General features: G+C 34.5%; 1 pseudogene; it reads right to left on the reverse strand.

Annotated features, from left to right (window-relative positions):
- Positions 1-5,794: 5,794 nt before the first annotated feature.
- Positions 5,795-60,797, reverse strand: LOC136122088 (ubiquitin-conjugating enzyme E2 J2-like; annotated as a pseudogene).
- Positions 60,798-144,179: the final 83,382 nt, after the last annotated feature.

The raw sequence follows: 144,179 nt of genomic DNA on the forward strand, positions 1-144,179 counted from the left end.
ATGTATTATGTCTGCTAGAAAAAGTATGCTTTTAAGTGACTGTTGTACTAGACTAAGCTTATACTATGTTATTTGAATCATATGTCCGTTCCTTCGCTCTGTCTCTACTCTTTCACTTTCTGCTTAATACATCAGTCTACAGATTAAGTGAAATGTATAAACATTTATGGTGTTATTTTCTTAGTGATTTTTGTCACTTTTATGATTAAATAGTGACTATTTAGATCTCATAAAACATTTTTATTTTATAATCTGTTTTCTCTGATATTAATATTTTGACACCATCTTTTTGTCAGTTTGGAGTTCGGTTGTTAATTTTTATGCATTCATATCCAGTTTTACTATATCATCATGTTTTTGGAGATGCTTATAGCTGCATTTAAAAATACCTAAACCAAGTCCTTACATATATCATAGTTACTGATCATTAGACTAATTACTGCAAACTTATTCTGAGTCTTCTAATTTTGTGGGTTTTTTCAGCTTCTACTTTCAATCATTTTTATATTTTGGGGGAGTCAATGTGGTTGTGGTTGTCTCTTCCCAATTTTTAAATTTCTTCCTGTTTGAATGGTTTACTTTTTACTTCTATATTTTTACACAGATTTCTGCCCTCCTGCCATCCCTAATGAAAAGAAGCTATTATTTTACTTCTACCTGTCTTTTAATTATTTTCTGCACTTAAATTAGTGTATGTAATTGTCAACGTTCAACACTTTTTTATCTTTATCATTCTGTTTGGCACTGTCTTTGCTTACCTTTGCATCTTGCATCTCACTTCTTTTTTTCTCAGCTCAGTGTTCTTTTTACTGAAACCTCTGTTTCTTTCAGAAATCATCTTTAAATTCTAGGTCCTTTCATGATTTATCTAATTAATGTGTTCTTATTTCATCTTCCTGATTTTTAAATAATTTTTATGTGTAGGACAATCTACTAAGGCACTTGGCTCTGTGTATAATCTCTTTTGCAATTCCTAACCTCTCCTAAATCATAGATTTTATCTTGTTTCTTTGATGGTATTAATCCCCCCCTCCTTTTTTCAAAGTTCATATTTTAATCTTTTACGTTCACTGAAAAACTGAGATTTGAATTCCTACTTGATATTTCCCTTTTATTTACATTTTGTTCTTGAAATGTAGCAAATTCCCTCATTTTAAGATTTAATATTAAATTTTGAAACCATAGTAACTTTTCCCATGTTTCTAGTTGTTTGAAAGGTAAAGAATCCTAACATAACTTCATATTCACCAGAGGTTTCAATTCCTCATTCTTTCACCCCGCTCTTATACTTCCACCCAGTTCTTATATTAATTTTAAGACTTTCCACTTTAATTTTATAAGGCAGCAGTCCTTATCTTGAATTAACTTGGGAAATGAATAAATTATTTTTGTCCAATTATCAGAATGTAGTTGAATCTACCTTTTCTTTGTGGATAGTTGTCAACTAGAAATGATACATGTTTTATCTAATGTTAACTTCTTGATGTTCATCTTAAATTTTAACATCAGCATAGAAGATAACATACAAATGAAATACTTATGAAAATACTTTATTATTTGAATTTATTTTGTTAGCTTTGTTTTTTTTAAATTATGAAATATATATAAACCCCACCTAAACTACTTGTTGAATTAAGGGTTTAATTAATTAAACCCTTATTCACTACGTTTTAATGCAGTAAATACAGGAGCTCAAATTATAATCTTAAGATCTGGTTTCTCTCTAACTCTTGGCTCTACTCTTATCCAAAGTGGTTTATTCTCATGTCTGTGTAGTGGCCCAATAGCTGCCAGCAGACTCAGCCCCATATCTTCCAACATTCAAGTCCAGTTAAAAAAAAAATAGTATCCACCAAAAGCCATCCTTTGCTTACCCAGTATTTTTATCCCCATTTCATTCTATACATAGATTTTTTAAGATAGCCCAAATGAATGACTAAAGCACATTCCAGGCAATAGAAGTAGAAAGTACCAAGAATGTGAGGAACAGGTTTCCCTTGACTGTCAAGAGCTTGGAACAGAAGAAAGAGTAGGAAGTTGGAGGATAGGACAGTGATGTAATGTAGGTCTAGAATATGTATGCTTTTGGAACCATTTAAATGGCATTGTTTTTCATCCAGAGTGAAACATGAAGCTGCTGGAAGGATTTAAGTAATGTGATCATAGTATTCTAAAAGCATTTTATTCTGGCTGCTTTCTTGAATATAGACCATTGGAAAGGGTAGGATCAGGGAGGTCAGTTAGGAGGCTTTGGCTTCTAGGCAGGAGAGAATGGTGTCTGTAATTGGAAAAGGTCTTAAATTCTGGATATTATTTAGGACTAAAATGACTTTGCAACGTATTGAATGTGTGATGCAGGAGAAAAAAAAGACAAAGAATTCTACTTCAGGACGTTTTGAGTGAGTTGGAGTCACCATTAACTGAGATGGGAAAGATTGTCCACAGGCAAGTTTTAAAGGAAGATACTTTTGATATCCTAAGTATTATGCCATTTTGACTGTAGCTCAATCTGCTAACGGAAGCATGGTTAATTGAGTTTAGCAAGTTTATAAATTATCAGGAACAGCATCTCTGTAAGAGGCACTACAGTATTGAAAAGAGCCTTAGAGTAAGCACAAAAATAATGGCGAAGAAGATCTATGGATTCAGACCACAACAAAAGTATGTTCTTTGTCTCCTACTTAAGAAAATAAATTTAAACTAGGAAACTGGATTTTAAGTGTCAATAAATGTGACAGCCTATTTCTTTAAATTTTTTCTAGGTTTGATTTTGAATATTAGTAATGGGACTATCTTGTGTCTTAATTTTATAAAATAACTTTTTTATATTTAACAGCATGTAACACTTGCCTTTCCACCCAAATCAGACACAAAATTTTCTGTAATATTTTGTATAACTTCTATTCATAAAATCTCTCATAAAAATGATGATGATGATGTTAATGATAATACCCTTCTGGATACTTATCTAGTTAATTATTAATGTGAACTTAAACTAGCAATTTGTTAAATGTGTCTTCTTATGTTCTGATTTACTGGTAGATCCCACAATGTAGAAGGACTAACTATATAGCTTTTATAAGCCAATGATTGACCCACTTATTTTAAGCCTAAATTCCCATGATGCACTTGGACTGGTCTGTCTCACCCCTTTGGGACAAATGGAACTTCTGAGAATACAAAGTTAATGCTGCTTCTATGTCATAACAAAGTTCTTTGTAGTTGAACCAGGAATGTCATGTTTTTTCTCCATATCCACGAATCTTTGGCAGGCTAACTTGAAGCATAATATCTCAGATGCTTAAAACTTCTTGACATTGCATATATAATATTTCATCTAATACAAATACCCTTATTTTTCTCTGAGGAAAGACTTTTCCCCATCAATTTGTTTATATATTCTTCAGGTGAAAAAATTCTATGCAGCTAAACAGAAAACATACATCTCAGCTGTGGAAATTTATAGTATTATTTAACATAGAAGTTAAACTAATGATAGAATTATGACACAATTTGGATTGTTGAAAATGACATTTAAGACTTCTGTTTAGGGCTTCCCTGGTGGCGCAGTGGTTGAGAGTCCGCCTGCCAATGCAGGGGACATGGGTTCATGCCCCAGTCTGGGAGGATCCCATATGCCGTGGAGCAGTTGGGCCCGTGAGCCATGGCCGCTGAGCCTGCGCGTCTGGAGCCTGTGCTGTGCAAAGGGAGAGTCCACAACAGTGAGAGGTCTGCGTACCGCAAAAGAAAAAAAAAAAAAAAGACGTCTGTTTAAATACTTTTGTAATAATTTAATTTTTTCTATTAGGTCTTTATTAATTGTAGCTATTATGAGGCACCTTAATATCTATGCATTTATTTCTTTATCTGTAAAATAAGGATACTATTAGTTTCTATTTCATGGAATAACAGCAAAAATGAAATGAGTTAATTCTTGTAAATTCCTTACAGTGTTGTCTGGCACATTGAAAGCATTCAGAGATTGACTATTACAATTGTAATTGTACTTCTGAGAATATGAGCCAAGAGTAGTTGGCAGCTACCAAGATACCACATGGAGAATGAGAATGAATCCAGAACAGAATAGTATTAGAGAAGAATTTGTCCTGGGGAAACTATCTGAATCTCAGATTTCACTTCTGCTTGAAGCTCATGGATTGTGAGTTATGTATACCAATAAATTCCACCCACTTTTTTTCAAAGTACGTTTGGCTTAGATTTTCTGTCTCTTCAATCCAAAAAATTCAGTACTAAGGCAAAAAATGGAAATAACCATTCTAACAATTCAGAATAAACCTAGTAAAAGTATGGTGAATTAAAGTAAGAACCCCTGTATCCTGGTCTGGAACAGTGAGAAATGTGGAACTTCTCTGATTTTCATTTTAGCAGTTCTATCATTCACCTAGCAAACAACTCCAAAATCTAAGTGGCTTATAATGACACATTTCTTGTTCACATTATAGATGACCAAACATGAGGTTTGACTCAGTTTAGCTCAAATTGTCTCCATTCCAAGATTCAACCTGAAGAACACCCCCTTTTTGTGGCAAAGGGAAAGTAGTTAAGAGGGTGAGTTAAACCGTGCAATTCTAGTGATATCTTCTGCTCTAATTTAACATATAACTATGGCATAAAGCTTAATGAGTCAAATCTCATGGGCTAAAGCAAGTCACAAGACTGAGATGTCATCAGTTAGACAGAGGAGTATAATTATTCACCAAAAGCATAAGTAAGCCATTTGTAGGTGGTGGTGTGCGTAATCCTCTAGAGGAGCGGTTCTCAACCTTTTTGGCACCAGGGTCCGGTTTCGTGGAAGATAATTTTTCCACGGACTGGGGATGGGGAGGATGGTTTTAGATGATTCTAATGCATTACATTTATTGTGTACTTTATTTCTATTGTTATTACATTGTAATATATAATGGAATAATTATACAACTCACCATAATGCAGAATCATTGGGAGCCCTGAGCATTTTTCCTTCAACTAGATGGTCCCATCTGGGGGTGGTGGGAGACAGTGACATCCAAAGTGTGTTGCTTATGTCCAGTCTACTCCGCGATCTCGTTTTGGTTGCTGTCACTGCAGAAAACCCTGCTTCACAAAGATAGGATGCTGGAAATGGAAGCAGGCTTTTCAGTGCTTTTGTGACAATCTCAGGATATTCCGCCTTGACTTTAATCCAGAACGTATGGAGGTCTGAAGTTGTCTCAAACATACTTTTAAGGCCACCATCATTTGCAATCTCAAGCACTTGATCCTCTTCTAGCACAAAGTTGATTCACCTGGCTTATTCACAAATGGGTCGTGGACCCATTCCTTCCCAGTTCAGGGGACTTTTGTGGTTGGGAAGTAATGCTCAAACTCTCGAAAGCTGAGATAGGTGATCATGCACCAGCTGGAAGAAAGAAAACCCTGGCTCAGTCTCTTTCAAAATCTCTGCTAATGTTTGAAACATGTCAAAAATCCTAATGTTCACTCGTCACCCCCATAATTCCAGTCTGGCTTTGAATGCAGCCACTTTATCTGCCAACTTGAACACAGTTGTCATTCTCCCCTGAAGTGACAGATTGAAGTCGTTGAGCAGGTTGAATATGTCACACAAGTAAGCAAGTTTTTTGACCCATTCTTTGTCACTGAAATGTGCTGCCAGTGGTGACTGCTCTTCTAATAGAAATCTCTGGAGTGGCTCTCGTAACTCAGAAACTCTGGCCAGTGATCTACCTTTAGAAAGCCATCTCACTTCTGTGTGTAAGAGAAGACGTGTGTGCTCTGGGTCCATCTCCTCATAGAGCTACACGAACAGATGTGAGTTAAGGGCATGTACTTTAATGTGGTTGATAAGTTTAATGACATCCTGGAAAATGTTAAGTTCAGATGACATTTTTCGGCTAGCCGGCATTTCTCTATGGATGACACAGTGCGTAGACTCACATTCAGAAGCGACCTCTTTGACCCAAGTGGTGAAACCAAAAAGCCATCCGGTTATGGCAGCCGCTCCACCCAGGCATATACTGATACAAAATGACCAATTCAGTTTTCTTGCTATGTGATCATTCAAAGACTTGAATAGTTCTGCAGCTGTGGTGTTGGTTGGCAACAAAAGTGCACATAACATATCCTCATGCACATCTTCCTGAAAAATATATCACACAAAAACAAGCATTGTTGCCTGTTGTCAACATCAGTAGATGTGTCAACCTGGATTGTGTACCACGGTGACTCATTAATCCTCTCTAACAATTGTGCCTCAATACCCTCTGATATTTAATCAATTCGTCTAGTTATGATGCTAGCCAAAAGAGGAACATGTGCCACCTTTTGAACTGCGGCCTCTCCTAAAAGTTCACAACAAATGTCCTTAGCAGCAGGCAGGATCAACTCTTCACCAATAGTAAAGGTCTTCCTAGCTTTAGCAATGTGGTTAGCCACTAAGAATTATGCTCTCAGTGCAGACACGTTTGATGAAGTGGTGGCCTTCAGTAATTGCTTCTGTTCTTCGTGTTCACGTTTTTTCTTTTGAAAAACTCCAAAGGCTTGTCTTTTAATGCAGGGTGCTTGGTCTCCACATGGCAAAGCAGTTTTGAAGGTTTCATGGCTTCGTTGGATAGCTGGTTGCCACATATTATACAAAGTGGGCTTGGAGAATGTCAATCACTGGTTGCAATGAACTCATAATTAAATAGGACTCAGTATTTTCTTTTAAATGCAGCTTCCTTTTTTGTTGGCAGTCTTAGAGTCTTCTGCTGCCTCGTCATTGGGTCTTTCCCCCTTTTTAAAGAAGCTCTCCAGCGCCATTTGTTTTGTACTCATTTTGTCTGGGGTTAGCTTGTGCGCTTACCAAAACTGTGACTGAGACAAGTGCATAGTGCGGGAAAGAGGCGTGGATGGAAAATAATGGGTGGGCCACGCACGGACTATAATAAGTGTCGGATTCTGACTTACAGCCTGCCACCAGATGCAGCTGTACAGTTGAAGTACACCAACTCACTTGCCACTATAAAGCCTGCCACCAGATGCAGCTTAATTGTCACTTGCCACTCACTGACAGGGTTTTGATATGCGTCTGCAAGCAATTGATTTATTACGGTCTCTGTGCAGTCAAACCTCTCTGCTAATGATAATCTGTATTTGCAGCTGCTTCCCAGCGTTAGCGTCACCCTGTCAGCTCCACCGCAGATCATCAGGCATTAGATTCTCATAAGGAGCACGCAACCTAGATCCCTCGCATGAGCAGTTCACAGAAGGGTTCTCGCTCCTATGAGAATCTAATGCCCCCGCTGATCTGACGGGTGGTGGAGCTCAGGCGGTAATGCAAGCTATGGGCAGTGGCTGTAAATACAGATGGAGCTTCTTTCACTTGCCCAACGTTCACCTCCTGCTGTGTCCCAATTCTTGGCCCTAGGGTTGGGGACTCCTGCTCTAGAGAGGTATAGGGAATGAAAATCTGGCTCAATAACATCTGGAACATTAAAGTACTTATTAGGAAAGAAGATTTTTGGTGTAATGGTCTTTACTTTCAGTTTCAATAGCATTATACTAGAAAGATATTATATCAGACTTCAGGTATCCTATTTAGACGTGGATTGGTTTGATGGGAATTCCTTTCTACCTATTACCTGAAATTTAAAATGGATGGGATAATGGTTTTCTAGATGGAGTTTAGTTTTAACTGTAGTAGGGAAATAAAACTGGGGTAGATTGGAACCTAGAAGAAATTTTTCCTTTTTTGTACTTTGAAGCTTCTCTTTTAAACACACTTTCTATGCTGAGAAAGGAATACTTTTCTCTGTTTTAAGAGGCAACCGTGAGGCAAAGGCCAGATTGAATTTGCTTCCTCACAGTCATTTTTATGAATTCCCCAGAGGTAGAAGCCAGGTAAGACCTAGTAGAATGATCAGTCTAATAGCTGATGGTTATTGGGCATTTAATATTTGTCAGACAGTACACTGTTCTAAACACTTGATACGCATTAAATAATATATTTAGTACTGCAACTCTATAAGGTAGGCACTACTAATATCCTCCTTGCGTGGATAAGGAAAATTAGGAACAGCTTGTTTAAGTAACTTGTTCAAACGTACCCAGCTGGTAAATGGTGGTGCTAAGATTCGAGCCTACAGGCCAGCTCGTAATCTAAGTTATTAACCAGTGAATGCACTACTATCTTTCAGGATGAAGAAAGTATCAGTAACTTTGATTGTTGGGGAAGAAGAAATTTTCATTCTACCTCTCTTGAGTTCTTGTGGCTGGACTAGTAATAAAATTGACACAAGACAGATTAACAGGAGAAAAATAGACTTAAATAAATGATACAAAGAACAGTTGAATTCAAGTTCACTTAGACGAAACAGATTAATTTACTTGTATAATAAGGAAAACATTAGTCCTAAAGCCTAGAGAATGAGAAGCATAATCTTCTTTGTCTTTTAAAAAAATGTCATTACTATTTCAAGTCCTCATTTTACTGGAGTATTGAAATCTTAATTTGCCTAAAATCACTATTCCCAGTTTTCTTAGGGCTCTCTTTTAGGGCCAGCATAGCTTTGCTCTCCATTGCATTGCTTTTTTAATCTGATAGCTTTCAGTTGCCCCTCGTCCTCTGGAGGACATGGGATTTACTGTGATCACTGAGGTCAGGATGTGGTTCAGGAAACCACCATCTCTCTAAGGTTGCATATCTACATGTCATCTCTGTCCCCTTCTCCAACCTACTACTCCTCTGAATCGTCCCTTCTCCCGTCAGATGTGGAGAGGATGGTGAGAGAGAGGAGAGCACACTGGGAGGCCTTGCTCTTATTGATCATTTACCTTTCCACATCTTTTTAAAAAGTTTTTTGTTGTTTTTCTGAAAGAATCTAAAAAATCCAGGCTACACCTGATTTTTCCCTCTTTAATATCTTGTCACATCATTTCTCTGAAAAAGGAAGCTCAGAATAGCCTAATGGAGATCAACAATGGAAACTAAATACTGGAGAAGGATAATTGTTAATGTTTCAAAATATACTTTTCTGTCACACACATTTGTTACAGTTTGAAAATCAAAGCAGCAGATTAAAGAACAAATAAACAAAACCATGCCAAGATGGTCTGAGAAAAATATGGATGTTCTATTTTTTTCTTGTGGACTATTTTTAAAGTCTTTATTGAATGTGTTACAATATTGCTTCTGTTTTATGTTTTGGTTTTTTGGCCACAAGGCATGTGGGATCTTAACTTCCCGACCAGGGATTGAACCTGCACCCCCTGCATTGGAAGGCGAAGTCTTAACTACTGCACTGCCAAGGAAGTCCCCTGGATGTTCTATTTTAGAGAAAGAAATATATAAGAAATAAGTCTTAGAGTCACTGAATACACCGTCTTGTTGACACTGGATATGGTATAGGGAATAAACTGTTCAAAATCACTACAGATTATTCTCTTAGAAGATTAGGTGTGGGATAAAGATCAGAAAAGTAGAAATTTTCTGTAAAATCTGTATGTACTAACACAAGAAAGTTTTCATAAAACATTAAATTAAAAACAAATTAAAAGAGGTTGAAAAACAATATAAATTTATCTCACTTTTATTTTAGTGAAGTATTTTGCTATATAAGTTGTGAATTTTATTTTTAAAGAAAAAGTATTAGCGATGTGAGTTTTAAAACTTTATGTAAAAACTTGCTAATGAGATAAAAAGAGTTAACACATGAAATCTAGTATAAATGTCAGCCCTGATCTATACCTTTAAGGTTATTAAGACTTTCTTACATAATATATTTGTAAGCATTTAATAAATATAAAATATTTTAGTACCTATAAAACTCCCTTAATCACTCCTGGCTAGACACACCTGGCTAGGTACCTTAGAGAATAGAGGAGAGTAGGAGCAGTCATGTAAGTTTTATAGTCTTGTGTTTTGGGTACCTCCTGGGTCTTTAATTTTTTATGAGCCTTTTACAGTGAATCATTCAATGAAGCTGTTTTGGAATCTTGAAGCCTTTTGACAGCTTCTGCATGCCCATTCTGTTTGATTTGGAAGCCCTTGCTTTTAAGTATACTTCTTAAATGAACAATCTTGTCTAATTGGAACATTCCCATAGTGGCTATTGTAATTCTAGGTTATTTTAGTAAGACTTTGTCATTTCTGTAGATACCTGCAGCTTCCACACCACAGTTCTGAAAGTGCACAGAAAGTGGTGCACTCAGTTCTTTGAAACTTGAGGATTCCATTTCTTTAGCTACGCCTTGGGCCTCTTGGAGCCAAATGAATACCTAAGAGGGATGTGCTGCTGGATGGCGGTTTTGTGGGATTTTGCAGTGTACCTCCTTGCACAGACATTTTCTTGAGGTTGGCAGGTGACCTAGTGTGAAACTAACCTGTTCTGTGACCAACTTATCCTAGCAAGAGAGTTTTAGCATTAGATGGTGAGTGCTCTAACAGCTTTTAAGTGCTTGATCCCTGCCCATCAATTTTGTGGCTTCGGTTTGTGAGATTCCCATTAGCAGTAGGTTGAAATATATACCTCCAAAGCGTTAAGAATCACTGTTTCATGGCTTGAACTTTGGTGTATTTCCCATTATTTATATGACAATCTACATTTAAAACTATTAGAAATTTAGTTAATTGGTCTGTTACATGTATAGAGGTGCTCCTATAAAGGTACTCCTATCATCTGGTGCTTTTAATTGAAACTACAAATGGTAGTGAATCAGCATTTCTTTTAGACTAATGGTGGGGCTTCCAGACTAAGAAAATCATTTCCAAGAGGGACTTGCAAAGTCCATTCAGGCATAAAGAAATCTAACAGCTATATATTTACAATTTATTCTCTGAGAAATGTGTATATTTGCAAATTTGTATCTACTATCCCTCTGAAAAAAGTAATTTATCTATATTGTGCATACAAGACTGTATCTCGCAGAATTAAAGCAGTTTCCAAAGTCTGATAGCTCAGTGACGTCATAAACTGGGGGCTCAAATATAAGAACTGGAGTGCAAATTCAATAAGAGACTACTAATTTTCTTCCTCTTTGCGGTAAAGTTTGCTACTACTAAAAGATAAGTTTGAACTGCATGTACGTTTTCTTATTTTCCCAGTACTACCCTCTTTTTCATGTTTCTTCCTAGAATAGTTGACAGACTCTGAAGAACTATCCATCCAGTATCCAGGTCATTTTCTTAGAAACATTCTAAGAAAAAAAAGAATAGTTGTCTCAGGTGAGAAATATATTCCTTTCTCATTGGGAGTGCCCCCCCTTTTTATCATATTAGATAAGAAATAGTTCCTTGCCATTTTTAAGAAATTGCTTAGTGCAGTTCCACTAAGACCTGTATTTATGCAGGGTTTGGATCTCAGACAGCTTTCTTCAGAATCTCATGCTCTTCCCTTAACAGTCTGGCTGGCACTGTATACTTCTGCCACAAACAAGGGTTCTCAAGACTCTTGCTCTGCCACAATCTCCCTTCTGAGCAATTGGCAGTGGCCACAGAAGAGTTAATGATATATAAAAACAGCCTTTAATTATGAAACTTCCAGAGATTTTAAACTGCTTTGTCTCCCCACACTTGGCTTATTCGAATTCATTAAAATTCCAGCTGAAAAGAAAAGGAAATATAGAAATACACAGAACCTTCACAGTTTAAGACAAAACCATATGTTGATTTTAATTCATGGAATAAAGTAGAGTAGAATTAATGTGTAATTTGCCTTAAATTATTAAGCCTTTCTATATGTCTTCACAGTATGTGTGGTATAAACTTGTTACTTTTTCAGTGAAAATACATTTGATCATATCTTATAAGGCAAAACATTACTTTGAAATGTATAAATCTCTAAGAAATCAAACATGAGTTAGCAGTTTTGTAGCTAACAGAAAGTTTGTTTCATGTATTACTGTTCTTATTGTACTGTTAGTTGATTCTGTTCTCTTAAGCAAACTTCATAAATTCTGTGAGTTTTATCTCAAGGAAAATAATTTATTTTGTCAGTGTTTAAAAAGATATTATTAGACTTGCTCTTTTCTTTTCATTTCCTTGTATAAATAGGTAAGAGATGTGTTACAAAACTGTTGTGTAATAAAACAGTCATCCTTATCCATTCTTATGAAAGGAAGAACTCTCTTCAGGAATTCCATTGTCATATCTTTAAATGCTTAACATTATCCCTTCCAAATGTTGCTAATCAATTTGGAGATGTATGAAAAATAATTAGTTCAAATATCAAGCATTGGTGGATTTCTATTAAACCAATAGGAACTTAGAGGATATAAGTATCTTGTCCTAAATGTGCAAATATGCCTCTCTTTCACCTTTAGCCTTCTCTGGATTATTAGCGGTAATATTAATATTATTGTTAAGGATGAGTGTTAGATGCTATTAGTGATATGTTTTATGTTTATATGCTTATATTATTCTCTTAAATTGTAATGCTGTTACTATCAGCTTGTAGTGGCAAGAGTGGCATCTCAGTTACTGCAGAGTTGTATCTAAACATGGATAATAAAGTAGAGTATAAGGTAAATAGGTTGCTATTCTTCAATGTGTTTAAAGCATTAGTTAATAAACACAAAAATTTTAATGCAGCTCAGGTTCCTTTTATGAGTAGTCCCCTGAAGTAAACAATAACAAAAAGTTACATGGATGGCAATTGACAATAGTAATTATAATACTATTAAATACAGTTAAAAATTTCTACCACATTCATGATTTTATTTACTACATTTTGGATAATAAGTTCAGTTGATTGAGAATTACATTATGAAAGTAAACAGTCCTAGTTTTTCCATAATTGGAATTAATTTTGTCTTGTTGTCTTGATAGCTCCTTGAAAACATGAGACCAGAAATTAAGTGTACATAAGAAAGAACAGAATAAACATGAGGAGGCCACTTTTTTCTCTACCTTTACCATGTTAGTTTTGAAAAGTCATACCATGTTTTCCTTCACTGTATTTGCTCTATGTTTGTTCTTCACTGTATTTGCTCTATCTGTTCTGTGGTGATTGGTTTACTCTTTATTGGTGGGCTTCCCTGGTGGCGCAGTGGTTGAGAGTCTGCCTGCCGATGCAGGGGACGCGGGTTCATGCCCCGGTCCGGGAAGATCCCACATGCTGCAGAGCGGCTGGGCCCGTGAGCCATGGCCGCTGAGCCTGCGCGTCCGGAGCCTGTGCTCCGCAACGGGAGAGGCCACAACAGTGAGAGGCCCGTGTACCACAAAAAAAAAAAAAAAAAAAAAAAAAAAGAAAAAAAAGAAAGCCTAAACCAGAGAAAGCAGTTGCTCCCTGTGTTCCATTTTCTCCCAAGGGACAGGGCTCCAGTGGAGAGTCCAGTAAATCAGCACAGACATGAGGTTGTCTCACTGTTGAGGGAGCCCCAAATAAAAGGCTGTGGCAGTTTTACGGCCAGGACCCTGAGTTGAGAGAAGGCAGGGGAGTAGGACTAGAAGTAGAAACAGGGTTTTCCCTCATTCCCTTTTCCCCTCCCCCCACCCCAGGAGCTCCTGGCGAAGGCACCTAAAGTGGACCTCAGATAAAGAGATTTAGGAGTGAAGGCCGTTGGGCTAGGAATGCAGATTTGTGAAGAGCACCACTGTGACTGGTGGGGAGGAGGTGGGGGAGAGGGGGGTTCTGAGTCCTAGACCACAACTTCCTTCAAAGACTGCAAGGCATTAGCTGTTCACCAGGTCACTGTGGGGAGGGCAGCTTTCCCCCATTGGGGCCTGCCAGGAAAGGACTTTTTGTAATTGCCTATTGTCAGGCCTGAAAAACTACACATTGATTTTTAACTAGGAGCCCAGACTCCTCCAGAGGAGAAGCAGCAAATATATATCGATAGTTCCAGAAACTTTTAGTGATAGAAGTTACAGCTCTTAACAGCGCTTTGCACCCATCTGGGTGAGACAACCAAGATATATGGAGCACTATGCACATGTTATCTCACTTAATCCTCACAAGAATTGGTGAAATTAATGTTATTAGACTTACTTTGGTAACAAGGAAACTAGAACTGAGAGATTAAGGAATTTCACCAATTCTATATAGTTCTTTCTACTACATAATGAAAAAGGAGAAGCTTTTTTCTATGTAAAGATATTATTAATATTCAAAGGATACAGTGTTACATGACTTTCTATTATTTCTTTTCAGTAGATGTGTTTTTTTTAATAAAACCGATGTAGAAAACTATATTGAGTTTTAAATTCTCAAGTGACCACAGTTATCAATATTTGTGTTGAGTTTTGCTTTTCATAAATTGTCTAATAACTTCTTTCCAAATACAAATGCAGAAATAAGCTATATTATTTAATTTTTACTTTTATTTTAAATAGTTTTAAAACTTTGTTTTTCAAATACACAATTAAAATGCAGTTTGAATTTATGACTGTTAGACAGTAGGATCCCAGCAGTAGGATCGTTGTCCCATTGTGATTTAATGTAGAGTCTGTTTTTCTCCCTCTAATGTGTAAGACTTACTATATCATATACCAAATTTCCATTTGTGCCTGAATCTACTTAGAGGCATTTTATAATTAAATATAAAAATAAAGACTGAATAGCTATATGTAAAATTATTGATAGTAATTGTTTCTGGTAAGAAAAGAATATAAAAGTTTGAGAGATTCAAGCAAAGTGGACATAAATTTTACCTGTAAAGATTGATCTGTTAATAGTTGAAGAGAGATAATGGAAACGTTATGAGTTAATACTGGATGGTTGTTTCACAGTTGTTGGAAACATTATTCTCCATACATTCCTGTGTCATTTTTTTCACTATAAAATACTTTGTAATAAAATCTTAGTATTTAATTTTCCTTTGTGTCATAATGGGAAAATTTTTTGGCTCTTTACTAATAAGGAGGTTTTAGACAATAATAATTGCATTACTAAATTGAACTTGAGTGATTCCTATTAAATACATTCCTGAAAATGACTTCCAACTTCCAGTAACTGCTTTTGCTATTTGCTTCATCTTAGGAGTGAACTTAATAAGTAGGCAGGACTCAGAAACCATCTATATGGTGCTATTTTTTGGGCACCAGGAAGGCAAATTACCCAAAATTTATACCCTGCAGCATGTTATGGTTTCTGAACTCAATTAGTTAAGATGTATTCCTGTGTTTCTCAGACCCTTTTCTGTCTTCTGAAACACTTTCAGGATGCAAATAGCCCTTAGATTGTAAACTCTGAAACCACAGCATTTACTTAAAAAAACAAACTGATTTAATTCAGAATTCTTAATTTTTCAATTATGATAACTGAATGTAAGTAATGTAACTAGTGATTGTATCTAGATCAAACCCAAGACTCCTGATTCTCAGTCTGGACCTCTTGTTTTACAGTAAATCAGTTTCTACCAGATATAGCCAAAGGTTTTATACATTTTTCTGCAGGAACATCTCTTTTACATGATTCTCTCTCTAAAATCTACAAATCAACTCTCCTTGAATAGAAATAAAATAATGGAAATGAAACACAAATTTGTTTTAAATGTATTTTGCATTCTTCTGCATGCTCTTACAATATCAAGGAGATATATATATATCATATATATTATAAGATATATATCTTATAATATCAAGGAGAAGGCTCACACAAGCATCTCTTTGACTTCTTAACCATCTTCTATTTCCTTTCAATAAAATCTACAAAACAAAACAAAAAACAAGAAAATGATTTTTTATTTATTAAAAGGTGTTAAAATAACAGAAAACTGATGAAGCAATTATTTGCTATTTATCATTCATTTGCTAAGAAACAGCAAATAAATTTATCCCTTAAATGTGGTACATATTTCAGTTCCTTTTCTCTTCACTTCAAACTTCCTATTTATTTAGTAATCTTATATAATAAAAATAAGATATGTTACATAACAAAAATCTTTATGTATGTTTAGCAGCCACTAATGACTTCAGAATAAAGTGTCTTACAGTTTCAAGAGGGCATTTTTCCTTTTCTACATCATACTGGGCTTAAGATTCATGACTATGGTTGTCTACCATGGTTCCTGATAACACCTCACCCCACTGCCTCATTCAAAAATGTCTGTCTCATGTCTTATTGCTTACAAGACATTAACCACTGATATTTATTTCCTCTTTCATATGAATTTTCTATTGATAATATATTTTTACAATCAGGTTTCCAAGCAATTTTCACAAGTCTTCCCCATTACTTACTTAATATCTTGTAGTGGCTGGTACAGTCAACCTTCATTTATTATGGCATCTTGGTGCTTTCAATCTACATTCTTCATGCTTCTCACTCTACAGGTGACAAAGAGATCATATCTTGCACATATGATTCATTTGTGGGGAGAATGTGTTGGGACCTGATCTGAGACCACATGTCTGAGGCAGCAGGGTAGACACTGGAAAGAGAAGGAATGACACAAAGTTGTGATTCTGCTATCTCAGATTGAATCTTGCTTTAAACTTTACTCTTACTCCTTCTACAGCAGACTCAATTCTCTCCTCCACTGTGTATCCATTTCACTTTGTGTTTATCTCTGATTCAAAATTTGATATTGTATCATAATTCATGGTTTGAGTGTCTGTCCTAGTAAATGTTTAGCTCACTAAGCAAATAGTGTTATTAATTTTTATATTTTCACCACCCAAGAAGGTGTATAGCATAAAGCATAGGCTCAATAAGTATTTGAAAGAAAGAATGAAAAAAATGGAATTGTATTAAGTTAATTTTTATGTAGTAAAAAATCATTAATTTGAATGATAGAACTAAAGTGCAGCATCCATCTGAGGATCAGCAAATCTTAGGGTGTTCAGGTTGAGAATGCCTAGAAAATGCAAGTGTATGTAGAAATTAAAAATGAGTCAAACACTAAAAAATTGTGTATGTTTACATATTTTTAAGTAGAAATATTGTTCAAGTGACAGTTTCTGTGCCAAGAATCATTAGCAAAAGAAATGGATGGCTGAATTAATAGATGAACCTTTGAGATTATATATATCAGGTATGGAAAGGAAAAGAAGCTTTAGAATATTACCTCAGTTTGCAGTTTTTAGTGAATTCTTCATGCTAAGTGAATTTAACAGTACAATTTGGTATGTTGTATTATTAATGATCCTAGGAAATAACATTTTGGCTTTAAAAAGTTAACAGTGTAGAAAGAATAGTACCAATTACAGACATAATATATAGTGAGAATCTATTTTCTGAAAGTCAGCTTTTTGCATTGAAATCAAGATTGTGAATTATAAATATAAGTGCATCTAAAATGCATTAACTGTGATTTCTTTTTAAGGGCATAATTCTATATATTTAAATATTAAATACTTTTTTTGATTTTTATCCATCTACTGTTGCTTCATTTTTTTTTTCTTCACTCAATTTTCTAGTTAGATTGTTGTTAGTATTTTGATAAGAAACACTGAACTGAGTATAATCTTTCTTAAAGTAAATATGATTTTACTTCGGCTCCAATAAGAATGCTTAAAACTGAATAGGTATATCTAAATCCTTTAAGGGAACTCATTCAATGTGAAATTGAATAGATGTTCTGATAACTAACAAAACATATCCTCTCAGAAACTGAATTCAGTGTATCCAGACTTGAACCTCTTCTCCAAATCTTCATCCCTGTCAATGGCAAGAGTATTTATCTGATACCATATAGACCTTATTCTAGAAAACTATTTTATTCCTTCTTTTCTTTTTCTTGCATATCTGAGTCTCAGTTTCCTTATCTGAAGTAATAAGATACTATAAATAAAGCACTATATAAAACCGACTAACATCATTTGCATGTGGTAGATATTGATAAATGTCAGTCTTCAATATCAATAGCACTTTCACCATCATCAGCTAGAACCTTCCTATTCAACACATGTCCATTTGCACAGACCGATTTGTCCAGCTTATTTTAATTTCCTGTCTGGATTTTTGCTACTACATATGAGTTAATAAACTCTTACATCTGTCTTTTTCATTTTCATTGTACATCAACTTTACAAGACAATATGTCTCTCACTTTTATATGTTTTATATTTATATAAGTCAGAAACCTAGCAGCAAAATCTAAATTTATAAACCTGACATTAAACACCTTGCATTAATTCACTCACCATACCTACATTATCTTTTTTTATTCACAAAATTATTTTACCTTATTTTAATTGGAATTTACTTAGAAACTACTCTGAGATTGTTAAAACCTGATATAGTTTACATTGAAATTGGAAATGAAAATATTATGACTAGAAATCAATTTGCCAATGCTTAGTAAAGCTGAAAATTTGAACATCTGCATTTTACCTAAGCCACCTAGAAAATGTGTTCTTGGCTATTCATTGGAGAATTGTTTGTAATAGGAAATAAATATGGATACATTCATACAATTACAGGTTATAAGGAAATATCACCATGTAGTATCTATACTGCAGCATTGTTTTGGGAAGTGCCTTGGAAGCTGCAGTGAGCTGCAGAATTGGTGTCCCCCCCCCAAATTCATATGTTGAAACCCTAAACCTAATGTGATAGTATTTGGAGGTGGGACCTTTGGGAAATGAGTTAGGTCACGAAGGTGGAGCTTTCATGAATAGTATTAATACCCTTACAAGAAAAGGCCAGAGAGCTAGCTAGCTCTTTATGCTATACAAGGAGATACAAGGAGAAGTCAGCTGTCTGCAACCCAGAAGAGGGCTTTCATTAGAACCTGACCATGCTGGCACTCTAATCTTGGACTTTCAACCTCCAGAGCTGTGAAAATTAAATTTCTGTATATAAGCCACTCAGAATATAGTTATATTATTTTAGTGATCCAAAATGACTGTGAGGGATATAAGCAAACATAGTGTAGAGTCACCTACTCTGTGAGTCTGACTTTAGGATTATTGGAATGGAAAGAAAGAATTCCCACAGTAGATTAGAGTAGATTAGGAAGTAGCAGAAGTTGGATGGTCTTAGTGGCAACACGAAGATTAAAGAGCCCATGACAGTTCATGGGTAAATTTTCTGGGCACTAGGGAAAGCATCAGACATGTAGATATACCATGAGCAGTCAGGGTACCTTGTATCAAATGAAGAAGTAAGATAAAGTGCCAATTTTAGACACTCAAGGATTTATTCTTCAAACCTACAACCTGCCATGACAATAGTGCTACTTCTTTTTCCAGTCCTACTGTACATCAGATATTATCATGGAAGAAAGTTGTTGATATATGGTAACATATCATATATAGTTGATATCATGATAAATAACAGAATTTATTAAATAATATATAAAAGTAATGACCAAATTTAAAAATAATGATAATATCACAAATTGCTAAAATTTATTGAGAGTTGTTGCAGACTGAATATTTGTGTCCACCCCCCCCAGATTTGTTTGTGGAAAACTAATTACCAATGTGATGGTTTTAGAAGGTGGCTTTTAGGAAGTCATTAGTTTATGAGAACAGAACCCTCATGAAGGTGTTAGTGCCCTTATAAAAGAGACCCCAGAGGGATCCCTTGAGGGATCTGCCATATGAGGTTAAAGTGAAAACATGGACGTCTAGGAAACGAGCTCTCACCAGATACCAAAACTGCCCACACATTGATCTTGGACTTTGCAGCCTCCAGAACTATGAGAAATACATTTATGTAAATCATTTATAAGTTACTCAGTTTATGGTATTTTTATTATAGCAGCCCAAACTGACTACGGTGAGGGTTTACTATGTGTCAAACACTGTTCTTGTCTCATTTATTGAAATCAATACATTCAGTCCTCAAAACAACCATAAGAGAAAAGTATTCTAAAAATTACTATTTTACAGGTGAGATAATGGAGGTTTAGAGAAGTTGAACAATTTTTCCAAGATGATACAACTTGTTGGTGGTGGATTTAACCTGTAATTTCAAATCTGTCTGCCTTGAGACCATGGATTTAAATATGATTCAAATCAAATTTCTATGTAATTCTACTTTCAGAAGCTATATATTTTTATGTATTTACTTATAAGTATTTATGTGTATATGTTTTGTGTCACTTAAATTCAAAATAATGGTAATAATGATATTTGATTGTTTCATTAACAGTGAAGTGACAGAGGTTAAGGAATAGCAAATTAGAGAAGATGGGGGGATAGCATCAGATGAGTTCAATACCATCCAGATGTCTAAAGAAAAATTGAGTACCAGTACTCTCCTTGCTTCTAACTTTCTACTCACATCAGGGTTTTTTTATATATGTTAATGAGATGTATTTAAATTTTACATATGGATATTTGAAATGAGAATAGCAGTATTTGATGTACTTCTTGATTTTGAGATATCTGATGTTACTATACCTTATATATAATTTAACTTAAATCTTTCTTTTTAATCTTTATGAGGTTGGTTATTTAATTTTTTTAGTTTTTTTGTTTGTTTTCCTGCTAGATTAACTGTGAATGAATTGTCTATTCTGCCTAAAATATATCTTCTTATGTGTTCAGGTCTACTCTATGGGTCCACGTTTGAAACAGTTTACTTGTTTCTGGGGCAATGAGCACTTTTATCTCATGCCAAAGCCCTACCTATATATTGGCCCCCGGCTTGTTCAGACTTACCGAAAAGTCTCAGTCAATCCTCATCCCTAGTTTGTAAATGTTTTCTTGTTTATTTACTTCTTAGTCTAAGCATATGAACCTAGCAGTGTAATCTGTTTGCCTGTGTTTGTTCATTCCATTAAACTGCCTTTTAAGGGCAAGGAGCAAATAAAAACTGTAAATCTCAAACCACTTGTTTCAATGTCAGGCACCTGAGAATGCACAATAAATATGAGTGGATGACAAATAGTGGAGAGTCAAGAAGCATAAATAAAGACAAGGAGAGTGGAAATCTAGTACCACGCAACTCTTAGGCAGCTTGTCTTGCCCTGAAAAACCTTTAGAGATAAGGTCAAAACATCACCAAGTTTTGCGTAGATAAGCTCTATCCTATCCACTCTCCCTTTTACAGAGCAGGGAGCATAATGCTTAGTATTGACTTCACTCTGATGATTGCTTAACAAGCACAGTTTTGCCTAAGTGACCGATGAGACAAATGACCTGCCAAAGTGGCAATGGGAGAGAAAAAAAAAAAGTATCCACTGTAAAGGTAAAACAATTAGAATGAAATATACTGACCAGGCTTTGCCAGTGTTGACTTGCTGAGTCAAACTTTAAGTATGTCTTTTCTTAATAGGAGGAGGAAAATGAATTACATATGGATATAGGCATAGCTTTGCAGAGTATCTGTTTGATTTCTGAATTTGGTTCCAAAATAATTATACTGAGTATTCTTGCATAGTGAGATTGCAATCATTTACCTTATATGGCATGATCATCATTATGTTATTAAAAGTTCTACCTTACGGAAACATTTTTTAAAAATTAAGAAAAATAGTCTCTGTATTAGACAAAAGAACAGTTATGTTTTTGCCCAGAGTGATATTTGAGCATTTAAATCTATTTTTTCTTAACAAATGTGACACACACAGCAGTGTCACTAACTCTGGTGACATATAAAAGCATTTGAGAAAGTTTCTATTCTCTATAAGGAATAATCTTCAGTTATCTGAGTGTTTTCATATCAAGCTGTCCTTCACTACATCTTATTATATCCTGGAAACACATGTGAAAAGTGACTAAAGTACCGTGTTTTTTTGCCTGGGATTTTTATACCATTTCAGTTTTATCTTGTGCTATCATTAAACCCTCTTTTCTATAAAGGCTCAAACTAAAATTGAAAGATGATTAAAGTCCAAGTTCAGCTTACTTGGGTGATTAAATAAATTACATGGCTAGAAAGAAAATGACTAAAGTAAAGGATAACTGCAAAACTTAGCCCAATGTGGAAGATTTATATTAGCAGTAGTCTCTACATTTTCTGAATTTCATTTTCAAACTTTAAAGTTCAAGTTGGTATTATCCATTATTTCATCCATGATGCCTTTAAACATTTATTAATTTTAACCTACAGCCAGCTAACTTATGACCTGCAACTACTGAAATGACTTTTAGGGAAGTTTAATATTTACTTTGGAAAGTGCACAAGAGCAGGTTCAAATAAGAATACGGTTGATATTCTTCATTGTTTGGTATTATCAAAATTAATTGGGCTCAATCAAATTACCTTGATAATTGAGAAGAGCTAAAGTAGGTGCCAGTGTTTTTTACCTGTAGTTTCCATTACTTACGGAAAGTTCTGTGGTATGCCTGGCCAGAAAGAACATCCTGGTTACACAGAAAACAGAATGTGAAATTCAGGAGTTATAATTATTTAAAAAGTAGTAATAATAATTGGACTTCCATGCTAAGGACAGGGGATAGGCAATGCAACTGTCCAGTACTTCATTTGACAAATAAGCATTTTTAATTACCGTGCACCTGGCAATGGGCAAAAGAGAGACAGTGAGATTCGTGATCAGAAGAAGGAACCAAGTAAAACAAAAACAAGTAAACTGAGAAAAGAATGAGAAATTAAATGTTACAGTATTGAACTCATGAATGCAGGGCTTTCTTTCAGAGTTGAGTCCTACTGTGTGTAGCGTGGAGTAATGTTAAAAGAACAGAAATAGGTTGAAAATCAGTCATGTCGATTACTCGTTTTCCCAGTTTACTAACTCACCTTCATTTTTTCCCTCTTTGTTGCGAGTAGTTGGAGGGCATTTTCATTTGCAGAAAAAGAGATGATCAACATTAGAATAACCAATATGAGTTAATTATTATGTGTGTCAGGCAATCCGATATTCCTGTGATATGTTCAAACTAAGAGGGCAATGGGCAAATGCAATAGCCAGGAGACTTAAGTCAAGAAAGTTCACTGCCCTCATCTCTCTTTACTGACAGCTCACTGATTTCCTTTTTTTTTTTTTTTTCATGAAACCAGGTGGAAATATTAGCAAAAACTATGGAAAAGTACAAATTTTTCACTTCTTTTCAAACAAAAATAGTTATTTTGGTTTTATCATATGTATAGAGCACTAGTCAGAACCACAATATCATAAGATGGTAGTCAACTTTGGGTCAGTCAGCAGGAAAGGAGTAAAGCTCCTGTTACTTCAGGAAATGACAGTTCATTTCTTCTGTCCGTAGCCACTGAAATGGTGGAAAGCAAACATAAAAATGCTTCTCACATGAGAATGTCATCTATTATGTATGTTAAAAAACATTTGAGTGTGTTTATATAAGAAAAACAAACATACATAGCACCTGCATGCAGACACACCTATGCACACACCACAGCTCTGTACAAATTCCTGTAAATTGCACAGCAAAATATCTTCAGATGATTTTTTGCTTTCCTTTTTTGCCCTTATAAAATAAACTGCACTTCCAGTTGCTCGCTACTTCCCCACTTCTTGGTGATTTAAAACAAAAACAAAACTATATATATATGGGATATATATATATATATTCACAAACGTGAAAGCATAGTGAAACAAACCTTATAGGATAGCACATACGGTGAACTGAAGTAGCTGGTAGACGTTTGAGTTGTGTGCATTTTTATTTTCCTACACAGTTTGGTTCAGCTGAGTGCAATTTTCTGTCTTCACCTACTTATTTCTCACCAGTTAAATCATGCATAATCAAGCACAGGATTCCCATTGCATTCAGAGTTTTCACTAATATAACAATCATTTGGAAAAAAAAATTGTGGTTTCAAAAAGAGCATTTTTGTCAAACTGACTGTATTTGTGTATCTCGATTCCTTCCATGTAGCCTCAAGTATTGCATTTCTAAAGCAATTCTCAGCTTAGTACATTTCTTATTTGCTTTTGAAATTCTCTTATTCATAACTTTTATGAAAGGTGGGAGTTAATGGTGATGGAGACAGAATGAGAGAGAGATGGTTCTGAAATAATTACTACAAATATTTCATTGTTTGTTCATGAAGCCTCTATGCATGCAGTTGAAAATCTTCCCTCATTCTTGAATGCAGTTTACAACATTAAATTATTATAATAAATGTATGAGCAGTTCCTAGTTGGCAACATCCAGTTATTTAGAATTTAGGCAAAACACAAACACACACACACACGCACGCATGCAGTAAAAGTCAGCATCCTTCCTAAAAGTATTCTCCATGAGGCAAGTTCCTAGGTGACCCCCAAAATGTCCTTGATGTCAACAACCACAGACGATGAATCTCCACTTTGAAGTCACTTCTGACAATGTCCATGGAAAAGGTTTAAGGTGTTGACCCAAAGGTTATTGGACCACTTCAAGCATGTTAGAGATTGAAAGCAGAAATACATTTTAAAAAGATTAAAATGAGGAAAGAAAAATAAAGAAAAATAGCAAAAAGAGAATGGTGTACTGTTATAAATCTGAGGTCTCAGAAGTAGAGACTTATAGAGTACCTCAAACTCAAAACTATTTGCATAATGATACTAAGACATTATTCACACTCATTATCTCAAGAGAAAAAATAAGGTTTTCTAGAGGTTCTGCATGACTTGTGACATTTCAAAGTTAAAGTGGAATAGATTTGATAATCCGATTGTTTGCTATTAAGCCAGACAATGTGAAAATGTAAAGTGATGTCACTCTGTTCATGAATATTCGTATTGGGAAATATAATTTGCATATATATACATTATTTATATTAACATGTAATAATTGTATTACTATTATTTGTTAAAGTAATATGTAAATATTTTATAAATTTTAATTTTTATATGGTAAATAGTGATAAACATAATCCATATAAAAAGTTATTCTATGCCTTCAAATTTTTAAAAATTAAAAATTATCTTGACCCACAAGTTTGATAAACAATGTTATTAATTAATCTAAAAAGTCTATTGTAGAAAATAAATAGCTAGAAAAATACTTTTGACACAAAATTTCTAAAGGTAATTTGATTAATGTCTATATCATAAAGTTTATAATCTCATAAAGTGATCTATTTAGTAATGATGGGTGGATATTTCCTGCTTTTTATTTTAAAATGTACCTGTTAGTTCTGTGTCACAATTAAAATGAATTTCTCTAAAACTAAATGATAAAATCACGCAGAAATTATTATCTGTTGCTATTGTTAAATACGTCAAATCAAACTGCTGGGTTCATAAACAATTTTAACTTTATCAAATAAGGAAACACTGAATTTAAATGAAAACTTCACGAAAGCAAAACACTTTAAAATCTGAAGTGATAACACATATGGGTCACATTCTGAAAAATAAGATGTGTTAATTAAAGAACCACTAGTTGTTTAAAAACAACAATGGCTTCTCCCCTGAATTTCAGACTCATATATCCAACTATCCACTTAACTTCTCATGTTGTTCTTTACTAGGCATCCTTAACTTGACGTGGACAAAATAAAGCTCTTTGCTTTTTCACAAACCTGGATGACCTCTATGCAGAACAATCTAAATTTTACCACCATGAACTGAGTAGCTCAGGGAAAAAAAATTTAGATGACAAGCTAGATTTGGCCTACAGGCTGCAATATGCCAACTTTTCTATCTCCTAATGTTATATGATCTCAAAAACCACCCCCCAAAATTGAGGATCTGAATTATTAATCCACTATCACTAAGTAAATTCCATAGAAGAAGTAACAAGTGTTTTGGAAGTGGTGTTTCTGGTTGTTTTTGAATCATCTTTTGTTTGTGCAGATACTGTAATCAATCAGTTCTTTGTTTTACTTGGTTTGTTTGAGTTGTTATATATGGGTCTGTTTGTTTTATTGGAGGCATTCATGGAAGTGATATCGCCTGATTTCTTTAATTCTTGAGAACATTTTCATTTGATTACTGTATGAATGAGGATACAAATTGAGTAAAAAATCCTCTGGCATTTTAAAGGCTTCAGAAAGGAGCTAAAATCAGAGATATTTCACTGCATTGATCCTTTCAATCTTGCTAAGCACTTGTGGACTTGATTTGGTCCATTGAACTTTCAAACCAAAAACTTTGGTTTAGTTGATGTTTTTCCTCCAGGATTTTGTTTTGAACAATTATCTCCAATATAAGATTAAATTCTCCTGTTGTTAACTTCTCTGATCTGCCACCCCCTTTCACACCTCCAAAACTGGGCTGGTTAGTCTATCAATCAGTGATTCTAACAGAAAACTCTTGGCTCTTGCTTTATAGTAGATGAGCACAATTTGTCTCATTGGCTTTCTCTACTCTTCTTAGAAGTTCTGAGTATGGTCCTTTGATAAGATATAATAAAATAAAATAAAGAATTATAATCTACAGATCTTAATGTGTTCTGACATTGAATGTTATTTTTGAGAACTCTGAAGCTAGCATTTTACTTCATGGGTAATCCACCTATGAAGGTGATTTTATTTTCTTTCCCTATGCAGATGAGCAATATCAGTTCTTTAGAATTGTTATTAATATGTGTATCTTTTTAAAAAATATAATTGAGTGTTCCCTATGAATATTTAATTCAGTCTTCCTTTCAAGAGTGTTTTCTTTTAATATTTCTTCAGTATAAATTTTCTTATATTTGTAATCGTTTCTTCTTCAGGGACAGCACTCCTTTTTCTCTTTTGTTTCTTTCCCATATCTTTCAGCTTCTTTCAAATCAGTTTTTATTTACATTTTTCTATATTTTGATTTATACAGTTTTCTGTCAGATTACTGATTTTGTTACCAGTCAGCTTTTGTCTTATCTTTTTGTTGCTTCTAATTAAAGTTAGTTTCTGTAATGGAAATTTGTTGTCTTCTATATTATCTTTCTTTCTTTAGCTCTATCAGTTACTTTGCACTACCTCTGTACTTTTATGCACTCATCTTTATTTTTGATATCATTTGACCAGCATAAATTTCTTTGAGACCGTGTACAAAATAGGAATGATAGCTAATATTTATTGAACACATGCACTATTTCATCAAACATAAATGAAACCATTTCACTATTCTTGGAAAGTTTCTTTTTCTTTCTTTCTTTCTTTCTTTCTTTCTTTCTTTCTTTCTTTCTTTCTTTTGTTGCACAGAGTCTCAAGTTGCAGTAGGCGGGCTCATTAATTGTGGCATGCAAACTCTTAGTTGCAGCATGCATGTGGGATCTAGTTCCATGACCAGGGATGGAACCCAGGGCCCCTGCCTCTGGGAGCACAGAGTCTTAACCACTGTGCCACAAGGGAAGTCCCTCTTGGACAGTTTCTGATTCATAAATATTAAGAGTATATCTGGGATTTAATAACAAATACAATTATATACTAGCTACTCTGTTAGAAAATTTGTCTCATTCAATTCGTTACACTGCTCTGAAATATTTATTTTATGTATATAGATGAGGAAACTAGGAATTATATAGTTGAAGAAAAATAATACAAATTACAGTAAAGACATGGAAGATGAGGTGCTAGATGTTAAAGCACATGATGGCTAATCTTCTTAGGTGGGAGAGAAAGTAACTCTCCTTCTCCAGCCTGTCCAGAAGCTGGTATAATCATGTTCTAAAGAAGTCAAGTCTCAGCTTTATAGGTCTGTGAGATACTTATATCTGCTTAGAAAAAATCAATTCTAATGTCAAAAGATGCTGAAGAATGTTGAAGAATAATAAAGGTATTTTCAGTATCTCAAAAGTGAAAAGACCTAGGTATATGATTCCCATGTGCCTCTGTGCTAAGAGAAGTGAAGACCAGAACCAAATATTAAAAGCTATTCTAGACCCCAGTGATCTCTCAGAAAAAATAAATTTTTGGATAATTGATAACCTGTGAGACTGAGGAAAGAGAGAAGCTAATGTATATGTATGAAAAATGAAAAATAAATTGAGGAGGTTTTAGTGACATAAGCAGTCCTAGCATTAATGGGAAATTAGTTTACTGTAAATTAGGTGATTTTCAGTGATGGAAATTAACTCTGAATTATTCAGAAAATGAATGTAAGGTTTTAAACCTACTTTTAGATTGTGTAATTAGTGCTGGAAGACTTTTACAGCTTCCTGTTATTCATGCAAACTAGATATGATGTATGTGCACTATTTCAAACTACATATCTTTGATCCAAAATGATACTTTTCATGTCCCCCCCATATCAAGGTTAGATAATACCATTAAAGTTTGATTTACTACAAAAATCTTGTTTTTTTTACTTAATTACTTTATACTGAATTCAGAGTTTTTAAATTTATTTTAGTTAAAATAATACTGTTTTAAGAGACAATATGACTAATTAATACACTGATTTTTCAACAGGTCCTGTATAATGGGTAACGTAAGAAAGAAAAGGCTAGTAGGGCAAAATGAATATTGAAATAAAGGCATGGAATTGTTGAATTTATGAATCAGGAAGAATTAATTATCACTTTTTTCAAGTGCTCAGTTGAAATGATGTGGATTGAGTTCATGGTCTTTACTATTATTTGTCCAAAGTCTCAGGGAATTACAGGGAGGCAGTTTAGCAGAGAGTGACAGAGGAATGGCTTTGAAAGCAAGTGGGACCAAGTCTGGGCATTGTAATTTATATCTGGGAGTACCAAGCAACTTGACTTATGTATATTATAAGTCATTATACGTCATTTAAATATTATACATAATTTGGAGAAACCTTCAAGATGGCAGAGAAGTAAGATGTGGAGATCACCTTCCTCCCCACAAATACATCAAAAATACATCTACATGTGGAACAACTCCTACAGAATACCTACTGAAAGCTGGAAGAAGACCTCTGAGTTCCCGAAAGCCAAGAAACTCCTGACATACCTGGGTAGGGCAAAAGAAAAAAGAAAAAACAGAGACAAGAGAATACGGATGGAACCTGCACCTCTGGGAGGGAGCTGTGAAGGAGGAAAAGTTTCCACACACTAGGAAGACCCTTCACTGATGGGGACAGGGGGTAGGCAGGGGGGAAACTACAGAACCACGGAGGAGAGCACAGCAACAGGGGTGCAGAGGGCAAAGTGGAGAGATTCCCGCACAGAGGATCAGTGCCAACCAGCACTCACCAACCTGAGAGGTTTGTCTGCTCACCCACTGTGGTGGATGGAGGCTGGGAGCTGAGGCTTAAGCTTCAGAGTTCAGACCCCAGGGAGAGGACTGGGGTTGGCTGCATGAACACAGCCTGAAGGGGGCTAGTGCACCACAGCTGGCTGGGAGGGAGTCAGGGAAAAAGTCTAGACCTGCTGAAGAGGTAAGAGACCATTGTTTTGGGGTGCACGAGGAGAGGGGATTCCTGCTCCATGTGTCCACAGAAGGCAGAGCACTGCCTAAGCGAGCTCCAGAGATGGGTGCAAGCCATGGCTATCAGCTTGGACCCCCAGAGACTGGCATGAAATGCTAATGGTGACACTGCTGCCACCAAGAATCCTGTGTGCAGGCTCAGGTTGCTACCCACACCCCCCGGGAGCCTGTGCAGCCCACCACTGCCAGGGTCCCAAGATCCAGGGACAACTTCCCTGGGAGAATGCACAGTGCGCTTCAGGCTGTTACAATGTTAGGCTTGCCTCTGCTACCATAGGCTCGCCTTGCATTCCAATTATGACTACATTACACCTCCCTCTCCCCGGCCTGAGTGAGCAAGAGCACCCTAATCAGCTGCTGCTTTAACCCCCTCCTGTCTGGGCAGGGAACAGACAACTGAGGGCGGCCTACACACAGAGAAGGGGTCAAAACCACAGCTGAATCCCAGGAGCTGTGCGAACAAAGAGGAAGGGAAATTTCTCTGTGAAGTCTCAGGAGCAGCATATCAAATCCCCACAATCAACTTGATGAACCTGCATCTGGAGAATATCTGAATAGACAACGAATGTTCCCAAAATTGAGGCGATGGACTTTGGGAGCACCTGTAGACTTGGGGTTTGCTTCCTGTGTTTGAATTCTTTCTGGTTTTTATGTTTATCTTAGTTTAGGTTTTAGTGCTTGTTATCATTGCTGGATTTGTTTACTGGTTTAGTTGCTCTCTTCTTTTTTTAAATTTATTTATTTTTAATTTTTATTTTATTTTTAAATTTTCTTATTTAAATTTCTTTTATTATTTTTTCCTTTTTTCTCTTTTTGTCAGTGTGTGTGTGTACGTTTCTTTGTGTGATATTGTCTGTTTAGGTTGTGCTTTTACTATTTGTCCTTGGGTTCTGCCTGTTCGTTTTTTTTCTTTTTTGTTGTTGTTTCTTTGTTTTCTTTTTATGGGTGTGTGTATGTTTATTTGTGTGATTTTGTATGTTTAGCTTTGCTTTTACCATTTGTTTTGGGGTTCTATCTGTTCACTTTTTTTTTTTTTTTTTTCCTTTTCTTCTGAGCCGTATGGCTGGCAGGGTCTTGTTGTTTGGCCAGGTGTCAGGCCTGAGCTTCCGAGGTGGGAGGGCTGAGTCCAAGACATTGGACCACCAGAGACCTCCTGGCCCCACGAAATATCAGTCAGTGAGAGGTCTCCCAGAGATCTCCATCTCAACATGAAGACCCAGCTCCATTCAATGGCCAGCAAGCTCCAGTGCTGGACACCGCATGCCAAACAACTAGCAAGACAGGAACACAACCCCACCCATTAGTAGAGAGGCTGCCTAAAGTCATACTATGTTCACAGAGATTGCAAAACACACCACCAGTCACAGCCCTCCCCACCAGAGGAAAAAGATCCAACCCCACCAACCAAAACACAGGCACCAGTCCCCTCCACCAGGAAGCCTACACAAGCCACTGAACCAACCTCACCGACTGGGGGCACACCCAAAAACAATGGGAACTATGAACCTGCAGCCTGCAAAAAGGAGACCCCAAACACAGTAAGTTAAACAAAATGAGAAGACATAGAAACATGCAGCAAATGAAGGAGCAAGGTAAAAACCCACCAGACCAAACAAATGAAGAGTAAATGGGCAGTCTACCTGAAAAGAATTCAGAGTAATGATAGTAAAGATGACCCAAAATCTTGGAAATAGATTGGAGAAAATACAAGAAACGTTTCACAAGGAGCTAGAAAAACTAAAGAGCAAATGAACAATGATGAACTATACAATAAATTAAATTGAAATTTCTCTAGAAGGGATCAATAGCAGAATAACTGAGGAAGCAGAATGGATAAGTGACCTGAAGATAAAATAGTGGGAATAAGTACCAAAGAGCAGAATAAAGAAAAGAATGAAAACAATTGAGGACAGTCTCAGAGACCTCTCGGACAACATTAAATGCACCAACATTCGAATTATAGGGGTCCAAGAAGAAGAAGAGAAAAATAAAGGGATTGGGAAAATATTTGAAGAGATTATAGTTGAAAACTTCCCTGACATGGGAAAGGAAATAGTCAGTGAATTCCAGGAAGTGCAAGAGTCCCATACAGGATAAATCCAAGGAGAAACATGCCAAGATACATATTCATCAAACTATCAAAAATTATATACAAATAAAAAATAAAAGCAGCAAGAGAAAAGCAATGAATAACATACAAGGGAATCCCTGTAAGGTTAACAACTGATCTTTCAGTAGAAATTCTGCAAGCCAGAAGGGAGTGGCAACATATTTTAAAGTGATGAAAGGGAGAAACCTACAACCAGTACGGATCTTATTCAGATTCTATGGAGAAATTAAAACCTTTACAGACAAGGAAAAGCTAAGAGAATTCAGCACCACCAAACCAGCTTTACAACAAAAGCTAAAGGAACTTCTCTAGGCAGAAACACAAGAGGAGGAAAAGACCTACATAACAAACCTGACACAAATAAGAAAATAGGAACATACATATCAATAATTATCTTGAATGTAAATGGATTAAATGTCCCAACCAAAAAACACAGACTAGCTGAATGGGTACAAAAACAAGACCTGTATATATGCTGTCTACAAGGGACCCTCTTCAGACCTAGGGACACAAACAGACTGAAAGTGAGGGAATGCAAAAAGATATTTCATGCAAATGGAAATTAAAAGAAAGCTGCAGTAGCAATTCTCATATCAGGCAAAATAGACTTTAAAGACTATTACAGGTCACAGGGAAGGACAATCCATAATGATCAAGGGATCAATCCAAGAAGAAGATATAACAATTATAAATATTTATGCACCCAACATAGGAGCACCTCAATATGTAAGGCAAATGCTAACAGCAAAAAGGGGAAATTGACAGTAACACAATCATAGTAGGGGACTTTAACACCCCACTTTCTCCAATGGAAAGATCATACAAAATGGAAATAAATAAGAAAACAGAAGCTTTAAATGGCACATTAGGCCACATGGACTTAATTGATATTTATAGGACATTCCAATGAAAAACAACAGAATACCTTTCTTCTCAAGTTCTCATGGAACTTTATCCAGGATATATCATATCTTGGGTCTCAAATCAAACCTTGTAAATTTTTAAAAAATTGAAATCATATAAAGTATCTTTTCCAACCATATGCCATGAGACTAGATATCAATTACAAGAAAAAACTGTAAAAACTACAAATCTGTGGAGGCTAAACAATATGCTACTGAATAACCAAGAGATCACTGAAGAAATCAAAGAGGAAATCAAAAAATTACCTAGAAACAAATGACAATGAAAACACAGTGTCCCCAAACCTTATGGGATGCCACAGAAGCAGTTCTAAGAGGGAGGTTTATAGCAATACAATCCTACCTCAAGAAACAAGAAACATCTCAAATAAAAAACCTAACAGATTGAAGGAGAAAAACCATATAATCATCTCAATTGATGCAGAATAAGCTTTTGACAAAATTCAGCACCATTTATGATAAAAACTCTCCAGAAATTAGGCATAGAGGGAACCTACCTCAACAAAATAAAGGCCATATATGGCACACACACAGCTAACATTGTTCTCGGTGGTGAAAAGCTGAAACCATTTCTTCTAAAATCAGGAAGAAGACAACGTTGCCCACTCTCACCACTATTATTCAACATAGTTTTGGAAGTCTTAGCCACAGCAATCAGAGAAGAAAAAGAAATAAAAGGAATCCAAATCGGAAAAGAAGTAAAACTGTCACTGTTTGCAGATGACATGATATTATACATAGAGAATCCCAAAGGTGCTACCAGATAAGTACTAGAGCTAATCAATGAATTTGGTATAGTAGCAGGATACAAAATTAATGCACAGAAATCACTTTCATCCCTATACACTAATGATGAAAAATCTGGAAGAGAAATTAAGGAAACACTCCCATTTACCATTGCAACAAAAAGAATAAAATACCTAGGAATAAACCTACCTAAGGAGACAAAAAACCTGTATGCAGATAACTATAAGATACTGATGAAAGAAATTAAAGATGATACAAACAGATGGAAAGATATACCGTGTTTTGGATTGGAAGAGTCAACATTGTGAAAATGAGTCTACTGCCAAAAGCAATCTACATATTCAATGCAATCCCTATCAAACTACCACTGGCATTTTTTTTTTTTTTTTTTTTTTTTTTGTGGTACACAGGCCTCTCACTGTTGTGGCCTCTGCTGTTGCGGAGCACAGGCTCCGGATGCGCAGGCTCAGCAGCCACAGCTCACAGGCCCGGCTGCTCCACGGCATGTGGGATCTTCCCGGACCGGGGCACGAACCTGTGTCCCCTGCATCGGCAGGCAGACTCTCAACCACTGCGCCACCAGGGAAGCCCCCACTGGCATTTTTCACAGAACCAGAACAAAAAAATTTCACAATTTGTATGGAAAGACAAAAGACCCCAAATAGCCAAAGCAGTCCTGAGAAAGAAATATGCACCTGGAGAAATCAGGTTCCCTGACTTCAGACTATACTACAAAACTACGGTAATCAAGACAGTATGATACTGAAACAAAAACAGAAATATAGATCAGTGGAACAGGATAGAAAGCCCACGCACATATGACCACCTTATTTTTGATAAAGGAGACAAGAATATACAATGGAGAAAAGACAGACTCTTTAATAAGTGGTGCTGGAAAAACTGGACAGCTACATTGAAAAGAATGAAATTAGAACACTTCCTAATACCATACACAAAAATAAACTCAAAATGTATTAAAGACTTAAATGTACGGGCAGACACTATAAAAACTTAGAGGAAAACATAGCTAGAACATTCTGTGACATAAATCACAGCAAGATCCTTTTTGACCCACCTCCTACAGAAATGGAAATAAAAACAAAAATAAACAAATGGGACCTAATGAAACTTAAAAGCTTTTGCACAACAAAGGAAACTATAAACAAGATGTAAAGACAACCCTCAGGATGGGAGAAAATATTTGCAAATGAAGCAACTGACAAAGGATTAATCTCCAAAATATAGAAGCAACTCATGCAGCTCTATATCAAAAACAGAAACAACCCAGTCCAAAAAGGGGTGAAAGACCTAAATAGTTCTCCAAAGAAGACTTACAGATTGCCAACAAACACATGAAAGGATGCTCAACATCACTATTTATTAGAGAAATGCAAATCAAAACCACAATGAGGTATCACCTCACACCTGTCAGAATGGCCGTCATCAAAAAATCTACAAACAGTAAATGCTGGAGAGGGTGTGGAGAAAAGGGAACCCTCTTGCACTGTCGCTGGGAATGTAAATTGATACATGGAGAACAGTTTGGAGGTTCCTTAAAAACTAAAAATAGAACTACTCTATGACCCAGCACTCCCACTACTGGGCATATACTCTGAGAAACCATAATTCAAATAAAGTCATGTACCACAATGTTCATCGCAGCACCATTTACAATAGCCAGGACATGGAACTAACCTAAATGTCAATCGAGAAATGAGTGGATAATGAAAATGTGGCATATGTATACAATGGAATGTTAGTCAGCCACAAAAAGAAACAAAATTGAGTTATTTGTAGTGAGGTGGATGGACCTCTAGTCTGTCATTCAGAGTGAAGTAAGTCAGAAAGAGAAAAACAAATATCATATGCTCATACATGTTTATGGAATCTAAAAAAAAGTGGTCTGATGAACCTAGGGGCAGGGCAAGAATAAAGTCACAGACATAGAGAATGGACTTGAGGACACGGGGATGGGGAGGGGAAGCTGGACGAAGTGAGAGAGTAGCATTGACATATATACACTACCAAATGTAAAATAGATAGCTAGTGGGAAGCAGCTGCGTAGCACAGGGAGATCAGCTTGGTGCTTTGTGACCACCTAGAGGGGTGGAATAGGGAGAGTGGGAGGGAGGCTCAAGAGGGAATGTATATGGTGATATATGTATATACATTGCTGATTCAGTTTGTTATAAAGCAGAAACTAACACACCATTGTAAAGCAATTATACTCCAATAAAGATGTTAAAAAAATTAATATACATAATTTAAAGCTTTCTGTCGAAATTAAGTGAGATTATAAATGCAAGGTATTTAGGCTGGCACATAGTGTTTAGTATATATTAGTTTTCTTTTATTGATTATTTGCTTTTCTATTATTTGCATGTTAATATTATATGGCTGATCATATTGGCTAACATTAAAAAGAAGATATTAAGGTTTTCCTTTTACTTTAGTTAATGGCAAGCTCTGTGATACAAAAGAACAGCTTTGCATCATTTTTTAAGAGTTGATTCCTTGAGTATGTCATTGTTTTGGAACATGCTTTCCTTGCCTTAGACTCATTCAGTTTTCTTTTGCTAGAGTATGTATTGCATATTGCCTTCACATTTACTATCTAATGGAGAGATCTGATAGTGCAACTTCAGTACTCAGAAAACTCACCCCAGTTTCTTGGAGCATGTAATTTGAAGTTTAAATGTTTTTTAGATCGAATTTAATTATCTTCCCAACTTGGCCCTCATTTAGCATGCTTTAGATTCTACTACAGCACTCCTGCCCCCAGGTCTTCATAATAAGAAATTTATTTCTTCTCTTAACATGTGGACAGTAGAATTTTAGTGGTTGATTTGGGAAGATTTAATTCGTTCAATATAAAAGTGTCAATGAACATGCTCAACAGTAGAGCCTATGAATAAATATCCCTGATTGTTTAGAAAAATGTAATTGTATCATATTTTGTAAGCTGTCGAAATATCAGTTGTTACAAAAATTTTTTATCATTTTATTTCATGGGTATTATCCTCTAAAATTATAATGAAAATCCATGCATTATTAAATTAGTTATTAAATAGTTCTTAATCCCACTCAGAATCTTTCTATAGTTATCATGTAAGGCTGGATTATAACTAAAACATATTTATTTAATGTGTGATTTAATGTATGTAATATGTCTTCAAAATATTAATATTTAAATCTAAATAATAATTGGCAACTTTGTATCCTAAAGTAGAGCCAATTTTATTAGTCCATAAGGTCTTTAGTTACTTAATTTTGTCAGCCAAGAGAAAGAAATTCATGGTGTCGCATAAGTTAAAATGGGAATCTGAGTTTGATATTTACATAACAATCTCTCATTACCGTATCTCCTATAAATTATTGAAATTCCTAAAGATCTGGAAACTATATACTTTCTGAAAATTCTGGAAATTTTTGATATGTGTCATAAAATTACATTTATTCATATCAAAGATCCTACAGTCAGGACAGGCTTATGAAAACAAATATCCAATTTATGTTAAAAAACATGAACAGTAAAGCACAACTTGCTTGGTGAAAAATAAGTAAATTGATTAGTAAAATTTAAATAAAACACTCTGCCACTGTGCAGAAATGGACTGAAGACAGAAATGGGGTAGAGAGCAAGTGATGGCACAAATATCCAATGGTAGCCCCTGGAATTTGCACACACAGATAGATTTTGCAGTATGGGAATATATTGTCGAGCCAGTGGGGTGCCCCTAGAGTAGACTATGTGTTGAAAAGAATGAGAGAAGCTCAGATGGAGCTTCCAGGGATGGTAATTATGCAAATAGAGATATGAGCCTCTACTCAAATAACTCTCACTATCACAGTAAGTCTAGCAAATAAATATCACTGGATAAGTGAGGTACATCATTATTACAGGTGCATAAATATTTACATATACATACTTTCCCTAATAAATATACATGTTATAATTTTAACTTAAGTATACTTACTTTAATAATAACTGTACGTAGTTTACATCAATTAAATCATTTTGTATCAGATATTAAAATTTATAATATTTAATTTATGTGTTGCTTTACAAGCTGACCATTCCTATGTATATTATATACATAAAAATATACAAATAAGTGCATATTTAATATCTAGTATCACAAATATCTTTTTTCCTTCTTCCGAAATCAAAGTGTCAAAATGTGCTCGTTCTGTAAATGAAAGTACCTAAGAATGTATTGTATTCTAAAAATCAGTGATAAATTCTAAAGCTAAACTTTATGAATAATCTATTTCATAGAAGTTATTTCTTCTAGAAGTAACTGGAATTTTTTATCACGGAAAAGCTCTGAGTCAAGCAGCACTATCTGTAAACATCTTTCATTCTCTAAAGAGGAAATTTCTGAAATTTTAAGACCTCATTGTTTGGTATCCTTTTAAAAAGTGTTAGAAATTTTAAAAAATAGCTTAGCAATTATTTTAATTTATTGTTCTTTAAATTATGAATGTATTTTCTTTTAAATGTTATTTTCACAGTTCAGTATATGCTGAAAATAGTTCAACAAAGATGGGGAATGGCAGGGTAAAGGAAGAGAGTGCCCTCTCTGTAGCATTCCACCAAAGGCAAAAGAAAGAGAGGGTGTTTTAGTTTAAAAAAAAAAATCTTTTGTGGTAGAAACCAACACAATCATCCTTCTATTGTTAGATATTGAATTGATGACAATTTTCAAGTGTCAGTAAGCATGGACACAAAGTCATCTATAGCCCTCTTTGGTGTTTACAGGTACTATAGTCTCTAGGGACTCCATAACTGCGCCTAAGGCTATTACTTCTTCCATTATGATTTTTCCTTTTTTTATTATGTTTGGGCTTTGACTGAGTTTTCATCAAAGGTCAAAGTATAAGTTTATTCCTGAAGGCCTGCTTTTTGAGTCCAAAGAAAGTGTCAGCTAAAATAAAGGATCTTCCACTAACATATCCTCTTCTACCCTCAAGTTCACCAGTACTTTTACAATGATACTAAAGGTAAATAAATTCCCTAGATGGGAAGAGCAAAATACAAGGCTAAATTAATTATTCCTATGTTTACAATGATATAATAATTGATTAAAATGATTTTAAACCACTACCATATGTACAAATCATTACGTGAAGAACCTTAAGCTCTGTTGCCATAAGAATTTATGTTATTTCCCTTTCAAATATAGTAAATTTTGTTGCAGCATACTGCCTATTATTCAGCTGAGATCAAACCAGATAGTTTAAAAGGCAGGGCTGGTGCAGTTTGATCAAGATAGCAGGGGTACCATCTTCTCTCTGCAGGTTGAGGAAATGCTTCAAATCTAAGTCCACAGAAATAAAGAAACAAAAGGAACTAAAGTTAGAAGCAATGTGCTCATCAATTTCCTTTTTTTGTTGTTGTTGTGGTAAGAACACTTAAGATGATATCCACCTTCGTAATAATTTTTAATTGCATGATACAGTATTGTTAACAATAGGCATAATGTACAGCAGATTTCTAGATCTTATTTGTCTTGCATAATTGAAACATACAGTTTAACAGCAACTCAATTTCCCCTTTCTCCATCCCTCCAGCCTCTGGCAACCACCATTCTACTCTCTGATTCTAGGAGTTTGATTATTTTAGACCTTCATATAAGTAGAATCATGCAGTATTTGTCCTTCTGTGACTGGCTTATTTTGCTTAGCATAATGTCCTCAAGGTCTAACCATGTTGTCGCATATGACAGGATTTCCTTTTTTAAGGCTTTATAATATTCCACTGTATGTATATGTATATACCACATTTTTTATCCGATTATTTGTTGATGGGCATTTAGGTTGTTTCCACATCTTAGCTAACATGAATAGTGCCTCAGAAAGTGGGACCAGAAACACTTGCTGACTGAGTCAGTCTGCCCAAGATTATCAACTGAGGTTCAGAAATAAGCCAGTATCCTCATGAAAAAATTATCATAAGAAATAAATGTAAGAGAGTAAAGCAGAGAAGCCAGTCAGACAGCTTGGACACCATCAGTTTGGGTAACATAGAGAGGTTGTTCCCTGATGATCATAAAAGCATCCCAGGGAGATAAATGTTTCTGAAAGACTTATAGGCACTATTGTGGGGGAAAGTATGAAAAACAAAATCAGTAACAACCACCATAAGCAATCCACATTGCCCAAATTCCTGGAGATTTAGAGAAAACACAAAACTGAAATGAAAAGATCTCAACTAAAATTTTGCTCCGTCTCTTAGTAGCAATGTCATATGAAACATAGGTCTATAAATAACAGTTATAATTATTACATGCTATTATGGCTAGTAGTCTATAGTTTGCTAAGTCATGTTCTAGAAGATAGTAAATGAGGAAAACTGTTAGGAGACAAAGTTGGAAAGACATGGTGATAGAAACTTTCTCAAATACTTCAAACTCTTACATATCCTGCTGCCTTCTCCACATTTCCATTTGGATGTATGATAGTCATATCAACTATAACATCTGCAAACTGGAGTTCCAGAACTCCTCCCCAAAACCTGCTCCTTGACAGACTTTCTCAATTATTGATAACCCCACATTTCCAGGTGCTCAGGCCAAAAACCCTGAGGTCCACCGGAATTTAAATGTATGTCCTTAGAAAGATTTCAGCTGATGGCAGACACTTTTTACTTGAAAGTGAAAAATTGTAAGATCTCTTAAGAACTAGGCTGAAAACTGGCACCCTGTCAGACCTGTCTCATGTTAATAGCCCAAGCTGCATACCAAGTTGAACTGCCCTTTTCTAAGGAGGGTCTACATGGTATCATGGCAAAGAGTGGTTGCAGGAAGGTAAATAAGTGAAGATAATAATGCAGTCCACTAAAGGAATAATTTTACTTTCCCCTTATGTACTTGTATTTATGCATGGAACAGGATATACCGTGTCCACTCTGTGCCAGATTCATGTATAGGCAGTGGAGAGATATTCTTCCTCCCTTCTTTTATAAAGATATGTTTAGGTGGAAAAGATGAAGAATCAAACAATAAGTAAGGATAATATAAGAAAAGTACAGTTCATGATGAGTATTATGAAAAAATAGGAAGGGTATTGTGATTTTGTTTAGCCAGGTAGGTAACATTTAAGTTGCGATATATAAAGAGAGGATGTATAAGAAAAACCCAGAGATAATTTGAGGCAGAACAGTGCAAGTACGTGTATACTTGTATACATGTGTGTCTGTGTATGTATTGGTTAAAGCATAGGCTATGGCATGAAATACTGAATTCAGATTCTAACCCCAACTCGCCAAATGTGTGACATGTGGAATTTATTTCAGCTCTTTGTTGATGCCGTAACAGATACATAATAAAGTAAAATAACACTGAGAGCAGACACCTACTTGGGCAGTAAAGGACAACTTCAAATGAATTTTTAAAATGATAATAGGCTTAAACATTCAGAATTTGTACTTTATACATTACAATAATGTTAACATATTGAATACTTATTTACATGAAAATTTACTTTATACATTATAAATAACTAACATTTTTGAATATTTGTTTTATATTATATTCTTCCCATGATTTACTGATTTAATATCCAGGTCATCTGTTTGAGAAAAGTGTGATTATTATCTTTATTCTGTAGTTGAGAAAACAAAGATTTAAAGATGCTGTTTGCCTGCAGAAACAAGGCTAAGACAGTTGAAACTGGAATTTATGTCTATTCAGTCTGAGTCTAAAACTGAATGCTTAACTACTGTAGTCAGTGCCATTGTGCAATATGTTAGAACATTTTAAAACCCTTTTGTATTTGTGTTAACACAAGTAGCAGGTAAATTTAAAAAGAAAACCATACAGAATCATTGTTCTTAGTTTTGTTTCTCCACATTTAAAATATTCCCTTAGGGGCTTCCCTGGTGGCGCAGTGGTTGAGAGTCCGCCTGCCGATGCAGGGGACACGGGTTCGTGTCCCGGTCTGGGAGGATCCCACGTGCCGCGGAGCGGCTGGGCCCGTGAGCCATGGCTGCTGAGCCTGTGCGTCTGGAGCCTGTGCTCTGCAACGGGAGAGGCCACAGCAGTGAGAGGCCCGCGTACCACAAAAAAAAAAAAAAAAAAATATTCCCTTAGACACCCCCACTTCCATTTCCCTACTCAGAGGTAGCAACCCATAACAGCTCAGTGTATACCTTTAAAATTTTTTGTTTTAATTTTTAAGACTTTATTTTTAAAGCAGTTTTAGGTTTACTATAAAATTGAGAGTAAGGTACAGAGATTTACCATATACCTCCTTCCCCCACACATGCAAAGCTTCCTGTTACCAGCATCACTCACCAGAAAGGTACATTTTTTACCAAGGAATAATTCCATATTGACACATCATAATCACCCAAAGTCCATATTTTCCCAAAGTCAGGGTCCACTCTTGGTGTTGTACATTCTAAGGGTTTGGGTAAGTGTAAAATGACATATACTTTTCATTATAATATCATACAGGGTATTTTCACTGCCGTAAAGCACATCTGTGCTCTGCCTATTCATCCATCCCCCAACCGCTGGCAACCACTGATCTTTTTATTGTCTCCTCCATAGTTTTGCCTTTCCTAGATGATGATCTACAGTAACTTCAACAAGGCTAACAGAGTGGCAATCACTTTTCCTGCTAAAAACTTCTTAATTCTCAATTTTCTATCCAGTTAAAAATATAAGTGCTGATCCTATTACCCAATTTTAGAGTTACCAACTCACAATTATTCTTTTCTATCTATAATGCCATTTTCTGCCTGACAATTTCCTACTGATAGCAATCTGCCATTTATTATTTTGAACACTTATTAATATTGCCATATTCATAGGCCTTTCTTCCGTTTTTTTCTGACTCCTGTTTCTTCCACAGATGGTACCCTTGCCACAGATGTGATCATTTTATTTCTACGATTAATGTTTTTTGATGATATCCACTTCTAAATGCTTACTGGTCAGCAAACAAATAAAACACCCTAATATATGATACATGACTCCCAAACTTTCTTTCCTGAAAATTCATACCATGTATTTTCTAGTTTAACACTAAAATCAATTGCTGTTAATTGTCCTAGTGAATTATTACACACATCAAATTCTTTTATCCTTCCAACCATTTATACATCTTGTTAGAAATTAACCTTTTAAAAATGAGTGTATATTTGTGATTTTATTTACTAGATGTCAAGATTTTTCTATCAATAAAATATTTTTTGTAAAATTGAGCTTTTTCCTAATATTATTGAACATCTTCAACAGAGGCTTCAAATTACCTGGCTCACATTTCAAGTCAAGTTTTGTTTAGATATTTTCATTTGTATGAATATTATCATAATTTTGCTCTGCTTTGCATTCTATTATTTCAATAAATAATGGAGCTATCTAAGGGGATGATTAACAACATTTATTTAAGAGTAAATGTCATGGCATTAACTAAACTATAGCTTCTCGAAACTCTTTGAATGGCTGTGTTAATATTTACACGTTTATATTCATACATTTTAGTTATTTCTGTACATACATAAAGTATGTGTGTGTATGTTTGTGAGATAATGGGTCGTTATATTTTATGTATGAGACATCAGTCTAATGGTAAATGTTCTGGTACAAGTCCTTTGCTGGCCAGTTTAACTTTCATATATTGGCATGAATATTCATAATATGTAGCAATTTTACAAATGTGCTTGAGTAGGCAGCAATAATTGCTTCAATATGTAGAGAGTTAAATTAACTGAAGAAAACAAAAGTGGCAGAACTAATTAAAAATCTGGAACAAGAATGAATGGGGATTTTTTTCCAGTGGCTTATAAAATGTTTTGTAGCCAATTCATTTGTGGGGAAAAAAACATATTCTAATTAAGAGATTATTTTTGTTCAGGATGCATTGAATATTTGTTATATTTTTACTAATTATTTTGTCATTAACAAACATACAAAAATAATTAATTGAAACAAAGATCTCTCTGATATGCCTGGAAAAATTCTGCTTTTAGGGAAGAATAATTAATAAGCATTTTTATTGTATACCTACCATGCATAAATAAATATAGTAAATGATGTGTGGGATTAACAACTAGCTAAAATACAATACTTGACCTAAGGAATAATACAGTTTATTAGGAAAGATCTGATGCATACAAAAATAAATTTCAATTAATCTAAGTATCAAGTTAGATTTATGAAAGTGATGAGGTTGGATACTGAATCATAGAGAATATAAGGGGAAGATTTAGGAGGAAGCATATTTTATGGAGAGAACATATGAACATGGCATTGTGGTACAAATACAGTGTCTTCACAGAAATCTCATTCTTACTCTTCCTTGGTACCCAGTAAGAGTACACCACACTTCAGCCTCCTTGGCAGTTGAGTGTATCCATATTACTGAGTTTTAGCCTGGGGAACATATCCAGGCCCTTGCATAAAACTGTCCTTCTACTTTCCTTCAAGTTCTTGCTGGAAGCGAAAGTTTCAAAGCCGTAGAGACTGTGGAACTGTGTAATGGAAAGACCCTGATTACATAATGCTTCTGCTTGGAAAACACCATTTAGTGAATATCCATGATGGACAGTTATATGAGTGAGACATAATCTGTGTGTGTGTTAAACCTTTGATATTTGAGATATAATCTGTTATAGCATCAGATGTTGTTCAACTCTAGTAATGGGAGCATATTCAATTTTACTCCAATTTTCACACATCATAGGTAAGATGGAGGAGTATAGGAAAAGTAAAAGTAGGAAAGTGGGAAAGCAGGTTGAAAGCTGATTATGAAGAGAACCAAATTCAGGAAAAGATAATTTTTGAATTTATTTTGCAGAGGACAAGATAAGGTGAGATGAGGTAGGATAAGATGAGATAAACAGTACTGGTGTAAGCAAGATTACTCTGGCAACAAAATAAATGATAGAAGATGAAGGAAGAGGAGATCACCAAGCAGATCACTCTTAGAAGAACGAACCTAGTTTAATTCCACAAAATGGAAGGATAGGTATAACATAATTTTAAGGGTAAAATTAACAGGCTTTTATAAAGGAACTTCATAAGTTAGACAAAAAGAAAATCAGTCTGGCAAAGACTCAAGGCAGAACTTGAGAAAAAGGTAGAGAAGCTTGATGTAATAAATCACATTCAAGGTTGAAATCTAGTTTTGCTAAGGAATGGCCTAATGAAGACATTGACCTTTGATTTTCCCAGGCTTATTGTAGACTCTCAGAAATATTTTCATCGTGACAAAATTATGTCCATTGAATAGTCCAATGTCAATCTTGCTTCAGTGTTTTGTATAAAATAACTACTGATAAATATTTGCCAATGAAAGCTATCTTGTTTGCCTTTAAAAAAAAAAAAAAAAAGAAATGTGTTAGGGTCATTTGGGGCCAGTTACTTGTGTATGATGAATAGGTAACATGTGGCCAGAATCTCAAGTGTAGGGTGACTAAGAGAGTGACCCTGGCTAGAATACCATGCATGGGACATCTTTATTTTGAAAAATGGGCTTTTTCTGATGGGAACAATTGAATCTGGATAGCATGGAACGTTTGAATTCTGATTATCTAAAGTCTGGTTTGAGTCAAAATCTTTGAATATTCATATAACTTAGCATTAAAAATATACTGTGTCTTTTGACAGTTCCCTATCAATCTCATCATCATGTGGTAGGAAATCTGCATAGAGAAAAGAATAAACAGAAAATTAGGACAATGAAGATTATTAGTTCTGTTTTCTGGTTTAATTGAAGATACTAGGACAGACAAGTTTTGTCTTCTAATTGGAATATTTAATTCATTGACATACATTGTTATCTTTCTTATATTTGGATTTATGTCTACTGTCTTACATTTTATTTTCCATTTGTCTTGACTTTTTGCCTTCTTTCTCCCCTATATTAACTCCTTTGGGATTAATCAAGATTTTTAAAACTCTATTTTCCCTTCTACTAGTACTAATGTACACTCTTTACTCTTTGAGTGTTACCCTAGCAATGTGAATTCTTGACATATTAGATCCTCATTTAAATGAGGAATTTTACCACTTTTCAGATAATATTATTACCTTAAAACATTTTACCCCCTCAACATTTATGTGATTGTTTTAATTAATTCTGTATCTATATATATTTAAACTGTATACAACATTAACTTGGTTTTAAGTGAATATTAACTTAAATGTATAGTTACATCCCTGTTGCTCTTCATTTATTTCTACATTACTGTGTTTCCCTCTGGGACCATATTTCTTCTGCCTGAAGCACTACTTTATTATATTTTTAAAACAGGTCTGCTAGAGCATTGCTCAACATTGTACTCTTCTATACTACAAGATTTATGAAGGGGCAGGGTTCTTTCCTCTTTTGGGGAAAGACCAACATTTAACAGATTACAGGTGAATATTGAAAATTAAACAGGAAACATAATTGCTAGTACCTTACTTTTTTTTCTTCAATATTCTTTGTTCTCCTCAAACAACCAAGAGCTCCTCTTTTATACCACTCTTGGTTGATAAACTTGTTTTTAATTTACTGATGAAAAGTTAAGCAACAAGAGGAGAAATAGTAGAAATAATTTAATTGTAACTATGCATTTACTAGCATTTACCCATAAAGGTAAAAATTTAACATAAAGGTGTTACACTTTGACCTTGGTTGTTCTTAGAGAATTCTTTGGCCTTCTTTGGATTGCTGTCATATAGAGAGGTGACTAAGTTTTGACATAGTGTGGGTCTTGATTTTGGTCTGCTATAGAGAGGGACCTATTCCAAAGTCATGTAGGCCTTAGCAATGGCTTGAAGGCCAGATGAGTGACTGTAGTAGATGATGGCTGTGTAGAGTATATGAAGCTAACGTTCTTGACATCGTTTTGTTCTTGGAAGCAAGCTATTTGCAGAGAAAATACATTCTGCAGATCTTTCAGGAAAATTCTTCCTCTGAAGGGTTGGAAATTGAAGAGTATAGAGAGGTTGAATTCCATCCAGGTCCAGTGTTGTATTTCCTGGGGAAAAAAGTCTTTCTTTTATAATAAACTACAAAGACAAATTAGATAATTATCAGTAATAAAGGTAATACCTTAGACTATTTTTGCAAGGCTGCAAAGGAATGGAGAGTCAACCAATGTTTGCCTTATTTACCAGTTAATTTAGAACCTGACCAGTTACAGTTACCAAAATATATGTTGTGTGTTGGTGGATACATATAACAGAGTGAAAGGAGAATAAGGGATGAGATTCATTTTATTTGAAGTGTTAAGATAGGGGAAAAAGGTATTCAGAGGAAATTATGTCTTATTGCTATTTTATAAAATAAATAGAAGTTTTTAAGGAGGAAAAGGATAAATGCAGAGGAATTATGGCCAAAGAAATAAAAATATGAAACAGACCTAGATGAAATTTGGTGTTATGTGTATCTCAAGGCAGCTATGCCTTCTCTCTGCAAGAAAGTCCATTTTCTACCCCCATTCTCAAATCAGAAAGTGTATACTTTTTCAAAAAATTATATTTAATGATTTTATTTCTGAAAAGTTTTTTATTTTTATTTTTTTTTAATGATAAGAAATCTCTTGTCCTCTTTTATATATACCTGAAGCACTTTCTTTTCTCATTTCTAACAGGACCTTTCTCCAAATGTCGGTTTACATTTGTCTTGTGTCTTGAACTTCATTCTCTGTATGGTCACTTTAGTCATTTAAATTATGCAGGAGTATCACTGTTCACAATACATGTGTACAAACAGATAAGCTACCCTCTCCTTAGTCTGGCAACTTGTCTACCTCCCTGCTTACCCTCACACTCACACTTCTAGAAAGACTACTTTATACTTGCCGCCTCTTATTCCTCAGATACAGAAACTGGTCAATGCATTGTTTTTTTTTATCTTTTTGTTCTATTAAATTGCTCTGCAAATATATCCAATATCATACCAGTAGCAAAATAAAAATGGAGATTTTCCTGTCCTTATATAATTGTACTCTTCTAGAATTAAACACTATTAGCCATTTGTAGAACTTTATTTAACGTGTCTATTTCCTTTCCAGGTATCCTGCCCTTCTCCCTTCACTTGCTATGTTTTATATATTTTTTAAATAATAGTGTTCTCTTTTACAGCTTTTCAAATGCTGTAATTTTCAATATTCTATCATTAGTCAATTTATATCCCCAATACCCATTCTACTTCACTCTTATAATGGTAACTACAACATAAGCCTTGTGAATCAAAATAAATTTTAAGGGCTTTTATCTTTTGTGAATTTTGTGTCCATGAAATTAATTCAAATTCATATGGGTATTTATGCTTGGATTTGTTGTATACATATCCAAAATTAAACTTTTTGTCTACCTGGTTTGCCTTGCTTTTCCTACTTCTGTATCTGTAAATGGCACAAATTTCTTACATGTTGTGACAACTTCATTCAAATAGTTTCTGTATGCAAGAGGGAAGAGATATGGGGACATATGTGTATGTATAACTGATTCACTTTGTTATAAAGCAGAAACTAACACACCATTGTAAAGCAATTATACTCCAATAAAGATGTTAAAAAAATAGTTTCTATATATAAAATATATAGACATATATAGTACTATAATGTGTATATATATATATATATATATAGTGTATATATATATATAAAACATAATTTTATATATGTGCATATATATGTAATATGTATATAACACACACACACATATATCAGTAACACTTTGGGTCCATTCCTATGTCTATATTTATTATGGAGAGATCAAGTACTATCAGAATGTACTGGTTCATTTTCACTCTATTCTCTCTTACCTTCCACAAACTCCATTCAGTACACACATGTTACTGTTGAATAGAAATTCTTGATATTGTTAGGGACAAGGAAATAGGAAAAGAATAATCACATTGCATTAAAATATTCCCTGGTAATAGTGTTGTAATAAAGTTTATCTGTTGTTAGATATAGAAAGGTAATGCAGAATAAAAGCAAAATTCTTGTATTAACAGTCACATTGTCTTATATTGTATAATAGTTTTAATTGATGCTCTTGAGACTGAAAAACAAATACTTCCTTTTAACTGTAACTAAAATAATTTTGTTGTGTTTGCAAATGAATTTTCCTTTTCTCTTATAATTTGAAATAGTCCATTAGAATAAGAACTTCCAGTTGAGGGAAGGAATGTACACATTGTCCATTGAAATACAGTTGTACATTCAGCCATCTCTAGGCATAAAATGCTGGGAAATGAAGATCTAAGAACCTCATAGACATAAGACCTATCATCTTCCAGAATGCTCTAAAATTTAGTCAATCATTATGTTTATTATTATTTTATATTCTCTTACAGTAATGTAAGCTCTGTGACTTTGAGAATTTCTGTTTTGTTCTCTGATGTAAAACAACGAACAGTGGTGGATACGTAGTGTATGTGTAACTTTTTCGAAAATTATTCAGTTATTGCAAACTGTACTTTTTAAGTAGTTGATAAAAAAGAGGATAATTTACAAAGTAGACATAAATTTTTTCTTAAATATATCTCAGGATTTTTCATTTACAGTTATTTAATGTTAAGACTCATTCTGACAGTCTTATTTTAAATTTTCCATTTTATTATCTAAACAGAAATTTACAAATGTTAAATCAACCATTCGTGTATTGGTCCACACTTCATTTTTTTTTTTTTTTTTTTTTTGCGGTACGCTGGCCTCTCACTGTTGTGGCCTCTCCTGTTGCAGAGCGCAGGCTCCAGACATGCAGGCTCAGCGGCCATGGCTCACGGGCCCAGCCGCTCCGCGGCATGTGGGATCTTCCCTGAACGGGGCACGAACCCGTATCCCCTGCATCAGCAGGAGGACTCTCAAACAGTGCGCCACCAGGGAAGCCCTACAACATGTCTTTTGAATGTATTTTCTTGTAGTATATGGTTTGTCTTCTCATTCTCTTTGTCTTTCACAGAGCAAAACACTTTCATTTTAACAAAGTCCAACCTATCAATTCTTTCATTCATGGATAATGCCTTTGAGGTTGTAACTAAAAAAGTTATCATCATGCTCAAGATTGTTTGTATTCTCTTTTGTGTGTTATTTTCTAAGAGTTGTATAGTTTTGTGTTATACAGTTAGGTCTGTGATCCATTTTGAGTTAATTTTTGAGGAGAATGTAAAGTCTGTTTAGACTCTGTTTATATTGACCATTTCTTTATTGAGAAGAAATATATAAATTAATAGATTTTAAATAGACTTTAAGACAATAACTGCTTAATTTAGGGGGAACATTTTTAGTCAGATAAAGTCCTGGCATGTAGGGTGGCTGTACTAGAAAAATAAATAAAACTTCTTTATTTAACTGTTTTGCTACATGTTATATTTATACAGAATGATCTACAATATTGAAAATGAGCATTTGGGACAGATGTTTAATAAACCAACACACTGTCAAAGTAAAAATTATAATGTTAGTTGATTAAATTCTAATCTTTTAAAGTGACATTTATATAAGTGACTAAATAAAAAGATAGTATTTTCATGTGATTTTAAGGCCTAACAATTGTTTCACTTTGTTAGGGCTGCCATGACAAAGTAGCACACAATGGGTGACATAGCCAAAATTTATGTTCTCACTATTTTGGAGGCTAGAAATCTCAGATTAAGGTGTTGGCAGGATTGTTTCCTTCTGAGGACTGTGATAAAAATTTTGTTCCATGCCTCTCTCTTAGCTTCTGGTGGTTTTCTGACAGTCTTTGGTATCCCTTGGCTTCTGCTACATCAGACCAGTCTCTGCCTTCATCTCCACATGGCATTGTGTGAAGCCTAATGTCCCCTTTTTATAAACACACCATGTATACTGGATTAAAGTCCCATCCTAATCCTGTATGGCCTCATCTTTGCTTAGCTAACCATATCTGCAGCAACCCAATTCCTAAATAAGTTCCCATCCTGGGGTATAGGACTTCAACATCTGAATTTTTGAAGGACATACTTCAACTCATTGTGACGATAAGGACAACTTTGCCCCAGATACTCTCCTTACAAATCCTTATGTAAAGTTGTGGTTAGAATATGAAATGGGGCTAAAACATCTTTTGAACATGATAAACTGAAAAGGTCTGCGGTTCATCACATTAATTCTTTAAGGAGAAAATAAAGATGTTAAGGCATTAAAGAGCAAAAAATACAAAATACTTGGTTTCATTCAATTGAATATATTTCTTTTAAAATTAATAGTGTATTTAAAATATATTGTGTCAGTGTACCACCTGAAAACCAAACAGTGCTGAAGAGTTTGTATTTCTTGCTGGTAATAGCCAATGATAATAAGTTTTAAAAAAGCAATATAGGGGAAATGGTGCTTTGTGCTAGAAGTGAAAAAGGAATAATGCAGAGGACTTCTGTAGACAGAGTTGAATTAAGAATATCTCCCAGGAAAGTGGTTTCAACCTCAAAGTGAAGGAGAAAACTAGCAATTGAATGAAAATGACATTTTATCACAGATATCTACTGCTAAATGATGGCTCAGTTTTTATAGAGAAAGAGTACAAATCATCAAAACAGTTATCAAAAGTGGCTGCTGGAATAGAACTTAATAAAAGTAGAGTGAAAGAGGAATTTGGAAAGAGGAACTAAATGTCTTAAAATTCTACAAAGTTAATGTAATGACTATTAAGTAAGATATTATTATCACATTTAAATTCAACATTAAGAAATTTGATTTTCCAGTTAAATTTAGTAATCTGCGGTTACGTACCTTGTCTAAGTTTTCTTGAATTCACTACTTGCAAGTCTATCTAAAACCATTTCTGAAAACAGAGTTAAACTTTTCAAAAAGTTGTTTTTATTTTAGAGTAATATTTCAATATGGAAAAACATTTCATATAAATGTTTTATTGTTTATTTTATTTGTATTTGCAATTTCTAGGTAAATTATTTGCTCTATATTCTCTCCATATCAAATATATTCAAACACAAGACAGTATTTCCATAAAAATAAAAATGCTGGTGAAAAATGTGTCTATTTTTATAGTCTATTCATTCAGCATTGTTGCTTATTCATATTCATTTATATGTTACTTTCCTGCATTTTCTGTAGTGGTTATCATGTCTCAAACCAACAGCTTCCAAAATTAATATTGAGTCCAATTCTTTTTTGTGGACTTAGGTGTCATCCCCTTCAATACTCAGGGTTTTTTTCCTGAATAAAATGCACATAAGCAAAATATCTAGTGCCTGTGCATATAGGGCTAAATAAAGAATAGACGCTTAAGAAGTTTATAAGATAACTGAGTGTGGCATGGAATGAGTTAAGAATTTTAAGAATTAAGAAATAAGAGAGCAAATAAAAGGATGAATGTAGGAATCAGTGAATAACGTATACAAGGCCACCTAACCACAAATTATGAATATTTTCATGTGGACTTACCAATTTTTATCAACTGGAATCATCACAGTGTATACTAATGAGGTGATTTTTAATGTGTGTATTGTTTAATTACTCAGACTATTACTCTTGAAGAAGTTAACATAAAGGATAATATCAGGAGAGCAAGACCATTTTCAAATATGAAAACTCAGAGATCATTGTGATCTATCCCTCAGTCAAAATATGAAAAAATTATACAGGAATGAGTTTATTTTATTTTAAAGATACAAAAGATTTATATTTAATTAGCTTTTTGAATCACACCTAAGCAAATGTTTGATTCTTGCCTAAGATCAAGTCTCCAGTTTTTTAGAGTAAATTCTTCCTAATACTTTCCGTTTTGTAAACTTTTCAATGAGTAGACACACATTATAAAATGTGTTGTAATTCAAATTCTTTATAGCTTGATAGAGCCATCCTTTCTAAACTACTTCAAAGGTGAATTATTAGAGATTTACATATTTCAATGATACCTGATGCATATTTCAGTAAAAATTATATGGCCCTTTTATTTTGTCTGATATAACTGTTTGGGGTTTTTTTGTATATTGTGATGACTTCTAGTTTAATTCTTGAGCAAATGCCTTTTATTTCCTCGTTGTTTTTATTTCTTATTTCTGCTTTACTTGTTTATTTTTCAAATTTTATCTTGATAATTTACCTGAAACAAATCACACTTGAATAACATATTATTTAATTGGTAAATGAAATTTCCTAATTGCTTTATGCAAAAAAAATTTTTACAAACAAACAAATTTCATAGTTTTCATTAAGAAATAGCCACTTTTCTGTTTTGGTTCATTTTTACAGTATTACTTATAGTTAATGGTTTTATGATGTGTGGATTACAGAACCTTCTTAATTCCTTAAATATTGCCCTTCGTAGTATTTATTTATTTATTTGTTTATTTATTTATTTCCCTGAAAAGAAATCAACCCAATGTTGGAGAGATAGCTCTATGGGGGAAAAAAAGGGAAACCCTAAGTTTTATCACGTGACAATTTTTAATTTTTTTTTTTTTAATCTGGGAAATAGCATTCATTTGGAAAACATTAGTGAGTAAAAGAAGAAATAGAAGCAGAAAAACATCAGAATGCAGAATTTTATTATCTAATGTTAGAATAATTAAGGACATGTGTAACGATGTTGTTAATGATATTGAAGATTTTTTAATATTTTGAATCCTACTGTAAAGACTTTTTCCATTATATACTATTTGTTTTATTAAATCATGATGACATTATTGATTTCATTTTAATTCTTCTTATTATTCACAATAGATAAATTATACCCTTGAGTGGTCAAAATGATGTTGTAATATTAAATCATTTAGAGATAATTTAAACTCACCAAATTTTATATATGTAACCAATATTAAGTATTAAGTTCCATAGGCAAAGTTAGATTTTTACTTGCACAAAATGTAGAATGTTAGTGAATTAGAAAATTATCTTATTATGAAAAATATAATGATGGTTTCAAGAAAAGTATATTAATGGCAATTCAAGCATTTTATTTTTTACAAATTTTATAAGTAATGACTAAGGCTCTCTTTCAAGTATGAGTATATTTATAATAGACTATTTGTATGAAAATTATTTTCCCTATTCTGATATTTCCTGAATGATATTTCAATGGCTTGGCTGAGTCAAATATAAAACTCAAAAATATTTATCTAGATCTCTTCCTACTTATGTTTATGTTGCCTTAGGCTAGAATTTTTCAGTGTTGTTGTGAGTCAGAGACAACTAAGTGAACTCCAATAAAGGTGTTCCCCTTTATATGGTAAGAAAACTCTTTAGCTGTAAATATAACCACCAAAGATTAGAAATACATAGTATTCAGTCTGTCTTCATGAGATCTGGCCTGTGAGTAAGTTCTAGCAAAATAGAAGTGATAGAAAGTGTCACAAGGAAATTTCTAAGAACACTCCATGAAAGACAGTTCAAATGAAGACTTTATTTTCTTTTCTTCCTATTGCCTGGAGCTGTGGACAGCATCTTTAATGAGGGATGAATTGTTGAGCACAAAGGAACCTCAGTCTCTAAAGGCTTCTGGACTTAGACATGTTATCACCACTAGGCTGTCTAGGTCTTGCCTATTATGAGGGAAAAATAACTGTCTTGTTGAAGTCACATATTTTAGATATATGCAACTGAGGAAAAAACCTAACTTTAGCTGCTACACACTTGGAGTACACAATCTTTGTTATAGTTTACTATAATATATCTAACAAATATAATAGTAATTTCTGTTTCTAATTTATAAAAAAATGTTAACAATTAGAATCTTAGATGAAACAATCATGGCAGATACTGGATAGTGGATACGGGGTATTTCTATTAATGGCGCTTCTCTGTTGATAGCCTCAGGGTACTTCACCATTCCTGCCTATACTTTTATAAACCATCTCTTCATTAAGGCATTTTAAATTACTCCTTCTGAGTACACTGCCTGTTTCTTATCAGATACTTGTCTAGCGCACATGGATAACCTCTATGCCAGGAGCAAATGGAACACTGATAGTGGCAGCATTGATACAAAAAACATCACTACTACTGGCATGGAATGGAGTGTAGGTGGAGGCAAGGAGTTAAAAGAAGCAGTAGTTGTGGCAGTTATAAACATTCTACATGGTCTAGCTTATTTTAACTTTCCTAAAGGGAGTGGAAGAGAATCAGTATAAAGGTCTTGAATACAAAATTTAGAACATATATGAAAAATCAGAAAACTTGTTAATTGCAGCTATGAACCAAACCAAGAGACTTATTTTCAGGGATGCAGAATTGATAGTCCATTAAACTCACATTTGAATATAAATAAATAGGGGAAAGAGTAGAATACTGAGATACTGGATAAAAACATTTGGGCAGACACAGATGAAGGTGATAATTTTGATCTCCAAAATAACTCAGTGTTTCTTGTCTTAGAAATAGTTTACCCTTCTCTGTCTGAGGAAATTGACTTTTTCTTCATAAAATCCTTCCAGTGACTTCACAAGAGAGAGTTTCTTCATGAGGAGTTGCTTAATCTACTCAAAATTCACAACTATAACTATTCATTCTGCCGTCGGCCTTTAAGACCTTTAAGAATTGGAACCCCAGCATAGCCCAAATGGAAAAGTACAAGAAGTGGTCTGGGACAAAGTAGACTACACACTAAAAGAATAACATGGCCTTTCCAATTTGTATCAGCAGGAGTTACGGGAACATATATGGGGGTGGGCTAAGAGATGTTTGACCAAAGAGGACAAAATATGAGACTAGGCAGGCCAAATGTATTGATGTGGATACACCAAATCAGTATTAGGGATGGGTTTAAGCAGCAGGTAATTGTGTGAACTAAGTTGGTTAATTACATCCTGAACTCCAATATGACCTTTAGTCAATGAGAAAGATACTATAAAACATTTCTGGAGTATTGAAGAAGAAATCCAAAGACTCAGGGAGAATAGAAATTTTATAGTGGTCATTTATGAGTAATCTGTGGACATCTGTGTGCCCTTTTCCATAGGTGCTCTAATTTTTACACTGTGGGTCCATGTACAAACTGACCATGGTGGTAAAGACAGAGGCAGTTCATTAGCACTAAAACATGGATTTCTCCTCGCCATAAATGATCTGTTTACCGTCACTAATAAGTGCCTAAACTACTAACATGAAGCCACGATAGAGGATCTTTCCTCGGGGGTAATAGCCAGCCACCTGCAAGAAAGCTGAATATATTGGACTGTTTCATCATGAAGGGAGTACAGGTTTGTTCTCATGGGTTTAGATATGTTCTGAATATTAAATCCCCTTCCTGTCTGCAGTGCTTCGGCCATCATCATCATTCATGATCTTACAAAGAGCTTTATCCATCAACATGTAATCCCATAGAATATCTCTGCTTAGTTATGGTAAAGTGAGTACAACAATGAGGTCAACATGTACAGGATTCATTAGTTTGAATACACAGAAGAAGCAGGTTTAATAGAATAATGGAATACACTAAAGACTTAGTAATAGGACCCATGCCTAATAGGTTAGATGTGATAACATCTACTCCTTAGCGAAACAACATGGGTCCAAGAACCAGGCAGAAGACAGAGATGTGGTCCCTTTCACTGTTACAACTAATTATCTACTTAAGATATTTTTCTTCCAAATCCTGAATCAAATTGATTGGAGTATTTGGATGTTTTTGTGCTCAATGAACAACTATTTCCCTTAGGAAAAGTTTCATATCTCCAGTGGTTTGAAAACTGATGCTGACTCCTCACTCACTCACTAACATTTTTGAAATCTCATACCACTGAACCAACAGGCAGAAAAAGGGGTCATTGTACTTACTAGCCAAGGTGAATAATTCTGATTACCAAGCATGAACTGGGATGCTGCTTGTTGAGAAAGGTCATCAAAAAGACACGACCTCCAGTTTGACCTGCAAGCTGGACCAGAGCATTTGGAGGTTGTTCATACCACCATCCCCACGCCCCACCTTGGAATGTGTGCTCTGCTTGTCTTCCCCAAGCTGGAAGCTACCCAAGGACACGGCTTTGAAATAATGGTAATATGGTGTTGAGACCATCTGGACTGTGTACGTGATTGGACCCAGTTAAAGAGTCTGTATAAACTTTTAAGACTTGGTGGGTAGGTGCAAAAGTTACTGGTCTTGCAGCTGCCCAAGACAAGCCTTGAAAGTTCCTTTGCTTCTTAAAGCCGCCACCTACCAATCTAGAGTGGACTGCCTCTTTCTTAGGTCTCTCCCTGCCTTTCATGTACAGGGCAGGTTTCAGATTACACAAGGGAAGCTCCTGAGGAGGTTACAAAATGGGAGCAAAGAGGACCAGTAGAAATCCACTAGAATTCTTAATATTCCTTTGCTCAGTAGACTTGGCCAATGGAAAATTACTTCTATTAAGGCAGTAATGAATTAGACCTAGATAATTCAGAAAAACATGATTTTCGGTCACCCTTGCCCCAAGAAATAACCCATTTTATCAGGTTTCCAGCAAAGAATTAAAAAAATGGAATAGATGGTTAAAAAAAATAAAACTATAGTTATCAAATTAAGTCAGGTTAAGCTACAGATGTGTAGTTATTAGGAGTGGAAGAGTTAAAAATGCCAGCTATATTTTGAGTTAATTGTCTTTGTTCTTCCTTTTCCCAAAGATTTAGAAGTCTTTGGAAACATGACAAAATTGTGTCAGCTTCACAAGGATAAGTAAGCTATGGTGCTTTATGCATCCTATTTTGAATATAGACAAATATACAATATATATAATATATATTTCTATATACAGATGATATATAGCACAAATGTATGTGTATATATATATATATTCCATATATATTTATATAATATTTTAGTTCAATGTTTAACCTAAACTCTAAAATACAACAATAAAATGAGGGCTCTGGCTACCTAATTTTCTTTCTTCACTAAGAAATGTTTTATATAATTCACTTTAGGAAAAAGTATAATACTAAGAGAGATTTTAACCACAAGAATAAAACAATATATATACACTATTACATTTTACTGAAATTAAAATAAAACTCTTAAGTTCAAATGAATAATGTTTTCATCTAAATGCCAACTCTGAATTTTTTATATTTATTTCTGTAGTATTATGTTAAGAAAACTTTTAAAATTACAACTAGGCTTATCATCAAAATATGAAAATTAGTATTAGTTATTGGTGATGGATAAAGCAAAGGCATTTACATTTTTACAGGTATTTTTGATTCCTGTCTTTAAGTTTATTTAAATATTCATAGTTATGTGATTTTTTTTTTTACCCAAAACTGAATCTAAGTGTAAATATCCTAATGTACAAACAGATCTGAGTATACTTTCTGTTGTCCCAAATAGTGGGAACAACAGAAATGGCTTAAACAACTTTCAAATAAAACATGTTAAAGATACAATAGGGGGTTGAAAGGTAAAAAAGTTTAAAAATTAAATAAAATAGACAACAAAATCTCATCAATGAGTCCAGAAATTGTATTTGAAACCTAAGCATATTTCCCATAATCTAAGAACCACAGGGAAGTTTTCAGTGGGTATATATAGAGAGTACATGCACTGAGATCAAAAACATACTTTAGTAAATGAATGTATGTTAGTTTCCCAATATTTAAAAGCATTGTTTCTTTGTAGCCAAAAAGTGAATTCATTAAAAAATGATACAAGATAAAGGAGTGAAAAAATTTGAAGAACTCATGTGTGAAATTGTATGTTTTTTATTCCAGTGTTTCTTGCAACTAAAGCACAAAAATTATTTAAAAAGAAATGTCATATATTGTTTTACATGTTTTTTCATCTTTTTATTAAAAACAAATTCATTCATTTTAAACAGATTTATTCTTCAACCGAATATATAGAAATATGTCATTTATCTTGTGATTCTTTTGTAAGTGATTTTGGATATTACAGTAGATAGTAACTTTCCATTATTTTAAGTAATTCTTATTGAAATATTAATACAGAAACTGAACAAAAGTCATAAATATACAGGTGGATGGATTTTTATAAAATGAATTCTCTATATAACCAGCAGTTAGTTCATGAAATAACACATCATGAGCTCCCAGAAGCCACTCCCAGGCTCCCTCCCAATCACTAACAATTCTCCACCAATATAATAATCTCTCTGATGTTTAACACCATAAATAGTTTGGTCTGTTTTTGTATGTTGTACAAATGGAATTTTACTGTATATATTCTTTTGTGTCTGGCATCTTTTACTCAAACTTCTTTGTGAGATGCATCCAAACATTTATTTTATCTCCTTATTATGATATACTTTATATAAATCTACAAAAACATATATATACATATATAAATATGTGAATATGTATACATATATAAATACATACACACAATCACACTTAATGGGCTTTTTAAAGTTTTTATCTATTTCAAGCAGTGCTGCTTCAGCACATGCCGGGGAATGGAATTATCGAATAATTAGTTCTAGTAGAGGATGCCAAAGAGTTTTCCAAACCAGTTGGACTGACTTAAACTACCATTATCAGCATATAAGACTTCCAATCTGATGTCAATATTATCAGTCTTTTCCATTTCATCCATTTTAGTGGTGGTATACTGAAATTTAATTTTATTTTGCAGGTTCCTGCTGACTAAATAGTTGAGTACTTTTTCAAATTTATTAGCTGACTCATAAGAATCTCTTCCAGTGTTTACATGTTTTACATGTTTTGATCTATTGGGTTGTCTGTTTTGCTTTGAATTGTGTCCTGCAGAAATTCATATGTTGAAGACCTAACTCCTAGTACCTCAGAATGTGTCCTTGTTTGGAAATAGGATTCTTGCAGATGTAATTAGGTGAGATGAGGTCCTACTGGTTTAGGGTGGACCTTAATCTAATATGCCTGCTGTCCTTATAAAAAGGGGGAAATTTAGACATACATACAAGGGAAAATTGCCATGTGAAGATGAAGATTGACAGCAAAGCATTAGAAGCTAGGAGAATGATATGGAACAGAATTCTCCCTCACAGCCCTTAGGAAGATGCAGCCCTACTGACACCTAGATCTAGGATTTCTAGCCTCCAGAACTGAGGTGACATTTTTCTGTTATTTAGACCATCAGTTTATGGTACTTTGTTTCAGCAGCCCTAGCAAATTAATACACTGTCTCATTGATTTGAAAGAGTACAATATATACTCTGGGTTTTAGTTGTCAGTAATACGAACTGTAAGTTAGTCTATAACTTGCCTATTCATTCTCTTAATATCTTTTGGTGAATAAAAGTTGGTTAGATTAATGTACATCAAATTATCTTTTTTAGTCCATATAATGCATATTTCCTTACCTCAATATCATGAAGATCTTAAATATCAAGATATATATTCTTCTAGATAATATGTTATATCTTTAAGCCTACAATGCACCTAGAATAGATTTTTGTGAATGCAGTGAGTAATTAGGTATACATTATCCAGGTTATAAAAGTGATCTTATTTATTTTATATACTTCTCTAATTCAGAATACTTTTCATTACATTTTACTATATTGAAAAATTGGCATGTATGCATCTATTTCAGTGCCTTAAAATATTTTTAAAGCAATATTTTGCTAATGGTTAATGAACTTTTTTTTTTGGCCACGCCGCAGGGCGTGTGGGATTTTATTTCCCCGACCAGGGGTTGAACCTGTGCCCCCTGCATTGGAAGCACAGAGTCTTAACCACTGGACCACCAGGGAAGTCCCAAACTTTCTCTTAAGGATGAAGTATTTAAAAGGATCTGTGAAATAACTTACACTTGTTTGTTATAAAATAGTTACATACAGGTGCATTTGTTACTTTACTTTGGTAAAGTTATTCAGTTTGAGAAGCAACAAACATTTTTTAGGTGCCTTTAGTTTGCTAGGTACTTTAACCAATGTTGCTTTCATTTAATACTTAGAAATGTTTATATCTGATATTTTGATAGGCACCAAGTTTTATATTTTTTTAAAGATATTTTTGATGTGGACCATTGCACCCCCTGAATTGGAAGGTGAATTCCCAACCACTGGACCACCAGGGAAGCCCCAAGTTTTATATTTTTTAAGATATTTTTGATGTGGACCATTGCACCCCCTGAATTGGAAGGTGAATTCCCAACTAGTGGACCACCAGGGAAGTCCCAAGTTTTATATTTTTAAGTGACTAAATCTAATAAAATGAAACAGATTTACTAAAACAGGTCAAAAGATAAGACAGGAGATAAGGTATAAAACCAAAGCACGAGGACTGCTCATCATTTACACCTGATAATGTACACCCAAGGGCTGAGAATCTCACATCTCCTTCAAATTCAAACTTCACACTTTGTTTTTTTTGCTGTTGTTGCTTAAGGTTTTTAATAAGCTAACCCCAGGAGTGTGGTGGGTCTGCCCTGCACTGGATAGTGCGTGCCGCCAGCCTGTGTCAAGCTGGGACCCAGCATCGCCAACTACCTCTGCCACATCTGGACTCCTCCTGCGCTGTCCGTTCTCAGCATGTAATTAACTTACTTGACAGCGTAGGCAAGGCTGCAAACTCAACGATAACAAACAAGGCCACCAGGGTGCCTTCCAGGACCTTGGTGCAGATTGGCCTGCTTTAGCCCAGCAAGGTTAGGCCCACCCAACCACATGGAAGAGCTGAAGCACCTTCTGGCCATGGTGTGTGTCCCTCTCTGTCTGGAACCGTGTCTTGGAAGGGGAAAGTCTGGGGTCTGCTGCTGAGTTCATCTTGTGCTATATGTTTTTAATTTCCTATATGACTTCAGCAGTAATTCAAAAAAGACGTTGTCTTTTAGTTAAACATTAAACTTTGTGCTGCCAGTTGTCTTTTGCTGAAGTCCCATGTTTCTGTACTGCCCAGGCAGGATGGTGGAGATGGACTAGGCTAGGTTGTCTGTGGGGAAATCCATGATGAAAAGACTCAGCTTTGTATTGCACTTGAACTTTCCATTGAGAGTTGTATAAATACTAGGAGGTTTAAAAGAAAATTCTCTGGAAAAAAATTAGTTGTCCATGATAATAACTACTTTCACAAGGAGTCATCTCAGGACTTTGGCGCATATACAGTAGTCCTTTGGTATCTGCCAAGGATTGGTTCCAAAACCCCACAGAATCAGAGGATGCTCAAGTTCCTTATTTAAAATGGGGTAGTGTTTGCATATAACCTATCAACACCCTCCCCTATACTTCAAGTCATCCCTAGATTATTTATAATACCTAATAATGATATAAATACTTTGTAAATAGTTGTAAATACAATGTAAATACTATGTAAATAGTTGCCCCCATGGTGGCAAATTCAAGTTCTGCTTTTTGGAATTCTCTGGAATATTTTCCCCAGTATTTTTCATTTGTAGTTGTTTGAATCTGCCATGCATAACCTTATGGATGCAGCTGAACTGTAGTGCCATTCAAGAATATTGGAAAGGAGGAGCTCAGCACACATGTAAGGTACCAGTCTTTCTAAATTGGAAGATAGTCCTGTTTCAGTCTCTGGGTTGCTGTTTCTGGAGCTCTCTTATTGCTGTATTGCTCTCTTTGCTCATCTCACTCCATTGCCACTGTGCTCAGGCTGTCAGTGGTAGGGCTTGGAACAGGGCCCCAGCTGGAGAGCCACACAGTGCTGGGACCAAGTCCAAAGCACCACTGCAGTGCTGCCACCTCCAGATTCATAGTTTTGCAAATGGGTATCCAATGGACCCACTACACTACCAAAGCCAAATTCTTCCCCATTTCACTGTATATCAAATTTTTAACGTCAGATTTCTGGGCACTTTATTGGATTCTTCTTGTCTGTTTCTGAGCTAATTGTGTTACAGAACCAAATTTGGTTCTCATGCCTGCACACAATAAAGTCAGTGTACTGACACTGGGTTGTGCTGAAGGAAAGTGCAGCATTTATTACAGGGTGTCAATCAAGGAGTGGAGGCAGCTAGTGCTTAAAAGACCAGAATTCCCTGATGGCTTTCAGGGAAAGGTTTTTAACCAGGGTGAGGGAGGGGGTTGTGGGGCGCATGATCAACTTGTGGACATTTTTCTGATTGGTTGGTGGTGAGGTAGTCAGGAACCAACATCATCAACCTTCTGGTTCCAACCAGTCTGGGGTCTTTGTGCTTGTGGTCAGAATACAGTTAACTTCTTCCACCTGGTGGGGGTTTCAGTATCTGTAAAACAGCTCAAAGACTATTGCTCAGAATATTATCTATAGCCCTTGAGAAGGAACTAAAGGCCCTTGACTTTGTATAGTGGCTAAACTATCATTATTTTGTCTTGCTTGACTGTTTTCCTTTGCTTCTGCATTTTCTCATTTCTCCAATTAAATTTATTCTTTGGAACTTGAGGAATGCCTGGGGGCTAAAGTTTTTCTACAAATAAGAGGCAGGTGGAGGACATGGGTTGGGGGGTGGGATCTGTCCTGGGAGGGCCTCATAGGGTCCTGCTTGTTTACAATTCTATTCTGTCATATTTATTATATATTTATAATTCATCTGTATATCTGAGAACAAAAGTTCCTCAGATTATTTTAATGTTTTAATACTTTTGCAAGATTGCCTAAGCTCTTCTTGACTTTTATTTTTCATGTAATTTTGGAAACAGCTAACCAAGTTTTGCTAAGACACCTGTGGGGATTTTTATTGGGGTTGCTTTGAGTCAGTATATTAATTGGGAGAGAATTTACATGTCCACAGTATTGTTTTTTCCAAACCTTGAACCTGGAATATCTCTATTTTTGTTGTTCTTAGGGGAGGGCTAATGTTCCTCTTCTACTAGATTTATTGCTGTGCATCTTATCTTTCTTATGCTCTCAGAAATGTTATCTTTTATTTCCTGATTGCTTTTCCTCATATTTAGAACTTGATTTTTATAAATTGCATTGCTAAATTCTGTTATTTTGATTTGTCTAATTGTAGTTCATATATATATTAGTTGTAAAAGAAATACACTTTTATTTGTTATTTTTAAAAGAAATACACTTTTATTTATTACCATCCAAGTCTCCAATTTTTATACCACATTTTTAAAAAATGTCTTTCCTTATTGCACTGGCTGTGACCTCCAGTATGATAACGACAGATCACAATATCATTTGTTACATACCCGTAACATGCTCTCAGATGAAAAATCCATATAATTATTTTTAATAAGCATTCTCTCATTTTCTTTCTTTCATAGTAGAGTCACTCAAAATAGCACACTTATTATTCCTTGTTCCTCACTTCTCTGTCATTTTACAACTGAACACATACTGATTTCCTCCATCCTCCTTCTATGACACTGTATATGCCATTGGTCACTCCCTCAAATTGTATAATTTTCACTTCACTCCTCTGTTGTATCTATAATTCTCTTGAGAGTCTTTCTTCATTGCCTTTTGTGAAGCCACACTTTTATAATGCTTGTCAAGTTTAGTTATTAGAGAGGAATTTTAAAATCAGGAAAGTCTTATTTGTGTCTATCAAGAGTAACTTATTTTACCATTTTAAATTCTCTAAGCTTAATTTCTTTATCTTGACATGAGATAATATCTATTTATAATAATTTTGTAGGAAAAGAAATATGTGTGAAAGACCTAGTACATGGCCAGGCGCAGGATAAATTAGTGTGTACTTTTGTATTCTTTGAAGTGTCTGCTTCTGTTCTTGTACTCCTTAAAATTAGGTTTTCCTACAGGTGTCATTTAGAGCTTTGTTCTCATTCCAATCACTGGTCTTGAGTGATGTGATCTTATTATTGTCTTTTAAAATTCAGCTTGAGCTTTACCTCCTTTAGTCTTCCCGACCAAATCTAACATATTTTCTTTGTGTTCTGATGGTATTCTCACATATCAGTTGCTGTACTCTGATAGCAAACACTTCCTATTATCTCTAGCTTGAATGTTACTTTGTTTTTTGAAGGAAATTTGTGTTTCATTTCTTTATCTGAGAATTTGGGGACTTGAGGTTTCATGAAGCCATTCAGCTTTTCATTTGTAGATACATTTTTCAGATTATTACGTATGCATATGGCTTCTTAAATTCATTACAAGATGTTCACTATTATTATTTACTTTTAAGTATATTATGAAATACATAAATTATCCAGAAAAGTATAAAGGTAGAATAGTGTACTCACAGATTATGGGATTATCATTTATGTATATTTCCTATCCATTCTTCTCCATTTCTAACAAGAATTCTTCCAAACTTGCCTTTTCAAGCAATGCTACATGGAATCTTTGTTTCCTTATGACACTCTTGATGAGTGTAGAGAATGAACACTAAATCTTACCATATAGTAAAGAAATGGTCTCTTAAATAAATAGAAAATTTACAATCCCACCAGCAGTTTATTATTACTTCTTTTCTGTTTTCCCACATCCTGGCCAATGCATGGGATTTTGAGAGAATCTAATATTTACTAACTTAATAGAATAAAATATTTTCAGGGTTATAGATAAATTAGTATGTTCATTAGCCTTTGGTTTCCTCTTATGTTGATTATCGTTTTTGATATTGGCTTTTTGTTGTTTTTTGTCTTACTGGCATGTTTGTCTTTTGGGGGCAGGGGGTTACATAGTTATTGTTTTTTAATTTCGTATTTAAATTAGCATTTTTTGTCCTATATGTGAATATCTTTCCCAGTTCTTTTTAACAGTTTTAGATTACTCATTATGCTTTTGACATCACAGAGACTTTAAAATTTTGAGTCAAAATTTTATATGCAATGATATTTAGCAAATTTCTCCATTAACTTGTGAAAACTTTTTGTAGCTTCATATAATATATTGATTTGCTTGTCAGGTTCAATGATACTTTTTCTTGTTTTTTTGTATATATTAATTCTTTGTTATTGCTGATTTGTTTGAATGCTATTATTTTCATATTTTGATACAGTTACTCTGCTAAGTACATCTTAGCTATGGAGGAGTTAATATTTATTTTCTTAGATTTTTAGCATCATTATGTGATTTTTAAGAAAGTTATTTTTTTTTCATTTTCCACTTTTTTCCCTCAACTTTTTGGTTATATTTCTTTGGCTAGGACTTCCAGTACCCTACTGATTATGAGCTATATAAGTGAGCAAGCTGGCATTTTGCTTACAGTAAAGAAAATGACTATGTTCTTCCCTCTCAAGTATGATATTGCTTTGATTCTTGGCAGAGCGGTTTATCAAGTTGCTAGGATTTATCATAATTGTTATTTTTATTAGATATATTTTCAGGATCTACTGAGAGTTTTTCTTTTTTTCTTTAATCAGTTAATGTGATTTACAGTGATAATTTTTTAAAAAATAGCAATCCATTCTTGCATTCCTAGGGCAAATTATACTAGGTAATGAGTTTAACAGATTTTAATTTTTACTCTTTGTCCAAATTTGTATATGTGGGTTTATCACTATTTCAGATATTTTTTCTAAAATTATACTTTAATAATACATGAAACACCTATGTTTTCAGAGGGAAAATTTTTCACTTTTTGATTTGGTTTGTAAAAGGCATTTATTTATTAGGGTTTTCTATTATTCTTAAAGCACTCCTGCACTCTTGGGTAATTGTATTAGTTTTCTATTGCTGCATAACAAATTACCAAAAATTTACTGGGTTAAAATGTCTCATATTTTTATCTCACTTTCCATTGGTCAAGAATCTGGGTACAGCTCACCTGGTCCTCTGCCATGGCATCCAAAGGCTGCAGTCAATGTGTCTGCAGAGGTACATTCTCCTCAGAGGTTCTACTGGGTAAAGGTTAGCTTTCAAGCTTCCTTGGGTTTTTGGCCAAAGCCATTTCCTTGTTGATGAAGAACTTACAGCAGCTGTCTTCTTCAGTGTCAGTTGGAGAGTCTCCCACCTCAGTGAGGTTCCCAGTCCTTTCTTCAAGAACTTTAACCTGTTTTAAATCAGGCTTATCCACTATAATCTCCTTTTGATGAACTCAGAGTCAACAAATTTGGGACTTTAATGACATCTGCAAAATCCTTTTATTGTTTCCATTGCCAGAACTGTGTCAAGGCAAGTTTTCCCTAAGTTTTCTTTTAGGAGCTTTACAGTTTTATGTCTTACCAGATCCATTTAAAATTAATATTTATACATGCTTATAATGTTAAAAAATGCCAATTCCTAAGGGAAATAAAAAGTACTGTACCCTATAAATTATATGTTTTCTCCTATACACACATTCCCATGAAAAAAATTAATTTATAAATTAGACACAGTAAGAGATTAACAATGGTAACTAATATTAAAATAAAACAATTATAACAGTATACTGTAATGAAAGTTATGTGAATGTGATTGTGCTCTCTCTTTCCACTCTGTCTCTCTGCCTTTCTCAGAATATCTTATTGTACAAATTTAATTCCTTTTCCATCTTAACTGCGTACTTAAGCACTGTGGCCATACCTTTGCAGTTTGAGGTGTGACAGCAAAACTAGTACAGATTTATTTTTCTGTTTTTACAATTTCATGGATAGAAGATTCATTCTTACTGTAGGTCTTAGTAACCTCAGCACATGATTTTTTCTTTCCTTATTAAGTCAAGAACTTTCACCTTTTCGCTTAACGGAAGCACTTTACAGCTTCTCTTTGGCATATCCAAATTGCCACCGTTACTACTTTAGCATGTGGGGGCTATTATTAAGTAAAATAAGGTTACTTGAACACAAGCATTGTGATACTGTGGCAGTCAACCTGATTGATAATCAAGACGGCTACTGTGTAACTAAGGGGCATGATACACTGGACAAAGGGAAGATTCACATCCATGAAGGGACTGAGCAGGAGTCCTGGAGATTTCATCACACTACTCAGAACTGAATGCAATTTTAAACCTATGAATTTTTCTTTCTAGAATGTTCCATTTAATATTTTTGGACCACTGTTGACTGTGGGTAACTAAACCTCAGAAAGCAAAATCACAAATAAGCAGGGACTACTATACTTTCTGCTTCACTTTCTGAAGTCTATAAAATAGACTCTTTTTTTACATAAAATAGCACTTCTACTTACCTTGTACAACCTACCTCTATTTTCTTGCTTTATCTTTTCTCCATAGCAGTTATCTGTTACTGTTTCTTTGCTGTTGTTCTGTGGGTTAGCCTGGTTCCTCTGAGATACAGACATCAGGACAGAATTAGTCATTCAAGAGCTCTGTAAGGGACAATGCCTGTGAGGAAAAATAGAAGGGATCTGGGGGAGTCTGAAAAGTTGTCAGATCTTAATGTTAGTTGGCTCTGGGTAAAGGAGAGAGAGAAGGAAAGAGAGAAGGAAGGAAGGAAAGGAAGGAAGGAAGGAAGGAAGGAAAGAGGAAGGAGGGAGGGAGGGAGGGAGGGAGGGAGGGGAGGGGAGGGGAGGGGTGAAATACCTGAGATTTCTATACAGACCTAAGAGAATTTGGCAAGGCTACTATAGAGTCCTTGAGCCAAAGCATCCCATGAGAGCAGTACCAAATCTCCCAGCAATGGGCGAGCCTGAATATCCCAGCCGCACTCAGTCATTGGCAGGGAAATGCACACAGAAAGCATGTCCTCATATATCATAAATCTAGTGATAGATTTTATAATGCAACAGCTGTACTGGTTGTCAATTACACTCTTGGCAAATAGAGTCCTGAGTGAGATCTGAAGCATATTTCAAGGATGCCACAGACTGTCTCTACCTATTCAAGCACAGGTTTTCTTCCCTATCTGCATCACCTACAACAGTACCTGGGTCATAGTAGTAGTCAATAAATGCATATGAATAAGTGAATTGTCTCTGGAAAAAAATAGATGTTTATATCTCCTGAAGTATCTTCCTGCACATTAACCTTCTGCTAAGTGCTACTGGCAATCTTGCACTAAAGACTAATGACCTGAGAAGATACCTGAATCCTCATTCAAACTTCACAAAAGGGCAAGTAAAAACTTTTAAAGGCACCATTTGTCAGTGAACCAGGGAAGTGCCCTTGCAGTAAGTACACAAATTGTCCATATCTCTAGTTACTGAAAAGTAATTTCATGGGATTTCAATGACCAATGAAACAGGATCAGTATTGTTGAGTTTCAGAATGAGGTGTGGGTTATCTGGAGTTCAGTATCCTCACGGTGCCTAAGTTCTCTTTCATTAAATGTAACCATAGTTTCAAACAATTATATTACTGAAGTGCAATGTTTGTCTTCTCTATCATTGAAGAACATTCAATTCTGCTGAAGATGATAAAAATATTTAGAAAACTTATATAGGGTGTGTTTAGCATAGAGGGAGAGTAAGCACGTAGCTTGTAAGACAAAGAATTCATGAAGTGTGTATGAATAGAAAGTAATGTGAAGTGAAAGAGAATAATGGTCTATATAAAGGCAAAAAAAGAGTGGCATAAATAGAAAAGGATGAAAAGAACAAGTAAATCGGAAATATGCATAAGCACAAATCCTACAACCTCCAGTTTGACAGTCAGTCATCCCTAAATCAGACACCCATAGGTGACATTCCTATGGCTCGATTTGGATTCATGTGTGCTCTACCCCAGGAATGCAGTTAATATATTAGCACAGCTCAGCAAATCATAGAAAAACTAGTTATTGGCCAGGTATACTTTTTTTTTTTTTTTTTTTTTTTTTTTTTGCGGTACACGGGCCTCTCACTGTTGTGGCCTCTCCCGTTGTGGAGCACAGGCTCTGGACGTGCAGGCTCAGTGGCCATGGCTCACGGGCCCAGCCGCTCCACGGCATGTGGGATCTTCCCAGACCGGGGCATGAACCCGTGTCCCCTGCGTCGGCAGGCGGACTCTCAACCGCTGCACCACCAGGGAAGCCCCTGGCCAGGTATATTTGCTCCAAATCTCTTCAGTAGAGCTACACTTCCAGATGTCTTCCTTCTGCTGAGTCTCCTTGCTCAAACCGCAACTTTGATTCTCATATCATTATCAAGGAAGAATGTTGTGGCAGAGAGAGTGATGTGTTTATATAAATTCCTAATGAAACTTTGTATCTTTGATTGATGAAGTAGTTCATTAGCTTGGAGGTAAAAGAGAAAATTATATAGTTTATAGAATAGAGGTTCTTGACCCGAGAAAAGTTGATAATGATAGTGTGTTAAAGGTGTGCATTGATTTCCTCAGCAGTCAGGTGAACTGGATTGGGCCTGAGTGACCCAGAGCTCTTTGTTCTGTCACCTCAGACCATGAGCAACCTTTGACGCACCAGTTTCTGTAAAATGTCATTGTCTATGTGAGATGTGATATAAAAGTTTGAGAATCCCTAGGTTTTGATAATACATTAGAAGAATGTCCATGGCAGTAAAAGGTCAGTGTGTCACCAAAGTGCCCATGGTATCCATGTGGAGTAAAGCATGCTGTGGGGAACCCTCTTAGTTACCATATTACTCTACAATATCCCCAAAATGATAGCTGGCATTATTTCACCTATCTCTGATAATAACTTTTAGAGCTATATAATATTATATTACTTATTTTGCAAATGGGTAAATAGAGGTCTTTCAAAGACTGATGAATATCCTTTCTTTCCTTCTTCTTAGAAGCAGCCAAACCATAATTTTCATAGGGGTAAAATGCACCCAGATAAAGGATTAGATTTTCATCAGTTCAGTTTTGAAGGCAGGTGATTGAATTTTCCAAAAATGACTTAAAACAATATCTCTTACAATAAACGGTTTTATATAATACAAATGTACCACTAGCTCCATTAAGAGTGGAGTCTAATAATTCTCCTCTTTACTATAGGAAGGAAGGTTTTAGTATGATTGCAGGAAAAGACTGTATTCAAATGACACTGTGTGCTACTCAAATCTAGAATAGAAAAGAGCACACAGCTTCTGCCTGTTTTATATTGAATGCTTACTCTTGGAATCCAGCCCATCTTCTAGGGGAGCCCAGGGACCTTGTGGAGGTAACACAGATGTCATCTTGATGTTATCTAGATGTCTTAGTTGGGATCTCACTCAACGGTGATTATCAGCTTCCAGGCATGTCACTGAGTTGCCTTCAAATTATACAAGCCCAGAGTCATCAAGTTACTCCTGGGTTTTGAGTCTTCCTAACTGAGGCACCAAACATCATGGAACCAGATACAAGCCATTCTTCCTATGGCTTTTCTAAATCCCTAACTGATGAAAACTATCAGTGTAATAAAATAGTTGTTCCTTTATTCCAGTTAGTTTGCGGTGGCCAGTCAGTAATACTAAATGGAATAGTAGCTGACTGTATAGTTAAGTGAATAAGTTTGGGCCAGTGAGATCTAAGTGGGAGTTGGAAATCACATAAAGCCTCATTAAAGGAAACAAACTCCTGGGCTAGGTTGTACTGTTTGTCCTTCTCTTTATCTACCCTTCTTCCTGAAATAAGGATGTAAATGCTGGAGCTCCAACAACTACCATGTAACCTTGAGGATGGCAGTAGAGATAGAAGGTACCTGCTTCCCTGATGTTTTAATGGAGTCATCCTAGCAATTCAAGACCTTTGGAATTAAGTTATAAGAGAGAAAAGTAGCTACTTAGGCATTTAAGACATTAAGATATCTAATGGGTTTACTTGTATGTGTTACCAATCCTAAATGTGATTCATGCATAGTAGAGAAACAAACAAACAAGCAAAAAACAAAAAAAAAAAAACCCACAAAAACTAAGTCACTTGCCCAAATTAGTAAGTGGAAGAGCAGGGATTTATACCCCAATTGTCTGATTTCAGGACCTACAGTTTAATCACCACAGCATACTGCCTCAAGAGCAAAAGTGCAATTGTCAAAAATGGAGAAAGAACAAAAATTTTTACAGACCAAAAATGATAAAATATATCATAATCATAGAAGTCTAAAAATATAGAGGCTATGGAATACTATCAGTAGCATATTGGATTCCCTTCCGCCTGCACCTGCCATGGTCAAAACCACAAAAGAAAATCTCTAACATACCTCAAAACTTTAGACTGGACATAGCCTTTTGTTATCCATGGGCACTCAGTAAAGTTTTATATGTTGAAGTAACACTATTTATAGGAAATACCTTAAAACATTTAAAAACAGTGATGTATTTTTTGGTCAAGTTTTTCTTTCTGTTTTTTCTGATCCAAACTCATTAAGTATAGTACAGGCATATAAACAAAAAAAATCCTCTTTGTAAAATCTAATTCTGAAATGAGAAACTTCCGTATAGCCCGGGGTTGCACATAATTAAGGAAAAATCTGATTACGTGTAAGTGAAAAATTCATTCTTTCTGATTTTCTGTGCACGTACACATTTGTAGCTCACTAGTTTCATCTGCAGCAGAGATACTGAAAACACATTTCAAGGGCTCCCACTGATTTGAGAAATTTATTGTACCTTAAGGGCTGTCAGAGGAAATTTGCAAATTGCTAGTCCAAATTATTTCAACAAGAAAACATACTGATATGTTCAGGTAGTGGAAAGAGGAAAAAAGATTAACATAAGTGTCATAAGAAAGCTACTGTGCCGCCTAAATCACAGGTAGTCAAAGATGTTTTGTAAGAAAGATGCTGTGCTAAAATGCAAGAAAGAATATCTCTTATACTTCCTTTCTTATTCGACAGAGAATACCCCTTTGATTTTAATTTTAAAATATACACTTCCCTTCTTCTATACCATGAGCAAGACGTTAACCCATTTCTTTATTCCTTGAAATACTATTTGGTGAATGAAAAAACATTATCTTTAACCTAAGTACCTATGGATATATCTCTATACACATGACAATTTTAATTAAAAATATTTGAAGATTCAATAAACCTATAAACTCTCTTAAATTAGGCATCCTATGTAACCACTAACAGCAGGGATTAAATTCAGTTACATTTTAAAGAAATGAGTTGTATGATTAATACATTCTTTATAAATCCCTATAGAAACAATATGCTTAATTTATCATTAATATGGTTACATATAAAATTGCTCTTCACTACATACAATTGAGACAATATATGTTTAGAAAGCTGGCACCTATTAGTGGAGAAACATGAATTAATTAGGAAAACACCTGCTGGCTTATTTAGGTATTGAAATGATTGGACCTAGGCAGGGTCTGAAAGGGGAGGGTCAAGGCAAAGCATGTCTATTAAGAGCTGAAGTGCTTTGCTTACAGAAGTAGGAAGCTTTCCCTTCATTTCTATTTAATTTACAGTAGCATCTTTTTAAAGAAATTTCCTTAGGGAGTGGCACTGGCGGTGGTGATAGTGGAGGCGTCGGGGTTGTGCTCGTGGTTGGGGAGGCACTGGTGTGATTTGAGGACACAGGAGCTGGAGTGTAGGAGGAGGATGGAAACAGCAGAGTGGAAAGAATTGCGGACTGTCAGAATACCCCGTTTCAGTTTATGTTTTCTGTTGCGTTGTAATTCAAATTCCCATCGTCCATGATTTCAGTAACGTTTCCACAGAACGAAACCTTGACTATTTATTATATGTTACAAGGTAAAGGCTGTGTCCATTCACCTTTTACATAATTCATTTAAAAGAGTCCATGCAAAATGACTGAGTTCCGTATGTAAGTAGAAGCAAGGAGCAGGATACCAATCAAATAGAACAACAATAGCAAAAAAAGGCATACAGACTCGAGGATAATTTAAACAGCTTTAAAGATATTATGGTTGCCAACTTTCTCCATATAAGCATGGATGTAGTACTCCCATTAAACCTTAAATAGTCTCTGAGTCGTATGCATTTCAAAGGATGTATTATTATCTGGGTTACAAAAGCATCTTCTAATGGAGATATTCTCATTCTGTGTGTGTGTGTGTGTGTATTTACCTAAATAAGCTTGAACTTTGGCAAATGTTTGATTACTCCAAAATAAATATTTAAAGAACTAATAGATTGTATTAATCTGGCATATTTAAAGCAATCATTTGAATTTCTTAATATTTTGTGAGCAAACTTTTTTTTAATTAGAAAAAATGTCTATATCTTTTGTTTCCAATTCAGGATAATGATGAAAATGTTTAACACATTTCATTCTAATATATTTAAATAATTTTTTGTAGTGCCTGGAGACATGTATGTAACAATTTAGAATGAATTATCTGTTAAAATCTTGATGAGGCAGGCTGAATAACTTCAACTAGGTACTTAAAATGATCTTGGGGAAAATCTATTCATAGGCAGGTGTTTCTGAATTACAGAACTGATTTGTTGAAAATAATTTTAATGGTTCTTCTGTGATAGATTATTTGCACTAGATGAAAGTTGCTCATAACTTGTGCTCTTTACAATCTTTAAGCAAAGAACACTGGCAAGATAACATCTATTAAAATATTCTTAATTTCTTATAATTAATAATATTATTGCAGTGGTTAAAATAAATATTGAACACATTTTTAAGAGTACAAAACAGCACATTAGAGCATACTTAATCTAAATAAGTCCTTTAAATAATATCGAAGATTAATATAATTCAGCAAATATATTTTGCTCTTGGGGTAATTGTTTTGTTTCCAGAAACTACTGTATAGTATGCTTGAGACAGTTTTTGTTAGTTTAAATTGGCAATTTAAGATTGCTTTAATTTCCATGTTAGTTTGCATTAATAAACTTCCATATAAAGGTACACTCGTAAGTGCTGTGTAGTAATATTGACCCAACTCTTTTTTTTTTTCTTTTTTGTACCGTTTGATCTATTTATACCCTTCACTTATTTCACCCATCCCCTATTTCGCACTTCAGGCAATCACCAATCTGTTCTGTACATCCATAAACTCATTTGTTTGTTTTTCAGATTCCACATGTAAGTGAGATAGTACAGTATTTATGTGTTTCTGTCTGACAATTTCATTTAGCATAGTGCCCTCGAGTTTCATCCATATTGTTGCAAATGGCATGATTTCATTCTTTTTCATGGCTGAATAATACTCCATTGTATCTATATATAGCACATTTTCTTTACCCATTCATCAATCAGTGGACATTTAAATTCTTTTCATGTCTTGGCCATTGTAAATAATATTGCAAGTAACATGGGGGGCATGTATCTTTTCAAATTAGTGTTTTTGTTTTCTTTGGATAAGTATCCAGGGTGGAATTGCTGACTCATATGGCAGTTCTGTTTTTAAAGTTTTAAGAAACTTCTGTACTGTTTTCCATAGTGGCTGCACCAGTTTACATTCCCACAAACAGTTCACAAATTCCCTTTTCTCCACATCCTTGACAACACTTGTTCTTTCTTTTTTTTATTTTTAAAACATCTTTATTGGAGTATAATTGCTTTACAGTGGTGTGTTAGTTTCTGCTTTATAACAAAGTGAATCAGCTATACATATACATATATCCCCATATCTCCTCCCTCTTGCCTCTCCCTCCCATCTTCCCTATCTCACCCCCCTATGTGGTCACAAAGCACCAAGCTGATCTCCCTGTGCTATGCAGCTGCTTCCCACTAGCTATCTATTTTACATTTGGTATCTTTTCGGTAACAGTCATTCTAACGGGTGTGAGGTGATATCTCATTGTGGTTTTGATTTGTGTTTCCCTGATGATGTTGAGCATCTTTTCATGTAACTGTTTGCCATCTGTATATCTTCTTTGAAAAAAATATTTCCATATCTTCTTGAAAGTACCAAATTAACAAAAATGATGCTACCATGATAATTAATTGGTATAATATATACCAAGCTACTGCAAATACACTATTGAGTCTTAACATGAATAAATGCTCTAGGAAGTCACTTTTATGTGAAGTAACATAAAAAAGATCTGTGGAGTAGACAGGTAATAAATAATTTATGCAGAGGTTGTGAAAGGAGTTGCAATAGGAATTCCAAATGAATGCTGTATTATGACAAAGTGAAAAGGTGAGAGTATCACATCATGGGAGAAATGAGACTTGAGTTCTAGTTGTGGCCCATGGTTCAAGATATGTGCACTTAGTAATTTTCTTAAACTTCTTGAGCTTCAGAATCCTTATTTTTATGCTATCTACTTGATCTTTTTTAATATCTGGATATAAGAAAAGCCACATCTCTTTATTTATGCAAATAAAATTATAATAAGGCTTTAAACTTGTTATCTACTAGTTTGGTAGAAGATCTGCAATCAGGCATTTTTAAAAATTTCCCCACTTTGGAATAAGATAGATTTAAATCTAATTTCTTCTTCTGTCCTTATTGATATACTGTACCAGTTAAGTTACTTAAACCCTAAGTCTCAGTAATGTTATCTAGAAAACGGAGATAATACTAGCTGGATTCTAGGTTTTTTGTGACTTTTAATATGGACTGGAAAAATGAACTGTTTATGTAAGATCTGTTATATGGTAAAAGTTTGATATATTTTAATTAAGTTTTTGGAGAGTAAGGTTTTTATTAAATCATTTCAATAAGAAAGGAGATTTTTTTTTTCTAATTTATTCCCAACTTGAAGTTTTGAAAAAAAAAATCACTAAAAGTTCTATTTAACATTGTCCTTTTTTCATTTTCTTTGTTAAGGAGATTGATTTTATTATAATTAAAAGTATGATATTGGATACTTCATTTTTCTTTAAAAGAGCAGAAAAATAGTTCTGTATTAACATTACCTCAAATGAATTAATTACCTTGTCTATAGATTATCCAAATGTGTAACAATCTTGACATTTCAAAAGAGAAGATTATATGGATAGTTTTGAGTCATATTTTGTATATTTAATGCTATTTTAAATATTTGTCCTGTGACTTGTGCTGTTAAAAGTTCTGTTATAGCAGACTTTTATTTCCTGGTGATTTGCTCTCATAAACCAAGAGTTCTATGACCTTGGTAAAACATTTACCACAGTGTGTAGCTATAAACATTCCAGGAAGGCTTTCAAGAAACATCAGACAGATTCCCTCTATCAGGGGAAGCCATAAAATTCTTCCACTTCATTTCTTACTACCCTTTCCTGGTCCTGTCTAATTCAGTGCTGGTCACTGACTCATGAATTAAGTAGCCTTATTTTCAAATGATGCTTGGCCATTCATATACTCTCTCAAAAAGACAGGAAAGGATAATGTCTCTTATTGTAGGTAGTACATCCTGTGTTACGATGTTGGATGACCATTGGTAGTCATTTGTGCTATATTCAAGAAGAAAAGGAAGCTGGTTGAGAATGGATGAGGAGAGAGTTGGAGCAGATATTCAGAGAGAAGCAGCAAGTTACAGACCTTGTGGTTTCAGAAAAGGAAAAAGATAGTGGTAGAAACTGTTGGCTAATCAGAGAGGGTAGTTAGGTGTGTATGTTTTGAAAAATGACAGCAAAGTCTTTGATATTCTTCCCATTGAGAGAATCAATACCCCTTCCCACTGGACTTGCATCAACTTTTTACTGCTGTGACTGTAGTAGGTCATGGGAGAAGTGAGGCCATGTGACCCTCAGATCAGGTAGTGAAAGCAAGGCAGGTTTTTCCTTGGCCACTGGAATATTTGAACTGGGAGCCATGAGATATCATGTAGGAAATCTGAGTATCCTAAGACCACCATGCTGTGAGGGTCCAGACACAGACTGGCCAATTTTAGGTTCTCTGGTTGGCAGTGTTTGTCCTTAGGTCATTCCAGCTCAGGTACCAGACAGATGAATGAAGGAGCCTCCAGTTAATACTAAACTCCAGCCTTGTGTTAAGCTTAGTCTTCAAGTCTTACAAGCTGAAGTCCCAGACACTAAGGAGCAAGGACAATCAACCTCTGCTGTACACTGTCTAAGTTCCTTATCCAGAGAATCCAGGAATATTAAAAAAAAAAAAAAAAAAAAAAGATGGCTGTAGTTTTTATTTTTATTTATTTATTTATTGATGGCTGTAGTTTTAAACCACTACATTTTGGAGTAGTTTGCTTCTGAGGATAATATTAGTTAGTTGCTTTGGAATAATCAGCACCCAGTTTCATTAGTATGTGTTCCTATTTTAGAATCATGGGCTCTCTACAAGCTTACACATTATCACTTTCTAAAACTGAGTTTCTACAATACATGAGGCACTTCCTTTAACACATATTATATTGCAGTCTGCTATTGATGAATTCTTTTCATATTTATTTTGAGTGTAAAAGATTTCATTTTGCCTTTATTCTTGGAAAAATATTTTATCTGAAAAAGGATTTTTATGTTTTTACTTGTTTATTTGCTTTCCATGATTTTAAAGACTCACTTAATTGTCTCGTTGCATGCATAATGTTTGATTAGAAGTTGGCTAAAATTCTTTTTTGAAATTCCTATGTGTGATGTGTCATTTTTCTATGGCTGCTTTTAATACATTTTATTCTTGTTTTTCAGAAATCTGATGATGATGTTTCTTGTATTGCTCTATTCATATTTCTTCTGCTTGGGAATCATTGAGATTTTGGATATGTAATAAAATTTAAGATTTTTCTCTTTATCACTATTTTTCAGAAATATGTTTATGTTATGCCTGGGTATTATTTTTCTTCATGTTAATTTTGTGTTTGCTAAGGGGTTTAAGTTTTTTTATTTTTTTTTAGGTGTAAGATCTTATAATTTTTCTCAAAATTGGAAAAAGTTTTGGCTATTATTCTTCAAATATATTTTATTTCTACTGTTACTTTTCTACTTCTCACTTATATATTAGACCACTTGATCTTGTCCAACTAGTCATTTAGTGTAAGGATCTGGATTAATCGGGCTAGGAGGTGGGCTGTTTTTAATGTTTGCTGTATCTATAGCTGTTAGAGACATCAAATCCCTCCAATGTCCTCCTTTTTGTCCTTTTGCTTTTGATCTTGCCTGAGCTCTCCTCCCAGGGGACAGTTTGTGTCTTGCAGCTCTTTGAGCTGTAATCCACTGTCATCATACAACCCATTCTTATTATCCTCACCATAGTTTGTGTTCTATAAAGTCACCAGAGACACTGAATGAACTAACACTGAACTGTTGTTGCTAGGGTACATACAGGGAGAGGTTCCTGTAAGTCTGATCAGAATCTTTGCACCAACTGAAATGCTCTTTGGGTTATGTAGGTCCATTTGCCAACATCCTTAAAACCAAGCCAGTCACAAAACATAGAAAACCTGCTCTTTTGCATAACCCTTTTCCTGTACAACATTTAGGAGACATTTTTGAACAATTTTTCTGCAGGCTCTGGTCTGCAGAAACTGCCTTGCCTGTAAGTTTAGCATTTTTATGCTACATTGCCTTTGGAAACGTGTGAGCTAGCCAGCACTAGCAGAGAAGGCTTTTTAGCACATTCCTGACCCTGGGTAACGTGACCCTAAATTTCTTTAGCTTTCAGCCTCACAACACTGCTGTCCACTATGCTTTTTGTTTTCTTGTTCTTTTTTTTTTTTATGAATCAAAAATTTTAGGCGCTTTTTGATATCTCCAGTAGTTTTATAACACACTATAGATGTTACTTTAGCACTTTCCAGAGCAGCCTCAGATACAGATCAGTGAAATTCCTCCTCTGTTTTATGAAGGTATCATATTGTGATTCATTTACATTGAACTCACAAGGAGCAGCGCTGTAACTCATGCACGAACGAAGCTGCTCTAACACATGTGTTTTGTCGGAAAGGCACATCACATCTTTCTTGCTCTAGAAACACTAGACAACATTTCAGCACTTCACTTGGGGGCCATTTTAAACAGCAACATCACCAAAACCAGCCCCCCAATTTTTTTTAAAATGTAACACTAAAAAGACCCTAAAAAAGGATACATTTCCAGTATAAGAGCTGAGACAAGAAGGCAGAGCGTCTCCTAATTCCATCTCAGCTGGGGCATGCATGTCAGGAAACTAAAATTTTTCGCCACTCTGTCCTTATCTGCGAATGATTGCAAAATCTCCACAAGTGTTGACTTGAGAGTTACAAATAAATTTTAGGAAGTAGGTGAATTCACAAACACAGAATCTGCAAATAAGGAGAAATGACTATATTTTACCCTGCTGCTGTTAGTATGGTAGTAAGATATGTGGGAGGAGAATCTTATGATCAAATTTCAGTCTGTTGATGGACCTGCCTCTCTGTGGTGTGACCTTCACAAGTCTTTCTCCAGTGGTATAGCTTTTTTCACACTTGAGGTGAGATAAGAGGGTAAAAGGGGGCTGTAGTTGGTGGAATGCTCCTCCCTCAGAGGGAAAAGACTCTGCTAACATCTTTTCCCCTGAAAAGTAGGCTTCTGTTATGCAGAAATTTCTGAAGGAGTTTCAAAATGATTATTCCCTCTGCCAGAACCAAGAGGGAATCTTTCTGGGATCTTCATCTTGAAAACCTGGTGGAATTCCTGGCAGTAAAGCCCATGAAAGAGTGGGGGCTTTACTGATAGTTAATTTTATGTGTCAACTTGACTGGCTGCAGAGTGCTCAGATTAAACATTATTTGTGAATGTGTCTGTGACGATGTTTCTCAATGAGATTGGCATTGAATCAGTTGCCTCACTGAAGTAGATTTGTGGTGGGATGAGTATAATTCCTTTATTTCTCAGCTTATGACCCCCATACGTGGACCCCTTATAGCCCCCATGAGGCTACCACTGAGACCCCCCACCAAGGAAAGGACCCGGCTTTTAAGGCCTCACCCCCTTGAAAAGGGCTAAAACAGAGGTACAGTGCCTGTCAGGCCACCACAAAATCATCTGCATGACATCATAACAGAAGTGAGCCAGAACAATAAATGCTGGAGAGGGTGTGGAGAAAAGGGGACACTCTTGCACTGCTGGTGGGAATGTGAAATGGTTCAGCCACTATGGAGAACAGTATGGAGGTTCCTTAAAAAACCACAAATAGAATTACCATATGACCCAGCAATCCCACTACTGGGCATATACCCTGAGAAAACAAAAATTCAAAAAGAGTCATGTACCAAAATGTTCATTGCAGCTCTATTTACAATAGCCCGGAGATGGAAACAACCTACGCGCCCATCATCGGATGAATGGATAAAGAAGATGTGGCACATATACACAATGGAATATTACTCAGCCTTAAAAAGAAATGAAATTGAGCTATTTGTAATGAGATGGATAGACCTAGAGTCTGTCATACAGAGTGAAGTAAGTCAGAAAGAAAAAGACAAATACCGTATGCTAACACATATATATGGAATTTAAGGGAAAAAAACGTCATGAAGAACCTAGGGGTAAGACAGGAATAAAGACGCAGACCTACTGGAGAACGGACTTGAGGATATGGGGAGGGGGAAGGGTGAGTTTTGACAGGGCGAGAGAGAGTCATGGACATATACACACTAACAAACGTAGTAAGGTAGATAGCTGGGGGGAAGCAGCCGCAAGGCACAGGGATATTAGCTCGGTGCTTTGTGACAGCCTGGAAGGGTGGGATGGGGAGAGTGGGAGGGAGGGAGACGCAAGAGGGAAGACATATGGGAACATATGTATATGTATAGCTGATTCACTTTGTTATAAAGCAGAAACTAACACACCATTGTAAAGCAATTATACCCCAATAAAGATGTTTAAAAAAAAAAAAAAAGTGAGCCAGGGACAATGGAATCACCTTTATGAAAGATCCTGTGGGAGCCATTGGGACACAGCACACCAGATCTAGCCTGGGAGGAAATACCCTTTCTCCAGCTTTGTTGCTCACCTGCCCATCCCGGAGTCCACCGCCCACAGGTCAGGAACCAAGACTGCCTTGGAACATTGCCCTGGGCTGGGCCCGGGAACCAAGAAGCCAGAGGTCCTCAGAGGCCAATGGATGCCACCCCAAGCTGCTTTTGCATTTGGTAGTCACCACAAGTCACAGATGACACCTGGGGTCCCCGCATGCTGAGAAGATCTGCCTTCCCTATTGCTGTGCATACAGACTGTTTGAACTCCAGCTCCAGAGGGCTCGGGTGACAGAGGCCTGGCTGGACTAAAGGGTTCAGGCCACAGGGTGTGGGCACCCATGGGTGGTTCTTCCTCATCCCCATCCTCTGGGTCTGCAGTCAGTTAAGTCAGGGTGCAGACCGTGGGGTGCGTGTGGCGATTCTGGAAGAACAGCTGGGTTACATGATGGAGCCTCCTCTGGACACTGCTCTCAGGGGCTCTCCTGCTCTCTCAAGCTGCATTTTAAACACTGCATTTTAAACCTATTAATACAAATAGGACACTTTTTTATAAATTTGCTATGATAAAACAGGTATGCATCATAGTTAATTAGTGGAAAATAATGATTCGTAACCAAAGATGAATAATAGGTAAGGGAATGTATTAATAACTTAAAATCACAATATCTTTTTCATAACATTCCAGCAAATTTCATCTAAGCATAATAGCAGATGGTTATCTATTCTTAAATGACAGGTCATCAGTAACAGATATTAAAACTTGATTTAGTAAAACTTTAAAGAATATAATTATAATGAATGAACTTATCTTGCATATGATTTTTATCTGCCCTGTATACCAAAAGAAGTTAATTGTTTCAAATTCATATATTGCATATAATGAAATATATTAATGTGTAAATTTGTGCAACCACTTTGAAAAGCGGGTTGACATTATCCATTAAAATTAAATATTCATGTAACTGACCTAGAAATCATGCTCCTAAATAATAGCAAATTATATGTGTGTATATGTGTAACAACATATTCAAGAATGATCAGTAGTACTGAAACAGATTAAAAACTGTGGAGTGGGGGGATAAACTGCCATTGAATAGTAAAAAGTATTTGATTATGGTATCTCTAGGCAGTAGAATACTATATATCAAGGAAAATAGAAACATTACTGCTATATACAATAGCATGCATAAACCTCAAAATAAGTGACTGAATGAAAGAGTCAGACATAAAATAATAAATGTTGAGTGATGGCACTTATATAAATTACAAAAATGAGCAATACTGTTCAAAGGTTGCAGTAGTATAATGTAGTCAGTATGATGGTTACCTTTGAGGAGAAAAGATAGCATAGTGATTGGGAGGTGGAAATGGGGCTACTTCTGGAGTACTCTTCATATTCTATGACTTCATCTAGGTCATGGTTATGCAAATATAATTACTTTGTAATTATTCAGTTATACATTCATAATAGGTATTTTGTATGGAGCGCTAATAAATTAGTTTATTAAGGAATATTGTGAGACTTCCAGGTTCACCTCTATCATGTAAAGATCTTGAAACACATCGCTCTCACTCTCAACTGTAAAGAATAAAAAGCTGAATAGACTGGAAATAAATGTTTTTCTCAATTTCTTCAGAGAATTGAGGTTGCAGGGCAAACAACTACCCCAAATTCCGGCTTTAAGATCTGGAACATGCAGAGAGACACTGCCAAGATCTGATTGCCTGGAGAAGAAGCTGCTGAAACCATAAAGTTAGAGGAATACTTAAATGATCATTTTAATAAATTTATGGAGAATGAACTGTGAGCTAGCTTGAAAATGAGAATCTCCTGGTGACCACAGTCTTAGGAGGATGTATTTGTCATGATTCTCCAGAGAAATAGAATCAATAGGACATATTATAGGAAAAGATTTAGTAGAATTGGCTTACAAAATTATGGAGGCAGAGAAGTCCTACAACCTGCCGTCTGTAAGCTGAAGACCCACGAAAGACAGTAGTGTCATACAGTCCAAATTGGAAGACCTGAGAAGCAGGAGCACCAAGGGCAGAAAAGCAGTGTCCTAGTTTAAGCAGTCAGGCAGGAAGGAAAAGGGGGCTACTTCCACTATATATATGTACACATGTTTATATATATGTATATATATATATATATATCTCTACATATATACACACACATATATTTCTATGATGGTCAGTGATTATGTGAAGTTTCTACAGGTGTGTTCTCCAACAAACTTCACATACTCAGTCTTTGAGCGTCATATACTAATTATCTATAGAACATGAAGTCTATTGCTAGTAAGATTTCTCTGATGAAAAAGGTCATGTTGAAAGTACATTTACATGCCTAGTTAAATACCAGCCAGCCTAAAGTTTTCATATGACCTTTGTTCTAAATGAGCAATATGTATGCACGCATATTTCTTTAGAATGAGTTTACAGTAAGTTTCCTACATATGAATGAGCTGCGTTCTGAGAGCGTGTTCGTAAGTCCAGTTTGTAAGTCCAACAAAGTCAGCCTAGGTACCCAACTGACACGATCGGCCATATAGTACTGTACTGTAATAGGTTTATAATACTTTTCACACAAATAATACATTAAAAAAACACAAAAAATGAAGAAAACATTTTTAATCTTACAGTACAGTACCTTGGAAAGTTCAGTAGTACAATACAATAGCTGGCATACAGGGGCTGGCATCGAGTGAACAGGCAAGAAGAGTTACTGACTGGAGGAGGAAGAGGAGGTGGGAGATGGTAGAGCTGAAGGATCATCAGCATTAGGAGACGGAGGGCAAGCTGCAATTTCGCTCACACCTGACATTGACGGCACAGAATCTAGCTCCTTGCTGGATTCAGTTCTACCATTCCGAAAAAACAATCCAGTGATGTCTGGGTAGTAGCTCATTCTCATCTTTGAAAGTTCACAACTTGAATGTTCGTATATAGGACTTACTGTATTTTCATAGTTCAAATTTTAACATTCATGGAAGGCATATAAATGCTAAAAATATTGCATTACATAGATCATGTAGATTAATCACAATTAAATACATATTATTAGCTTACTAGTTTGGCAACAGTTCCAAAGCTTGACAATACCTTTGATTGTCAATGCTCTGAGAAAACAGGCATTCTGATACATTCATTGCCTGTGACAATGCAGAGTGATAGAATCTCCTCTGGAGGGGAATTAGGCAGTATTATTAGTATCTATGCCCTTACCCTTCAACTCAGAAATCTTATTTCTAGAAACTTACCAAGATAATAAACCTCAAAAATTACTATAATATATATGTATGATCTGATTAATTGTGCTATTATTTATTGTTGCATAACAGAAAATAAAAACCTTGCTTGTATAGAAAATTGGTTAAATAAATTATGGTTGAATAAACTGTGAACAGATATGGAGTGACTTTTAGGATATATTAATATTAAGTAAAATAATGAAAGAGAAAAAAAACAACCACAGCATGAATAGTTTTGTGCTTTTGAGTAATTGTAAAAAACAGAAAAAGTAACCAGGAACTTATACAGTACTTAAGAGGAGTGGATGAGTGGGAACGGAGAGGATGGCATGGAAGAAGGCATGACAATTTTCTCAGTGTGTGTGTGTGTGTGTGTGTGTGTGTGTGTGTGTGTGTGTGTGTATGTATATATATATACAGATAGATAGATAATTTTCACTTTTATAAACATGTAAATATTTCATATATTCAAAAATGAAACTTAATTTAACAAGGATGGAGAGAAGTATTGCTCAAATAGAATACAGACAAACAAATTTAACTGTACTATAAATAAATAAGCATATAAAGCATCTAAATTAATTTAAACTCAATATTTTGCTTATATATCCTTGGCCAAATAAAAATAAAAGGAATTGTATACTAATTTTGAACTCTACTTAGTATTTTTGTTTGTTGTAGTGATATGGGCATAGATATCTGAAGCTATTTTTGTGTTCATGTGAGTACTGTGGAATTGAACAAATGATTAAATGTACTGATATTGTAGGAGCCAGGGTTTTTGCAATCAAAAAGGTGACATGCAAATAAGAAGCTTAAGGAAGCAAGGAAAGAACCATTTTTTGTTGAATTGTAATAATAATATGCAGATATACACATATGAGAAAGCAAGAGAGAGATAAAGCAAGTGTGACAAAAAGTTGTATTTGGTGAATCTAGACAAAGGATACTGAGTAGTGTGTGGTATTTTTTCTCAACTTGTCCATCAGTATATCTGTTTCAATCTATTACTTATCTATGTAATTATCTATCTATATATATTTATCTATTATAGATAGATATAGATGAACAGAGTTATCTCATACATACATAAACTGATGTTGTGTCAGTAAGCCCTCTATACACCCACACAAATTCAACAAGACAATAATCAACAACAACAAAAGCCTGGATCTTTAGCTGCTGCCAATATCTATAGTGTAAATACTATCACAATGGCAGATATAAGCCATCAAAGTAACATCAAATAGCTCATATATTTCCTAAAAATGTAACAATTTGTGGCAGTAAGCAGAATTCTGAGACAGCTGTGTGATTTTCTGATAGTAATGACCTCCATAATTACCACCACCATGAGCATTATGGATTTTAATCCTGTAATTAGGTTATTTATATGATACAGTTCAATTTAAGATAAAGAGATCATCTGGGTGGACCTGACCTAATCACATGAGCCTTTTAAAGTTAGAGTCTTAGGCTAACTGAAAAAGGAATAGTAGTCAGATTTGAAGCACAAAAAGGATTCCATGCAATGTGGCTCCTTTGAGGATAGGAGTCAAGGAATGCAGGTAGCATCAACCAGCTAAGAGTAACCCCCGCTGACAGCTATTAAGGAAATGGAGATCTCAGTCCTAAAACTACAAGGAAATGAATTCTGCCAAAAACAAGATTAATTTTGGAAGGAAATTATTGAAAAGTGTTTCCAGAAGAAAAGAGAGCTTGTCCAACAACTTATTTTCAGCCTTGTTATGGCCTGAGCAAAGAATCCAATCCAGTCATGCTGTGCCAGACTCCTGATTTATAGAACTGTGAGTTAATAAACAGGTGTTTTTTTGTTTTGTTTTGTTTTGTTTTGTTTTGTTTTAAACGGGTGTTTTTTAAGGCAGTAAATCTGTGGTAATTTGTTACAAAACAATAGGAGATTAACACAGATGTTGGTACCTAAAGTAGGGTGCTTCCTTAGGAAAACCCTAAAATGGGTGAATGGCTTTGGAACTGGACAGTGGGAGAGGGCCAGAAGAATTTCAAAGCGCATGATAGAAAAAATCTAGATTTTCTTAAGCAGATTGTTAGTAAAAATATAGATTTTTAAAAATGTTATAGCTGAGGGTTCATAAAAAAGTAAAAAGCATTATAAAGAAATTCTAAATAGCCCTAGAGAAAGCCTAAATCACTATAAATAGAATGTTGGTAAAAATATGAACTTCATAAACACTGCTGAAGAAGGCTCCAAGGGAAGTGAAAAAAAAAATGTTGTTGGAAACTGAAAGGTGATTTTTGTTTTGTTGTGGCAGGAAACTTAGCAAAGTCATGTCCTGTAGTTTTGGGTAAAGCAGAAATCATAAGTGATGAAACTGGGTATATAGCTAAGAAGATTTCTAAGCAACATTTTGAAGATGTGCCCTGGTTTCTTCTTTCTTTTTTAGTAAAGTGTAAGAGGAAAGAGGTAAATTGAAGAAAGAACTTTTAAACAAAATGAATGAAGTCTTGGTGAATTGGAAAATTCTCAGCCTATCCAAATTGCAAAGATGCTAACATTCAGAAATTGTTTCTGGCAACATTACATAGGGAGAAAATGCTAAGGACCTGCTTCCAGGGGAAAAGTGGGGAAAAAATAAAAGATTCATCATGAGAGTCTTGATTAAGCCATAGGACATGTAGGAGATTTAAAGGAATTGCTCCTAATTCATATCTGTAGAAACCAAAGTGATTATCTCAGATCTGTAGACATGGCTTTGTTCTACTAATGAAAACCAGTGAAATCCACAAAGGCCCATAAGGTTTTTAAGAAAATTATATAAGCAACAACACTGGCAACTTGGACTGATAGGAACTGAGAAAGTAGAAAATAAAAGAAGGTTATTAAAACCCAAAGATTCTACCTACAGTGACCAGGCTGATACAACTCAGATTCAAAAAAAGTTGCTACCATTTATGCACAACCAAAATTCCAGATGGCAGAGCCAAGAGGTCAGAGGGTGGATCCAAAAGCTAATAGAGAATTATTCCCAGGATTTAACTCCTAATCAAGGAAATACAGGTTGAGTTCCTGTCTGGATTTCAAAACTACTTTGATCTGATGACCCTTTCTAACCATTCATTTTTTTCTTTCTTTTTGAACCAGAATGTCAAAAAATATTACTCTATTCTCATCATTCCACTGGCTATTGGAAATGTTCAGCTCAGATTATTTGTTTCATTAGTTTCATAGATTAAATTATATGTAGGCGTTATACTTAATAATAGGTTACACTCAGTAGCCTCATCTGTTTCTGACTGAGATGGTTTAGAAAATGAAATTATGGACCTTTTACAATGAAGAGATTTAAATGTATATTTTGGACTTTGAACTGATGTTGTAATGGATGAGAACCTTGGAAACATTGGGAGTGTGTGAATGTATTCTGCACCTGTGAGGATATAGGGGGAGGATGGTAGTAGGCAGAGTTCTAAAATGGCCACCATAAAATATGTGTGTGTGTGCGTGTGTGTGTGCGTGTGTGTGTGTTTGTAAAACTGAACCACTCTGCTGTACACCAGAAACTAACACAACATTGTAAATCACCTATACTTCAATTTAAAAAAAAAGAAAAGAAAACGGCTCCCAAGATTTCTCACCCCTACCCTATGTAAAAATTATGGACAATCTCTAGAATAATGAATATGATGGGTTTTACTCTCATGATTTAGGTTATGTTAAATGGTACAGTTCATTTTATGATATGTGTATTATCTGGGTAGGCTTGATCTAATCACATGAGCCCTTTATTAGCACAGAGTTTACTTACGCTGATTGAATGAGAAGTTAGATATTTGAAGTAGAAGGAGCCTAAGCAGAGTCTAAGCAGTATTGCTGCTTAAAAATGGAGGGGGCCACCTGTCAAAGGATAAGGACGGCCTCAAGCAGCTGAGAGTGGCACCTGGTGACAAATAGCAAGGAAATGTGGGCCTCAGTCCTACAGCCTCAAGGAAATATAATTTTAACTGCAGCTAAACAAAGGGGAAATATCTATCTTCTGCAGAGACCATCTTATGAAACTTTTTGACTTAGGGGGATTAGTTTATCCTTTTGACTTACTAGATCATAACACCAACGATAAGAATGGGCATGAAAGCCAGTTTTCCCCTGAAGCCTCAGGACAAGAACTTAGTCTAGCCAACATGCTGATTTTAACCTTGTTATACCGTTAAGAAGAGAATCCAACCATAACATGCCAGACTTCTGATCTATAGAACTATTTGCTAAAAAAATGAGTATCTTTTTAAGATACTAAGTTTGGGGTAGTTTGTTATGCACTATTAACAAACTAATACAATTAATTCTTGCAAGCTGGTAGGAAGAGCTCTCAATAACAAACACATTTTATGTTTAGCACATATTTTAATTGAAACATTTTTTGCCTTTACTTCTTTATCGTTATTATTTTAAAACCCTTTGCTTTTTAACGGCAAAAAAAAAGTCACACTGGGCAAAAGGATAAAATTATAAAAGAATAGCTTTCTTCAAATGCAAGTAAAAAAAAAGTATGTATGATCTGAAAAAAATTATTTTACTTATAATTCCTCCTATAATTCCTTATAATTTCTCTTATAATTCCTCAAAATACAAAATGTCCAATTAAAATAAACTTTTCATTTTATTGCCTAAAGTTCTGATTCTCTCTGACCATTAGGCAAACTAGTAAATTTACAGTATTTCCTGAATTATATTTATTGATGTGTACGTACCAGGTCATACTGCATTATATTTATATATATATGTGTATATATGTATATATACATACATATATATATATATATGTATGTATATATATATATATATATATATATATATATATATATATATATATATATAGTGCAGTATGTCTATATAGACCATGGTGATGTAGAGAGCAAACCTGCCACATACTTTTAAAGGGCAAACACATAAACCATTAAAAAAATGAAAGGAGTAAAAACAAAAATTTATTTCAACTGCAGCAAAAGAAAGAGAAAATATTTATTTTGTGCCCAGAGACCTTATAAAACATTTTGACTTAGATTGGTTAGTTTATCCTTTTCACTTAACAGTTATCGGATTGTTTAAAAAATGCATAGAAATAACTCCCTCTGGTTAGCTGCCCAAATAGCTATCTTACTGTTTTCAAAGTAACTAAACACTAGAAAATCTGGAGATATTAAAGTGATTCAGAGTAAACCTTAGTGATATTACAAAAATCTCCTAAAACGTCTTGCAGTACTATATTTCAGATTTCAGAATCTTAAATTTATGTTACAAATTTTACCAAATAAAAGGTATACAATTTGAAGTGTAAAACTTATACCAAAATTCCTGAAAGATCAGAAATTTTTGTCCATATATTTCAAGGGTATAATTTTAAGAAAGATTGTATTTAAGAACCAAAGTGAGTATTTCTTGATATATTGTCAAGAGTATAATTCTTTGCACAAGAGAGGAAAATAAGAAACATGGGACTGAATGCACCAAAATCCTACATGTATTTTCATACAGTATGTAAAAGCAATGATCTCATAATATGATTGCTTTTGTCTTGTTTTCTAAAAAGATGTATCTGTTTCCAGCAAAAAAAAAAAAAAGTGCTGCTAAATTATGGTCTTTGGGAAATATGATTTGCCTTTGTATAGCTTAAAATGGAAGTTTACTTAGTACAGTTAAGGACATTTTGAAATTATGTTCCTAAAATTATAACCATATCCTGATTTAAGAACTCCATCTTTGAACCTAGTTATAAATTTAGAAGTTATTTTTTTAAAAATCCTTGTCTTCTACATGGCAGATATTTTTTTCTTCAGCTGTGCTTTGGTGAGACACAAAGATAAAAATTTGATCTAAAGAAAATATATTTTAAAATATACTAAACTAAAGCTAAGGAGGTTGACTTAAAACTCAAATCCTTAATATCTTTTCTCAGTTTTTTTCCTTTTGCTACAAAAATAAAACTACCCCCTTTCTGAATGGCTATATCTGCTCAGTAATGTATAGAAATACAGACTTTTCACACAGGTATACACTATTAGAAAATGTTTGTTATTTACTATTTTTTAGCTGATAGGTAAACAAATAATTTTTAAAATACTATCATGTTTTGTTCTTTAATAATGATTACAGCTTTATAAATCAATATTAAAGAGGTTTTAACCCACTAGGCTGTAACAGCTTGTTTGAACCTGTTATGATTCATCAGTAATGTTTTATGAGGTCTTTGAACCTGTGCTTATGTGGCTATATGGGTATACACATTATACCCATATTTTGAATTAATGTTTACAACATATAAGGGAAAAAGAAAAAGAAAGTCACTCTTTTCTCCACAGTCTTTCAAGACAATTCATCTTAATGTGCCAAATGTGCTGATAACATTATTATTTTTAATAGTATGAAAATGAATTAGTAAACATACCTTATTCTCTGAATCTTAATACTTTAAGTATATTTTCTAGCATATGGCATGCTATTAAAATAGTATCTTCACTCTAGAAATATCATGCTCCCTTGTAATCAGAGAACTTAAATCTGTTGAAATTTTAATTAGGTATTTTCAGTGCTTAAGGGCAATGTACAGTGTGAATTTAAAGGCTATTTGTAGATAACATGCAGGCATAACAGACATGCACTTTAAAGCTGAAGGAAACAAGGACTCGAGTTAAGGGATAAAACAAAAATGAAAGTCCAAGTTTTATGCTTCCTGGTCTAATTTCTTGCTATATCTTCTTTAAAAATTGATAATTTATTTCTTTCAGAACAGATTATTAAAATATTGGGCATCTTTATGAAATCTTAAATTAATATAAACACCTTATTACACTTATATGTGGCTGACATATAATAATAAACGACTTTTATTCATGCAATCATTAATTTCTTCATCTATAAAATAAACACTTTTTTGACACCTAGTACTTGCAAAATATTGTGCTAGGCAGATGAGAATAAAGACCAATAAGAACTTTTTATTTTCTTCTCTATGTAGCACATTATTCTGTAGATGAGGTAAACATGGAAGCAAGTAATTACAATGGAAAGGTTGCCTGGTTGATTGCCTCAGCCAGGATTGAAAAGACAGTAGAGAGGGTGAAAGAAGTCTTCATAAAGTAAGCAATACCTGATTTGGAAATTTAAAGACATTAAACTTCATGAAGACAGGGAGCAAAAGTATTCCATGCCAAAAATTTGATTAATCTCTGGTGTTATTTGCATGGAAACATTAAAAATTTAACTGGATTGCTTGATAATCAGGGTTAACTTGCATTCTAATACTCTTGTATACATAGGACATTATTTGTATTGGCTTTTTTAGAATGTGGCTTTTTAAAATTTCATTGAATTAGAATAACGACAAAGTGGTTGAAATAACATCTGAGTTGAATGTGAGTAGTTGAAAAAATCTAGTAGAAATTATTTAGACACTGAAGTTGACTGCATATTCTGTCTTCCAAGGCATTGTCCATTTGCTGGAACACCAGAAGTGGAGGCATTTAAATGTCACATAAGCAAAGTAATTTCTTTTTGGCTACTAGAAAATTCTTCCAAACTCTATTTTCCCATTGAGTCCATTTACTCTTCTAAGTTTACACTTAGAACAATAGTGTAAAATAAAGTCAGTTTTATCTTCTATATGTCCATTTTGACATATTCTGTATGATTTTAAAAGATAGCTTATGACTTTGGAGATCTTAATTTGGTGTTCAGGTGATTTCATCATTTTGTCATGCATCCAGTTTATATGTTCTCAAAGGGACATTCAACTGTAAAATTATGTGATTCAATTTACAATATTAAACGATAGAGTATATTAAGAGTTTGTTTAGATGGCTGTGTTAGAATTTAGGATAGGCTATAAAAAGTGATAAAAACAGTGAGAGGATGGCATCAGGAAAACAGGTTTTGAGCAAGTGTTTTGATCCTTAAACTTTAGTTTCCATGTATACGCAGTAAAGAAAAGACTATCTATTTCACACAGATTTTACTTAAATTAAGGGAGTTTGAATTAATTGAGATAAAGTTTGAGTATACGCAATGAGTGACATGCATAGAAAAAATAAGCTGAGTCAAGGCAGTCTTCTGAAAGAGAAGTGCTTGCCTGGCAGTGTTTTTATTATTATCATAATTATTATTATTGAGATATAATTGACATATGACATTGAGTAAGTTTAAGGTGTACAAGATATTGATTTGATATATTTATATACTGCAATATGCTTATTATCATAACAATAGCTAACACCTCTATCATGTCACATAATTATCATTTCTTTTCCATGGTGAGAACAATTAAAATCTAGTCTGTTAGCAACTTTGAAGTGTTTGTATGTGTTAGTTTGGGTGTGTCTCTATATTCTTAGATTTTGGTGATCCTGAGCTATTTGTCTCTACATTCGGCTAGAGCTCTCCACAAAGGGTGAATTATTTAAGCCAATTTACTGTGTAGAGCAAGTGTTTGATTGGGATGTTCTTTGAAACCAATTCCCTCATTGGGTGGAGTGGAAAAAATGCCGTTTATCTTACAAAGCTTTTCCAGTGTTTCTTGTCTACTTCCAGCATGTTAAAGGCAGTTGCGCCAATTGCTCAATGATTAGTATTTCTGCATGTGACTTCCTCAGAATCCTATACAATAACAGAAAAACCTCTGTTGCAGGTTTGTAGAAAAACTTTTTCCACATGTTTTTAGATACTTGTACTGCTTTTGGCTGCAAAATCTAGAAGGCAGAAATTATTGGCATAGTTGAGTATCTGTGAAAAGTTGTTGACACAATGGCTGATGTAAGTTTGAATACATTTTTTTGATGGTACCCTTTGATTAACCTCACTTTAGTTAGTAATTCAATACCACATTAACATCTAGTAGAGATAGAGAAGTATAGCACTGTAGGACTTGTGAGTACCCCACGCTTGAAACATATTACTTTTCATATAGTAGTGCTTTGAACTTTAGGAGATCAATTCATCTCTTTAAGCTTATGTTTTCCAAACAATAAAATGCATATAATAATAGTTCCTACTTCACTAGGTTGTTGGAAAGATTAAAAGAAACATGAAATCTCATTTAAAGTACTCAGCCCAGCATTGAGTATTCAGTGAGTTATCAATAAGTATTACCTATTAATTATTGCAGAAAATGATATTTGTTATCTTTGTCATGTTGCAGAGCAAGTGAAAATAATGACAAGTATTGAGGAATCATTCTCTAAATTTTTTGGAACAAAATTATGTTAGATTCAGAGATGTACCTATTGGTCAATTGCATACTAGGTTAAGCACGTGTATACTATAAATTAGATAGCATTTTTTTCCTTCTATTTCACTAAAAACTATTCCATCATAGTTAATTTTACCAAAAACAGTTCATTATAAGCTATATTTACATCTCTAGACACAGGAAACTTTATATTTTGGAAAGCTGGGGGAAAGAAAAAAATTGATAATTCCTTCTCTTAGAAAAGAGCTCATGACCACTTAGACACTCTCTTTTCTCTAGAATTATATAACTTCCAGAGGGGTTGAGAAAGGTCAGTGAAATCTAGATCAAGAAACCCTGATCTGGACAGTATATTTCACCCATAAACCCCAGTGCTTTGTTCTCTCTGTTTCTCTCCATCTCTTTCTCTGTCTCTCTCCCTTTCTCTCTTTCTCTCTTATACACACACATGCACGGTCTTTTTCCTAAATGCATTGTTCATTTCTCAAGCGTAGAATGTGGTGGAAAGATGTTTTTTTCATCTTTGACTGTTGCTAATGACTTCCCTTGATATTGTCTCCTTTGACATCAGGAAATATATTTAAATGAGAGACATCTAGGGACAGTTACACTCTTGCTGATATTAGTTAATCAGTACAGTAGCATTAATCAGACTTTGTGGTTACATTTCTTTTTTAAACTAATGATACTTTTATTTTAATCCAATAACATTAAGATTCAATATATTGTCCCAAAAGTAAATATTTTAAAAGTCTTATGGATATTTTAGGTTAAGAGAATTCTAGGTTATATTGAAAGAGAAATCAGAAAATCTAAAACAAAGAGTGTATATTTGCCAGACACATTTATTTACACTTACTATTATAAAATTATATTAGTTATTTAATTAAATAGCAAATATATTTAAATTCATACACTTGTTTGAAAATGATACTTTCTGATTCTTTTTAGAGATTATAACAAAACTTAGAAATCATGATATAAATTGACATTGATATTGATGTTTCAGTTATTTCAAAAGCAAATAATTTAGCTATTTTATCCTGCCATATTTTACATTTTCGTCCCACGATATTTATTTCTTCTCCAACGGATATCTGTTTTTTAGAAAAAAAATACTACAAACATGTTAAATTAAGGAACTCCTATGTATTGAAATGTCTTTTTATCAACAATTTTTTAAATAACATATACCGTTGTTTTATGAATCTCTAGGTACTAATTAATTCTCTAAGAAGGGAAAAAATAATCTTACATTGCTACTGAAAGCGTTGATAGCAGTGTACTGTTAGGTTCAAAAATTGTCATTTCTTCATAAAATTTTCATTTTGTGGCATAAAGAGTCTGTTACACAGCACAAAGGGTGTAGTATTTTACATTTAACTTCATCAATTATAGAAGTATCTACTTCTAGTCACATGCTTACTCTTCATTGCACCTAACACATAAATGGTGTGTAGTCTGAATTCATACCCCACAGTCGTTTTAATGACATTTTTCTGTTTAATGGGTGCTATTTATTTAAAAGATTTTTTTTTAAACTGCATCACTTCCAAGTCAGCAAGCTTGTCACACGTTAGACAAAACAAATCAAGATCCTAAGATATTTTGCTAGTTAAAAGTCAAAAAAAGTATAAAATTTAAAAAAATCATTTACACATAATATTCTGGGTTATAACTAAAATAATATTATACTTTCTTTGATAGTTTTTTTTGATAACTGCTCTCCAAGCCAGATGCAGGTGTTGTGTGGCTGAAGCTTATATAATTTGAGGGAAGGGGAGCCTTTAAGTCTGTGATTCTCAAATGGTCATCATCCCCAGGCACCCAGCTGGGGGATTTTGAAACTATCTGGACTTTTTTTTATTGTCACAGCTCCTAGAATCTAGTGGGTAGAGGATATTGATGCTGCTAAATAGCCTACAAAGCCCAAATCCCCCTACACTTGCAACAAGGAATTATCCATTCAAAAGTGCTAACAGTGCCCCCATTGAGAAATGCTGCTTTAATTAAAAGAATAAAATTGTAAAATTAAACACAGGAAAAATGAGGAACTCTAAAGAATAAACTTCATTAATTTGATAGGTAAAACTGCTTCAGCTATTACTCCAATATGAAATCCCAAGTCAAAAGTCTTTCTTTTTGGATACTGCATTAGACCTTATAAATTTCCACCTCTGGCTAAAGGTTTCAGAAGAGTGGAGAAACTAATGTGCTTTAAATGGAAGGTCTCTGTCTAATGAATTTAAAAGAGAACTACATAGTACATGATAATGAGGTGACAAGCACCAAGTTACAATGATTTGATTAAGTTAATGGAGTCTAGGGGGGAAAGTCAGATAGAAACTTTACATATTGCAGGTAACATTTTCCTAGAAGTAGCAAATCAATGAAAGTAAAAAGTATTTTAAATTTCTTTTTTATTTCTTTTATAACTTCTGCACTTCTCTGTTTCAAAATGTAATAGATTTGCACAACTCTAATAAAGTGTATTACAAGTGATGTATTCCAGCCCTTAATCAGGGGCAGACAGCTATAAAAAAAGCATGTACCAGGTGGCTCTGCATGTGGCTCATGCACCATGGTTCACCTCCCTACACACACACACGCGCCCGCACACACACACAAACACACACACATATCAGACTTTCTAAAAATAGACTGACCCATTAAACTACCAGAATATTTAAAACAAACAAAAATTCAAACTATTTAATTTATGTATATTGCTTATAGTAAATGTAATATTCTTACACGTAGGTTACTGCCAAACTACCAGGGGAACTGCAAGGTATTAGTGTCTAGTCTAGGCAAGGTTAAGCTGAGTGGTCTATGCCATTTATACCTATACCATATGAGAGGGGCATCACTTAGCCCTTTGTTGAATCACATGTATTTAACTTGTGTACTTCGGAAGCACAAATTTATATTACTTTCTACAATGTGTGCTAGTATGCTAAATAGAATTGATTTCAACCTTTAAGGAAGTTAAAAAAAAATAAATGGATATTGCTTTGGTTATTTGAGAGTTTAAGTTTCATAAGGGAGAAAGAAACTGGCAGATATAGGCTTTCATTTATTTTTTTGAAATATATTAAATATCCAAAGCAATATTCACTTGCACCTAGAAATATTAACTATTCTTAGCATCCATACTCATACTTATTTATATCTTTACATTTTTCCTTCTCATAAACAACAGTCTTCTCAAAAGAATACTCTGTGTTTGCTACCTCAATTCCCCTGCTATCCACACAGTTCTTAATATTTCCTACATTGTATTCTCTTTCCCCCTGCACCAAATCATAAATGCTTTATTGAGGAATATCACTGAGCTCCGAGATTCATCTATAGTTGCAGGAACGCCATTAAGTGCTTCATTTTCTTGGCATCTCTGTCAATTGACACATCTTCTTGACATTACCCTTTTTTTCATAATTGTCATTGTTTATGCAAATAACTTTTTCATGTATTAGAAATAAACAAAATTAAAAACCGAAACATAGGTGTTGGCAAGGCTTTGGAGAAATTGAGACCCATGTACGTTGTTGGTGAGAATGTAAAATGGTGCAGCCATTATGGAAAAAAGTAATTTTTTCCTCAAAAAATTAAAAATAGAACTACCACATGATTCAGCAATCCACTTCTGGGTATATATATAAAAGATTTGAAATCAGGATCTAGAAGAGATATCTATACTCCCATGTTCATTGCATCATTATTCATAATAACCAAGATATGGAAACAAGGTAATTGTATGTTGACAGATAAATGAAAAAAGAATTTGTGGTATACATACACAACTGAATTTTAACATTACCTTTAAAGCTTTCATGAACTTGATTATATCTTTTTTTAAAAGCTAAGATACTACCTCTTTAAGTCCACAAACTTTTCATCTCTAGTGACTCCACATTGGGATGAAGGTCACTTCAAGGGAGCACCATATTTTTACAGTTTTGCAGTTACAGCCTGTATCCTACTATATTGTCATTCCCATTTAATTGTTAGTTTTCTTCTCTAAGGGGCAGCTTACTAGATGATAGAAACTGTCTTTTTTTGGCATGCTTAACTAACCCCTAGTATGGTGCTAGGCACAGAGCAGCTGTGTGATAAATCTTTAATTTTGCATAAAAGGTCTGTGTTTCCTCCTTTTTTTTTCCCTTGCCTCATCTCTGCTACCCCTAACTACAGACTAGAATATCAAGTATTGTTTTAATTTCTAATTTCTTACATGTTTTCTATACTCTCTTCGTTGGCTATTTTCTGTTGCCACACTTTCACTTACTATTTGTATTCAGCCGGCTGATAGAACAGCATCTCTTGTCCCAAGATCCAGTTCCGCATTTCAAGATGACTGTAAATAAACTGGGATACTCTCAGGAGCTAAGCTTTCCATCCTTCACTGTCACCATTTCCCATAAAACTTTCCTTTGTAACTTTTCTATTTTTTTCTAATACTGCTCAAACAAGGCTCCAAATCAGTGAGTCTCAAACTGTAGTTATATGTTTTAACACCTACCGTTCTTACTCCCCCATATCATTTAAATTATTAGCAGCTATTAATTGCCATTTCCTCCTTCTCTTAGTTTTCATTTCTCTAGCCACTTCTCCAATAAGTTATCATTGCCATCAAAACAAAACAAACGAAAACAAAACTATCTGATTAATATTACCCACTCTCAGTTCTAGAGCTGATTCTTACCTGTTTAAATACTTTCTTGAGTCCTTCACAATCATTACTATTTTCCTTGACAATCATTACAAACTCCATCTCAAACAAAAGCCTGTAACTGAAAATAGGTCACAAATTATATTTGGACTGATTACATATTCATTTGGGAACAACCATTTCAGTAGCACCAGCTCTGTGACAACTTTGGCTAATGAGATATAATCATAAGTCTGCTGAGAATTTGTGGGAATGTTTAAAATTTCCCAATAAAATGGGAGTGACGTAGCTGTTGTCACCTTTCCATACTTCTGCTTGATTTGTGGAACATAATGTGTAGAGTTGCAGCAGTCATCTTGATTCCATGAGGCAACAGTGGTGAACATGAAGCCAATATGGCTAAGGATAACATAAGGGAAATATATTAATAGCTGGAGTCCTTGGTGACCTTTTTAAATAACTGAATAAATGCCAGGAATTTCTTCTTCCTTGATTTTATGGTATTCGAGAAAAATAAACTATCTTTGGATACCCTTGGTGGTGTTGGTTTTTTAAACAATGACAATATTCTCTGTGTATTCATCCAAAGCCCCTGACATTCAAAACCATTCTTTGGCTTCAGACTTCAATTTTGTATACTTTCTTCTAATCACTACATACATATTGCACTTTAAAAAGCCAAGATTCTCAATGTTGTGGAAAATCCCACCTGAACTGAATTGCACAGGAATTATAGCAAACTGGTTACAGAAAAATAATCGCCCCCCGCCAAAATAGGGAAATATTCTTTGTATTCCTGCATGAAATCTTGTAATAATACATTCATGGTAATAAAGTGGATTGTCCTTTACTACTTAAAAATGACAGGGAACTATAATGATTTGGAATTCTAGGATGTGTAGGGACATTGGTGAATGTATGTAGTCTTTATAATAACCCAGAATAAAACATTTTATAAAGATTCATTTCACATATTTGAGGCCTCCAGTCTTTTCAGATCCTTTTAGGCTCTTATTTAATATTTTGAAATACAAGGTTAGATGAAGTGTCTTCTGTGTAATGACAGCTGCTAGGTATATGTTTAAAGCCAAAATAGAGAAGTAAAGCTTCAAAAATCCTGCAAGAGAACATCAGTATTGTCAGTTTTATCCATATCTAATATCTCAAGTGTGTGAAATTAATTAAGGCTTTGCAAAGCATAGCTGTTACAGAGATGAGTATAGTTAATTTCAGCTATACTGTGATCAATGACACGATAATTAAATTACTCATATATCAATACCTCTACCTCAGTGGAAGTGTGGAACAGGCAACAATGACAATATAAAACTGCAAAGTCAAGTTTTAAAGTTGTCCATTACCCTCCTGATTAATAATTGTTATGCCAATATTGACTAGTCTTCTAAGTTGCCACCCTTTATTTTCATTAACTAGGAGATTATTTAGAAATTGTATTTTCCTTTATAAGTATTCATTTTTCCTGCTCAGGTATGATCCAAATGGACTCTGATCTGTTATAGTAGGAAAGCTAGGGAAGGAAAAATAAGAGGCCCATGACAGGGAATAGAAAATTAATAAATATTCCCTAAAAATTAAATGACTGGGGGCATCCCAAAGGGCATTGAGAAAGGTAGCCATTCTAGGTATTTTGCATGGTCATTTCTTCTTTCCTAAAAGGATGTTAGAATGAGTTAGAACTCCTTTTGAGTGCACTGGTAGATGACAGTATTAGCAGCAACAAAAACAATAATGGTGTTAAAACAAGAAGATCCTTTCCTGTAAGGGAACAAGTACACTCTGAGTGTTTCTCCCCTCTTAAGTAGAAGAGATGATGGAAACCTTTTTAAAAACTCTGAGATCATAAGCAGCACTTGTATACATTTTGGCGGTCAAGTGTGCTTTGGTTTAATAGCCCAGTATTTAGAATAGAAAATCCAATAAACAAGGGCTTTTGAAAAACACATTTTTAAATAAAATATTTGAAATACACAAGAAAATATGTGTAACATATATCAAAGCCATTAAGCATAAGATAGAATTGAACACCTATGGAGCAAAAAACAATACTATTTTTAGTGTCATTGAAGTGAGTTCTGTGTTTCTTCAATGTTCCATGGTGTCACCATCCTTGCATCATCCCACATAAAAAATACTAATATGAATTGTTTAGCAGTTTCTTGCTTTTCTCCTTAATAATTTTATTATATATGTAACATTTTTTAAGGGAATTCCTTTATTCTTTATTCTTATTATTTATTTATTTATTTATTTATTTATTTATTTATTTATTTTGGCTGTGTTGGGTGCTCGTTTCTGTGCAAGGGCTTTCTGTAGTTGCGGCAAGCGGGAGCCACTCTTCATCGCGGTGCGTGGGCCTCTCGCGGCCTTTCTTGTTGCGGAGCACAGGCTCCAGACGGGCAGGCTCAGTAGTTGTGGTGCACGGGCCTAGTTGCTCCATGGCATGTGGGATCTTCCCAGACCAGGGCTGGAACCCGTGTCCCATGCATTGGCAGGCAGATTCTCAACCACTGCGCCACCAGGGAAGCCCTCTCTATGTAACTTTTAAATAATATGTTTTTTAGTTTTGCTTGCATTTAGTCATTATAAAAATGGCTGACTTCATACTCTAGGGCTTCAAATTCTAGGGTTGGCTTTTTTCCAGGTAGAATATATTTGTATGATTCATGAATCCATAGGTCATTTGCTTTAAATGTATTAGTTTCCCAGTGGACACATGTAAGAGTTTCTAGAGTATATAGCTATGAAAGGATTTATTGGGTCACTGGATTACTTTCATAATAAAATGGTTGGTTCAGACATTCCTACTCTAAAGTGCTATCTGAAGTTTTCAAAATGTAAAACCAACACTCTAATATATTATGTTATTTAAGAAAAATACTGAGTAACATTTTAAGAAATATAAAAATTCTACCGCAATTAACTAAAATATCTGATGCAAAGGTTCATCCTGACCTAAATTGCAGGAATATCTTGCCTGGCTATTTAGAAATCCATAGGAAGAGTCATTAATTGCTTGGTTTTTTTCACCTAAATTAACATAATTATTTTAAATACTAATTATTTAATGCTTTGATACATCTCAGAACTATAATCAAAATAAGTGGCAATCTACCAGGTTGATTTTTTTCCTGATTATTTTATCAGGAAATATCATGAAAATCTGTCTTAAAAAAATCACATCTCTTCAAAGAAGGGTACAAGAAAATAAAAGTTTATGTTTTTATTCACATGTTTCTTTTATAAGTATTCTATTCTGATAAAGAGAAAAGATATGCTTGTAGATAATAATTGTTAACAAATAAACTTTACAAAAATCCATTCTTCATTAGGATTCTACAGAACCTTTAGCTTTGCTATGGATATATAGCCAATCGGCCACTGTGACTCATACTTATTGATGAGAGGTGTTTTCAAGTATGCAGCTCTGATGGAAAGTAGAACAATCATCCATCTAGAAACACTTTATCAACAGAAAAGATAAATGGAGATGGTGATTTCTTTTTAGAAAGATAGAGCGACTATGCTTGATAAAACTAAACAAAATGAAGTTTTAAATCATCATATAAATTCCATTTCCAGCTCTCTGGACTTTAGAGAACATGTGAATGTTGATTTGTTTGATTATGACTATTAAAGTGAAATAAAGTAAGTTGCTAAAAGAGGTAGAATGCATAAAAATCCAAAATTTTCAGAAAACTTGCACTTTCCTGCTAGTTGCTGACCAGACTTTTATGTGCTGTCTAAGGAACTTGAACTGTGATTGAACAGATTAGAAAACGAGCCTGGCAGTGCTGTCACTGTGTATTCTCTATCTCTGTGAAGAAGTCTCCTGGGGCTCCTGTTAATCTGCACTTCTGTGTGTTCTGCATCTGCAGACACTCATTTTTCTTCTTAGACCACCTTTTATTTCAATGAGGCATTGTACATGATTTTTGCCACCTTTCTAAGCAGCTAAAGACTCAATGGGCTCTGTGTTTAAATCCCAACACTAGCATCTCATTTATCTGAGGTCAGTAAATACACACAAAGGGCATGCTTTGGGATGGTAATATTTTAGCTGAAGAATTAAGGAGAATTTTTCCACACTTCCAACAAGGTGTCAAATCCTATGGATAGGAAATAGACAGGAGGTTCTGAAGCAATGCAGGCCACCCAAAAATGTGATAGGGTTCCAAAAATTTAGATTCCACAGAATTCCTGGTTACGTTTAAAATGAAGACAAATCAAACATTAGCACCTGAGAACGAAGAACAATGAAAAAGTTCCTTCACACGTGGTTAGTGTGTACTTACAGGAGAGAAGTACTATAACTACGGTATGTGTGACAACACCACCACTACATGGAACCTATAAACAAGTTTGATATATGTTCTTAATGCCAAATTTATTTCAGTTTATTTCAAAGACATCTTTTTAAATAACTTTTGTTTCCTTATGTATATCATATCACTTTATAATATACAGAATATGGAACACATGGAAAATGAGCATTGAAGAGATAAAAAGTTTACTCTTCTGTGGTTTAAATAGCATTTTTATTTTACAAAACTTTCATATGTATATAAAGGTTGCCAAGATGGAACAGGGAGTTTCCATATGCCATTGACCTACTTTCATCTGATAGTAACACTGACATAACTACGATACATGTGTCAAACTAAGAGATTAACAATAGCACCTAACTTCTTACTAAACTCCAGGTTTTATTTCAACATCACCAGTTTTTTGTTTTTTTCACTATATGCTTTTTCTGTTCCCAGGAACCAATTAAGGATGACACATTGCAGTTAGTCATCTGTGTCTTCCTAGCCTCCTTGGATTTTAGCAGTTTGTCGATCTTTCTTTGCTTTCCATGACACTGACAGTTTTGAAGGGAACCAGTCAGGAATTTTGATGTGTCTCTCAGTTGGGGTGTGTCTGATAGCTTTCTCATGTTTAGTCTGGGGTGACTGACTGGATTTTAGGAATAATAGCACTGAGCTGAAATGTCCTTCTCTTCCCATCACATCATGGGATATATCAATGGAAGAATGGGGAATAAGATATCAGCGTGACTCACCACTGGTGATGTTAAACTTGATCACTTGATTGAGATAGTGTCTGCCAGGTCTCTCCATTCTAAAGTTTCTATTTTTTCCATACTCACTAAGAACATTCCACACTTGGGGATGGATTAAGAGGATTAAAATATACATCCTGAAGGGGGCAGTGTATACATATTATGTGGAATTTTGTAAGATGTATCTCTTTTTTGTTTTTCAATATTTATACCATTTTGTTTTTGTTGACTTGTTTTATATTTTGAGTTATAATCCAATACTATATCATTTTTTTGTTGTTGTTCAAATTGGTCTGAATTTACACATCCGGAGCTCTTTCAGCTGAGCTCTTGTGTGTCCTTTTGACGTGTGCCCTTCCTTTTGGTTTTTGAACACTTACTGTTTTCTGAGACACAATATTCCAGGCTTACCTTGCATGTTCCCTGCCCCAGCACTATAATCAGTAACTTTCCTAAGGAGGCATAGTTCCTCTTGTTGGAGAGTAGTATTTAGAAATGAAGATCTATTAGGATGTTACAGCTTTTAGGCCCACTCAGCAAACACATCTAGGAAATATGTGTTTGTAGATTAACATTTGTATATCCACATATCTATAAATATTTTTCTATTTGCCTTTTTTGTATGTCTGTCCATCCATCCATATCTACCTATCTATTAAATATGAGTTTAAACCAGTGTTTCCAACTCTAATAATCACAGGGTTTATTCTAGCCTCTCTTTGCTTATTTGTAACTTCTTTCTCTGATAGGGAAAATCTAGCTTCAGTTACCTAACATTTATTTACCTATTTTTTCAACCCTGGTACTGATATAAAGTTCTTTCAGAACTTTCAATCCATACCCTTGTGAGAAACGAATTTATAAACTATAGTACAGTGTTGTTATATACAGTAATCATTTTTGTACATTTTCCGATCAAAATACTGTCATCCAGAGTTACTGAGGTCAGCTTCTTTTTTTTTTTTAACTTTTTTTGCCCAACCCCTTCTGTGAGGTTGTGTCATACATTTATAGCCCAGATTCAATTATCACAATCTGCATTCCATCCCAAGATCCTCCAGCATTCTGAGGTATTTATTTTTACTTGCACATACTACCTCGTTTCATTGCACTTCATTTTTGCAGATATTGCATTTTTTACAAATTAAAGATTTGTGGCAACCCTGAGTTGAGCAAGTCTCTTGTCACCATTTCCCCAACAGCTATTGCTCACTTCGTGTCTCTGTATCACATTTGGTAATTCTCATATTATAAATTTCTTATATTCTTTTTATATTTGTGATGGTTATCACTGTGATCAGTGATCTTTTACATTACTACTACAACTAGTTGAAGGCTCAGAAGATGGTTAGCATTTTTAGCAATAAGATATTTTTAAAGTGAAGTATGACATTGTTTATTTAGACATAATGGTATTGCACACTGAAGAGACTACAGTATAGTATAACTTTCATATACACAGGGAAACCAAAAAAAATTTGTACAACTTGCTTTATAGTGATATTTGCTTTATTGTGGTGGTCTGGAACTGAACCCACCCCACATATCTCAGAATATCTCCAAGGTATGCCTGTATTTTTAAATTAAAAAAAAAATATTTTATTGGAATATAGTTGATTCACAATGTTGTACTTTCTACTGTACAGCAAAGTAATATAGTTATATATATTCTTTTTCATATCCTTTTCCATTATGGTTTATCAGAGGACACTGAATATAGTTCCCCATGCTATACAGTAGGACCTTGTTGTTTGCCCATCCTGCATATACTAGTTTGCCTCTGCAAGGTATGCCTGTATTAAAGTTCACTCTTTATGATGTATAGTACTATGTGTTTTGACAGATGCGTAATAAAATACCCACTACACAAGTGGTACACAGAACACCTTCTGCTTTTACTGACAAAAATTTACAATTTACACATGTTACTTGCATCTGGAATACCATGTTGCAGCCCTCTTTGCCAGGTAAATGTATGCTCTCCATTTAAGATTCAACACAAGCATCACCTTCTTACTGAGGATTCTCTGATTCAGGAACCTTTAGAATCTCCTGCCCTTAGGCTTCGTTTCAGCTGTGTGTAGTCTGAATGTAAGTTCATATTCACGTTTTCACACTCTACTTTTCATCTCTACACAACGATGCTTAGAGCAGAACCTGGAGGAATTATAACTGGTACCCACTTGTGCTACTGAAACTGATAATATTTCACCAATTTCCTTCGGTTAGGCAACAACCATCGCTGTGTCTTAGTATTCCTTGGTTTTGTCTTCCTTTGGCAGAAGATGCTCTTGTATCTATCTGTTTGTTCACCATTCACCACTCAGTGATCTTCAGTGATATTTCATAATCCCAGTCCTTCTCCCAGTCCTCAGGCACCCTTCATGTTGTTGATCTCTGCTCTTCGTGCACTTATATGTTGGTATTCATAGGTAGTCTATTCTTAGTTTACAGAACATAGTCTCCCTGGACATTCTCAGACTTGCCTAGAATAACCCTGACAAGAATAAATAAATAACTAATAAAAATATGCCTCCATCCAAAGCTTTACTAGTGAACTGTATATTTTTATATTCAGCTACCTACAGGGAAACTCTATTACACAAATAACTTAAACTCGTCATTAGCTAAGAACGATATCCCCCAAGTCTGTTCTTCCTACTATCTTGACCACATTGATTGAGAAATGTCAATGAGAAATTAGAAATCTGGGCAATCATTTTCAAATTCCAATACGAATTTTCAGTAATCCCTTTCCAATCACCACTTTTCTGTATACTTTCAACAACACTCATTTAATCTCATTGCAATTGTTAATGTACTGATCTTATCAACTTTTTATGGCCATTTATCCCTCAACTAACAATACTAACACTTCTTACCTTACCCAGAATAAATTTCATGTGTAAGGATTACAGTTTTTCCCTTACCTTCACCCTGACCTCCCTTGTCACTTTGGTGCTTTGGTTTACTCATTTGGAAGAGTAAACATATTGTCATTCAGCCTGACACAAAAATCACACTAACTGATCCCTCCTAAATTGTAACACAGCTCTCTTAAGTGCTGCTCTTACTTTTTAAATTAATTCTCCTGAAAGGTGATTCTCTCATATGGAGCTTGTAACTTGTTTTCTGACCAGTACTAGTCAGATATTACCTGAGAATCACAGATTATCATATCAATTTATATTTTTCTTTGAAACTTTTTAACTTGTTAAGAATTCATCTTTTATTATACAAGTTGAATTAAGATGGAGTCCTTTTTCTTAATTGAAGCAATTTAAAACATTGATTTATTATGTATATGTGTGTGTGTGTGTGTATGTGTGTGTATGTGTGTGTGTGTTTTGTAACTAGGAATGTTGCTCTTTATTATTATGGAATTTTTAGTAACTCATTTCCCTTAGTGGTTTGTAAGTGCTCTTTATCCAATCTTATTATTTTCCAAAGTATCCATCTATGTGTGTGGTGAGGGAGGGTGGAGGATTGATGACCCTTAATCATTGTATGGTGCTGTATTTTTTTACAGAGTAAGGATTGTATCTGGGAAGAAATCTCCTGACAAAATCAGAGAAAAGGGAAACACTTATACATTACATTTATACAATCAGAAAATAAATATACTAAATATTGGAAAATTCCAATGGAGTTAGGGATATGGTCAATGCCAGGTGGAGTTATATTGGAGCTCAAGGAGAAAGGAAAAATGTATGCCCACTGTCCATTGTTTTCATTCATTTTAATGGCCTTTATTTCTTAAAACAGCTTTACATTTACAGAAAGATTAAGAAGGTGGTACAGAGAGTTTCCATTTACTCCACATCCAGTTTGTCCTACTGTTAATATTTTACATTAATATGGTATGTTTGCTATAATTAATGAACAAAATGTGATACCGTAGGTTGAACTAAGGTCCATAGTTTATTTAGATTTCCTTGATTTTTACCTACTGTTCTTTTTCTGTTCCAGAATCCCATCCAGGATACCATATTACATTTACTTGTCCTGTTTCCTTAGGCTATTCTTGTGGCAGTTTCTCAGACTTTCCTTGGTATTTTTTGTTTATTTGTTTGTTTGTTTTCTTTTTTTTGACTTTGAGAGTTTCTCCATTTTTTAAATGCTATTTAAGTAAATACTTCAAAGTATAACTCATAAAAAAAATACCCTTCATGATTTCTAAAATCTGATGATATTAAAGTCTTTAGAAAAAAATTAGTCCATTTACATGTCAACAGGCTTCAGAGGGAAAATAAGAGCCTGTAGCAGTTATATGGTTCTATATAGCAATACAGTTTATACCTTCTTTTATGTGGCCTTAGGCAAATTTGAAGCAATTTAACAATCTGTGCCCAGTGAGCTCTTTATAGTACATTCCAGTTCCATTTTCTTAAATAAAAAGGCAAAGAAGTCAGCTCATTGAATCTTTTCTTGCAAGATATGCAAGTATTTTCTATCTCTCCTGAAATCAAGCAACTATTTCGAGATACAAAATCTGAAAATCTAAATTCTACTTTTCTTTCCTTCACATTATTTTTCTGTATGGGATAGTTTAATTTTCTTGATGTTTGTTTTTTTAAAGACCTACAGGAAATAGCAATTAAAAGAAAATGTTTGATGCTGTGGAATTATATTTTTTCTGCCATGAAAATTGATGTCCAGATGACGCATAGAACTCTTTTGTCCATCAGTCAGCACAAATGTATTAACTGCCTAATCTGCCCCTGCAGAGTAAATACATGGGATGCAAAAAATGAATACATATGGCCCCCTTCCAGAGGATACTGCTGTCCCATGATTCAGTCATACACATTCCAGCAACATGTAATTATTGAATGTCTACTCTGTGATAAGGTCTGTGATAGTCCTTAAATACTTAAAGAGTTACTGTCCTTAGCAAGCTTGCAACTTGTAGGGAGAAGAGAAATTCTTTCTTTTTTTTTTTTTTTTTTTATGTTTTACACAGAAATATGTAGTCGTTGCTATAGGTGTAGAGTGGGGTAGTGTCTAAACTTTGCTTCATAAGAAAAGTCTAATCTGCATTCACACCTAACACTGACAGTACTAAAGAAAGACCTTGCCCTTCAGATGCCCACATAATTTAAATCCACCTGCCATTAATTGTTTTGTGCCAGGAAGTTTCTGGGAATAAAAATCAAAGTTGTGTGTCTGAATTCTGGTCAAGTTGTGATTTTTGTAATGCAGATGACACTCCCGTGCAGTAGCCTGGTGTTCATCTCATTGCCATCCTGAAAAATGAGCACAGGAAGAGTAAATGAAATTTGATTAGCAAGACTTCTTTTTTAAACAGATGTTATACCTGATACAAAATATTCTTTTAGAATTTCTAACAAATAACATAAAGTATTTATCACAGATTAACTGCATGAACTTGCATGCTATTACCAAGCCTTCTGAGTGTGAAAATGAATGGTTGCATTTTTCACAGTTCTGATCAAGAGATACATAAGGTTGTGTAATTATAATTCAGATAAGAAAACTATTTTAAAATGTAATAAAATATTATATAAAAAACAAACATTTTCTAAGTTGTTCTGTTATTTTTTGCCTTATTGAAAGGTACTGAAAAATGCTATTTAGAATTATTATACATTGTATTACAAATGCACATTAACACTAAACATTTTCTCAGAATTGCAAACAATATTTATATCTGCTTTTCTCTTACATTCGATTGTCCCATTTCACAAATGTGGTCCTTAGTCCCAGAAATTTCCTAGTACATTATATTTGAATTCATTATTTTGTATTATTGGTTAAAAACTGTCAAATACATACTTCCAAATCCAGCTGGGATTTACTAAGCATCAGATGATTTGAAACATAACAGTGAAAATAGTGTTTTTAAAATGAATTTATCTGCCTTCATTGTTGGTTTATGTCTCATTTGGGGGCATTTAAGATTGTGCATAGGACAAATGAATAATTTCCCTATATCATGATTAATATTTTGCCTGTGCCACTATTGAAATTAAGTTCCTATCTTAAATTGAAATCTTTTAAATATAAGCACTAAGGGATCTGTACCATTAGAGATGGACTAGCTATTAACATTCGATATCACTTGTTTTGTTGGTGTGATATATAAAATAACTTCTAATTTGGGGGCTAAAGCCAGAAAATACAAAGAGGAAATATATTTTCTCATTAATTTATTCTGTAGTGGTTTGCTTTATTTTTAAAGAAAATCAAACTGGAAAATGTCACTGTCAGAATTATATTGCTTCCATATAAACTGTAGCTTGAGCCTGGTGAGGTTATAGTTACTATGGCAACAGAAGTGTGCTCTTTAAAACAGTTTCTATCTTAACTACTCTTCTACTTATACTGAGTGATTTCTTCAAAAATAGGACTCGTGGGGGTGTAGTTATGAGAAATTGTATTCTCTATAAGGATACATGTCCATATAATTTGTGAGAAGTATCTTTGGCATATGGTGGTTAATTAGATATAAATGTTGCTAACATGAATTTTAAAAGCACAGTATTCGCCCAGTAAGTAGCCAAATGTGGAGACGTGAAATGAAGAAGTATCCTAAAAAGAGAACTCAGATGACACTGGAACTGATACAGACATCTTTTGGTTTTATGAATCAATATCTTTCAGAAAGTGTAGAGATGTTAAAAGAAATTTAATTTATATGTTAGCCTTTTGCAGGTCAAAATGGGTGAATCATGTTTAGCAAATTGCTTAAAAAAGACATGTAGCATTTACTTTCTTTTTTTAGAATATTTATTAGGGTATAATTTTTATTGGGGTATAACTGATTTACAATGTTGTGTTAGTTTCAGCAAGGTGAATCTGTTATACAGATACATATATCCACTCTTTTTTGGATTCATTTCCCATATAGGCCATTACAGAGTATTGAGTAGAGTTCCCTGTGCTATAAAATAGGTCCTTATTAGGTATCTATTTTATATATAGTGGTGTGTATGTGTCAATCCCAATCTTCCAATTTATCCCTCCTCCCCTTAACCCTCCGTAACCGTAAGTTTATTTTCTACATATGTTTGGTTTTGTAGATAAGTTCATTTGTAGCCTCTTTTTAGATTCCACGTATAAGCGATATCATATGATATTTGTCTTTCTCTGTCTGACTTACTTCACTCAGTATGGCAGTCTCTAGGTCCATCCATGTTGCTGCAAACGGCAGTTTTTATGGCTGAGTAATATTCCATTGTATATATGTACCACATCTTCTTTATCCATTCCTCTGCTGATGGACATTTAGGTTGCTTCCATGTTCTGGCTATTGCAAATAGTGCTGCAATAAACATTGGGCTGTGTGTATTTTTTCAAATTATGGTTTTCTCCAGATATATGCCCAGGAGTGGTGTTGCTGGATCATATGGTAGCTCTATTTTCAGTTTTTTAAGGAGCCTCCATGCTGTTCTCCATAGTGGCTGTATCAATTTACATTCCCACCAACAGTGTAGGAGGGGTCCATTTTCTCCACATCCTCGCCAGCATTTATTGTTTGTAGACTTTTTGATGATGGCCATTCTGACTGGTGTGAGGTGATACCTCATGGTAGTCTTGATTTGCATTTCTCTAATGATTAGTGATGATGAGCAGCTTTTCATGTGCTTTTTAAACATGTGTATGTCTTACTTGGAGAAATGTTAATTTAGACCTTCTACCTATTTTTTGATTGGATTGTTCATATTTTTGATATTGAGCTGCATGAGCTGTTTGTATATTTTGGAGATTAATCCCTTGTCGGTTGCTTTGTTTGCAAATATTTTCTCCCATTCTGAGGGATTTTTTGTTTTGTTTTGTTTATGGTTTCCTATGTTGTACAAAAGCTTTTAAGTTTAATTAGGTTCAATTTGTTTACTTTGTTTTTATTTTCATTATTCTAGGAGGTGGATCAAAAAGGATCTTGCTGCAATTTATGTCAGAGAGTGTTCTCCCTATGTTTTCCTCTAAAAGTTTTCTAGTATCCAGCCTTACATTCAGGTCTTTAATCCATTTTGAGTTTATTTTTGTGTATGGTGTTAGGGTGTGTTCTAATTTCATTCTTTTACATGTAGCTGTCCAGTTTTCCTAGCACCACTTATTGAAGAGACTGTCTTTTATCTATTGTATATTCTCGCCTCCTTTGTCATAGATTAGGTGACCATAAGTGTGTTGGTTTATCTCTGCACTTTCTATCTTGTTCCATTGATCTAGATTTCTGTTTTAGTGCCAGTACCATACTGCTTTGGTGACTGTGGCTTTGTGGTATAGTCTGAAGTCAGGGAAGCCGATTCCTCCAGCTCCATTTTTCTTTCTCAAGATTGCTTTGGCTATTTGTAGCCTTTTGTGTTTCCATACAAATTGTAAAATTTTTTGTTCTCTAATTCTGTGAAAAATGCCATTGGTAGTTTGATAGGGATTGCATTGAATCTGTAGATTGCTTTGGGTAGTATAGTTGTTTCCACAGTATTGATTCTCCCAATCCAAGAACATGGTATACCTCTCCATCTGTTTTTTTTTTTTTTTAATCTTTATTGGAGTATAATTGCTTTACAATGGTGTGTTAGTTTCTGCTTTATAACAAAGTGAATCAGTTATACATATACATATGTTCCCATATCTCCATCTGTTTGTGTCATCTTTTATTTCTTTCATCAGTATCTTATAGTTTTCTGAGTACAGGTCTTTTGCCTCCCTAGGTATGTTTATTCATAGGTATTTTGTTTTATTCTTTTTGATAGAATGGTGAATGGGACTTTTTCCTTAATCTCTCTTTCTGATCTTTTGTTGTTAGTGTATAAGAATGCAAGAGATTTCTGTGTATTAATTTTGTATCCTGCAACTTTACCAAATTCATTGATTAGTTCTAGTAGTTTTCTGGTAGCATCTTTAGGATTCTCTATGTATAGTACCATGTCTGCAAACAGTGACAGTTTTACTTCTTCTTTTCCAATTTGGATTCCCTCTTTTTCTTTTTCTTCTTGGTAGCTGTGGGTAGGACTTCCAAAACTATGTTGAATAAAAATGGCAAGAGTGGACGTCCTTGTCTTGTTCTTTATCTTAGAGGAAATGCTGTCAGCTTTTCACCATTGTGTATGATGTTAGCTGTAGGTTTGTCATATATGGCCTTTATTATGTTAGGGAGGTTCCTTCTAAACCCACTTTCTGGAGAGTTTTTATCATAAAGGGGTGTTGAACTTTGTCAAAAGCTTTTACTGCATCCTTAGAGATCACCATATGGTTTTTATTCTTCAATTTGTTACTGTGGTGTATCACACTGATTGATTTGCATATATTGAAGAATCCTTGCATCCCTTAGATAAATCCCACTTCATCAGGGTTTATGATCCTTTCAATGTGTTGTTGGATTCTATTTGCTAGTGTTTTGTTGAGAATTTTTGCATCTATGTTCATCAGTGATACTGACATGTAATTTTTTGTGTGTGTGATATCTTTGTCTGGCTTTTGGTATCAGGGTGATGGTGGCCTCATAGAATGAGCTTGGGAGTGTTCCTTCCTCTGCAATTTTTTGGAAGAGCTTGAGAAAGATGGGTGTTAACTCTTCTCTAAATGTTCGATAGAATTTGCCTCTGAAGTCATCTGGTCCTGAACTTTTGTTTGTTGGAAGACTTTTAATCACAGTTTCAATTTCATTACTTGTGATTGTCTGTTCATGTTTTCTGTTTCTTCCTGGTTCAGCCTTGGAAGATTGTATCTTTCTAAGAATTTCATTTCATTTCTTCTAGGTTGTCCATTTTATTGGCATATAGTTGCTTGTAGTAATCAAACATATTGAGGTAAATAATATTCATGTCCTTAAGGTGATAACTTCACACAACTTTCATTACCTCCCTTAGATTTTTAATATTGGTAGATTCCATCACAACTTAGCATTTTCATATTTTTATTTTCCTCTGATTTCTAGAAAAAGTTACTTTCAGTATATTTCTTTTCTCTTACATATGAAAATGCTATTGTTAAGTCACCCAGATATGTTTTGTTTTTTAATTCATGGTGGTTTTACTGGGCCAGTTGGTAAAATATAAAATTTTTTATATAGAAAGGAATGAATATTTAATCATTAATCCATTACTTACTACCTAGATGATATGAGGGAAACCACTCAGACTTTCTGATCCCTAATTTCTTTACCTCCAGAATTTAGCTAGCAACAATAGCTAGCCATTTTGCTTTATTATTATGCCAAATAAACATAAATATGACAGTTATATTAGATTGAGCTACTGTAACAAAGTGATGTAAACAACAGAAATGTATTTCCTCACAGTTCTGGAGGCTGCAAGTCCAAGATCAAGTTACTGTCAGACTTAGTATCTGGTGAGGCCTCTCTTTCTGGCTTGCAGATAGCTACTTGTCACTGTGTACTCAAGTGGCCTTTCTTCTGTGCCCATACAGAGAGTCTCTAGTTCTCTTCCTCTTCTTATAAGAGCACCAGTCCTATTGGATTAATGCCTCGTCCTTAATACCTCATTAACATTTATTACCCTCTTATAGGTCCTATCTTCTAATACAGTCATATTTGGGGTTAGGGCTTAACATATGAATTTGTGGGAGGCACAATTCAGTCCCTAAAATAGTGCTTTGCAAACTGTAAATTATAGAATAGATATTAACAACATTATTTTTGTTTGCTTTCTCTAATGATGGGAATTGTCTCCCTTAGGAAATGACTGACTAGCATTATAGCTTCAGCCAAACTAGTCCACCAAAGTAACAAACTATATACGCAGTCTTTGCTTTTAATATATGTTTAGATCAATTGAGCTGATTAGACTTAAACAAGCAAACAAAAATGAAATGGAGAGTCTCACACTTTTTAAAAATGTCACTTAAGAACAGACACTGTTTATCATTTTAGAGTAATCGTATTTCCCAGTTACTGTTACTTCTAATGATTATTAACTGACATATCATATTCAGTAACTATAACTAGTTATATCATCATTAATTCCCTTCTCTCCAGCTTAAACAATACTCTTATGTTCCATATTTATTTCACAGCTTGCATTAACAAGCATTATTCTTTCTTTTGACCAGGTTTCTGGTACAAGGTAACTCATGAAATAGAAAAAGGTTTGCTTTCTAATGTAGGTAGAGAATATATGTGTCTTAGGGAATAAGGGAACCAAAGGGATCACTACCATGTCTTTATTTGGGGGTTATCACTCTACACCCTGCATCACCTCACAGAAGTAGAAAGAACAGCCAGGACACTGAAAGCCTGAATGGTTTCCACTATAATCATGCTCCACAGATGTGAACTTGTTATTTTGGTGCACATTATGGGTTCATTATAAATGGGACTCAGAATTCTACACTAAGCAAAAACCACTTTTAAGTATAGAGTATAAAGACTTTATTTTCTCCCCACTCATCTTCCAAAATATGTTTTAAACAAACCAACTATATCTTTGTGTAGAAATATCCACTGGGTAGAGTGACACTGTTTTAGATATGTAGCAGATATGGTGACCTTGAGAAAATGCATTTCTTATCATTGAGAAATCAATCTACAGAGGATGCAGCAATTGCCATGACAGGAATAACCTGCCACATTATAGAAACTTGATGACGATAAATGACTATGGAAAAAATTAATTTAGGGAGTAATGAATCATCATAAGATTTACATCAAAAGGTAAAGGCCATATCCTTATAACTCTTTGTAAGGTTATGAGTACAGGTTGAAAGACAGCTAAACATTTTTATATTGGATGGATAAAAGCCTAACGAATGAATAAAAAGAGCATGCAAGATAGAGCTTATACTGTAGCATTTTAAGACATTTTATTAATTTTTTTTTCTAGTCAGTGTTTTACTTAAAAAAGAATGTACTGTCTTAAAAACAAACCATAGAGACAAAGAAGGACACAACATAATGGTCAAGGGATCAATCCAAGACGATATAACAATTGTAAATATTTATGCACCCAACATAGGCCCACCTCAATACATAAGGCAAATGCTAACAGACATAAAAGGGGAAATAGACAGTAATACAATCATAGTACAGGGCTTTAACACCCCATTTCACCAATGGACAGATCATCCAAAATGAAAATAAATAAGGAAACACAACCTTTAAATGACACAGTAAACAAGGTGGACTTAATTGATATTTATAGGACATTCCATCCAAAAACAATAGAATACACTTTATTCTCAAGTGCTCAGGGAAAGTTCAACAGGATAGATCATATCTTGGGTCACAAATCAAGCCTTGGTAAATTTAAGAAAATTGAAATCGTATCACGTATCTTTTCCAGCCACAATGCTATGAGACTAGATATCAATTACAGGAAGAAAACTGTAAAAAATACAAACACATGGAGGTTAAACAATATGCTACTAAATAACCAAGAGATCATTGAAGAAATCAAAAAGGAAATGAAAATATACCTAGCAAAAAATGACAATGAAAACACAACGACCCAAAACCTATGGGATGCAGCAAAAGCAGGTCTAAGAAGAAAGTTTATAGCAATATAATCCCACCTCAAGAAACAAGAAAAATCTCAAATAGAAAACCTAAACTTACACCTAAAGCAATTAGAGAGGGAAGAACAAAAAAACCCAAAGTTAGCAGAATGAAAGAAATCAGAAAGATCAGATCAGAAATAAATGAAAAAGAAATGAAGGGAGCAATAACAAAGATCAATAAAACTAAAAGCTGGTTCTATGACAAGATAAACAAAATTGATAAACCATTAGCTGGACTAATCAAGAAAAAAAGGGAGAAGACTCAAATCAATAGAATTAGAAATGAAAAAGGAGAAGTAACAACTGACACTGCAGAAATAAAAAGGATCATGAGAGATTACTACAAGCAATTACATGCCAATAAAATGGACAACCTGGAAGAAATGGACAAATTCTTAGAGAAGTGCAACCTTCCGAGACTAAACCAGGAAGAAATAGAAAATATAAACAGCCCAATCACAAGCACTGAAATTGAAACTGTGCTTAAAAATCTTCCAACAGGGCTTCCCTGGTGGCGCAGTGGTTGGTTGAGAGTCCGCCTGCCGATGCAGGGGACACGGGTACGTGCCCCGGTCCGGGAAGATCCCACATGCCGCGGAGTGGCTGGGCCCATGAGCCATGGCCCCTGAGCCTGCGTGTCCGGAGGCTGTGCTCCGTAACGGGAGAGGCCACAGCAGTGAGAGGCCCATGTACCACACACACACACACACACAAAATAATAATCTTCCAACAAACAAAAGCCCAGTATCAGATGGCTTCACAGGCAGATTATGTCAAACATTTACAGAGCACCTAACACGTATCCTTCTCAAACTCTTCCAAAGTATAGCAGAGGGAGGAACACTCCCAAACTCATTCTATGAGGCCACCATCACCCTGAAACCGAAACCAGAAAAAGATGTCACAAAAAAAGAAAACTATAGGCCAATATTACTGATGAACATAGATGCAAAAGTCCACAACTAAATACTAGCAAACAGAATCCAACAGCACATTAAAAGGATCATACACCATGATCAAGTGGGGTTTATCCCAGGAATCAAAGATTCTTCAATATACACAAATCAATCAATGTCATACACCATATTAACAAATTAAAGGATAAAAACCGTATGATAATCTCAGTAGATGCAGAAAAAGCTTTTGACAAAATTCAACACCCATTTATGATAAAAGCTCTCCAGAGAGTGTGCATAAAGAGAACCTACCTCAACATCATAAAGGCCATATATGACAAACCCACATCCAACATCGTTTTCAGTGGTGAAGAATTGAAACCATCTCCTCTAAGGTCAGGAACAAGACACGGTTGCCCACTCTCACCACTGTTATTCAGCATACTTTTGGAAGTTTTAGCCACAGCAATCAGAGAAGAAAAAGAAATAAAAGGAATCCAAACTGGAAAAGAAGTAAAGCTGTCACTGTTTGCAGATGACATAATACTATACAGAGAAAATCCTAAAGATGCTACCAGAAAACTATTAGAGCTAATCAATGAATTTGGCAAAGTAGCAGGATACAAAATTAATGCACAGAAATCTCTTGCATTCCTATACACTAATGATAAACAATCTGAAAGAGAAATAAAGGAGACACTCCTATTTACCATTGCAACAAAAAGAATAAAATACCTAAGAATAAATCTACCTAAGGAGACAAAAAACCTGTATGCAGAAAACTATAAGACACTGATGGAAGAAATTAAAGATGGTACAAACACTTGGAGAGGTAAACCATGTTCTTTGACTGGAAGAATGAACATTGGGAAATGACTCTACTGCCCAAAGCAATCTATAGATTTAGTGCAATCCTTATCAAACTACCAATGGCATACTTCACAGAACTCAAACAAAAAATATCACATGTGTATGGAGACACAAAAGACCCCAAATAGCCAAAGCAATCTTGAGAATGAAAAACGGAGCTGGAGGAATCAGGCTCCCTGACTTCAGACTATACTACAAAGCTACAGTAATCAAGACAGTATGGTACTGGCACAAAAACAGAAATATACATCAGTGGAACAGGATAGAAATCCCAGAGATAAACCCACGCACATATGGTCACCTTATCTTTAAGTAGGCAAGAATATACAATGGAGAAAACACAGAGTCTTCATTAAGTGATGCTGGGAAAACTGGACAGCTACATGTAAAACATGAAATTAAAACAGTTCCTAACACCATACACACACAAAAAAAAACTCAAAATGCATTAAAGACCTAAATGTAAGGCCAGACACTATAAACCTCTTAGAGGAAAACATAGGCAGAACACTCTATGACAGAAATCACAGCAAGATCCTTTTTGACCCACCTCCTAGAGAAATGGTAATAAAACCAAAAATGAACAATTGGGACCTAATGAAACTTAAAAGCATTTGCACAGCAAAGGAAACCATAAACAAGATGAAAAGACAAACCTCAGAAGGGGGAAAACATATTTGCAAACAAAGCAACTGACAAAGGATTAATCTCCAAAATATATAAACAGCTCATGCATTTCAATATCAAAAAAACAACCTAATCCAAAAATGGGAGAAGATCTAAATAGACATTTCTCCAAAGAAGATATACAGATTGCCAACAAACACATGAAAGGATGCTCAACATCACTAATCATTAGAGAAATGCAAATCAAAACTACAATGAGGTATCACCTCACACGAGTCAGAATGGCCATCATCAAAATGTGTGGAGAAAAGGGAACCCTCTTGCACTGTTGGTGGGAATGTAAATTGATACAGCCACTATGGAGAAAAGTATGGAGGTTCCTTAAAAAACTAAAAATAGAACTAACATATGACAAAGCAATCGCACTACTGGCATATACCCTGAGAAAACCATAATTCAAAAATAGTCATGTACCGCAGTGTTCATTGCAGCACTATTTATAGTAGCCAGGATATGGAAGAAACCTAAATGTCCATCGACAGATGAATGGATAAAGATGTGGCACATATATACAATGGAATATTACTCAGCCCTAAAAAGAAACAAAATTGAGTTATTTGTAGTGAGGTGGATGGATCTAGAGTCTGTCATACAGAGTGAAGTAAGTCAGAAAGAGAGAAACAGATACCGTATGCTAACACATATATATGGAATCTAAAAAAAAAAACAAAAAATGGTTCAGTTGAACCTAGGGGCAGGACAAGAATAAAGACACAGATGTAGAGAATGGACTTGAGGACACGGGGAGGGGGAAGGGTAAGCTGGGATGAAGTGAGAGAGTAGCATTGAAATATACACACTACCAAATGTAAAATAGGTAGCTAGTGGGAAGCAGCTGCATAGGACTGGGAGATCAGCTCGGTGCTTTGTGACCACCTAGTGGGGTGGGAGAGGGAGTTTGGGAGGGAGATGCAAGAGGGAGGAGATATGGGGATATATGTGTATGTATAGTTGATTCACTTTGTTATAAAGCAGAAACTAACACACCATTGTAAAGCAGTTATACTCCAATAAAGATGTTTAAAAAAAAAGATACAGGTAAGAAGTCTTGAAATTGACTGTCTATATCTAAATCTCTATTTTTCTATTCAAATATCACAAAGGATTTTTTAAAAAGTCAAAGGAAGTAAAGGAAAAGAAGGAAATGAGGCACATAGAAAATAAAGGGCAAGAGGTGGCTGTGAACTCAAATAACTCAATTAATACTTTAAAGTTAAAATATAAGCTGTCTATATGCTCTTTACAAGAGGTATACCTTAAATATGTATAGACACAGGAGGATTGAAAGTTAAAAATTGAGAAAAGATACACCATGCAATCATTAAAAGTAGAAAAACATGAGTGACCATATTCATATTGAACAATATAAATGTCAAGATAAGGAGTGCTAGTTAACATTTAAAAGTGAAGTTTTATAATGGTAAAATGAAACTTTTCTAAAGAAAGATATAAGAATCCTAACATGAATTCATCAAGAGAGAGCTTCAAAATATATGAAACAAAATCACATGGTATTAAAGAAGAAAAATACAAACCTGCAATCACAGAGATTTACTCCCACTGTCTCAGTGATTAATAGAATAAGAAAACTGAATTATCACCAGATATACAAGATTAGAATAAAAACTACCCACTAACTTTACTAACTTTATGTACCCATTACCTGCAGAAAATATTCATCAAAATAGATAATATTTATATTTGGTCATATAAAAAGTTTCAAGAAATTTCAAATGAGTGGAATTTGCATGTAAGGTTAAAAAATCATAGGATGCAAGGTCAAAATACAAAAATCTACTTTATTGCAAAATAGTTGCAACCACAAACTGGAAAAATCAAATAAAAATTTACCAAAAAATCAAAGTACATAATAAGGAATTTAATAAATTTGATATGCACAAATCTTCCACTAAAAGTTATAAAATATTGGAGATCAAAATTAAAAATATATTAATAAAGCAAAATACCATCCTTATTAGTGGAAGACAATATGTTTTTAATGTTTATTATCCTGAAATTGATCTATAGCCATAATGCAACACCAGTCAAAATACCAACAAGCTATTTTCTACGAAAATCAAAAAGTTGATTCTAAAATTTATAGAGAAAACAAAGTAAGAAGCCTAGACAAAACAATCTTGAGAAACAGTACAAACTTGGAGAACTCATATTACTGAATTCAGGACTTGTTGTAAAGTGATAGTAAGACAGAGTAGTAACAGCATTAGAATAGACAAGTAGATCAAAGTGAAATATTAGACACTGTTAAAGTATTTAAACAAGTAGGCCATTAGACTGAGGTGGCTCTAATACCTTCCTGGACTACGTAAGCAAACCAAAACCTAAACCAGAGTCAATGCACTCAAATCCTAGAAAATGAAACTTAGGAATAATCAATCACAGATAGCTACCTAGGCTTTCCCAAAGAAGACAACTGCTTAAGCTATAGCCCATCAAATAATCTCCATGCTTTGCTTCTGCATTTTTTGTTTTGTTTTTTAATTAAAACCTTGCCCCTATCGCCTGTTGGTGGAGTGCTTCTAACCACCTTTGGTTTGACACTGCAGATTCTACTTGGTGCATGCTCAAATAAACTCTTGAAAATTTTAATGTGCCTCAGTTTAATGCATATATGGTCATAGAATTCATGTAAAACTAAAACTACAGTGTTAAGACCAACTGTGTAGAAAAGAGTTTCAAACAGTATCTTACACCATACACAGATTAATGCAAAAAGATTTGTAGTCTAACTTTACAGTCTAAATCAGTCAAATAGTCTGAATACAGGATAAAGCTTTATAGGTGCTGGAAGAAAACATATAACGTGTTCATTATTTTTAGATAAGGCTTGTAGTCAGCTTATATAAATAAATTATTCAAGTCAACAATAAAAAAGACATTTAAGCCAGTAAGATGTTGGCAAAAGACTTGAACAGACACCTCACAGAGGAAATTATGCAAAGGCCTCAAAAGTGCATGAAACTGTGTTCAACATCATTGATCATCATCAATCAGCAGGAGATATGATAGATTCAACTCCACATTCACTAGAATAGCTGAATTTTAAAAGACTGACAACACCAGATTTTGGTGAGGGTGTGGAGGGGCGGCTTGGAGCCAGGTAAATTAGCACAAACCCTTTTTTTTTTTTTCTTTTTTTTAAAGTTAAGTATGTAGCTACCCTATGTCAGGAAGCCTTGAAGGGGGAGCTCACACATAATCATTTACTGCAGCGTAGAGATCCCCTCAGGAAGAAAAAGTTCGTTCTGACCCAGCAACAGCAAGCTGCCTCCCCACCTAAAACCAAGGAAGAACAGCCTTGGCCTCTCCAGTTTCCTCTTTTCCTCTATAAAAGCAAGCCCATCTACCCTGTTCCCCAGACTTGCCTACGGTTCCCAGTTTGCTTGCCCTTGCAATTTTCTGCTAGTCCCAAATAAACACATTTTGCTAGTAAAATAACAGGCTCTTTTGTGCTTTTTAAGGTCAAGACTTATGACCTGACAATTAAACTCTTGTATATTTACCCAGGAGAATTGTTTTGAAATGTCAATAGAAGATTTGTACAAGAATTTTTATAGAAGCTTCATCCAAGCACATGTAAAGGCCATAATAAAGCACATGTCAAATAAACAAAGGATCACAACAAAGAAACAAGATTTAATAATCAAAAAGAAGAGTGAAATTATAGCAGTAAATAACTGCCTGAGGAAAACTGCAGAAACAGAAAACAAAACAGCTCTGGGGTTTCTATTAGCCAGGGCAAAAAGTAAATATAATGAGCTACATTGTTATTATTGTTTATTAAAAGAAATGATGCTTAGAAAGCAGATAATCTATACTATTCCCTAGAATCAAATTCTACATATGATATTAAACAATGAAAAAATGATAATTTTAATGATTTTGTATCAAGCCCAGAGTTGTTACTCTTAAAGCTCCTTCTTCAATTTTCAGCTAACAAGAAATGAGAACGATATTAAATCATAATTTAGCAGTACAATTTGATAAGGATTCAGTATTGTCTGGTTAAGGGTTTTGCTGATTTTGTTTCATATAAGAATAAATTGGATTCACTGACACATTTATCTTACCTCCTGCTGACAACTCTAGATCCCACTCGGATTGAAGGAAAGTAGCCCATTTTAACAAAGGCATCCCTGTGTATAGAGATGCTCACTTGTGTATAAATCATTGCCGTAGTAAAGATGTTTGCTTGTCCTCTAGACTCTCCCTGTCACAGAGCTGTTTAAGCTATCTCCAGCTGAATAGTAATCCTATGGAGTATCCTTGTCTATTTGATTCTATGTGTCTATTTCATAGCTTCCTAGATATTTCCCTGTAAACCTTAGCATTGTCCAATGGTACATTCTTGGCATATGTCAATCTCCTTGTTCTTTTTGGCCAGTCAATGGAGATCACCTGTGGTTTGATATATATATATGTATTCAAAATTTACCTTTCAAACTAGTTTCAAAATCACATAACTGCAAACTCAAAACACTACAAAATATATTTACAACCAGGTAAATGCCTCAAGCTCAAAATTTCCAGTGTCAAAGTACCTCAGATATCCAAAATGAAAATATGAACGTGTCATATATCAAAGAAGCTCAAAGTCAAAATACGGAAAGTGAAAATCATCAAAACTTTTTTATCCTCCTTTATTCACCTTCACAGTAAATGATACTGCATTGTTTTTGAAACATGAACCATTAGGAGTATAGATTTTATTTTTAAAAAATAGAAATCATCTACTCATTTTTTCACTTCATCTATTGCCCTGGATCAGACTCTTGTTATAGGAATCACCTAAGAACAGGTTTTTATGGCCAAATATGAGAAATAGGCAGAATTTGATAACATGTCACATTCTTCTAGATAGGAAGAATACAACATAACTCAGAATAGTTGAATTCAAATCAGTGATAAATAACCTAGACAAGGGGCCTCAGGCAGACTTGAGAGTTAGAAGTTTTTATGTTGAGCACAGGGAACTTGGGATGTGAGACTCCTACATTGGTAGAGGCTGGGCTGGCATCTTCTATTGGTTCTATAAAAGAAGGCTCATATGGGCAGTGGGAGGAAAATTAGAGAGGGAACGACAGAAATACTTAAAAAAAGGACTTGATACAGGAATGCCAGGACACTCCACTCTAAGTCTTGCAGACTATGACTAAAGAGCAGCCTCAGCTGGCCACCTGGCCCTTGCTGGAGAAGAGATTTCTTCCAGGGCTGAGAATCAGGTTCCAGGGTTTTCCTGCTTTCAAATACCACCACCTTGTGTTGAGCTGTGAACTACAGACCACCTGGGGGCTTGTGAGGCTGTATACCTTCCCGAAAAGAAGGACCTGGTATGGCATCTCTTGGCATTCGGGGGAAATTATGTAACAAATGAATGGCAGCTACCTCCTCTCCCAGCTCCCTCAGGCCCAGGGGAGGGAGCAGCCGGAGCTGTAGCGCATGCGCTAAACAAGAATGCATGTCCAATAAAACTCGTACGTGGTACCTGGTGCTGCCGCCCTAGCGTTGCACAGGAAAATTCATAATTGACCCAGGAGTGCACAGCAGACATGTTAAGAGGTTTATGTGCCACACAATACACGTTAAATGCAGGATGGACAAAACCAAGACATTTGTCTCCTTTCCTCTGACTTTTGAGTTGAGCTGTAAGTTTAGGCTTTTCAGCAGAGAAAAATGAAATGGAATCTGTTCAGATTCAGAAAGCTGATCAACCTTATGAAGATAGATGCTCATAATTTTATTTTAATAAAATTTTATTGGAACTCGGGGATGGGATAGTTCTTTTTCAAGAGATGAGTGAATAAAAAATTATTTGGAAAAAAAAAGGCCGCTCAACTTGACTCTTCTAATCATTAGAAATATCTCTTTGGATTTCTGCAGGTTCAACTTTTATACCCTGATCAAATTCTCTGGACTATAAACAATTTTACTCTAGTAAGACAATAACCCTTAATTCAGTTCTGAGAGTTAAAAAAACATTATTTGAGATTGTAAAATAATTTTCTCAGTGGGTTAATGTCTTTAAGACTGGGGAATTTAAAGTTAAATATAAGTAATTATCTTTATAATAACATTTTAAATAAAATATTCATTTCAGGAATTATCTGTATATATTTTGTTTTAATCATTTGACATCTATAATAAATTCAAGCATAATAGAATATCAACTAAGTTACTATTATAAATCAACTTTAAAGTATTATTGAGTAACAGTTTCAAACTTCAGATTTTAAATTTAAAGATAAAATAGAACTATAAATTTTTGAGTATCATTGGCATGTTCAGAAAGCGTAAGATTAACCATACTGACATGTTTAAGTTATTAGATTTATACGTGGGAAGGCTTTGTTTATTGGTGCTTAAAATATATTTATAAATGCACTTTAAAATATTTAAGTTAATTTAAACTATAAACTTTTAAATGTGCTTGCTAACATTTATTAGAATTATATATTGTGTCATTTTTTTCAAGTTGAACTAAAAAGATAGAAACAAGCTTTTTAATTTTTCTATTTCAGTAAATTAAATATTAATTTTACAACTTTTTGATGTTACAGATAATGCTGTTGTGTGCAATTAATAAGCTGAGTTCAAGGATACCACAAAGTTTGCATTTGTAACTTTTTTTCATTTAAATTATTTCTATCATCTTTATAATGTTCTCCCTGTTAGCAATTTTGTAGCCGTTAAATTATTTCTTTCTCTATTCAGTAGACAAAAACAGTCTTCTGCATAAAACATTTTACTTGCCTGTCTTTAACTGCATCAGGAGTTTGAGAATCCCCATGGTGGTTACGAGTGAGTTTAAGTGCATCATCTGTGAACCCACCTGTACATAAATATACATATATTATATACATTGTACTACTACACACCTCTGTTACTTTGCTCGTATCTTTCCATTTTCTCACCATTTCTTAGGGTTCATTGTCTTGCCAACTCTCAATCGTTCTGTAGATCAATCTCAGAGGCAAAGTCCTTGAGAAAATTCTTTCCTGAATCTTAAAATGGATCAAGTAGCCCTTAATGCTTTCAAAGCTCTTTGTAAGTACCTCAGTATTAAGATTTTCTACATTTCATTAAAATTACCTGTTTATATTTCTACATATCACTAGACTTTAAGCCCCTTGACTGTTTCCTTTTTTAATGTTATTTAGCCTAATTACTACCATAGAGCACATTGAAAGTCCTCTGAAGTGTCTTTTATTTCAGTGTGTGGACTCTTGAATACCAGTCGCCTTATTTAGCTATACTGATACCAACTGACAGGAGACTAATGAGAATTTATTTCATATTGTTATTGAAAGATATTTCCAATTACCAAGAGTTAGTTTCAAAAGCATTGATTTATTTTACTGAATCCTTGCCTTTGTATACTCTTCTCCTACACCTTGAAAAGACCAACACTTCAGAAAGAGCAAGTCAAGCAGCAGACTGAATAGGTTCCTCTGCATCATAGCACAGTCTAGGCATCCAGTGAGAGCAGTAGGTACAGCAACTGAGTCAGCTGGGTAAGGGCAAATGAATCGATTACTATACTGAGCCTCAACAATCTGCAGAGAAAGGGCAGGTTAGAGTTACCTAGCGGTTCTCTTTTTTTTGTATTAGGTTTAAATTTATACTTCATAAATTATATCCTTTCCTTCATTCTCATAAACCCCTTCTAAACTATTCCCCTACATTTCCTCAAAGGCAGAACAAACTAGTCCTTTCTTCTACCTACTGGTGACCGTATTTGCCTAAGATTGTTCTGGCTCTGGTTAGAAAAATGCAAATTCAAGCCACAATGAGATATCACTATACACTTATACAAACGTCAAAGAGGGGGAAAATACCCCCCATAAAACTAGCAAGGATGTGAATCAGTGATAACTCTCATATATTGCTGGCAGGAATGCAAAAATTTTAGCCACTTTGGAAAATAGTCTGGAGGTTTCTTAATAAATTTAAACATACAATTACCATGTGACCCAAAATCCCACTCCTAAGTATTTACCCAAGAGAAAGAAAAGAATCTCCACCCAAAAGCTTGGATGCCAGTGTTTATAGGGGCCAGTGTTTATTGGGTAATTCATAATTGTCAAAAACAGGAAACAAATGAAATGTCCATTAATTGGTGAATGTATGAAAATCTATGCTATATCCACACAATGGATCACTACTTATGCATTTCAGTAAATGGACTATTGATACATGAAACGACATAGATGAATCTTAATTGCATTATGCTAAATGGAAGAAGTCAGACTCCAAAGGCTACATGCTGTATACCTGACATCTGGAAAAAGATAATATCATAATGACAGAAAAAGATCAGTATTTGCCAGGGTCTAAGAGTGGGGAAAATTGATTGACTACAAAGTGACACAAAGGAACTTCATAAGTGCTGAAAATATATCTTTATTGTAGTGTTCATTACACAACAGTATGCATTTGTCAAATTCATAGAACTTTACGCCTCTAAAGAGTGATTTTACCCTATGCATGTTATGCCTTAGAAAAGTCTGACTTTTCAAAACCTTACTTACTTCACCCTAAACATCCATAGAAGTAAATTTGGCATTAAAAGTATAGATTTTTTAAAACTCATCAGACATTTTTTTAATAAAAATATTGTTTCTTTCTAATTAATGAAATGTTTTCTTCATGAAATCTCAACAACACTAATGCAACCAGCTGTTCAATGCATTTCACCTCTTTGCTGATGATCAGAAAACAATAACAACATAAAACACTACATTCTTTACAAAAGTGTTGCTAGTGTAATTTAATGTTTTCAGATTGGTTTTATCTACTATATGGAGTCTATACAGTTACACTTCACCATAATTTAATTACATTAGATACTTAACAACTCCCCCAAACTACATCAAGGTCTTGTATGTGTACTATGCAATTAAAATTGTAAAATGGAAAATTTATTGGTTAGTAATTTTTTATCCTGATCTTCCAAAATTATGGTCAACAAATAATGATGTTACATTACCTTTTCCTTCTTGCTGTTGCTCAGTTTACTTAAAAATATTTTTTTCTTCTTTAAACACTAATAAGAAATCAGTAATTTTACTATTTGACAAACTTTTCTAAGTATCATTCTTTTAGAGTGTGTTCATAAATGCAAACATACACACAGATGATAGATGAATAAATAGGCAGATAGATGATAGATACATAGATTCATAGAGAATATGGCAAGAATAAAACATTTTAAAGAAACATAAAGTTCAGTGATGATTCTATGCTGAAAAGTATACTCATGAATAAGCAAGTTTAACATGATAGGCATCATTTTCCATAACTCTAAAGAGATGATCTTCCAGTTTTCTTCTCATATGGAAACTCTGTTAAAGACCTTTCCTTTGGTCAACTATCGAGTTTTATATTGTGTTTTATCTCCTCTAGGGACTAGATCTTTGGTTCTCTTCTCTCATTTACAAGATCCCTGAGTGATCTCATTTATATTCAGTGGCTTCAAACATCCATGTGCTGATGATTGCAAAATACTTGAACCTGAGTTCTGTTAGAGATAAAGAAATGTATATCCATGTGAATATAAATGTTTCACAAATGCCTAAAAATATATATTCAAACCTTAATTCAGGTTTGAATGACAGAAATAATTAAAGAAACCACGTTTCTCCTGAATTCTGTCTTTCACGGAAAGGCAACTCCAGATATTCATTTGTCAACATGAAACAGTGTCACACTCGAGTATGCCTCTTTCCTCCCCACATGTATTTGATCCCTCAGCAATCCTGCCAGTGCTACATCTTAAATGTCTATCAAATCCCTTCACTTCTCCCTATCCCACTGCAACTAATTTAGGTTACCATATTCTCTTGCCTACCTATTGCAACATCTTTCTATAAATCATTCTCTCTACCTCTGGTCTTGCTACTTCCCAATTATTCTCCACACTGCAGCCACAGTAATGTCTCCTGGAATTCCCTCTCCTTAAAACTTTCCCATGGCTCCCTGTTTTCTCTCAGGATGATATTTAACCTTCTTGCCATGCTTATAGGACACTTCATTATCTGCCTTCTCTTTGTTTCTCTGCTGTATTTGCTTCGTCCTTCTAAATCTGGCTCCATTAATTCTGGGTTACTTTTTTCTTCCCCCGAATTCTGTGTTCCCATTTACCTTTGGGTTTTTGCACATTCTGTTCCTTTTGCTTAGGTATTTTTTACTTTTTCTGACTTATCCAGTTTCCTTTATATAACCTGTCTAAAGTGTCCTAATTTTTCAGATTTCCTTGTATACATTACTTCTTCTAAAAGATGTCTTCTGATAATTTATCACAACCTGTGTTGACAATGTCATAACATGTTTACAACTGTCTACTTACTTGTTTGTATCTCCATGTTGAGTATAAATATATATATATATGTATGTTACTAAAATTAACAGTGTTCTCTATAATTTATATTTTATTAGCAAATGCTACACTTTTTACATATGCAGTCAAATCATTGGAATGTTTTTTTAAATGTTCCTTAAAATTACTGTGAATAACACATGAATGGGGTTGAGAATATTTTGTCAAAGCTATGTCATATTGTTCTTGATAAGAGGGAACAAAGTATGAAATGAAATTACACATAATAGAAACATTATCATTTACCACTATAATTACTCTCAGCATAGCAATTGGGTACATGAGAAAATAATAGATTATAAGACATGCTTATTGAGAATAGGCTTGGGGAACTTTATAGCAAAGCTGTGGTTTTTCTGACACTGCATAATGGACTGTATCAAAACTGTGAAATGGAAGAGATAAAGCAGTCTTTCAGATAGGAGACTATTTGTACTCACAAGAAGCAATAAAATATTCAAGTTTTAATCTAAATATAACTTTCTCTTCTAACTTTTACAAAATACTGTTCTTATGGTGTACTTCATCAGTTGCTCCAGTGATTTCTATAATGATTTTTTTTTCTGAAAAAATTTTCATCCTCACCCATTTGTATGTACATACCAAAAGGAAATAAAAGTAATGTACAACCAACTGAGCTCCTATTTCTACTAAAATAAAGTGAAATACCTCAAACAAGAAAAAATAACACATGAATCTGAGGGGATATATGAATAATGGGTTATACTTTAGAAATTCTGGCAGCATCAAGTTCAGAATAAGAAAAAAAAAGATTTGACATTTTTGAGAAATGACTAATTCAGATCACAAAGATTGTAACTTACAGTCCTTGCAAAACAAGCCAATTATGTGCATATGTGCAATGAAAATATCACATAAAAAACATCTCAAGTATAATCAAAACAGTTAATGGAATATGAGCTAACATTTAAACATCCTTAGATTTTATAAAGAGGAATGTGTACTTTGTATCTACACCAAGTATTTCAAGTTTAAAGTAACTGTATGAATGTACTTTTGCTTCACAATTATGTATAATAATGCAGTTTTCATCATCATACACATTTAAATATCTTTTGATTTTCTTTGTGATTTATTTTCTACCCACAAATTATTTAGTAGTGTGTAGTTTAATTTCCAATTATTGGACGTTGTTTTAGATAGTTTTGTTTCTTATTTTTAATTTATTCCCTTGTGATAAGAAAATATACTCTGTATTTTTCAATCTTTTGGATATACAGAGAATTGTGCTATGATAGACATAACAGTCAATTTTGGTGATTATTAAATGTGCTCTTGAAAAGCGTTTCTCTTCTCAGTTGAGTGTATTTTATAAATGTCAATTTGGTCAAGATAGTTGATAGAGTTTTTCAAGCCATCTGTGAGTTTTTTTATTTTTGTGTCTGTTTTCTATCAAAAGCTGAGAGAAGAGCGTTACAATCTCCAACTAGGTTTTATCTGTTTTTTTAATTTAATAATTTTTGGTTTCTTTTTAAGCTCTGCTTTTCAGCTCCAATTTATGATTGGTTCATATTCATGATGTCTTGACTCTTTTATAAATGTCCTTCTTTATTTTTTTTTAATAAATTTATTTTTATTTATTTATTTTTGGCTGCGTTGGGTCTTCATTGCTGTGCGCAGACTTTCTCTAGTATGGCAACCGGGGGCTACTCTTCGTTGTAGTGGGCGGGCTTCTCATTTTGGTGGCTTCTCTTGCTGTGGAGCACAGGCTCTAGGTGTGTGGGCTTCAGTAGTTGTGGCACGTGGGGTCAGTAGTTGTGGCTGTGGGCTCTAGAGCAGAGGCTCAGTAGTTGTGGTACACGGGCTTAGTTGCTCCGCGGCATGTGGGGTTTTCCCAGACTAGGGCTCGAATCCATGTTCCCTGCATTGGGAGGTGGATTCTTAACCACCTCCTTCTTTATTTCTGATCATACCTTTTGCCTGGAAGTTTCTGATAGTAATGTACTCATTTCATTCCTCTTTCCACATGTGGTAACTCATTCTGACCTTTTATGTTCATCCTGTCTGTATTTTATCTTTAAAATGTGTCTCTTGCAGACAGCATATACTTAGGTTTTACAGTTTTATTCATTTTAAAATTCTTTGTCTTTTTTTTGAATTTTATTTTATTTTCCTGTACAGTAGATTCTTATTAGTTGTCTGTTTTATACATATTAGTGTATACATGTCAATCCCAAACTCCCAGTTCATCCCACCACCACCACCACCCCCGCTTTCCTCCCTTCGTGTCCATATGTTTGTTCTCTACATCTGTGTCTCTATTTCTACCTGCAAACTGATTCATCTGTACCATTCTTCTAGATTCCACATATACCTGTTAATATACGATATTTGTTTTTCTCTTTCTGACTTATTTCACCCTGTATGACAGTCTCTGGGTCCATCCATGTCTCTGCAAATGACCCAGTTTCGTTCCATTTTATGCCTGAGTAATATTCCATTGTGTATATGTAACATCTTCTTTATTCATTCGTCTGTCGATGGGCATTTAGGTTGCTTCCATGACCTGTCTATTGTAAATAGTACTGCAGTGAATACTGGGGTGCATGTGTCTTTTTGAATTATGGTTTTCTCTGGGTATGTGCCCAGTAGTGGGATTGCTGGATCGTATGCTACTTCTATTTTTAGTTTTATAAGGAACCTCCATATTGTTCTCCATAGTGGCTGTATCAATTTACATTCCCACCAAGAGTGCAAGAGGATTCTCTTTTCTCCACACCCTCTCCAGCATTTGTAGTTTGTAGATACTCTGATGCTGGCCATTCTGACTGGTGTGAGGTGATACCTCACTGTAGTTTTGATTTGCATTTTCTCTAATAATTAGTGATGTTGAGTAGCTTTTCATGTGCCTCTTGGCCAGCTGTATGTCTTCTTTGAAGAAATGTCTATTTAGGTCTTCTGCCTATTTTTTGATTGGGTTGTTTTTTTTTAATATTGAGCTGCATGAGCTGATATATATATATATATATATATATATATATATATATATATATATATATATATATAGTGTGTGTGTGTGTGGTACGCGGGCCTCTCACTGTTGTGGCCTCTCCCGTTGCAGAGCACAGGCTCCAGACACGTAGGCTCAGCAGCCATGACTCATGGGCCCAGCCGCTCCGTGGCATGTGGGATCTTCCCAGACCAGGGCACGAACCCATGTCCCCTGCATTGGCAGGCGGACCGTCAACCACTGCTCCACCAGGGAAACCCCCGTTTTTATATTTTGGAGATTAATCCTTTGTCTGTTGATTCGTTTGCAAATACTTTCTCCCATTCTGAGGTTTGCCTTTGTCTTGTTTTTCATTTCCTGTGCTGTGCAAAAGTGTTTAAGTTTCATTAGATCCCATTTGTTTATTTTTATTTTTATTTCCATTACTCTAGGAGGTGGCTCAAAAAAGATCTTGCTGTGATTTACGTCAAAGAGTGTTCTTCCTATCCTTTCCTCTAAGAGTTTTATAGTGTCCAGCCTTACATTTAGGTCTTTAATCTATTTAGAGTTTATTTTTATGTATGGTGTTAGGGAATGTTCTAATTTCATTATTTTACATGTGGCTGTCCAGTTTTCCCAGCACCACGTATTGAAGAGACTGCCTTTTCTCCATTGTATCCTTGCCTCTTTTGTCAAAGATTAGTTGACCATAATTGCCTGGGTTTATCTCTGGGCTTTCCATCTTGTTCCATTGATCTGTATTTCTGTTTTTGTGCCAGTACCATATTGTCTTGATTACTATAGCTTTGTAGTGTAGTCTGAAGTCAGGGAGTCTGATTCCTCCAGCTCTACTTTTTTTCCACAAGATTGCTTTGGCTATTCAGGTCTTTTGTGTCTCCATACAAATTTTTAAGATTTTTTGTTCTAGTTCGGTGAAAAATGCCATTGATAATTTGATAGGGATTGCATTGAATCTGTAGATTGCTTTGGATAGTATAGTCATTTTCACAGTACTGATAATTCCAGTTCAAGTACATGGTATATCTCTCCATCTGTTTGTGTCATCTTTGATTTCTTTCATCAGTGTCTTATAGTTTTATAAGTATAGGTCTTTTACTTCCTTAGGTAGATTTATTCCTAGGTATTTTATTCTTTTGGTTGCAATGGTGAATGGGATTGTTTCCTTAATTTCTCTTGCTGATTTTTCGTTGTTAGTGTATAGGAGTGCAAGAGATTTCTGTGCATGAATTTTGTATCCTGCAACTTTACCAAATTCATTGATTAGCTCTAGTAGTTTTCTGGTGGCATCTTTAGAATTCTCTATGTATTCTCCTCTTTTCAGGAGGAGCATAAAGCCTATGTTTCTTATCCCTTCTGCTTTTGGCAAAATAATTAAATTCTAGGCAATTGCAGCTGAGAAGTCTGAGGCTCCATTCCTCCACCCAGCCTCCTGGATTAGGGTAGAGTCTCTACCTCAGGCGTGGCAGACTGAGAATCCTGGGGTGCAGACTCTTCCCACTGCAGCTCACTATGAGGTGGTGATTCCATACCAGGACAAAAGGCTACCACCCTTGCCCAGCACCATGCTTATAAAACAAGGGTTTCATATTGAAAGAAGCAGGTCCCTGTGCCCACCCCCACACCTTTAGAATAGCTCAGAGATGTTGCCCAGGAGCAGAAGCAAGCCATAAGAACAGAGAGCTACAAAGCTCTCCCCAAATTAATTAATTTCTAAATAATTAGTTGAAATACATTGTGAGAAAGTTCAAGTCCAAAGGTGCTCTTGAAACAATGGATATTTAAGTAGTAAATTATTATGAGTGATGTGGTAGCTCTATGAGAGCACCCAGCTTCCTTAAGGCAGCTACTTTACTAAAGAGAGTAAATTATTTGAGGGAATCAGAGAAAGAAACAACAATGGAGTTAGAACAAACCTCAAAGTCTGGCCTCAACATCTACACTAACTCCCTAACACCAGACACAAAAGTAAACTCAAAATGGATTAGAGACCTAAATATAAGACTGGACACTATAAAACTCTTAGAGGAAAACATAGGAAGAACACTCTTTGACATAAATCACAGCAAGATCTTTTTTGATCCACCTCCTAGAGTAATGGAAATAGAAACAAAAATAAAGAAATGGTACCTAATGAAACTTAAAAGTTTTGCAAAGCAAGAGAAACTACAAACAAGACGAAACCACAACCCTTAGAATGGGAGGAAATATTTGCAAATGAATCAATGGACAAAGGATTAACCTCCAAAATATACAAGCAGCTCATGCAGCTCAATATCAAAAAAACAAACAACCCAATCAAAAAATGGACAGAAGACCTAAATAGATATTTCTCCAAAGAAGATATACAGATGTCCAAGAAGCACATGAAAAGCTGCTCAACATCACTAATTATTAGAGAAATGCAAACCAAAACTACAATGAGGTAGCACCTCACACCAGTTAGAATGGACATCATCAGAAAATCTACAAACAACGAATGCTGGAGGAGGTGTGGAGAAAAGGGAACCCTCTTGTGCTGTTGGTGGGGATGTAAATTGATACAGCCACTATGGAGGACAGTATGGATATTCCTTAAAAAACTAGAAATAGAATTATCATATGACCCAGCAATCCCACTACTGGGTATATACCCAGTGAAAACCAGAATTCAAAAAGGCACATGCACTCCAGTGCTCATTGCAGCACTATTTACAATAGCCAGGTCATGGATACAACCTAAATGCCCATTGACAGATGAATGGTTAAAGAAAATGTGGTACATATATACAATGAAATATTACTCAGCCATAAAAAAGAACAAAACTGAGTCATTTGTAGAGACGTGGCTGGATCTAGAGACTGTCATACAGAGTGAAGTAAGTCAGAAAGAGAAAAAAAAAATATCGTGTATTAACGCATATATATGGAACCTAGAAAAATGGTACAGATGGACCAGTTTGCAGGGCAGAAATAGAGACACAGATGTAGAGAGCAAATATATGGACACCAAGGGGGAAAGTGGCGGGGAGGGTAGTAGTAGTGGGATGAATTGGGAGATTGGGATTGACATATATGCACTAATGTGTATAAAATAAATAACTAATAAGAACCTGCTGTATAAAAAAATAAAATTCAAAAATTCAAAAAATGAAATCTACACTAACGAAGGAGTCAGTTGATTCACACACTGGAGCAATTTACACACCAGGACATTTTTGAAAACAATAGAGAAAACAGCCTGCAATTAATGTAGCCTAACTGCTAGGTATGATGCAGATAACCTGACAGAGGGAACATATAAGGAAATAGGCCATCAATCAGCAGATGTAAGTTGAATTAAGTGAAAAATGACATTAAATGTATATGGATAAAAAACTTCAATGCAAAGGTAGAGCATGCCATATTAGGTAAAGAAAAATAGGAATCAATTATAAGCTTTTTATAAGAGATATGCTTTAGATACAAAGATACAAACAGGTTGAAAACCAAAGGGTAGAAAAAACGGTATATCATGCAAACAGCAACTGTAAGAAAGATGAAATGACCATATGAATATCAGACAAAAATAGAATTTAAAACAAAAGATGTTATTAGAGATAAAAAGGGACCTTTTATAATAATAGTCAATTAATCACTAAATGTAAGCATTATATACATATTTGCATCTAACAACAGAGTCCCAAAGTACATGAAGCAAAAACAGAATTGAAGATCTAGATAATAAAAAATAATTATTAAAAAATAATTGTTAAAGACTTCCATAATGGATAGAGCAACTATCCATTGCAGAAGATCAAAAAGTCAATAGAAGACTTGGATAACTCTACTAGCAAATGAGATCTAACAGATATCTATAGAACACTTCACCAAAAAAAAGCAGAATACGTATTCTTCTCAAGTCCACATGAAACATTCTACAAGATAGGCTATAAGGTAGGCCATAAAACAAGCCTCAAAATGTTTAAAAAGATTGAAATCATACAACTTAAGTTCTTTGACAACAATGGAATTAAGTTAGAAGTTAATAACAAAAATGAATTTGGAAAATATCCAAATATTTACAAATTAAACACCATACTACTAAATAATCAACAGGTCAAAGGATAAATCACAAGAGGAATTAAAAAAACACTTTGAGATGAATATAAATGAAGACACAGCGTATCAAAAGTCATGGGTTACACCTAAATCAATGTTTAGAGGGAATTTTTTAGCTCTAAACACCTATACAAAAGTGAAAGATCAAATTGTTATGGACTTAATTGTTTCCCCTTGAAATTTCATATGTTGAAATCCTAATCCACATTCCTTAGAATGTTATTTTTTTTTTGTTTTTTGTCTTGGCCACGTGGTTTGCAGGATCTTAGTTCCCCCACGAAGTATTGAACCCAAGGCCACAGCAGTGGAAGTGCCGAGTCCTAACCACTGGATGGACAGGTAACTCCTCCTTAGAATGTATTTGTAGAAAGTCTTTAAAAAATTAATTAAGCTGAAATGAGATCATTAGAGTGAGCCCTAATCCAATATGACTATTGCCCTTATAAGGAGAGGAAATTTGAACATAGACATGTACAGAGTGAGGACCATATAAGACACAGGAAGAAGATGGTCATCTACAAGTCAAGAAGAGAGGCCTCAGAATAAACCAACCCTGCTGACACTTTGATCCTCAAGCTTCATGCTTCCAGAATTGTGAGAAAATAAATTTCTGTTGTTTAAGCTACTCAGTCTGTGGTACTTCCTTATGACAGCCATAGCAAATTAATACACCAATCAATAATTTAACCTTCTACCTTAACATGCTGGTAACATGAGAGTTAACTCCAAAGTAAGCAGAAGGAAGGACATAATAATAGTGTAGAAATCAATGAAATTAGTAAATTAAAACACAATAAAGAAAAAGAAATGAAACCAAATGTAGGTCCTTTGAAAGATAAATATTATCAAACATTTAGTGAAACTGACCAAGAAAAAAGGCAGAAGACGCAAATTACTAATATTAAGAATGAAAGACAAACTATTACTGCTTCCTTACTGAAACAAAAAAGGGTATTATGGACATAACATACCAGAAAATTAGATAATTTAGATGAAGTGGGAAAATTCTTAGAAAAATGAAAATTACTAAAAACATACTCAAGAACAAGTAGAAAATAGGAATAAACCTACAACAAGTAAAATGATGATAATAATAATAATAATTTCCCACAAAGAAAAATCCTGGCAGAGATGGCTCCATCAGTAAATTCTAGCAAACACTTAATAAAGAATAGAAATTTTTGACAAACTCTTCCAAAAATTAAGAAAAGAAGGGAACTTCACAGACCATTTTGTGAGACCAGTATTACTTTAATAGCAAAACAAGACGAAGATGTCAAAAGAAAACTACAAACAAATACTGTTTTTGAATATAGACACAAAAATCCAGCAATATGTAAAAAATATTATATACTACAACTTGAGATTTATACAACGAATGAAAGGTTGGTTATACGTCAGAGAACCAATGCAGTGAGCCATATTAATAGAATCAGTAACCAGAAGAAATCCCACACAGTCATCTCAATAGACACAGAAAAAGAATTTGACAATAACTAACACTCCTAATTAACAACTTTCAACACACTAGAGAAGAAAGAAAGTTTGTTGATCCAATGAAAAGCATTTACAAAAAACTCACACATAGTATAATATTGAATGGTGAAATGTTGGAATATTTTTTCCTAAGATCAGGAACAAAACAGGAAAGTCCTCTCTCACCAGTATTCAACATTATATAATAAGTACTAGTCAGGGCAGTTAGGCAAGAAAATGAAATAAAAGGCATCCAGATTGAAATAAAAGAAATAAAATAATTGCCATTGGAAAGTAACATAATTCTATGTATAGAAAATCCCAAGGCATCTTGTAAAAAATATTGCTAATAAATATACAAATTTGGCAATATTTCAGGCAGAAAGATAAATATACAAAAATAAATTACATTTCCAATGAATAATCAAAACGAATCTGAGAAAATATTTCCATTTACAGTAGCATTGAAAATAATAAAATACCTAGGAATGAATTTAACCAAGGGGTGAAATAGTTGTGTACTTAAAAGCAATAAAACATTGGTGAAAGAAATTAAGAAGACCCAATTAAATGGAAAAACATCCCATGTTCATGGATTGGAAGAGTTAATATTGTTGAGATGACGATACTCTTCAAAGTGATCTTCAGATTCATTTCAATCCTTATTAAAATTTTAACAGAAATTCTTTCCAAAATGTAAATACCAATTCTCAAATTTATATGGAATTGCAAAAGATCCCAGTTAGCGAAACAGTATTATGAAAGAAAAACGAAATTGGATGAGTCATGCTTACAAATGTACAGTGTCAAGACTGTGTACTGGAATAAGCTTAGACATACAGATAAAGGGAATAGAATTGAGTCATATATCAACTCTTACATTGACAGTCAAAAAATTGATTTTTGACAAAGTTGCCAAGAAAATTCAATCAATAAAACATATTCTTTTCAACAAATAATGCTGGGACAATTGGATATACCCATGTGAATGACAAGAGAGAAAATAAAGACAATTTAGCATCATCAAAATTAAAAGCGTTTCTTCATGAGATACCATCAAAATAATGCAGATATAACATAGTAATTGAGAAAATGTTTGCATGATATATCTGATAAGGGATTTGCATCCTGGACTCTGACAACTCTACAATAAAAAAGTAAATAACAATTTAAAACTAGTCACATGATCTGAAGATTTTTTTACCAAAGAATACCGTCAGAAGCTGATAAGGACATGGAAAAATGCTCAACATAGTTGCAGATAAAAAAGTCAGATAAGACAAGTAAAGATGTAAAGAAATTGGGACATTTAGCAAAGATACAAAGAAATTGGAACATTTATATGCTGAAGGTGGAAATGTAAAGTGGTGGAGACACTTTGGAAAGTAGTCTGGTAGTTCCTTAAAAAGTTAAACAGAGTTACCATGTGGCTAGTAATTCTATTCCTAGGTATGTACCCAAGAGAAAATAAAACATGTCCACACAAAACTTGTGCATGAATGTATGTAGCAGTGTTATTAATAATAGCCAAAAAGTGGAAACAACATAAATACCCATTAATAATGAGTGGCTAAGTAAAATGTGGTATATTCATACAATGAAATAGTATTTGGCATTATAGGGAATAAAGTACTCATATATTCTACAATATTGTGACTCTTGAGAATATTATGCTAAGTGAAAGAAGCCAGTCCCTAAAGACCATGTGTTATATGTTGAAATCTGCCTGAAACATAAAGAATAAGTAAATCTATAGAGACACAAAATAGATTTGCAATTGTCTAGGGTTGGGATGGTTGAGGGGAAAATGGAGACTGACTGCCTGACTGCTTGTGGATATAGGTTTCCTTTTTTAGTAATAAAAACATTCTAAACTTGATTGTGGTCATGGTTTCAAAACTCTATGAGTATACTAACAACATTGAATTTTACTCTTAAAATGGCTAAATTGTATGATATGTGAACTGTCTTAATAAAGCTATTGTATAATAAAACACGTATGTGAAGGCAGTGTCTCATAATTTTATTATACCTATGAAAACATTAAGACTTGGCTATGATAATAAATTTTACAAAGCTAGATGAGCTAGCACTAGAACCCATGTTTGTCTAATCTGCCTCCTTGGTATAGCACAGACGTTACTGTAGTTCTCCAAAAGGATGTCCCATAAACATCTCAACTTTATCAACTTCATCACATGTGAGATTAAACTAAATGTCTTCTCCCAAAACAGCTGCCTTCCCAAATTTACTGTTTTCATTACTTTTTTAAATGACACCATATTAGTTACTAATGGAACACATCAGTCTTCTTCATTCCTTCTAGTTCACCAAATTCTATCTATCAGTTACACCTCCTTACCTTAACCATCTGGGTCTCTCCTTCAGGTCTTTTTATAGTCTCACTTTGCCTAGATTATTGTAACTCTTCTTTCTTCTTTTAGTCTCAGTGTCTCCAATCTATTCTTAAAGTAGAATGTCTCATATATCTTTTGCTGTACAGTGAACAACTCTAAAGCTCCATTGCTTGTAACACCCATAGTCTGTTATTTCTCATGATTCTGTGGGTTGGTCAGGTGCGTCTAGTTGGTTCTTCAGCTGGTCCTTCATGCTGTTGCAGTCTGGTATTAGAGGTACTAAGATATTCATTCACATGTCAGGGGTGTTGGTGCTGCCTAATTCCTGAGCCTTTCACTATGTGAGCTCTCACTCTCTGGCAGTCTAGCCCAGGCTACCTTACATATGGTGAGAGCATTCCAAAAGTGTGAAGATGGAAGCTGCAAGCCTTCTTAATGCCTAGATTCTAGAACTCACAAAATATAATTTCTGCCACATTCTATTCATCAAAGCAAGCTCCAGCCCAGGTTTAGGTGTAAGGAAATTGGACTCCACTGTTTGATAAGAGATTCTATAAAGAATTTGTGACAGTTTTATTAACCCTAATAAATATGATTATAAAATCTCTTAATACTATGTAATGCCTACCCATTTTATATATATATATATATATATATATATATATATATATATATATATATATATATATATAATTGTAAAAAAGAAGATGAATAACTGAGTTCAAGATAAGAATATATTTTATCAGACTGGCATTGTTAATGCAGTTTAATATTTTGAAATGGGAAGTAATGTCTCAAGTTGCTAACTCCTTCATTTTATTTTGTATAATATTTAAATTACCTGCTTATCCTTGTATAAAATAGAATTTGTAATCTTTAGTTCTACAACTTAAAATTTAACCTCATAGTATGGTAAGCAACCTGATCATTGTCTAACTCTTCACCTAAGTATTACTATGCCTCTCACGTTTTTTGTTTTATTTTTTTATTACAAGCTAAAAACTATTTGATTGATTCTTTGTGATAATAATGTATAGATCTTAGAAATAAGGAAAATGATGAACATCCAGTTTATTGAAAACAGAACTGGGGCAGAAACAAGGATCTTGGTAGCAAAATTGATCACCAGGTCTTCAGGAGTCTACCACCAAACAGTTCAATCAAGTCCCTGGGTTTCTTTTAAATTGCACATTTCTGGAAGATAATCTAATGAATTAGCATGGCTTGAAAATCATCCCTGAGTCAAGGGTGCAAGGGCGACTGAGTATGGTGAATGCCAGCTCTATCAATTGGCAGAGAAACCGGTGCCTGTTGGAGGAGTGGGGCAATGTTAACAACAACTACTACTACTACTACTACCACTACTACTATTACTACTACTACTGGCAATTGCCTGCTTGCTTGCTTTTTCAAAAACTGTGTCTCTGACACGACTTCTGTTGTTTCTTTTGCCCAGAGTCAACTTCAACCCTCACCTTTCACCTCCTTCTTTGATTGGTAAATCCTACTTCCCAAAAAATTCCACAGAACTCAGGAAACAAGTTAGATCATATGCTTATAAATCCCCAAACTGCTGCAATGCTATCTCCAACCTAGGATTTAGCACACTCTATTTTTAACAATCTATGAAGTTAATCATCATTCCAAATGTGTAATTCGACTATAAACTCATTAGGGTTGAGAAGTATATGCCTTTTGTTAATGCATTCCCAGTGTCACGCATGAAAATTGTTCAGTTGTGTTCTAATTAAATGAATGAATAGAACAGAAGACTGAAGATTAAACTTACTTTCATTTTAACAGAACACTATTGTTCCCCATAGGAATACCATAAACAGTTGTTTGGAGAGAACTATCACATACTTTTCTAGAACAGAATATCAAAAATGGTGTTATAAGCAAAAGACTAAGTTTAGCATTCCTACCTTGGCACTTAATATCTTTGTGTATTTTTAAACAAATTACTGACTACCAGAATACAACATGAGCCATATTCCACAGTGATTACATTTTCAGAATATCATGGTGTTTATAGTGGGTTTATCTGAAAACCCACATTTCTTCATTGAGTAAGGAAATGAGATCCATATCTTACAGTCTGTAGCTGTCATCCCTTGCCTCCAGGGATCCCTGACCCAAACACTCTGTCCTATACACTATTACCATTCAAGGCAGACCAGCACTCTCTTGCTAAACCACCTGGCCAAGTTTCTCCATTCATTTCTGTGTTTCTGCACACTCTCTTCAGGCAGAGAGCCTTCACACATCTTGGTCCCTTCATTTGAAACACTCCTATTTTACTCCTCTACCATGATTTAACTAATTGTTAATCTTCCTCCATATCCCAGCTCAGTGACATCTCCAAAGCAAGCTTCTCTGATCTTCCTAATTAATCAATTATTCCAAATATTCACTCTCATAGAATTAGACACACCTCCTTTCATGAGTTTTTACTTTCATTTTTATGATCTTTTAACTATTACCTATTTATCCCATTTAATTTTATGCTCTGTTGTGCCAATTACTGCTGATTCTTTATCCCCAAGACATGGGAAAATACTAACATCACATCACATTTCATCTCTTTACTCCATTCAGAACTCAAGCATCACCACATCACTCTGAGAGATCACCAGTGCCCCACCAAAAAGTTTTCTTTCTGTTTCTCAAATGCAAATGACTATTTCTCATGCAGGTCACCTATATGTGCAGTTCCCACTCCCGAAACCCTCTTCCTTCTAGATCCTTCGGGTTCTTTTTTTCTCAAAATAAATGTTGCCTTCCCAGTTATTATTATTTTCTTTTTTGTTTAGTAATACCACATTTGTCTCCCACCATGCTAGTGTATGATCTACCTGCAGAACTGCTCTGCCTTGTTTATTACTATATCTTCAGTTCAGTGATAGCTATACAATGGATTAATAAATGAATGAGTTAATGCATCAGCTAACAGCAGTGGCAGGATGTTATCTCTGTCTTATGCTCACACTGAGGCCAGCACCTCTCAAAGTGTCTTCCTTTGCTTTCAATGCAAAATACAGCACCTCATCCTGGATATTAATGTTTCACATTTTTCACAGTGAACTGTAATTATCTGTTTTATTCTTCTCAGGCTACTATAGAAAATACCACAGACTGGGTAGCTTATAAACAACAGAAATTTATTTCTTACAGTTCTGGAGGCTAGAAGTCTGAGATCAGGGTGCCAACATGGTCAGGTTGAGGCCTGTCTTCTGGGTCACAGACTTTTCCTTGTATCCTCACATGGAGGAAGGGGCTAGGGATTTCTTTGGAACCTCTTTTATAAGTGCACTTATCCTCTTAGGGCACTTTCCAAAGGCCTTATATTCCAGTACCATCACATTATACATTAGGATTCCAACATGTGAATTTTGGAAGGACACAAACACTCAGGCCATATCATTATCTTTTATTTATTTTATTTTTATTTTTTTGCGGTATGCAGTTCTCTCACTGTTGTGGCCTCTCCCGTTGCGGAGCACAGCCTCCGGATGCACAGGCTCAGTGGCCATGGCTCACGGGCCCAGCTGCTCCATGGCATGTGGGATCTTCCCAGACTGGGGCACGAACCCGTGTCCCCTGCATCGGCAGGCAGACGCTTAACCACTGCGCCACCAGGGAAGTCCCATATCATTATCTTTAAATGAATGTGATTGCTACCTCAAAGAAAATAAATATTTTATTAAAATTCAGAATTAGATTTCAGTATTCCATTGAAGAATAAACAGATATTTTATGCTAGAACTATTTTCTTTGTCCTTAATAGCATAGCAACAATGAAAATAAGGAAGAATCTTTAAAAAAATTTTTTTAAATTGAAGTATAGTTGGTTTACAATTTTATGTTAATTACTGCTATACAGCAGTGATTCAGTTATACATATAAAATATAGTTCTCTGTGCTATACAATAGGACTTGTTGTTTATCCATTCTATATATAAAAGCCTACATCAGCTAACCCCAACCTCCCACCCCATCCCTCCCCTGACACTCTCTCCCTTGGCAACTACCAATCTGTTCTCTATGTCCATGATTCTGTTTCTGTTTCATAGATAGGTTCATCTGTGTCATATTTTAGATTCCACATATAAATGCTATCATATGGTATTTGTCTTTCTCTTTCTGACTTACTTAGTATGATAATCTCTAGTTGTATCCATGTTGCTACAAATGGCTTTATTTTGTTCTTTTTTTGATGGCTGAGTAGTATTCAAGGTAGAATCATTTTGAGGAACAAAAGATAGTTTCTCATTAGACACATAGTCCCATGAGATAAAATTTAAGAAAAATAAAGTAAAATGGTACACTGTATCATATTTAAGTGCAATAATGCTCTACTTGTAAAGCATGTAACCTTTTTACAAGTAAAAAGATTTACTTGTCTACTTGCATGCCGATTGTCTACAAAATGGACACTCATTGTAGTCTCAATCAAGAGATGAAAACAACAGAATTTGGAAATAAAAAAATATAAATTCAATTCCCTTGTGTTTTCTCCCATGCCATAGATGTAAAATGCTTTTTATATTCAATTCTATCCTAACAATTTGCTAGTTTTACCCAAACCCAAGTTACTAGTCAGTTGAAGATTGGCATATGTAATTATGCAATTGCTTACAGATTTTAGTTATCAATTAAGTTATCTATCAATTATTGATTTTTAATTACAATATCACTCAAATTGTGAATTATAAATATAAAAAACAGTTTAAAGTTCAAATTATAAGGGAAAATTGGCATTATGAAACCATAAAGGAATCCTTTAGAAATTTTTATCTGCAATAAAAATTTCAGTAGGCCTTTGTCTGACTAGAAAACAATGGCAAGAAGAGAAATATTAAAAAGTAATGCTTTGGCAGTAGAACTTTTGCCTAATGATGCAAATAACATGTTTAAAATGAATAAAATAAGTTCTGACATAAATTGTTCAGTAGAGTCTCACATTCAAGAGTAAGTCTATATGTCACCATTGTTGTTAATTAAGAAAGATACGAAAATATAAGTATTGGAATCATAGTTGGATGGCTTGACTAAAAGCTATGCAAGCAGCAGAACAGCTAAACTGATCCATGGGGGCAAAGGGTATTTACTGTGAAAGTTTTTTGTTACTGAATCAGACCAGATTTTTTTTTTTTTGATCTTTATCAATGAATACTTTTAAGCTGATTTCAAATTCATGGAAAATTTTAATGTCTTCTGGGAAGAGGAAGGAAAGAAAACTCAGAGAGAGACAGAGAAAAATCAAGAAAAAAAAAAAAGGAAATACAAAGGCAAAATTGTTTTGTCACACAGAAGTGTTTTCAAATCTTGTCTTCTCCAATACTTTAATGGAGTATTACCTTTGTAATTTTGCAAACTTTCCTGCCAAAATAGTTGCCATGAAAGTTCAATAAATACTCTTATCTTCTGAAAAGTAAGTCGAGTAAACAGAGCCACAAGGAGGACTAAAAACAGGTATGAGAAGATTTATGAGGAAAGGGCTGATGGTTTACATCATAAAAATATTTCCTACAGTGAAAGGTGCATTGT

Source organism: Phocoena phocoena, chromosome 4, assembly GCF_963924675.1.
Source record: "Phocoena phocoena chromosome 4, mPhoPho1.1, whole genome shotgun sequence".
NCBI classification, from domain to species: Eukaryota; Metazoa; Chordata; class Mammalia; order Artiodactyla; family Phocoenidae; genus Phocoena; species Phocoena phocoena.